This window comes from Bos indicus, chromosome 11 (genome assembly GCF_029378745.1).
Source record: "Bos indicus isolate NIAB-ARS_2022 breed Sahiwal x Tharparkar chromosome 11, NIAB-ARS_B.indTharparkar_mat_pri_1.0, whole genome shotgun sequence".
Classification (NCBI taxonomy): Eukaryota; Metazoa; Chordata; class Mammalia; order Artiodactyla; family Bovidae; genus Bos; species Bos indicus.
In genome coordinates this window covers 98,229,671-98,366,567 of record NC_091770.1, presented here as the reverse complement: position 1 = coordinate 98,366,567, position 136,897 = coordinate 98,229,671, and the positions used below count along the sequence as shown (strand labels likewise).

Below are 136,897 nucleotides of genomic sequence, written 5' to 3'. Positions count from 1 at the left end.
GATCCTAGAAGTCCGAAACCGGGTTAAAATGAAGGTGGCAGCCTCACTGAATTCCTTCTGGAGACTCTAGGAGAGAACTCCAGCTTCTAGATGTTCCCTGCATTTCTTGGTTCATAGCCTCTTCCATCCATCTTCCAAGTCAGCCCTGCAGGGCTGAGGCCTTCTCACACAGCCATCTCTCTGTTTTTCCTTCAGTCTCTCTCTTTCACATTGAAGGATACTTGTAATTACATTGGATGTAGTCACACTCAGATAATCCAGAATAATCTCCCTATTTTAAGGTCAGCTGATTAGCAACTTCAATTCAGTCTGCAACCTGAACTCCACTTTGCCAGGTAGCCTAATGTACTCACACTAATCCCAGGATTAGAATGGGGACATCTTGGGAATTCCTTGGTGGTCCAGGAGTTAAGACTCAGCGCTTTCATCGCTGTGGCCCCAGCTTGACTCCTGGTTTGGAAAGGACGAACCCGTAAGCCACACGGAGAGCCAAATTAAAAAAAAAAAGATAAAGGCCTTCCCTGGTGGCTCAGTGGTAAAGAATCTACCTGCCGATATAGGATACACGGGTTCGATCCCTGATCCATGAAGATCCCACAAGCCACAGAGCGACTAAGCCTGAGCACCACAACTACTGAGCCTGTGCTCTAGAGCCCAGAAGCCACAACTACTGAGCCCATGTGCCGCAACTACTGAAGCCCACAGGCCCTAGAGCCTGTGTTCCACAACGAGAGAAGCTACCGCAGTGAGAAGGCCATGCACTGCAACTGAGAGGAGCCCCCGCGTGCCGCAACTAGAGCAAAGCCTGTGCAGCAAGGAAGACCCGGCACAGCCGATAAATAAATAAATATTTTTTAATGATGTTATCCACATCAAAGTATCTGTTCAAAAATAACTACAAAAAAGAGAATATGAACATCTTCGGGGGGCACTCTTCTGCCAGCTACCCCTCCCCTCCCAGGCTCCCGGTCCTGCCCTTGTTAACTGTCCTCACCAGGCAGTTGCCCCCAGGGAATAACCTGGGAGGGAATGGGTGTTCTTTGTGGCCTGTATTTAAGTTTGTAATGAGCTTTCACATACTTGGGGGCTAGTAGTATTCGCTCTGCTCCACTTCTGAGAAGTTTGTGGTTGGAAAGTTTAAGTGGCTGGCCCAAGGTCACAGGTCAGAGATGAACATTGCTGGGCTCACCCCCAGGCCTGACCCCAGCTTGACCTTTCTCTCCTAACCCCCTCCCCAGCCAAAATGGTCTCCTCCTCCCCAAACCATCTTAATGATTTTCCAAGGCCACTCCAAGGGAGTTCTGTGGCCAATTTGCCCTTATTTCTGGCTGCTGCCCAAAAGTCATGGGGTCATACTTGAAAGACTTCCTCAAACCTTGCAAGCCCTGGCTCTGGAGATTTCTGCCTGAATTGGAAGCAGGCCTATTTCCTATACCCTGCCAACCGGACTTTAACCACGGCAGGTTTCCAGGGGAGCTGTCTGTCAATGTGTTCCGAAAGCATTAAAAATGTGCAATTTATATGATTTCCAGTGACTCTACATCTTTGCCAATCTTTGAAAGGGTCAGTCTTTTTTTTTTAAAACTATAGCTTCTTTGGACATTATTTTTATAATTGTATTTATTTATTTATTTTTGACTGTGCTGGGTCTTCGTTGCTGTGCATGGGCTTTCTCTAATTGGGATGACCAGGGGCTACTCTCTGGTTGCGATGTGCAAACTCCTCATTGTGGTGGCTTCTCCTGTTGTAGAACACAGACTCTAGGGTGAGCTGGCCCCAGTAGCTGTGGCTCCTGGACTCTAGAGCACAAGCTCATAAATGTGACGCACAAACGTGGTTGCTCCGTGGCATGTGGGATCCTCTCAGATGAGGGATCAAACCCATGTCTCCTGCATTGGCAGGCAGATTCTTTACCACTGAGCCACCAGGGAAGCGCATTGATATAGTCAATCTTTTTAATTTTAGCTATTCTAATAGGTGTGCCGGGAGAAATCTCAATCACCTCAGATATGCAGATGACACCTCCCTTATGGCAGAAAGTGAAGAGGAACTAAAAAGCCTCTTGATGAAAGTGAAAGAGGAGACTGAAAAAGTTGGCTTAAAGCTCAACATTCAGAAAACAAAGATCATGGCATCTGGTCCCATCACTTCATGGCAAATAGATGGGAAAACAGTGGAGAAACAGTGTCAGACTTTATTTTTGGGGGCTCCAAGATCACTGCAGATGGTGATTGCAGCCATGAAATTATGAAATTAAAAGACGCTTACTCCTTGGAAGAAAAGTTATGACCAACCTAGATAGCATATTGAAAAGCAGAGACATTACATTGCCTACAAAGGTCCATCTAGTCAAGGCTATGGTTTTTCCAGTGGTCATGTATGGATGTGAGAGTTGGACTGTGAAGAAAGCTGAGCGCCAAAGAATTGATGCTTTCGAACTGTGGTGTTGGAGAAGACTCTTGAGAGTCCCTTGGACTGCAAGGAGATGCAACCAGTCCATTCTAAAGGAGATCAGCCCTGGGTGTTCTTTGGAAGGAATGATGCTAAAGCTGAAACTCCAGTACTTTGGCCACTTCATGCGAAGAGTTGACTCATTGGAAAAGACTCTGATGCTGGGAGGGATTGGGGGCAGGAGGAGAAGGGGACGACAGAGGATGAGATGGCTGGATGGCATCACCGACTCGATGGATGTGAGTTTGAGTGAACTCTGGGAGATGGTGATGGACAGGGAGGCCTGGTGTGCTGCAATTCATGGGGTCGCAAAGAGTCGGACACAACTGAGCAACTGAACTGAACTGAACTGAATAGGTGTGTAGTAGTATAGTAGTATAGTGTATCTAATCATGTATAGTACTATCTAATCATGGCTTTAATTTGTGTTTCCTTGCTGACTATGGAGTAGAGCATCTTTTCATGTGCTTATGTGAGGCCATCTTTGTATGCCTATGTTGTCATTACCCCCTTTTATTATTAAACTTTATTACAATAAAGTTTAATGAAACAGAAAGGTCACCTGGCCTTGATTGTCATTTTGAATCACCCTGTGATTAGTCACTGTCTGGGACTACAACATCGGATCCATTCTTTTGCTTCTTTCAGACCCTGTTGATGGACATCTAGGTTGGCTTTGATTTCTTGCTGTTCTCCCTAATGCTGTGATGTATGTGCTTTGCTGCATATTTGTCCATTTCCTTGATGTGACATCAGTGAATAAAAGGGATGCACATTGTTTTGCTTTGGCCACGCTGTGGGGCTTGTGGGATGTCAGTTAGCCAAGCAGAGATCAAATCCATGCCCCCTGCAGTGGAAGTCTGAAGTCTTAACCACTGGGCTGCCAGGGAAGTCTCAGTGCAGTTTTAAATAAGCACTAGGGATATAACACACAACATGATAAACATAATTAATTCTGCTGTATGTTATATATGAAAGTTGTTAAGAAAGGAAATCCTAAGAGAAAAAATTTTTTTTTTAATTTTGTAACTATATGAGATGCTGGATGTTCACTAAATTTATTGTGATAATTCTTTCATAATGTATGTAAGTCATATCATTATGCTGTACATAAATTTATACAGTTCTGTAGGTCAAGTGGAAGCACCACCAGGGAAGTCCAAAAGGTGTGTTCTTGATACACTGCTTTTTTTTTTTTTTTTTTTTTTTTAAGGCTGGTTCCAAATGTATACATGGTCTGATGTTCTTTCTGGGGGTGGGGGGGGGGGCGGGGGGGAAGGTGTTCGCGTGTGTGTATATTTCCTGGGTGATGGGATGGAGGTGAAGTACTTTTTTCTCTAAACTTTTCTGCATGTGCAGTAACGCTTTTTAACAATCACACGTTTGCCTTTTTATTGTACAACAAATAAAGCAACTTGAATTTTGCAAAAGGAAAACCAAGCAGGGTCTAGCCCCGCCCATCCATCGGAGGCTCCACCCCCTGCTCGTCCGGAGCTAGGGGCGTGAGCTGACCCAGTCTCAAAGGCTTCCTGAGAACTGGTTCCTGTGCGCAGCGGCCCTCGGGGCAGTGACGAGAGCCGCCCCGCAGATGCTTCCCGGAAAGCCCGAGGGTCAGCTGGACTAGACCAGTAAATCACCCCAGGAAGGGGCCTGAGCATTTCCTCTGCAGAGGGAGGGCCACCGAGGCGGGGAAATGCTTGCAAATTTTGGATGAGTAGAGAGCCCCCACTTTTGCTAGGGTGAGGGATTAAAAGAGGAGGCAGTGCAGCCAAGCTCCCAAGGAACCAAAACAGGGCCCTGCAAAACCAGCAGGACCTTCCTGAATTCTCAGTGCCAGGGGCTCCCCGCTTCAGTCTCTGCCTCCCTGAGCACGTGGCTACCCCTGGTGGGTAGTTCGGCTGCCAGCCAAGACTAGTTGAGAGCCAATTTCCCAAGATAGAATCTGATTGGCCTACCTTGGTCACGTGGCACCTATTGATCCGGCCAATGGGGAGGAATCCAGAACACCAAGATGCCTGCTAAGGGGATCTGAGGGAAGGGGCAGGCGTGGGCTGGGTCTCTGCCCAAAGGCTGCGCTCTAGGGTTCCACAAGCAGAGAAAAATCTGACGGGGTGGTTTAGCCTCCGGCCAGCATGGTGCCTCCCTGTGTGGCAGCTGTCCTGAGGGGCCCAAGTATTAGAAAGACAGCCGGGGCCAAGCCCCCTCCCATGGAATGGATCCCCACCCAGGTCTGTGCCATAGCACAACCTTGGTGACAGCTGCTAAGTCGCCTGCCCCAGGGGAGCAATGGCAAAGTCCTCTGAGGAATCTGAACGAAGCTGTGCGGGGAAAGGTCAGCTGTGTCGCTAGGAACAGGGATGAAGAGATAGGCACTGAGCAGGCAGAGGAGTGATGGTGACAGCTTTTGACCAGAGCAGCAGTACCACAACCACCACAAGCCACGGGAAATCGTATTTCTGACAGGCGTAGCAGTTCGCGTGCAGGAGAACCCTGAATAGGAAGACACACAGACGCTCAGAGGCCCTTGTCTAACCGCTAGCGGGGTTTTCTGTTGTTTTCAGTTGTTGTTTTTTTTTAAATACGGCTGTGCTTGGTCTTAGTTGTGGCATGCGTGTGTGCTCAGTCGTTCAGTCGTGTCTGACTCTTTGCAACTTCATGGACTGTAGCCCTCCAGGCTCCTCTGTCCATAGCGTTTGCCAGGCAAGAATACTGGAGAGGATTGCCATTTCCTTCTCCAGGGGATCTCCCCCACCCAGGGATTGAACCCATGTCTCCTGTGTCTCCTGCATTGGAAGGCATATCCTTTACCACTAGCGCCACTTGGGAAGCCCTTCAGTTTCAGCACTTGGGATCTTTGATCTTCATCGCAGCATTCAGGCTCTTCAGCTGTGACATGTGGGATCTAGTTCCCTGACCTAGACCACCAGGGAAGTCACCAGCACTAGTGTTGAATGCTAACATTCGCACTGATCCAGCACCTTCTACAGCAGAGGCACTGTTTCTAAGCACCTCACATACAGCCCTTCATGCAACCCTCCTAACAATTCGAAGAGGCAGGTACTGTTACCCCCATTTTACAGATGGGAAAACTAAGGCACAAAGAGGTACAGTAATTGAGGTGGTTCACAGGAGTAGGATTCCAACCTGGAGAACCTGGCTTTGGTGCCATGCTGGTAGCCACTGCCTCCTCCTCAGTCACTGGCAGGTGCCTGACACTGAGATGCAGACCAAGACACACATCCTACTTGTGGGTCTGGGGAAGATGACCCGGATGTTAACAATGACCCACATCAGGAGCTGTCACTGTTGTTTTTTATCACTGTTGTTTTAAGAGCTATAAGCTCTTGTTGTTGTTTAGTCACTGAGTCATGTCCAACTTTTTTGTGACCCCCATGGACTGTAACCCACCAGGCTCCTCTGTCCATGGGATTTCCCAGGCCAGGATACTGGAGTGGGTTGCCATTTCCTCCTCCAGGAGATCGTCCCAACTCAGGGATCGAAGCTGCATCTCCTGCATTGACAGGCAGACTCTTTACCACTGAGCCACCAGGGAAGCCCGAAAGTTTGGTACCCTAAGAGAATCTAAAAAGGGACCAACGTGGCCTAGAGGAGTCAGGGAGGGCTGCCCTGCAGCACTGATGCTGAGGACCACAGAGTTACAAGGAGCAGGCAGGCAAGGCAGGGAGGACAGAGTCTATGGTAGGAAGAGTCTGGGTGAGAGGCCGCACACCCTAGATGAGGTAAGTGCTGCAAGTCACCCCGGACAAAGGTGAGAAAGACCGCACCCTGGGCTCCAGGTGACTGGCCTGCCCCTCTGTGACCTTGCGCCACTTCCCCACTGGCAGTCACAGTTACATTGAAATGCCCGTGGCTGTCTGAGGAGACAGCAGGACCAATCCGTGGATGTGTTCGATCACTGTTTGCTGCTAAATGGCCTGGAAGGATGCTAATCACTTTAGTGCCCCTTTTGTGGGAGTCATGATGATTCAGGGAAAAAGCCACTCACTGGCTTCTGGAAGGGAATTCAGCCAATCCAGCTATCCAAGCAGAGAGATGCTATTCAGAGGCCAGCCTGGGCACTAGTCACCTCAAGAGCAGGGCCCTGGCAATCTATGGAGCAGCCCTTGGCCTTTTTCCAAGGGCTTACTGTAGGCACTGCTAGCTTTGCTGTGTGAGTTTAAGAGCAAACGATGGGGTTTTTGAGAAGTGCTTCAGCCTCAGGATCAGATGATATTCTCAAAGAGAACAGTCAATTTCTGGACCCCGGCAGCAACAGAGGGAATGTCACCACGAGAGGCTGGGTCACTCTTGAGGGTCAGGCACTGCTCAGCAGGGCGAGACAATGGTTTGGGCTTATACTGACCAGCTGGGCAGAGGTGGCAGCAAAGAGGTGAGGGCAGAGAACTCACCATCTCCTGGCCTTCAGGCAGAGCTGGTTTTGCCTTCCTGAAGGGAAGGTTTAAAATGCTCTTGAGGGACTTCCCTCATGGTCCAGTGGCTAAGACTCTGAGCTCCCAGTGCAGGGGGCTGAGTTTGAGCTCTGGTTAGGGAACTAGATCCCACATGCCACAACAACAGCAACAAGAAAAAGATCATGGATGCCACAACTAAGACCCAACACAGCTAAATAAATAAATATAAAATAAAATGCTCTTGACCTTTGGCCCAGAGAGTCCACTTCTGGAAATTATCCCCCTGAGATCTTCTACCAGCACACAAGGAGCATTTACAATGGTGCTCACTGCAGTGGCTTGAAGTAGTTAAAAACCACAAGCACTGCAGGCATGTCCTCATGTGGGCTTCCCTGGTGGCTCAGACAGTAAAGAATCCACCTGCAATGCAGGAGATGTGGGTTCAGTCCCTGGGTCCAGAAGATCCCATGGAGAAGGAAATGGCAACCCACTCCAGTGTTCTTGCCTGGAGAACCCCAGGGACGGGGGAGCCTGGTGGGCTGCCGTCTTTAGGGTCGCATAGAGTCGGACACGACTGAAGCGACTTAGCAGCAGCATCAGCAGCTAGTGTTCTTGCCTGGAGAATCCCATGGACAGAGAAGCCTGGATGGAACTGGCTAAATCTGGTATGGTTGTCCTCCCTAGAGACAGCTGTAGCCCCTGAAGAGAATATTCCAGCAAGAGGCAGCCTCTAAGAGTCACTTTTAGGTAAAACAAAACAAAACAACTTGGAAATGACAAAACAATGTGTATTGAATTATTCCTTTTTTTTTTTTTTAAGATGCACGAATGACAAATTTCAATAAAGCTCCCTGAACAGAGTTAGAGAGTGTCTGAACAGAGGTCACCTCTGGGAAGGGGGACTGTCATTCTTTAAACTTTCGCTTTCTAGAGCATAAAATTATGCAGTGCTTGAATTTTTCAACGATGAGTGTGCTACTTTTGTTTTGAGATCTTTTTTCATGGTTTTGTCCACGTGGTCTGCGGGATCCTAGTTCCCCAATCAGGGATCGAACCTGGGCCCCTGCAGTAGAAACACCCAGCCCTAACCACTGGACCACGAGGGAACTCCCTGAGATCTTTCTTTCTTTGCTTCTTTCTTTTTAATTTATTCATTTATATATTTAATTTTGGCTGTGTTGGGTCTTCGTTGCTGCGCACAGACTTTCTCTACTTGCGGTGCGAAGGCTGCTCATTGCGGTAGCTTCTCTTGTTGCAGAGCACAGTCTCTAGGGTACACAGGCTTTAGTAGTCGTGGAAGCCTGCAGCGTGTGGAAACTTTCTGGACCAGGGGCGGAACCCATGCTCTTTGCACTAGTAGGTGGATCCCTAACCCCCTGGGCCGCCAGGGAAGTCCTAGATCTTTCTTTTTTAATGTAAGAATTGACTGCTGTAACTTTCTCTCTTAGTACTGCTTTCGTTGCATGCCGTCCCATAAATTTTGGTAGGTTGTTTTTGTTTTCATTTGTTCTCAAGATAGTTTCTCGTTTCCCTTGAGATTTCTTCTTTGACTCATTGAGTGCTTAAGAGTGTGTTGTTTAATTTCCACGTACTTGTGAATTTTCTAGTTTTCCTTCTGCCATCAATTTCTAGTTTCAATCTGTTGCAGAGCATGTGCTACATTTGAAATCAGCAGAACAGTGATTAAAAGAGAAAGAGAAAGTTTGGATAGCACAGTGGTGAAGAGCTGAGGCCCAGGGTCCAGACTGCCTGGATTTGAAGTCAGCTCCATCATAGATTATCCATGTGACCCTGGGCATGATGTTACCTATCTGTGCCTCAGTTTCTTCACCTGTGAAATGGGACATACCTCATGGGACTGTGAAGATTGAGAGAGTCCATATGCTGAAGACTTAGATCAGTGCTTGGGGCACATACTAACGTTTGGGGAAGTTTCAGCTGTGATGATGCGGAGGAGGACGGGCCAGGATCAGAGGCACCGTCTGGAGGGTGTTCCTGCTGAGCCCTGTATGGTGACCACAAGCACGTACGATGGAGTTCCCCGCAAAAGGGCGCCTGAGCCCTGTTGTGATGCTTGCCCCTGAAAGGATTACTGTCAGTAGTGGCCTTTTTTCTTACCTATTTTTATTTATTTACTTCTCTGACAGCACCAGGTCTTAGTTGCAGCACGTGGGATCTTTAGTTGCAGTGCTCAAATTCTTCGTTGCAGCATGTGGGATCTAGTTTCCTGACCAGGGATGGAACCCAGGCCCCCTGCGTTGGGAGTGCAGAGTCTTAGCCATTGGACCCCCTGGGAAGACCCCTTCTTTCCTTTGACACTCATTCACTGGCCTCCTGTTATGTGCTTGGCCCAGGAGGGAGAATGGACAGAAACTCTTTCCTGAAATGGGAATAATGACTGTTTGTTCTTGTTGTTCTAACAAAATATCACAGACCTGGTGGTTTACAAACAACGGAAATTTATTTCTCACAGTTCTGAAGGCAGGCAAGCCCAAGATCAAGGTACTGGCAGATTCTGTGTCTGTTGAGGGCCTGTCTTCTCACTGTGTCCTCACATAGCGTGGATGGGGTAGGGGAGCTCTCTAGGGTCTCTTTTATAAGGGCACTAATCCTTTTTATGGGGACTCCACCCTCATGACCCAATTACTTCCAAAAGCCCTACTGTCAAATACCATCATGCTGGGGGTTAGGATTTCAACACATTAATTTAGGTGCAGGGATACAAACATTTGGTCTATAGCAATGATGGAACTCCGTGCGGCCTATTGGCTTAGGAGCACAGGGCTTAGCCCCAGGCATGTTCCCCCAGGGTGAGGTCAATACCTAGGAGCTGTTATTTAGACAAAGAGAAATGACAGCATCAGAGTATCATGGCCTCCTTGAAAGCCAACCCCCTTGCCAGAGAAGGGTCAACACTGCCCTGCCTTGGGGCTGTGTCACTGGGGATACATCACTGCGTTGATTTCAACCCTCCCTGCCAACAAAACCCCACTGAGATCATGACTCTTGTCTGATAGTTCACACTTGTGCTTACATCAGTGAATGGCACAGAAGGACACTCGGGTTTTGATCTAGTTGAATAGGTACTATTCTAAGCACTTTACAAAAATCTACTCATTCATTACTAATAACATCCCTGGTAAATAAATAGGTAATTTATTTCCATTTTAGAGGTCAGGAAACAGACACACACAGAGGTTACATAACTTGTCTAAGGTTACATAGCCAACTAGTGACAGAGTTGGAATTTGAACCCTGGGAGGTATTTGTTGAAGGAAGGAAGGAAGGGAAAGGTGAGGGGTGGGGCCTGGGGGCTGTAGTTCTGAAATGCAGGATCAGAGAACAGGGTCCACCCTACTCCCCTGTTGTTCTACAAGTGGGAAGTGGGGACCAAGGTCTGGGAGGGTGGGGCCCTAAATCCAACCAGGAGAAAAAAATTCAGGATTCCCAATTCCCAGTTAGAAGTTTGGGATGCATCAGAAAATTCCAAGCATTGAATTCCTCACTGTCCCTGGAAAGACTTTCACAGTGAGTTGAGTAGAAGGGACAGGTTACAAAATGGTGTGATGTTAATATTTGGTGATATTTCATAACATCTTATGAAAAACTCAAGAACTTTTTGGCTACTCTAATAGCTAATATTTGACTAGTGCTTCCCTTCTGCCAGGTAATTTGTGTACATTACTATCTTGTAGAATCCTCAAAAGAATTTCCTGAGGTAAATATGGAAATGAGCTGAACCCATTTTACAGCTCTAAAAGCTGAGGTTCAGAGTTTTCAAGCAACTGGCTCCAGGTCACAGAGCTATCGAGTGAAGGAGTCCTGAATTCACACCATGGTCCCTACTGAAGCCCCTGTCCCTCTCTGATCCCCCAGTGCCTCATCATTAAATTATATGACTGATGATCTTCACATTTAAAAGTAATAGCTAGCTAGTGGGAACCTGCTGTATAGCACAGGGAGCTCAGTTTGGTGCTCTGTCCTGACCTAAATGGGTGGGACAGAGGTGGGGTGGAAGGGAGGTCCAAGAGGGAGGGGAGATATATATATATATATACATACATACATATAGCTAATTTACTTTGCTGTACAGCAGAAACTAACAGGACACTGTAAAGAAATTATATTCCAATAAAAAAAATAATAGCTATCATTATGTATTGAATGGATAAATAACAAAGTCCCACTTTAGAGCACAGGGAACTATATTCAGTTTCCTATGATAAACCATAATGAACATACAGAAAAGAATCAGTTCACTTCAATCGCTCAGTCGTGTTCAATTCTTTGCGACCCCATGGACTGCAGCATGGCAGGCCTCCCTGTCCATCAACAACTTCCGGAGCTTACTCAAACTCATGTCCATCGAGTCAGTGATGCCATCCAACCATCTCATCCTCTGTCATCCACTTCTCCTCCTGCCTTCAATCTTTCCCAGCATCAGGGTCTTTTCCAAGGAGTCAGCTCTTTGCATCCGGTGGCCAAAGTTTTGGAGTTTCAGCTTCAACATCAGTCCTTCCAATGAATATTCAGGACTGATTTCCTTGAGGATTGACTGGTTGGATCGCCTGGCAGTCCAAGGGACTCTCAAGAGTTTTCTCCAACACCACAGTTCAAAAGCATCAATTCTTTGGCACTCAGCTTTCTTTATAGTCCAACTCTCACATCCACACATGACTACTGGAAAGACCATAGCTTTGACTAGACAGACCTTTGTTGGCAAAGTAATGTCTCTGTTTTTAATATGTTGTCTAGGTTTGTCATAGCTTTTCTTCCAAGGAGCAAACATCTTTTAATTTCATGGCTGCAATCACCATCTGCAGTGATTTTGGAGTCCAAAGAAATAAAGTCTGTCACTCTTTCCATTGTTTCCCCATCTATTTGCCATGAAGTGATGGGATCGGATGCCATAATCTTCGTTTTCTGAATGTTGAGCTTTAAGCCAACTTTTTCACTCTCCTCTTTCACTTTCACCAAGAGGCTCTTTAGTTCTTCTTCACTTTCTTGCCATAAGGGTGGTGTCATTTGAGTATCTGAGGTTATTGATATTTCTCCTGGCAATCTAGATTCCAGCTTGTGCTTCATCCAGCCTGGCATTTTGCATGATGTACTCTGCATAGAAGTTAAATAAGCAGGGTGACAATATACAAGCTTGATGTACTCCTTTCCCAATTTGGAACCAGTCTGTTGTTCCCTGTCCACTTCTAACTGCTGCTTCTTGACCTGCATACAGATTTCTCAGGAGGTAGGTAAGGTGGTCTGGTATTCCCATCTCTTGAAGAATTTTCCATTTTCAGTTTGTTCTGATCTGCACAGTCAAAGGCTTCAGTGTAATCAATGAAACAGAAGTAGATGTTTTTCTGGTATTCTCCTGCTTTTTCTATGATCCAGCAGATGTTGGCAATTTGATCTCTGGTTCCTCTGCCTTTTCTAAATCCAGCTTGAACATCTAGAAGTTCACAGTTCACTTGCTGTTGAAGCCTGGCTTGAAGAATTTTGAGCATTACTGTGAGATGAGTGCAATTGTGTGGTAGTTTGAACATTCTTTGGCATTGCCTTTCTTTGGGACTGGAATGAAAACTGACCTTTTCCAGTCCTGTGGCCACTGCTGAGTTTTCCAAATTTGCTGGCATATTGAGTGCAGCACTTTGACAGCACCATCTTTTAGGATTTGAAATAGCTCAACTGGAATTCCATCACCTCCACTAGCTTTGTTTGTAGTTATGCTCCCTAAGGTCCACTTGACTTCACATTCTAGGATGTCTGGCTCTAGGTGAGTGATCACACCATCATGGTTATCTGGGTCATGAAGATCTTTTTTGTATAGTTCTTCTGTATAGTCTTGCCACTTCTCCTTAATATCTTCTGCTTCTATTAGGTCCATATCATTTCTGTCCTTTATTGTGCCCATCTTTGCATGAAATGTTTCCTTGGTATCTCTAATTTTCTTGAAGAGATCTCTAGATATCATTCTATAGAAAAGAATATATATATATATATATATATATATATATATAACTGAATCACTTTGCTGTACAGCAGAAATTAACACAACATTGTAAATCAACTATATTTTCATTTTTAAAAATAGTTGTTGGGCTTCCCTGGTGGCTCAGTGGTAAAGAATCTGCCTGCCAATGTAGGAGACATGGGTTTGGTCCTTGGTCAAGGAAGATCCCTCAATGCCTTGGAGCCACTAAGCCCGAGAACTGCAGCTAGGAAAGGCTGCGTGCCCTAGAGCCCGTGCTCCCCAAAAAGAGAAGCCACCACAATGAGAAGCCCAGAGCACCCGAGCACTGCAACCAGAGAGTGGACTCTACTTGCCACAACTAGAGAAAAGCCCACACAGCAATGAAGACCCAGCCCAGCCAAAAACACATAATAAATAAAATTATATGAATAAAATAAAAAATAGCTGTGCTGACAGTAGCATCAAGCACTGTGACTAAGAAATCAGAAAAGAAGCAGAGCTCAGCAAGGGCGAAAGGGCTGTGCACATCCCCAAGAGGCACCTAAGAGGCCAGGGAACTGACCTGGGAACACCTCTTCTCAGTAAACACGCCCCGTCACCGGGTGAGAGGTGTTGGACTCTTGACCGGTTATGTAAGCTCAGGATCCACCTGCTGATGCCGGGCCTGCTGGCTGGGGGTCTGAAAAGGCTCAGAAGACAAAATCTAGCTCCAGAGTTCCCCTTTGAGGTCACCTAGCACATGGTCAGGCTTCCTGAGAAAGGCCTTGGCGACACAGCCCAGAAATGGGACTTCTGCCCTTCAGGAAACCCCCATAGGCCCCGTCTGTGGCTTCGACTTGACTTTGCACAGAAGGAATTCAACTGGACTCCATTTCCGGGGTGGCTCTGTGCCACACACTTTCCCTTCATGGTTTGTGTAACTGTGCAAAGGTGTCATTATCTCTGTTTTATGGGTGAGGACACTGAAAAAGGTTAATAACTTACTGGAAGCAATAGGGCTGGGATTTGAACCCAGGTCACTTAAAACAAAAGGAAGGCCCTAGGAACTGTGTGCTCAGGACGCATCTTGAGATACCTGTGGCAAGCAGAGAAGGAAAAGTTAAAGAGGCTAAATTCCTTTCTTTCTTTCTTTTTTTTTTTTTTTTCCAGCTCTGCCCCTTGCAGGATCTTAGTTCCCCAAGGAGGGATTGAATTCAGGCCCTTGGCAGTGAAAGCATGGAGTCCTAACACTGGACCACCAAGAAATTTCCCAAATTCCTGAATCTTACTGTCCTTGTGGGGAACTGGCGTGGAATAATCACATCATCCTTTCTCTAAAATCTTCTAGGCTCCCCATTACCTTTAGCATAAAGCACAATACAACATCATTAACATGGCCCGCAGGGTCCTCCTGCATGGCTTTCTGGCCCTCCCCTTGCCTCTCATTGATCCTGGGTGCCTATCTCAGTTTACAATTTCCTCTCCACCAACTCTCCTCTGCTCTGGCTGACTTCTATCCATTGCTTGGACTCAGGCTTACACGCCATTTCCTTATGAAAGTCTGCCCTGACCACACGTACCAGGTTGGGCCCCTCTGGGTTCTCACTGCTCCCTCGACTCCTCCTGACCCCAGGTGTACCACAGCTCTCATCGCTTGGACCACAGTCACAGAGCAGATGGTGTGATAAATATCTGTGAATGAAAAATGAATCAATCAAGTGCTTGGCAGACCTTGGAAGACTGGGGCCGGGGGCAGACAGAGGGCGAAGGTGGCAAGGCTGTTGGCTTGACCTGCAGGTTGTATTAATGACATTACTGCAAGGGCAGGGCCAGTGCCCAGAGCTGGGAACATAGGCTGAAGTTTGGACTCTGTCCCATCAGCGATCTAGAATCCTGGGCTGAGGGCTGATGGGAGCTGAAGTCCTGGTTTAAGAATATAAGCCTGGTCGTGAAGCTGTAGGGGAAGATGGGAAGCTCTGGGGAAGACCACTCATGGGTCTCTGAACACAGTGGAAATGAGGCCCAGCTTCTGGGAAGGCTCTCACATTTCAACCTGGGGATGTGGCCTGACTTTCCACAGTGTCAGGTCAGTCACTGGGCCTTGGCCTTCACACACTCACTAATCAAATCTGCCCCAAAACCCCAGGAGGCAGGGACTGCTCTGGCCCCACTGGACAGATGGGAAAACCGAGACTTAGAGATGTTGAGTGACCTGCCCCAAGTCACACAAGGACTCGTCACTGCTACCTTAATTAAGCTGCTATATTACAGCTTCAGTTCAGTTCAGTCGCTCAGTCATGTCCAACTCTTTGTGACCCCATGGACTGCAGCATGCCAGGCCTCCCTGTCCATCACCAACTCCTGAAGCTTGCTAAAACTCATGTCCATCGAGTCGGTGATGCCATCCAGCCATATCATCCTCTGTCATCCCCTTCTCCTCCTGCCTTCAATCTTTCCCAGCATCAGAGTCTTTTCCAAGGAGTCAGTTCTTCGCATCAGGTGCCAAAGTACTGAAGTTTAAGCTTCAGCATCAGTCCTTCCAATGAATATTCAGGACTGATTTCCTTTAGGATTGACTGGTTGGATCTCCTTGCAGCCCAAGGGACTCTCAAGAGTCTTCTCCAACATCACAGTATTACAGCTTACTCAGGGGCTTCTCCCATGGCTCAGATGGTAAAGAATCTGCCTGCAATGCAGGAAACCCAGGTTCAGTCCCTGGGTCGGGAAGATCCCCTGGAGAAGGGAATGGCAGCCCGCTCCAAAATTCTTGCCTGGAGAATTCAATGGACAGAGGAGCCTGGCAGGCTACAGTCCATGAAGTCACAAAGAGTTGGACACCGCTACGTGACTAACGCACACACACACAGCTTACTCAGAGGTGGAGGACCTAAACCATCCAGAATTGTACCGTGTAATATGGTAGTCACTAGCCACCTGCGGCTCTTTAAATATTTAACTTAAATAGAGTTTAAAACTCAATTTCTCAGTCACATTAGCCACATTTTTAAGTGCTCAGTAGCTACATGTGCCTAGTGGTTAGCATACTGAATAGAGACAGAACATTTTCATCATTGCAGAAAATTCTATTAATAGTGCTTGTCTAGACCATGGAGGGGCTTCCTAGATGGCACAGTAGTAAAGAATCCATCTGTAATGCAGGAGATGCAAGAGACATGGGTTAGATCTCTGGGTAGGGAAGCTCCCCTGGGGTAGGAAATGGCAATCTGTCTTGCCTGGAAAATTTCACGGACAGAGGAGCCTGGAATGTTACAGTCCATGGGGTCAGACATTACTGAGCACACACAGCACAGACTGTGGAGGTGGATGGATCTACAGAGACCACTTAAATCAAGGCTCTTATTTAGCAGATAGTGAAAGAGGGGTCAGGGACTCGTTCAAAGTCATACAGTGAATCAGTGACAGAGGTGGAACTCAAAACCGGGCTCCTGACTCCTAATTCAGTGCTCTCTCCACTGAAGTAGGTTGATTCTTATCTCTTAACTGGGATTTGGTAAGAGCTGCTGTGAGACAGACACCACAAAGTCCAACGACCACTGATGAAGTGGAGGTAATACTTTAACATATATAATAGAGGTTGATGTCCATAATACGTAATAAGCTATTACAAATAAATAATGAAAAAATGACTCAAATTTTAAAAAATGGACAAAGGACATAGGCAATTTATAGAAATTCAAAGTGAAAAAAAAAGGAAAAGATGCTAATGAAAGAAAGGCAAGCACAGTAGTAGAGGGTTTTTTGTTTTGTTTTCCAAACAGATTGGTAAAGATGGAGAAAGTATGAATGGGCACTGTCTTATACCACTGATGAGAGTATATATGGGCCCAGCCTTTTTGGCCGTTTGGCAGCATCTCTCAACAGCAAATATGCAAATACCCTTTGACTCAGTAATCCTTAGGGTGGAACCCAGGGCCGCCTGACTCCAGATCTCATGTTCTGAACCATGACTACTCTCCGTGACTGATGGTCAGGCTTGGTTTGGGAAGGACAGAGTTGGCTGATCAACCGGGGGGGATTTGTGGACTTGGACGTGGGAGGTTTAAGTCGGACAGATCACCATGGGTGACTTCTCTGGGGCCTTTATCTTTTTCTGTGACTGGCTCAGATATTAGCAAGGAGCGTAACATGAATCGATACACCCCTGGTCAGCTGCTGGGGTGGCTCAGCTGCCATTCCAGTTCTGCAAATAATTGGAGCCCAGTCACCGGTGAATCAGCACCGACTGCCCTTGGCAAGCAGCGCTGGGAAAATGGCTTGGCGTGGCACTCCATGCTGGCTGTCAGGTGACCGAGAGAGCAAGCCAGCTGGGCAGATGCCCTCAGGGTGATTTGGGCAAGTGACATTTTCCACCTCGACCTCAGTTTCCCCTTTCTTTTCTTCCTTTTATCTTCTCTTCTTTTCTTTCGCTCCTTACTTTTTTCCTCCTGCCCTCCCAGCTCCCTTTCAATGAGTGCCAAGTAGGCACCAGTTGTTGTGATGCAAAACAGAAGGCAGAGCCCTCATTTTCTCTGTATACAGGTTGGTAACTTGGGGGCACAGAGAAGGGAGAGAGTACTGTGCCTGATGTGGGGGAATGGGGTGGGAGAGGAGGCTTGAGTTGAAACCTGACACTTATTAATATTAGCTGTCACCAGTTGGGGAAGAGAACAAGGTCAGGAACTTTGGGCAGAGCTACAGGGGCTGAGGGGGGCAGGCAGGGAAAGGCTGAGCAGTTGATTCCAGAGGGGCCTGAATGCCTGGCTAAGAAATTTTATTTTTTTCTAAGAACCTTTGACTTTATCCAGACCGTGATGGAGAAGCATGGAAGGCCTTCTGTTAATATCCTTATAAAAACTAATATCCTTATAATTATACAGTACTAAATTATAAAATAAATCTATCCTATTACAAAAAACAAACAATATCCCAGAATATTCATTAAAATAAACATTTTCCCCCAAACACTCGCCTTAGTTGGAAGCTTCTGATAACAATTCAGTGTATCCTTTGAGATTCTTTTCCTTGCTGTGGTCAGTCGCTCAGTTGTGTCTGACTCTATGCGACACCGTGGACTATAGCCCACCAGGTCCTCTGTCTATGGGATCCTCCAGGTAAGGATACTGGAGTGGGTTGCCATGCCCTCCTCCAGGGCATCTTCCCGACCCAGAGACTGAACCCTTGTCTCCTGGGTCACCTGTGTTGTAGGCAGATCCTTTACCTGCTGACTCATTGGGGAAGGCCCATTCTTTTCTAGCACACATAAAGAACAAGGTGCTTGCTCAGTCATGTCCAACTCTTATTGACCCCATGGACTATAACCCACCAGGCTCCTCTGTCCATGGAATTTTCCAGGCAAGAGTATTTAAGTTGGTTGTCATTTCCTACCCCAGGGGATCTTCCTGACCCAGGGATCGAACCCATTCTCTTGCACCTCCTGCATTGGCAGGTGGATTCTTTACCACTGCACCACCTGGAAAGCTCCATAAATATGTCCATTTTTCTTGACAAAAGTAAGCTGATCCCTTACATAGCTTTACAAACACATCCTCTGTGTTTGCTTTGCCACAACAGAGTGGATATCTCCTCCTCGGCACACACATCTCCTTCTCAACAGCTGAGAGCATCTCATCGATGATGCTTCCCTTCATTCCATAAATATGTATGTATTTAACACTACTGTGTACCAGGCATTGTCCCAGAAGCTGAGGATGGAGCAAAGCACAAAACACATTACCTTCCCTCAAGGCCTCCCTCTTCCTACTGCCAGACATCAGGTTGCTTCCAATATTTTCGCGTAATATATAAGGGTGCAAACCCATCTTACACATCTAATTGAATGCATGTGTGAGTATTGCTTTGGGTAACTTAATTTTTTTAATATTTATTTTTATTTATTTATTTGAGTGTGCTGGGTCTTAGTCATGGCACTTGGGATCTTTAGTTGCAGCATGTGATATCTTGTTTCCTGACCAGGGATAGAACCCAGGCACCCTGCAATAGGAGCTTGGAGTCTTAGCCACTGGACCACCAAGGAAATCCCTGGGCAACTTACTGAAAATGGACTTGTGCATATTGGATTTTGATAGTTATTGACGACACTGAGGAGTTTAAAGTATGAGGTGACAAGGTTAAATCTTCAGTCATCCATCTACTCATCTATCCATGTAGCTATCCATTCATATATGGGGCTTCCTAGGTGGCTGGGTGGTAAAGAATCCACCTGCCAATGTAGGAGACTCAAGAGACATGGGTTTGATCCCTGGGTAGGGAAGATTCCCTGAAATAGGAAATGATGATTCACTCCAGTACTCTTGCCTGGAAAATCCCATGGACAGAGGAGCCTGGTGGGCTGCAGTCCATGGGGTCGAAAAAGAGTCAGACACAGCTAAGCAACTGAACATGCGCATCCATCCAAACATACACACATACATCACGTATATATGCATCTGTCTATGCATCAATTCCTTAGACAACCCTTTCCTGAGTGTCTATCATGTGACAGGCCATGAACTGGATGTGGGGACACCATGAGTGAGGTGTCTGACCCTTGAGGCTCATGCTGTAATGAGAGAGAAGAAAAATACCATCACAAGAGTTTGTCCAGCGTCAGATAAAGGTAGGGATTCTCTAAGGGCACACCTCTTTCTCCAGCTGTGTTTCTGTTCTACAGGCCGATGCCCAGGCAATTCTTCCCATTCCCCTGTATTCCTTCTTCACTCCTATCCCAGTGCTCATGCTCACTTGCTGTTGTTCAGTCTATCAGTCATGTCTGATTCTTTTGCAACCCCATGCTGTAGCCCGCCAGGCTCCTCTGTCCATGGGATTTTGCAGGCAAGAGTACTGGAGTGGGTTGCCATTTCCTACTCCAGGGGATCTTCCCAACCCAGAGATTAAACCCGCATCTCCTGTGTTACCTGTGTTGCCAGCAGAATCTTTACTCGCTGAGCCATCGGGGAAGCCCCGTTCTTTTCTATGCACACATAAAAAAAAGATGCATGTTCAGTCATGTCTGACTCTTTGTGACCCCCCCCTGGACTGTAGCCTGCCAGGCTGCTGTGTCAATGGAAATTTCCAGGCAAGAGTACTGGAGAGGGTTGTCATTTCCTACTCCCAGGGATCTTTCTGACCCAGGGATCAAACCTGCATCTCTTGCGTCTCCTGCATCGGCAGGCGGATTCTTTACTGCTGAGCCACCAGGGAAGTGCATATGCTCACATAACTCCTGCCTTAAAGAACCTGGTGGCATTCAGTCAAATTCAAAATCCTGGGAATATTAAAAAGTTCTAGTGGGTAACTTTTATCTCCACTTCACTGGAGTTCCCTCTCTCTTCCCGTTGTTTTGGCTTCACCCTGGTCTGAGCCACCAGTTTCCCGTCGGAATGGCTGTTAACAGCCTCCTCACCTGCCTGCCTGCCTCTGTTCTTGCCTGCTGACGTTCAATCTGTTCTCCAAAAAATGGAAAAAACTGGCAAGAACTTGCAAAAAGGTATTTGGATCTTGTCACCCACCTGCTTATATCTACCAATGGTATCCTTTGGGGCTTAGAATGGAGTCTAAACTCCTTCCAGGCCCACAGGTCTCAAGTGAGCTGATTCCTGCCTGACTCCATACCTCTCTCTCCTCCGTCTATGCGCTCCCCTCTGGGCTCCTCTGTCCATGGGATTCTCCAGGCAAGAATCCTGGAGCGGGTAGCCATTTTCTTCTCCAGGGCATCTTCCTGACCCAGGAATCGAACCTGGGTCTCCCACATTCCAGGCAGATTCTTTACCATCTGAGCCACCAGGGAAGCCCTCCAGGCACATAGAGTCCTGGAAGCATGCCGGCTCTGCCTCTGCTCCCAGAACTTCCTGTGCTTGGGGTCTGGGCTGAGATAACGCCTCACAGAGGCTTTCCTTGACCACTGCATCTAAATCAGGACGACTCCCAATCCATGTATCCTCTCTCACAGTGCCCTGAGAGCCCCTCTCCAAACCACTTTTGTTTGTTTTAATGTTTATTTATCTGTTTATTTTATTACTTTGGCTGCTCTGGGTCTTTGCTGCTGTGTGGGCTTTCTCTAGTTGCAGCCCCGGGGGCTACTTTCCATTGCGGTGGTTTCTCGTCTTGCAGAGCACAGGCTCTAGGCACGTGGTCTCAGTAGTTGTGGGTTCTTATCCACTGCACCACCAGGGAAGTCCTCCAGACCACTTACTTGTCTGAATTATCTTGTTAGGTACTGGTTTCCTTATATATCCGGCCAGGGCCTCAGGGAGGAAGTACAGGTTCTACTTGGGAATTTGGGGGGCTGGAGAAGCGAGGAAGTGCCGGCCTGGAGCTCCCTGCTGACTGCTCACTCAGAGCCCCACATCCTTCCAGGGCTGAGCCTTTTGCAGGCACAGCCTCTTGAAGTCCTCACAACATTCTGGAAAGGTTGGTATTCTTATTCCCAGTTTATAGGTAAAGAAACTGTGGCTCAGCGATGGGAAAGTTTAAAGTGTCTCCTTCAGGGTTCCTTCCTGTGCACAGAAAACTACACCCAAAGTGTATGTGACGCTGGTGGTCAATGTTGTGTCGGCCAGATTTCAGCCCCTGCTCTGCTGGCACCAGGGCAAGCGGTCCTAGCCAGACCATACTGAATTCCCTCTCTATTCAGAGCCCCTGAGCTCAGATGTCTGAAACCAAAGCCATACTACTAATATGCATCAGGGCCAGGACACTAACTCAGGCTCGTCTCAGCCCAAACGTGGCATCCTGCCCTGGCGCCTAGCTCTGTCCCAGGACCCATCTGGGAAATGAGGGAAAGGAAACTTCCTGGGTTCCCAGCCTTGACGCGGCAGAGAGATAAATACCCTACCGGAGCTAAGTCTGGCAGCCAGACCCACCCCGCTTCCTGTTGAAGTCCGGGGTTACTCGCGGTCACAGCTGAGAAGTCAGCCAGGGACATCCTTCACTAGCTCTCCTCTGAAATCTCCTCCTGAGATCAGGTAACCACAGGTCCTTCCCCGGATCAGGTAACCACAGGTCCTTCCCCTGTGAAAGGGGCCCAGCCAGGATTAGTGAAGAAACTCCCACCTCATCACAGTCAGCACAGTTTAGCACTCTAGAGTCTGTGCTCTGGGGTCAAGACCCAAGTCAAGTAATTTAAACTCTCCATATCTCAACTTCCCTGGCTGTAAATAGGGGCACATAATAGTACTGGGAGCTGCTATTATCATTTTTCTCCTATCTGGCTAGCAGTGTTTTTGAAATTACAGGATAAACTGGAAAAAAGTAGAGGCTGCCCACTATGCTATGCCTGGGAATCAGGAAGAAATCAGAAATCTGAGTCCTGAGATACATTTCCCAACCAAACTCATCCCCAAGTCCACTTGACTCTGTCTCTTGAATGCCTCTCAGACCCCGGTTTTCCCTCAGTGCTGTGGTTCATTGTCATCACCTCTTGCCTGGATCGCCACAAGCCCCTCATCCCTGTTTCCCATCATCTCTCTTCCACACTCTCTATAGTCAGAGCAAACTTCTTGCGACAAAAAGTAAATCTGTCTGGGTCACTTAAAACGTGTGTGTGGCTCCCCTCCTTATACAAGACTCTGCTAGATCCAACCTCTACAGGCCTTCCAGCCCCACCTCTTGTCCCCTGCCTCCCTCAAAGAGCCACAGTGGAGCAGCATGCAGGTACCCACAGCTTTCTGCAGGCACTGGACTCTCTGGCTGCCAGGCCTCTTGAGGCTCCATCTGCCTGGACCCTGCCTCACCCAGGGAATGCATCCTGCCAGTGGCTAGGATAACTTTGTGAGGCCTTCTCTCTGAGTCCCCTTCCTCTCCACTCCTGCCAGCACTGAGCTTCCCCAGTTCCCTCTGTGTCCCCAATCACTGCCTTCATTCAACAGATTTGTCTCTGCCTGGGTCCCTGTCCGCTTCTCCATCTGATCTTGAGCTTGGGAAGGTTGGAGACGGCGGGTCCACCAGGCTCACTCCTAAATGCCAGCCTGGCACACAGCAGATTGCCCCTGAACATTTGGGGACTGAATCAATGAACTGCAGTGTGGAAGGCCTGGAACCTAAAAAGCTCCCGAAGTGAGTGGTCTCTGCGTCCAGGGTAGTTAATGCAGTCAGGGAGATCAGCCATACTGGGTAAGATGCTAAGCAACAACTAAATGCTTAGATAGTAGCTTGGGACGGGAGAAGCTGGTTCTATCACCGGTTGCGTGATGAAGTGCTTCAATTCACCCCCTTGGCGAAGGCTTTGCAGGCATTTCCCTCCTGGGTGCTGAGAACTAGGGATGTGAAGCCAAAGAGCTGCTCATGGTCTAGTTCCGGCCACCTCTCTGGGTGTGTTTTCTGAAAAATGAGACTCTGCCTTCCGGGCCTAATCTAGTGGTCAACGAATTCAAGTCTGGGAGGACACTGGAGGGCCACTTCAGTCCTGGGGCTCATTTTATTTCTTCTCTTCATTGTTTCTCCTTTTTTATTTGCTCACGCCCTCCTAGCTTGCATGCCTGTCCCGGCTTCCCGCCCCACGACCTCCCACCGCCTTCCCAGGGCCCCTCTCCCCGTCCCTCCGCTCCGCCCTGATCGAGGAGGCGGGCCCAGATGGGCGACGGACCAATCCGAGCGCCAAGAGGTGCCTCGGCCTCCCGCGAGTCCCGCCCCACGCCGCCATCGGCCAATCACGCCCCGCGGCCGCCCCACCGGGCGGCCCAATCGTGGGCGGGCTGAGCCACCGGCGCCCCGCCCCTCCCGCGCTCGGCAGAGGCTCCGCGGGCGGCCGCACGGGGGTCTCGGCATTCTCCCAGCGGCTCCGCGCAGCGTCGGGCTCGGGAGGCGGCGTCGGGAGCGCGGGCGGCAGCGCTCCTGTTCGTGGGGTGCGGGCCAGAGGCGGCGGGTGAGGCGGGCGCCACCGGCCGGCCGGAAGGGCGCCTCAGCTCCGCCAGGGACCGCGGCGCGGGACCCAGGACCAAAGAGGAGGCGGCGCCCCTGCTGCCTGGAGCCCGGCCGGCTGCCCACCGGGAGGGGGCCGTGGCCGGACGTTCCCGGCCCAGAGCTCCCCGAAGCACCTCCCGGAGAGAGGGGGCCTCCCCGCCCCCCGCAGCGCTCTCGACCGCCCCCTGGGGGTGCCCTCGGCCTCCCCGGACTCACCTGCGCCGCTGCCTGGCACCCAGGTGCGGGGGCGTGGGCGCGGCGTGGGCGCCACCCCCGGCCGCCAGCGGGGCGGGGGCGGGGCCGCCCTCGGCCCTCAACCCTCAACCGGGCCGCCCGTCGCCTTCAGTCTCACCGGTCCGCCCGCCGCGCCTGGTCGCGCGGCGTGAGCTCTCCGGGGACCGCAGCTCTCGGGATGCTGTCCGCCAGCACGGCCGCTCGCGCGCCGCCCGCCATCCCTGCCCTTGACTCCTGGACCATGCCCCAATGTTTACATGGCCGGTGAAGCCCCCGGCCACTCGGAACCCGTCCAAGCCCCAGCTCCCTGAGGGTGAAGCCTGCCGGCCTGCGAACTGGACTGGTCGTTCGGACCCAGGGCTTCCGGACTCAGCTCCCCATCAGCTCTGCTGCCTCAACCACCATCTGGGCGGGATCCGGCTCCGGTGTTTTGAGGAGGGGGTGTGGTGGTAGGGAAAAGAACCCTGGGGATTTCTGGTTCCCCCTGCTTTTTTTTTTTTTGGCCTTCGGGGCTTCAGACTCAGGGAACTCGCTCATGGCTTTCTTGATGAAGAAGAAGAAATTCAAATTCCAAACCACTTTCACCCTGGAGGAGCTGACTGCAGTCCCCTTCGTGAATGGGGTTCTCTTCTGCAAGGTCCGGCTGCTGGATGGCGGGGACTTTGTCAGTTTGTCATCAAGGTAGGAGCTGGGGCAGTCTTGCCTGCATGCGGGGTGGGCGCAAAGAGGGGTGCAAAGCGGGGTTTGAGGAGCTAAATCTAGCCACTTGGCAGGTGTGGAAGTGCCCCTTGGGGCCCACAGGAGTCCTGGAGATTATGCGTGTCTGGGGCAGATTTGCACAAGGCAGGACTGAGTGATCTGGGAGGTCTGGGCCTGAGGGACTGGCAGGGTGCGGGGCACCCACCTGCAGGTGACCAGATGGATACCTGGTTGGGGGGGGGGGGTGTCTGTTCTTTGAGCCCCTGCTCGGGGCCTTGCACACATACAGCCCACAGTAGGCCCATTCTGCAGACTTGCAGGCAGAGCCCAGCGGAGTTTGGCCTTGAAGGGCTGAGAAGGGGAGAGTATTCCAGGGCATCTTGCACCCAGCTGGCCGCTCAGGCTGTCATATGATTTAGAGCCCTTGCCAGCCACAGGTTCCCTGGCACTCCCTGACGCCCGGGAAGGTCCGGCCCCCGGGCACTCTGTGTCTGGCTGGAGGGTGGGGGCTGGATTTTGACCCGCCCAGCCCCCTCCGAGTGACCGTCCTCTTCTGGCTGGAGCTGGACTGCTTTGCATTGCAAATGCCCTTGTCACGGAGGCTGCTGCCCTCGCTGAAAGAAAGAAGCTCGGTCAAGTTTAGTTTTGTGTTCTTCCCAGTCCTGCAGTCCCAGCTGCCCAGCTTGTTGCTGAGAGTGGCCCGAGTTCCCAAGCTGTGCCCACTGCCCGGCACCCCCCCGCTCCGTGGGTCACATCGTCCTGGAGTGTGACAGATGGAGTTGGAGTCTCAGCTCGGCCACTTTCTGGGCCCAGTTACAGGTCTCTCGGTCCCAGTTGTGGAGAAGTTTCAGCAGAGAGAACGTGGTCCAGGGCCTGTGATTCATTGGTTGGGCTGCCCCTTCGCTCCTCAGGCCTCCTTGTGAGCACAATTAGCTGGGGCTGCCCCATAGTTGTGAGAGGGGGTTGCCTGTTACAGGTGGAGAAACTGAGGCCCCCAAAAGAGGAAGTAAGTGGTCTGCCAGGGACCCCACAGGAGGCAGTTGTCGACTAAACTCGGCCTGTTTGGAGACCTATTGGATGAATCTGGTGGTCCAATGTTCCGCTGGGAGGAGAGAGAGGAGGCCTATAGCCTAACCCAGATTTAGGAACCTCCGGTGTGGAACGGGGCGGAGTGCGCCTTCTCTGTGCACTTGGGCCCGCTCGCTGGGGCTGGGAGCTGCTTATCTGAGGAATTCAGACAAGGGCTGCCCTTTGCTGTGGGGGTGGGAGCCTGTGATCCCGCCGGCCACACACACAGCAGCCCAACCTTTCTGGTAAAGAGAATGCTCAGAGCTGGGGCCTGGGGTGTCGGCCCCTCACTGGCTGGGTGACCTAGGGCAAGTTACCTAACCTCTCTGATTCCAGAGACCAGCAAGTTAAGTTATTGGTCCTTTGTACCCTATTTTACTAGTACCTCTCACTTAACCCTTTGATTATGCCATGGAGCAGAGTGGAGGTTGGTTGGTGGGGGGTGCCCTGTAAGATTATTCCCATTTTATAGAGGTGGAAACCGAGGCTCGGAGAAGGAGTAATTTGCCTGTGTTATGGCAGCAGAGGCCAGATTCAAACTCAGGATGCGCTTTTAGCCACTATCGTGTTCTACCTTTGCGCCTTAAGTTTCTTTTTCTGTGAAATGGGAGGTCATACCCACTACTACAGTTGTGACGGGGAATGGATAATGTATGTACCACGTCTGGCCAGGCAAATCGTTGCAGCCGCTGCAGTTACTATGGTAGAAGGGTCCAGACCCCAGGCCCCTCCTCCATCTTGGGGGTACCAGCTGGAGTCAGCAGTGGGGGGCTCTCATCTGAGCTGAGGGTTGCGGGCACAGTCTTGGATTCTACTGAGAAGTCAGTATTCAGCCCCAGGCTAAAGTCTCAGCTGGGCTTCCCAGGCCCTGGGGCCCCTGCCACCCTACCTGTCAGCCTTTCCATTGCCCCAAACCTGCCCCCTCATGCGGGAAAGTCTGAAAAATTCCAGATCTCAGCCTGCAGCATCTGGATTTCTCCTCTCTCTCCCCTTCTTCCCTCTTGGCCACGGGCCATGGATTCCCTAAACCCGGCTGAGTCTCGACAGCCTTTGCCAACCCTCACCCTGGATGAAAGCTGAGTGGGATGAGGAGGGAAGAGCTGGCACTGAACCCCATACAGCTAGGCACGAAGTGGGCTCTGGGTACCTGTTCGCTGCTGGGCAGGTGTGGCTGGAGGGAACAGACATGTTGGGACCTGAGGCTGCTTAGAGACGCTTTGGCGTTTTCTCAGGAGATGAGGGCTCCTAGGTTCCTACCCCATCCACTCCCCTTCCACTCACCCTGGTCTGCAGCCTGGGAGCCCCTCCTCACAGCGCCCCCCACTCTGCCCAGAGGGCCAAAGCCCCATTGTTTTGGAGTTGGGGTGGGGTCAGGGGTATGAGACCTGCTTAGGTGGTCGGTGTACTGCCCCAACCTCAGGGATCCCTGATGTGGTCCAGAAAGCAGGGGTAGTGGCAGCATGGGAGGTGTCTGAGTGAAGCAGGCCTGAGGCCCCACTCCTGCAGCAACCACACTTCTAGCTTAGAGTGTTTCCCTGTGTGTTGGGTGCCATGGCAACAGCCGGGTACACAGCTCCAGCCTGACCCAATTTGAGCAGGTAGAACAGGTGGTTCATTGCACTGTTTCCCCAGCCTCACCTCTCTGAGGCCTCCTTACGAACCGTGATCCTCATGGTTACCAGGTTCTGTGCTGCGTGCCACGCCGAGTGTTTCTGCACACAGAGTGTCTGTTAATCCTCTCGGCCATCCGGAGGCGTCACCTGGCTAGAAATGCAATTGCAAAAATAACCATTTTATCATTAGGGTTTAAGCTGCCTTCGATTGGGCACTGTGAGACGTCAGGGACCCACTAAACACCTAGAATGTGTGATCTGCTGAGTCCTTAAACCCCACCCGTGAGCTGATGAGGAAATTGGGATCAAGAGACCTAAAGTGGTATACCCGCATCACCTCGCTGGGGCCTGGCAGAGCTGTGATCTAGACTTGGTGGCGGAGGGCCAGAAGCAGCTGCAGGCCCGTGTGATGTCCCCAGACCTTGGAAGGAGGTTCTTTCCCCTGGGCTGGGTGCAACAGGGAAATCCAGATTGGGATCGCTTCGAGGCACTGGGCTCGATCTGGTGAGATCTGAGGAAAAGGGGCCTCGGGGCTGCAGGTGGGTATGGGGCCGACGTCGTTGCTGTGAACTCAGTGCCAGGCGCGGGCTGGCACTGGGGCACAGTGGGCATTTGCCAAGGTCTCTGCCCAGAGGCCTTCTAAGCAGATGCATCCGAATGGCATCTGGGAGGCTTTCCCAGGGGTCCCAGGAGGGACGCATCCCAGCCAAGACTTGTGAGCCGGGAAGCTGTGGGCCAGGTCGTGGTCTCCCCAGGGCAGGCCAGGCGCAGGCTTCCAGCCTTGAGCCAATCTGTCTTTCAGGCTGGAGGAATCCCAAACATCCTGAGAGGTCTGTGCGCCCGGCTGGCACCGGGCCTGCGGCCTGCCCCGTGCACGTGTCTGGTGGTGGGAGGGAACGAGAGGGAGGCGCAGATCTACCGGACAGCAAGGCCTCTGTGGAGGGGACAGGCAGAGCGAGCCTCCTGGGCCAGTGAAGTTACTACTCGTTCAGGGTCACCTCGTAGGAGGAGCTCATGGTACACTCTGGTTGGCCCTAACCTCTTCCCGGGTGCCCTCAGAGCCCCTCTTTGCATGAAGGGGCAGGCTGGGCCAGGGAGAGACCAGGGGCTCTTCCTGCTCTGGACCTGGGGCCAGGCTGTCTACAAACAGACACGTGACTTGGGTGGGCTCCCACCCTGTACTTTCTTCTGTGACCGCTTTCAGTTTTCAGTGATTTCTTCAGTGGGGTTTTCACCGGGGCAACCTTTTGAAAGGGGGCACGGCTGCTCACAAGACGGACGCTGCCTTCCTTCCGCGGGCCTGGCCATGAGCAGGCCGGGATGGAAGCCCTCTGAGGGTTGCTTGGCATTTGGAGAGGTCTGAAGAAGAGTCTTGGACAGGTCAGCTCTGCAGCTGGAGGCCGCGGGCCCGGGGAAGCCAGGCCTTTTACACATACACCTCGGGCTTGGTGGGGCCTCGCCCTTCCTCCATGGAAAAGGCTGCAGACGCCTCTCGAACCTGCTGGCCCGCACGGCAGGCTCTCCCGCACATCTTGGTCTGGAGATGGACTCACGGTTCTGTCTCTTGGGCCCAAGGGGACAGGGATGTGGGGGTGCAATGGGACCCCGAGGTAGGCGGGGCCACCACTTCCTTTCACAGACCGGGCGGGGAGGGCAGAGGAGGAGGCCGGCAGGCCCGGGTCCCTACTCCGCATTTACTGAGCACCCTCTTGGACCCGGGCTTCAAGAAGTGACCGGGAGCAGAGAGCCCGGCTCCCGGGGGGTTCCCCATGGCAGGGGCGTGGGGGACAGTGCGTCTGCGGGCCTCACAGACTTCACAGCCAGGCACACCTGGGAAGGGTCCTCCCAGGACCAACTCTGGAAGCCTTTCTATTCGGTCATCTGTCTGCTTGACAGATGTCAACTGGGCACCCACCCCAGGCTGGACATGGTCCTTGCCCTCATGGAGCTTATGCTGGGGTTTTGTTGCCCTGTACAGGGGTCTAACAGGTTTTGACAGCATAAAAAGGAAAAAAAATCTTTTAAATCAGTGCATCTGGTGACCGTGTCACGTGACAGCGTCTGGCCCAAGCTGCCTCTTCCGTGGGCTGCCTGCTCTGGGCTCCTCCTGACCCCTCCTCACACCCTTGGGTCCCTGGTGGTGATCTGCCTGGTCCCCAGGGCCCCTGTGGGAGGCCTTCCATGGGCAAGCTGGGGCCTGAGGAGGCGGGCACTGGTAGTGAGACGTCTTGCTGGCACCCGGGTAGTGGCTTCAGGCCAGTTGTGGGCTCCCCTGGGGTCAGACTGCGGCTGGTGCGCTTGATGAGGCCTGAAGCCGTCCAGCCTGTTGCCTGGCCTTGGTGTCTGCTCCCGGGGCCCGGCCTCTGCCGCCAGCTGGCCGCACCATTGGCAGGTGCCACCCTGGCAACCCCGGCCACATGCCTGCCTGCCAGCCTGGCAGTGGCAGAGCCCTGACCTGAGGTGATAGGGCCCCATGGAGCTGGGGCTGTTCCCCGAGGCCTGTGCCTCACATGGAGCTCAGTTCTGGGAAGCTCTCTGGCCCGGGATTTGCAGCAGCGTCCACACCGTGTGTCTGAGGGCCTGGAGAGGCTTTAAACTCTGCTTGCTCAGTACTTGGAAGTCCTGACTTGCATTCTGGAAGCCCTGTCTGGGCTGCTGGCGTATCTGCCCATGGATCCTGGGAGCTTGGGGACTTGGTGTGTGCAGTATGGTGACCCTGCAGTCGCTAGCCTGCTGCTGAAATGAGCAGTATATCACCCATGGCAACCAATATAGATTTATCCTCATCTCATCGCACAGCCCCGGAAGGTCTGAGCAGGGGAGAGATGTCAGATTCACTTAGAACGAGACCTGGAAGTGATGTGGGCCGCGGACAACGGCTTTCACTCTTCATTATCCACCTGGCCTGGCAAGTGCTAGGGCTTCTGGGGACACCAGACCTGCCCCCAGGGCCTCAGTGTGCTCTGTGACCCCAGGGCTGTCCCCCTGCCCCCAGGCCTTCCAGCTCTCCGTGGGGTCGCACACTGTGCCGTTGGTGGCCTTGGTGAGGCCTAAAGTCACCCAGCCCATGGCCCGGCCTTGGTGTCTGCTTGGGGCAGTCGTTGCAAACCCTCAGCCTCTGCTCTGAGCTGCTTTTGGTGCCCAGGCTTGGAATAGACAGTTCTCAGATGCAGGCCTGGAACCATCGGCCCCTCCATCTGCCCAAATGTCAGTGGGGAGTGGCCAGCCTACGATTGGGAGAAAGGTGCCCTGCTGGAGGACGCACTGCCTGTTTGGTCCGGCTGGAGGCTTGTCCCCCCAACAGGCCCGGGGAGGACATACCCGTCCTCCTCTGCTTCTTGTCGCCTGTTCGACCCTGGGCATGGGCCTCAGCCCCCCAGCCTCGGGAGCTGCCTGCAGTGTTCTTGGGAGGACGCGGTGAGATAATGACCATCAGAGGTCCAGCTCGTCCCCAGCTGAGTCAAGGCGGTGGGCTGGATGGAGCCACCTTCAGTTGTCCCTCTGGCCGGGGAACTGCCCCAGGGGCCAGGACTGCCTGGGGTGCTGTCTCCGTCTCAGGATTCTAGGGATGGTGTGGGGAAGAGTTCCTTCCGGAGGGCTGGGAGCAGGTGGGCTCCCAAGTGTCTAAGAAGCTGGGCCTCACACTGGAATTCAGGGTCCCCAGTGTGGGGTCTCTGCACTTTCTCGCCTTTGCTGGCTTGAACCTGCTCTGTCTTGCGGGGCTTGGCTCCAAGCCAGGGAGAGCTGGAGTGCTCCCCTGGGTTGGGCTGGGCTAGTGGGGTGTGGGGGCTTCTCCACAGGAAGTGCAGAAGGAGGGAGGGGGCCTTCCGCACAGTCAGTTGTGTGACCCTCGCTGGGAGACAGAAGATTGCTCCCCGCCCGAAGTAGAGGGCAGACTCTGTCGGGGCCGGGGGAGCAGGGGGCGATGCCAAGGTCCCTGGGAGGCCTCCGGGCTGCCTGACTTCACCCCACCTTACTCCTCTAGCTGTTTGCTTCTGCAGCTGCCCTGTCCTCAGACTCCATTTCCCCGCTTTACGTGGCCAAACTCCTGCTCAGCCCAAGAGCCCCCTCCCCTGCAAGACCTTCCCTGGCCCCACTTTTGGCCTTGTGCACCCTGGTGGACCATGCCTCTTAGCTCCAGCCCCAGACTTGGCGTGGCCTCTGTTGCATTTTAGTCCTGGGGCCTTGTGCCAAGGGCAGGCACTGGCGTGGGCCTGGGACGTTTCTCCCTTGGCCCTGAACCAGCGTGGGCGCTGATGGTGATGGACCAAGTGCCAGTCACCGCCAGCTGCCTGAACCCAGGCCCTCCCCACCCTGGTGCCAGGGGTATCAGCATGTGTCAGGAGCAGCCCTCGCCGCCTACCAGGCAGCTGGGCACTGCCTTGGGGCTCAGAGGCTGCAATTGAGAGGCAGCTGGGGGCACCGGTGGGTTGTGTTGGGTGTGGAGACGGGGGCTGCTCCTCGCGGGGTGGGGAGGAGGTAGAGGCTGGTCCCTGCCCCGGCGTCTGCCCTTGGACCTTGGCAACTACCCTCTGACTCTGTAACCACAGCCAACAGCCTTGTCCGCCTTGTCTGCTCTGGGTTTCCTCATCCATCCAGCAGGGCAGAGGGTGCTCAGGAAGGGGGTAGGAGGGCTTTCTAGATCAGGGCTTACCTGCCTAGCACAGGGCCAGGCACGGGGCAGCTGAAACCAGACTAAACCTGCCAAGAGGGTTGGCGGTGCATGCCTGGCACCTGGGAGGCCGCCGGGGAAGGCAGAAGTCTGGATCCTTCTCGCACGCAAAGGCACCCTTACCTCCCACCACTTCCTCTGCGAGAGCACCCCCACCCCCAGTCCCCCAGGACGAGTTCCTGAGCACCTTCTGGGTGTGGGGGGGCCCGTGCTGCCTCCTGGGGTTACTGCCCTGCCCCCCTGCTGTGTCCCGCCCCAGGCAGAATGCTGGGCTTGGGAGTTTGGGGAGCCATGGGCAAGGGGCCATGAAAAGATGTGAATCAGAGCTGTATTGTAGAACCCCCAGGGGCAGCCATGGGCTTGATCGCTTGGGACTCCAGGTGGCAGGAGGTGAGGTGGCATCAGCTGATAGGAGCGGTTTCCCACCTCTGTCATCATGGAATGATTAAAAACCAAACTCCCAGCCAGCCACGCAGCAGCCGTTGCCACTCACAACAAGTATAGTGCGGCAAACAACACCGAGGGAAGGAAGCCAGACCCAAGAGCATGCCGTGCCGGGCCAGTTATATAAAGTTCAAAAGCATTCTGATTAAAGCCACCCATCCTGATAGGAGTCAGGATAATGCTGGCTTGGGTTGTGGGGGGGAGGTCAGACTGTCTGGAGAAGACTTCTGGGACCTGTGAGGTCCTGCTTCTTAGGTGGCTGGTTACTCAGGATTGCTGTGAGAGCCTGCCAGCTGTGCCCCGGCATGTGCACGTGTCTGTGTTGAGAAGCGGCCTGGGCATGCCCACCCTTTTGATCAGGCCGGGCACCTGTGAGCCTGGTGGGGGGGCTGGGGGGGATCCTCTGGTCTTTCCAGGGTCTTTTTGGCTGGGCGGCCTGAACCATCCCTGCCTGAGCCCAATAAGCATCAGTTATGAGCCATAACTCCTCCTGGCAGCTGCCAACAGTCTTCTCTGGCTGGGGATTTTTCCTTCCACCTCTTGAAACCCTGGCAGGGTCGGCTGGGTGTGGGCCTTGGCGGTTCAGATGGAGGGTGGGCTCCCAAGGCTGCCAGACCACCGGATCTCTCTGAGCCTTGCTTTCCTCTTCTGTGAAATGGGGCGATGAGCTCCTTCCTGGTGCTTGGATTAAGTGGGTCACCCACCCTCCCCTGTCCCCATTACGTACGCAGCAGAAACCCTGGCACCGAGTCAGGGCCCTGGAAAGGCTGGCAGTGGTGGCTGTCAGTCCAGGGCTGTTATTGGAGGGGATCCAGGGGTGGGAGCAGGAAGGAAGGGTTCACCTTGCTCCCTCTCTCCCCTTAATTGTTTCTCTTTCTCTCTTCCTGTGCTTCACCCCCTTCAGCAAACATTTGCGATTAGAGCCAGGCTCCTGCCCTGGGCACTGGGCCCAGCAGTGGCGGAGACAGCCATGGCCCCTGACCCAGCGCCCCTGAGCTAGGGGAGGACCATTGGATACATCAGCTCTCCCGGAAGTGCTGAGCACGGGGCGAGAGGGGTGGCATCAGCCACTCCCGCCCGCTCTGGCCCTGACCCTTGTCTTCTCTGGGGGTGGGTCTTTGACTGGGTATTGCCCCTGCATGCAAGAGGAGGCCTGACCCAGGGACCAGGAGCAGTGGGACCACCTGGGGGCAGATCCAGAGGTGGTGATGACCTCTCACTCCTCGAAGACCACCGAAAGCTAGAGTACATGTCCTGACCACAGCTGGAGGCCACTTTCCTGGAGGTGGAAATCTCAGCGCAAGAAGGGTCTAGGGCTCCTTATTGGGAGCCGGACTGTGGATGTCACTGATCTAGTCATCAGAGACCTACTGAGTGCCTCCCTGCGCCATCCTTAGGATGTGAGAAGCATCAGTGAGTGAAACAGAGGCCCTGCCTCCAAGACGCCTGCACTCTGGGATATAGAAGCTTCCTTCCGTTTTCTTTTTTTTTTGATCACAGTGTGCAGCATGTGGGATCTTAGTTCCCTGAGCAGGGATTGAACCCGTGTCCCCTGCGTTGGAAGTGTAGGGTCTTGACCACTGGGACTACCAGGGAAGTCCTTCGTTTTCACCATACGTAGACCCAGAAGGGGAAGTAATGTGTCTGTAGTAGTTTTGAGGAGGGTGCTTTCAGGAAAGGCTCTGGGGCTGGGTAGAGGCTCAGAGGACAGGGACATCCCTGTGACTCACTCGAGTCCAGCTCTTCACGGAACTGAACTCCAGAGTTGGGGATTCCTCCCTCCTGTTTCTTCCCTTCCGTGGGTGACTCAGTCTCCACCCAGGTGTGAGTCAGCCAGGAGCGGCCTGAGCATGCCTGGGCTACCTGCCAGTCCGCCTTCCGGGATGTCCAAGCCAGGTTCAAAGTCTGGGGAAATGTCCTGGAGCATACATGTCCTGGGGTGGGGAAGCAGGGCCTCCATCAGGGGCCCTGCACACCTGGTCTTCTTGTGGACCGTCTGTCTCAGTTACTTCTGATGGTAATGGACATGTCCCCTTTTGTGTGTGTGAACTCTGGTGTGTGCCAGGCCCTGCTCTCTCATTCAGCCTCTTAGCAAACCTGTGAGACAGGGCAGTGACTGAGGTCCAGAGAGGTCACGTGTCCAGTGGGGGGGCAGATCCAGGCCTTGGGCCCCAGTCTGTCTGCTTCCTGCACCCTTGTCTTGTGAACGGTCCTGCTGGGGATCTCAGGGGCTCAGGAAGGGAACCCCCCCCCACCGCCCACACATAGCTGACCCTTTCAGTCAGTTCAGTTCAGTTGTTCAGTAGTGTCCGACTCTTTGCGACCCCATGAATCATAGCACACCAGGCCTCCCTGTCCATCACCAACTCCTGGAGTTCAGTCAAACTCATGTCCATTGAGTCAGTGATGCCATCCAGCCATCTCATCCTCTGTCGTCCCCTTCTCCTCCTGCCCCCAGTCCCTCCCAGCATCAGAGTCTTTTCCAGTGAGTCAACTCTTCGCATGAGGTGGCCAAAGTATTAGAGTTTCAGCTTCAGCATCAGTCCTTCCAATGAACACCCAGGACTGATATCCTTTAGGATGGACTGGTTGCATCTCCTTGCAGTCCAAGGGACTCTCAAGAGTCTTCTCCAACACCACAGTTCAAAAGCATCAATTCTTCGGCACTCAGCTTTCTTCACAGTCCAACTCTCACATCCATACATGACCACAGGAAAAATGATAGCCTTGACTAGACGGACCTTTGTTGGCAAAGTAATATCTCTGCTTTTCAATATGCTATCTAGGTTGGTCATAACTTTCCTTTAAAGGAGTAAGCGTCTTTTAATTTCATGGCTGCAGTCACCATCTGCAGTGAATTTGGAGCCCCCAAAAATAAAGTCTGACACTGTTTCCACTGTTTACCCATCTATTTCCTATGAAATGATGGGACCAGATGCCACGATCTTCATTTTCTGAATGTTGAGCTTTAAGCCAACTTTTTCACTCTCCTCTTTCACTTTCATCAAGAGGCTTTTTAGTTCCTCTTCACTTTCTGCCATAAGGGTGGTGTCATCTGCATATCTGAGGTTATTGATATTTCTCCCGGCAATCTTGATTCCAGCTTGTGCTTCTTCAAGCCCAACGTTTCTCATGATGTACTCTGCATAGAAGTTAAATAAGCTGACCCTTTAGCTCTGTTTTTTTACAGTTGAGGGTTCTGAGGGAGGGAAAGTTGCTACTCTAGCCCAGCTGTGGATTCTTGCTTTGAATTTCGAGGGCCTGGGCCTGGTTTGAGATTCCAAGATGAGACAGTTGTGGGTTCAGACCAGATCTCCCGGCCACACCTGGGGTAGGTGGCTTCTGTGCCTTGAATCTCAGTTTCCCTGCCTGTGATGTGGGGATGATGGTTCCTACCTCCCAGGCTTAGGGTGTGGACTCCAGGAGGTCAGGCAGGGAGAGCTGTCAGTTCAGCGCCCGATAAGTAGGCAGGAAGCTGACATGAACTCCTCCAGGAACATTTCCCCACTCTCCCTTCCACCCTGGATTGACGAGGTTTGGTCCCCAACACCAGCAGGTCTTGCTTAATAGGTTTGGCCCAGGGTCATGCCCCACTGACCATGCATTCTGACCTCGTGTGACCACACCTCCTTTAGGGTAAGACTGGTCTCAAGACTGCCTCTTCTCTAGTATTGAGATTCATGAAGGGTCAGCCCGCAAAGCTCAGGAATGTTGACGATGCTCCTGAGAACAGCTCTTCTGTCTGGGAGCATTTTCCCAGCAATCCTGCATGGCAGGGGATAGGGGTGGGCTCCTGAGGTAGGGCTTGGGGGTGCAGTTCATCCCTCACCTCTTGAGTGATCTGTGGACTCCCTGAGTGTACGTTTGCTCATCTGTGAAGTGGGTGGTGTCTGTGCCTGCAGAGGGTTCATGCTTGAGCAGCCCCTGGCACGAGGCAGAGTACCCCGGAAACGAGCTGGGCTGGGCCACACTTAGTTGGGGGGGCACCTTCACCCAGGTGCCTGTGTTTGGACCATTCCTGGGTCAAAGCCAGCAAGTTTACTTTGGATCCCTTCCAACAGCCTGCTGTCCTCTTGGGCTCTAAGAGCAAGAGGGAGTGGCCTGTTGCGTCTGCTGAGAATCGCATCCCTGCATGTTCACCTGGGAGCTGCCGAGCTGCCTGCAGAGCCTGCCTCCGGGTACGGGCAAGTCTGGAGGGCAAAGCTGGGAGGCAGTGTGCCCGTGTCTGTAAAATGGAGAGGCCAGCACCTGCCCACTTTGTTTTATAAATTGTTTTAATTATTTGGTTGCGTCAGGTCATGTGGGCTTCCCAGTTGGCGTGGATTCGATCCCTGGGTCGGGAAGATCCTCCTGGAGTAGGAAATGGCAACCCAACTCCGGTATTCTGCCTGGAAAATCCCATGAACTGAGGAGCCTGGCGAACTCCAGTCCAGGGTAGCAAAGAATCAGACATGACTGAGCACACACGCACACTGGGTCATGTAGGATCTTTCGTTGTGGTGCTTGGGCTTAGTTGCTCCACAGCATGTGAGATCTTAGTTCCCAGATCAGGGATTGAACCCACATCCCCTGCTTTGCTAGGCGGATTCTTAACCACGGGACCACCAGGGAAGTCTCCACTTTGGGTTTTTTTGATCCAGCTCAAGGTTTCCGGGCTGGTGAGCGGCAGGATTCAAGGCCAGGGGCATCCGCCTGCAGAATCTCTTTCCTCCTGACCCTAATGCTTTCTCACCGCGCCAGAGTGGCCCGACTTCTAGGAACTTCTTGCTGCCTCGTTGCATCCCAGGAGGAGGGGCTGGCCGTGTCAGAACCACAACCAGCTGCTTCCCCCGCACAAGGCCCTGAATTCCTGGCAGGAGCGAGATGCTGCCTGGCTGCTGCGTGGGCCACGTCACTGGAATGGAGGCTCCACCGCCCTGCAGCCCCTGGACGGCCGCCTTGTCTGCTCCCCCGGGGTGGGCCCCTCCCCAGGCGACTGGACTCGCTGCTCTTCAGGGAAGCAAAGGCAGATGTTGTCGATTTAAATCATTTCCTTATGATTCTCTCGCCTCCCCTGGCCCCAGTCTGGGCTTCAACAGCCGGGAACCTTGATTGCATCACTGCGACCACTTGAAACCAGCCAAGGATAGGAGATCACAGAGCCTGAGTGGCTGGGAGTGCAGGCGGGATGCCGTGACTGCCTGGGGTGGGGGTGGGGGTGGGGGCGAGGGATTCACGTGATGGAGCCTTGCTCTGCTTATCTCTCCTCCTAGGGGCAGAAAGGGAGGGACCAGCCCTCCCAGGAACACAGGAGTACAGTGGGGCCGGGAGCCCGCAGGGTCCCACTCTGTGCTCACTGACGTGCGCTCTCTTAGCCGGGTGCCCAACTCCTGCCTCGGAATTAACCTGGGAGCTTTTCAAAAAGTCCAGTCCAGGGTCTGCAGCAGTGGTTCTCAACCCGGGATGTCTTTGCCTCCAGACAGTTGACAGTATCTGGGGACATATTTGGTTGTCACAGCTGGACTTGTGCTCGTGGTAGGATGCTGCTAAATGTCCTGTGATGCACAGGAGCCGCTTGGCTCTCTGCTGGGCACAAGACAGACAAATGCTTGCAGCCAGCCTGGGAAGGTGAGGGACTGAGGCTGGGTCAGGCTGGAGCCCTTCTATGGCCCCACCCCCACCCCCACTGAGACCCTCTCAACTTTCCTGTGGTCTGTGCTGTGCCTTCACCCCAGATGGCCCCGCTTTGGTCCCTATCTGCAAGGACCCTGTAGATGCGACAGCCTGTGGGCTGTAGCCAGCCTGAGGCCAGGAGGTAGCCCCCATGGCACTGACCCCTTGTCAGCTGCTTGATGGAGACTGGGGGCAGTGCTAAGGCTCTGCTGCTGCTACTGCTAAGTCACTTCAGTCCTGTCCGACTCTGTGCGACCCCATAGACGGCAGCCCATCAGGCTCCACCATCCCTGGGATTCTCCAGGCAAGAAAACTGGAGTGGGTTGCCATTTCCTTCTCCAATGCATGAAAGTGAAAAGTGAAAGTGAAGTCGCTCAGTCGTGTCCGACTCTTAGCGACCCCATCGATTGCAGCCTAACAGGCTCCTCCATCCATGGGATTTTCCAAGCAAGAGTACTGCAGTGGGGTGCCATTGCCTTCTCCGGTTAGTTGCCTAGTCGCGTCCAACTCTTTGCAATCCCATAGATGCTAGGCTCCTCCATCCATGGGATTTTTCCAGGCAAGAGTACTGGAGTGAATTGCCATTGCTAAGGCTCTGGGATCTTACATTTCCTGGGCAGTGAGGCTGGTCTGGGCCAGGAGCTAGGGATGTGCCAGTGAGCCACCCTTGGGGAACCACGGAACCCCAACTCTGGGGGTAGGGGGCTCTCGCTGGGAGCCCCATATTTCTCCATCTGAAAGGCTAAGAATGGTGGCTCGCTTCCTGGCCTTTCAGTTGCTGGGAGCCTGGGAAGAAACATTTGCTCCACCCAGGTGTCCACTTTGCTTCCTGCTTTTGAGGGGCAGCAGCATGGGGAGAAGTGAAGGGGTGGCCCGGGTCAGCCTCTGACCCTGTTCTGTCCCGCCTTGGTTGGGCTTGTTCTGCCCCTCCCTGGATCTCAGTTTCTTCATCTGTGAAATGGGGCCAACACTGGCACATGCCTCCTAGGATTGTGGTCGAAGACCATGCCCGTGTATACAAAACATGTGTCCTGTGGAACAGGCTCAGTGAGAGGGCTGGGTTTTACTGCTGGTTAAAGATGAGCCTGGAGGCAGGAGGACATTCTCGAACAAGAGTCCTGCTCTGTGCAGCTCTTGTTGTGAGCTCCGGGGAGGCAGTGCTGGCCGAGAGATGCCCTGTGCCCCATCTGTGTGGGGCTGCAAAGGTGGTCGGCTGCCTTTCTCTTGGCCCCTGATACACGGTGGGCCGGATGCTAGGATGACAGAGTCACCACACCCCCGCACCCCAGATTGGCAGAACTCTTTGTATCCCCCTTGGGCTGAGCAGAGGAGAAGGGAGCTGGACACAGCCCAGTGGGTCACCAGACAGCCCCACATGGTGGGTGGGATCACCCTTTCATAGATGCAGTCCCGGCTCCCAGTGACGGGCCTCCGGGTCACTCATGCACCTCGCCCTCACCTGCCTGGTCCCGCCCCCCCGGCCTCCTTCCTTCCAGGTGGTCCTGGGCTCTTCCCACCGCCTGGCCCGTCTCCCTGTGTCTTCGTCCAGCCAGCCCCAGCATTGAAGTCCCAGGTGTGGGGTCACTGCCCCCGACCCAGTCAGGCCCCTGATCTCTCCAGCTCGTTTGCAGCCCTTTCCCTTCCTAGGATGCTGGCAACACTTGTCAAGTCACTTTTTGTGTAATTGGGCTTTCCTTGTGGCTCAACTGGTAAAGAATCTGTCTGCAGTGCCGGAGACCTGGGTTGGTTGGGAAGATCCCTGGAGAAGGGAAAGGCTGCCCACTCCAGTGTTCTGGCCTGGAGAAGTCCATGGACTCTATAGTCCGTGGGGTCGCAAAGAGTCGGACACGACTGACTTGCACTTGACTTTTGTGTAAGTGTGTCTCCCCACTGAGCTGGGGGCTCCTGAGGGTGTCTGCTCTGGTTGTGTACCCCCTGCCCGCGTGGGCCTGGCACCGAGCTGGCGCCCACAGGGAGGCTTTGTGGATGCGTAAGAGAGGCCCTGGTCAGGATCTGGGGCCAGGGGAGCTCTGAGGGAAACACCAGCCTGGTAGGGTGCTCTGCTCTATTTCAGGACAGCCCAGAAATAGCTGAATTCTGTCACTGCGAGGGCCACCGGCAGGCTGCGGTGGGTGGAGAGGCCTCGCCCTGCCTCTCTGGGGTTTGGATGTCTAATTGTATATCTTAAAGCTAAAAACGAAACTCCCCTGCAAACCCAGTCTCTGTAATTACCTGTCCCTGGCAGCGTGGACTCAAACCCTGAAACCCCAGGCGAGGGAGGTTCGGGGCCATCTTTGTCTCTTACAAGGGGCTGCCCAGTCCTGCCAGGAGGACGAGTGTTGGCCCAGGCCTTGAATCAGGTAGGTGGGCATCAAATCCTTTAGGCTTTTGACCAGCCCTTCTAACCTCACAGGGCTTCCCTGGTGGCTCAGACATGGTAAGGTATCTGCCTGCAATGTAGGAGACCCACGTTCAATCCCTGGGTTGGGAAGATCCCCTGGAGAAGGGAATGGCTACCCACTCCAGTATTCTTGCCTGGGAAATCCCATGGACAGAGGAACCTGGCGGGCTGTAGTCCATGGGGTCACAGAGGTGGACACAACTGAATGACTAACACTTTCACTGTTTTTCTAACCTCAGACACTTTTCTCATTTTTCAATTTCAAGTTCAATTACAGAAACAATTCTCAGAGAGACATTAAGACAGTGGCCCTGCAGTCCCTCACTCCACATTAGCCAAACCCGGCCCGAGCTCCCTCCTTCCTGCAGCCACTGTCCCTTCCTGCCCCTTTGCAGGTGGAGCGGGCCGCTCAGTTTGGGAACCCACAGCCTAGGGCTCTCGATGGTGTCCTCTTTGGGTTTGGCTCCGTCATCTTTACATTCCAGTCCTCAGCCCGTTCTAAGCCACGTTAGCAGGGGAAGCAGGGTGGGTGAGATGATGCACAGTCCTGTGAGTGTGTTATTTTTTTCCTTTTAAAAATTTATTTGACTGCACTGGATCTTAGTCACGGCCCTTAAACTCTTAGTCGCGGCACATGGGATCTAGTTCTTTGACCAGGGATCGAACCCAGGCCCCTGCATTGAGAGTATGGAGTCTTAGCCACCAGACACCAGGGAAGCCTCCCAGCCCTGTGTGTTCTTAATGAGCATCTTCTGGATGATTTTTCGTCATAGAAGCTCACTTGTAATTTTTTCATGCTCTCCCTGTTCCCCCATGTCCTGCTCACCGCACCTGGGGAGTCGGGAATGTGTGCAGAGATCCACATTGCCCGCAGAGGCCCCATCCCCGCCCCCGCCCCTTGGGCCACAGTCCATCGACTCATGGCTGGTGTCAGGCGGTGCTCAGCTTTCAGCATCCTGGTTACCTTCAGGGCCCTTGGCAGCCCCGAAGAGGGGCCCTTGCTATTCCTGGGGCCGTGGTGCCTTCTTGGCCCATGGCCTCCCTAAACGTGCCAGGCAGATTCCCACCTCAGGGCCTTTGCACTGACTGTCCCTCATTCCTGGATTCTTCCCTCAGGTGTCTGCATCGTCGTCACTGTCTCACCTCCTTCAGCTTTTTTGCTCAGGTGTCCCCTTCCCATCAACACCTTTCCTGGCCGTCTTGCCCTCAGGCTCCTTCCTCCACAGCACTTCCCACCGTCTGCTGTGTTTTTGCCTCATTTCGTCTGCCTCCTACCTACTGCCAAACTGTAAGCCCCTTGAAGGCAGAATTTTTTTGTTTTGTTCACTGTTTATGTTCTTAGGTCCTTCAGGAGTACCTGACACCTAGTAAGTGCTTCATGAGAGTTTCTTCTTCAGTGAATCAAGCCCTGAGATTTCCTTAAACCTGGCTAAACTCAGCTCCCACCTAGGGCTCCTGGTCCTCTGCTTGGCATCTTAATTCCTGCTTTTTTTTTTTAATGAATGCCCCCATCCCCACCCTGAGTCTATATTCATCTCCCCCCATTATCCCTGGCTGTGCCGTCCCTGGTTCTGGACACAGATGGGCCCCGAGTCAGGACCGAGCTCTGCTCCTCACTGCTCTGTGACTGGGTTTCTCAGCCTTTCTGAGCCTCATTTTCCTCATCTCTGAAGTGGGCCATTGTAACAGCCAGTGCTGAAGAGTTCTGGGCAGCACACAGTAGGCCCTCAGGGAGTGGCTGCTGCTGGGGTGCTTGTTTTATCCTTGCCATGACCTCCCGGGGTGCGCCAGGGCGAGGCCCCGCGCTGCTTCCGTGGGAGTGGCGGGACTTAATAGTGTGTGTTTAGAGCCCTGTGGAAACACGAGGGAGGCGCGGGACTGATCCCGTGAGCCCTGCCCCGGCCCACCTTCCCACAGCGGGAGAGGAAGCCGCCTGTCACCCGAGCCTGGGAGGGGTCCCCGAGGCTTTCTCTGGCCAGGCCTGCGGGAACTACGGTCAGGGAGGCTTCCTGGCCCGGCGTTCCCATGGCAGACTCACAAAAGGGAAGGGAGAGAACGCACAATTCGATACCGGCTTTCATTCCCAGACACTAATCCTGATTCCTCTGGGTGTTTCAACACGCCCGGCACTGTGAGCTTCCTCTTCAGACTGCAGCAGCTGCTGCCACTCCTGGGCTGGCTCAGGCTAGTGGAAGGGCTGGCGGGGGTTGAGGGTCTGCTCTGGCACCCTGGCTGCCCCCTAGCTTTCCCTGCTTTCAGGCTTGGGGCCTCTGCCTGATGGGAAGCGGTCTGGTCTTTGTGCCCCTCCACCCACCTCCTCCGGGCTGCCCTCAGCCCGGAATCCATCGTGGCAAGACCGTGGCAAGACCGAGGCACCGTCAGGGGGAAGGCTCAAGCGTTCTCACCACGGTCCAGCATGACCTAACCCTGCTCCCTCCACTGCCTCATCCCCTCTGCTCCCCTCCCCAGTCCCATTCAGCCCCTGAACCCCCACGCCGCTTCTCCAAGTTTGTTTCTACCTCAGGGCCTTTGCACTTGCTGTTCATGCGTCAGGACGGCTTTTCCCCCAGCCTTTGCTCAGCCCACACCCTCACTTCACTGCAGACCTTGATCAGACATCACTGCCACAGGGCTTATACCCCCTGCCCAGAGGAGCAGCTTCCCGCTTCTCATCTCAGTCCAGTACTCCCCACCCACCTTCCCTGTTCTCTGTGCCCCATTTTCCTCTCTACTTGAACTACCATGCTTTTGTTTTGGTTTCGGTAACTTGTTCTTTGAGCTGCAATTCACAAACCACACAGTTCACCCATTTAAAGTTTTTAGTATATTCACAGAGTTGTGGCTGTCACCACAGTCAAGTTTAGACTGTTTTCATCACCCTGAAAAGAAACTCCATACCCATTAGCAGTTATTCCCATTTTTTCCCCCAACTCCCCCATCTGGCGGTCATCAGTCTTTCTGTCTCTTATGAGTCTGCCTCTTCTGGACATTTCTTAGAGACTGAATCATGCAGTGTTTGCTCTTTGGGACTGGCTTCTCTCACTAAGCAGAATGTTTTCAAGGGTGGTTCACACTGCAGCGTGTTTAGGCGCTCCTTGGACTGCTGAATAGCCTTCCGCTGTTTGGATGTATCACACTTTATGTATCCATTCACCAGTTGCTGGACATCTGGTTTGCTTTCACTTTTTTGAATAATGCTGCTGTGTACATCTGTGTACAAATTTTCGTATGGACATATGTTTCATTTCTCTTGGCTTTATACCTAGGAGTAGAATTGCTGAGTCATATGGTAATTGTAGTTTAACCACTTGAGGAACTGCCAGACTGTCTTCCAAAGTAGCTGCACCATTTTACACTCCTGCCAGCAGTGCACGAGTGTTCCAGTCTCCCCACATCCTCATCGGCACTGGCTGTTACCCACCTTGATTACAGCTGCTCTGGTCAGTGTGAAGTGGTCGCTTGTTAGAGTTTTGACTTGTGTTTCTCTGATAGTTACTGATGTTGAGCATCTTCTCCTGTGTTTATTGGCCATTTGTATATCTTCTTTGGAGAAATGTCTATCTGCCTATTTTTAAATTGGGTTATCTGTCTTTATTTTTGAGTTGTAAGAGCTCTTTATATACTCAGGTCCTTTATATACATGATTTGCAAATATTTTCTCTTGTTCTGTGGGTGTCTTTGCACTGTTTTGATGGTGTTCTTTGAATCACAGAGTTTTTTAATTTTTGTGAAGTTCGGTATATCTATATTTTTATCTTACTGTTTGCACTTTTGGTGTCATAGCTAAGAAAATGTTGGCTCATCACAGATCATGAAGCATTACCCCTATGTTTTCTTCTAAGAATTTTATAGTTTTTTGCTCTTCAACTTAGGCCTTTGATTCATTTTGAGTTAATTGTTGTACGTGGGGTGAAAAATGGGTCCTACTTCATTCTTTTGAATGTGAATATCAGTTGTCCCAGCAACTTTTGTTAAAAAGGCTATTCTCTCTCCCATTTGTACCTTTGTTAAAATTAATTTACCATAAATGTGAAGATTTATTTCTGGACTCGCAATTCTATTCCTTGAATCTTTGTATCCATCCTTACACCAGAACCACACTTTCTTAATTATTGTAGCTTTGTAGAATTTTTGCAGTCAAGACATGTGAATACTTTACTTATGTTCAAGATTGTTTTGATTATTCTGGTCCCTTGAGTTTCTAAGGTTTAGGATCAACTTTTCAATTTTCGGTGGCAAAGTCATCTGAGATTTTGATAGGGATTGTATTGAATTTTTAGACCAATTTGGGAGTACTGTCATCTTAACAAGATTAAATCTTTCTGTCCACGACTATGGGATGTCTTTCCATTTACTTAGATATTCTCGAATGTCTTTCAGTAAGGTATTGATAGTTTGTAGTTTTGCAGAGCATATGTTTTATACTTTTTTTGTTAAATTTATTCTTTTTGATACTGTTGTAAATGAAACTCTTTCATTTCATTGTGGATGTCCACTAGTATACAGGAGGTCATTGATTTTTGTATATTGACCTTGTATTCTGCAACCTGGCTGAACTCATGTATTCTAATAGGTAGAGGCTTCCTTCGGATTTTCTGCATAGCAGATCAAGTCACCTGCCAGTAGAGGTAGTTTTTGTTCTTCCTTCCAGCAAAATGTAAGCTGGTCACTGCTGCGGTCCCAGTGCACAGAGCGGGCTGACACGCAGTCGGTGACAATTATGTGATGAATGAAGGAGGAGGGCTGCCATGGTGGATGCTCTGGCCTGGGGCCCCCACTTCTCCTGGGGCACCTGCTTCCTGCCCTTTGTCCACCAGGGGTTTGGGAACTCTCCCTTCCTCTCCCCCTCCTCTCGAGCCCTGACCTTTTCTATCTGTCCCCAGTCTGCTGGGGTTGCTGGAGCTCACCTTCTTAACAAGGTCAGAGCATCTTGGTGATTGAGTGCCCCTAGACTCCAGCGTCTTCATCAGACAAGACGTGTCTCAGGGGGCCTCCCTAGGCCTGGCCCTTGCTGGGCACACCTCCCTGAATGCTCTCAGGTGCCTGCGATGAGTGGCTCCTGTGCCTGTTTCACCGATGCCGATGCTGAGGTTGGGCCCAGCCTGAGCTGCACAGTGTGAGGTTGTGAGCCCGGGTCTGCCTGGCTGAGTTGTGTTGCTTCCATCACAGCCCTGGCAGGACGTGGGGAAGCCTTGGTCCCATCCTCAAAGCCTCGTGTGGCCAGAAGGGAGCTCCTCATAGAGGCTTGGCTCGGGGGCCTTCATTGGCTAAGAACCCAAGAGTATGTTCGTTTCCCACTCATGCAGTTCCCTCTACTGGGAACTGTCTCCCCCACCGGCTACTCCCCTTCTCTGCATTCGGGTCTGCGCCTGAATGCCGTCTCTGCAGCTAGTAACCTTCCTAGCTGACTCACCCTTTCCCCCACCCTGTCCTGGTGACACTGAGTCATCACTGGGGTGACTGTCAAATGTCAAGTCTGTGAATCCAGTCCACTGCAGTGTCCAGCACCCGGCACATACTTGGGACTCAGAGACCCAGATAGATCCTCGGGGACCAAGCATGTTGCAGCTGGCCCCACGACCCTCGTGGGTTCCACGTGCCAGCCTCTCCCAAGCCGCTGACCCGTGAACCAAGACGATGGCTGGGCACTCTGACCCTGTAATTGGCCAGCCCTAAGCGCGGATCCTGCTTTGCCCGTCTCTGGGGGGAGCCTCAGTGCCCTCAACTGTACAGAATGGGTGGCACAGAGTCTGTCTCCTTCCAGAGTTGCCGGGGGAAGCAAGTGTTCAGGAGATGCTCAACCTGTGCTGACCCTATGCCCTCGGGCCCCAATCTGGCCGCTAACCCGAGCCCCTCCAGTCTCCAGGGGGTGGAGCGGTCACTTCCTCAGCTGTCTGCTCAGCCGTTCCTGTTAGGTGGGATGAGGCTGGGGAATGTCTCTCACGCGGGCCCCTCCCTTCCTGAGCACATCCTGCCCTGTGAGGGGGTGGGGGGACCTCAGCTCCTTCACGGGAGAAGTCACCACTACTTGCACCAGCCCCGCCCCGATCTCCACCTCCAGGGCCGCTGTAGCTGGAGAGGCTGGGGGCACCGCTGCTGCTGGCCCCGCTCACCACCCCCCACCCCCCGGCACAAGGCACCTCCCCAGTGGCGGGGGCGGGGGTGCGGAACTGGCGGGAGGGTGCTTGGTCATGCTCCCCAGGCCCAGGAGGAGCTCCAGGAGCTGGAAAGCCAGCTTGTCCCCCCCTACCCCTGACCCAGTGGGGAGGACACGCCTGTGGCACAGAGCCAGGCGGCTTGGGTTCAAGTCCCTGTTCTGCTCTGCTCGTGGTGGGCCTTGGGCTGAAGTCTTAGCCCCAGAGGTCCCGTTTTCTTTGAATGTGGGCTTGGACTACTGACGGTAGCTGCTGCAGACAGTTGCTGGGAGGGTTAGCGTGACCGTGGATCGCCAGCGCTTGGAGCAGGCTCCAGTGGCTTTGGATGGTGCCTGGCACGTAGGAAGTGTGCTGAGTTTGCTATTGTTGCTGTTGTTACTCTTATCGTCGCTGTTACTGCTGGTGAAGAAGGGGGCTCTGGAGCCAGGCAGCACTGGGCTGAGGGCACAGCTGCTTCCTGGCTGGGTGATGCTGCGCAGTTTATCTAGCCTCAGTTTCTTCATCTGTGAAAAGGGCTGGCAGTCCATCCCGGGAACACCTTTGTGAGGCTCACTCGAGATGGCCAGCGGCAGTCCAGTGGGAGGAGGGACGTGGCAGCCAAAGGAGGCCTCAAAACAAGGTGGGGGCTGGGGGGCAGGCAGTGCTGGAAACACACGGCTGCCCCCTCCCCGCCGGCCGCCCAGCCTGCTCTCACCCTCGCTTGCCTTGTGGGTTTTTTTTCCCCCTTTTTATCTTGTTTTTGTTGTTTTTATCACACTTCCACAAGCAGATTCTTGTTACGAAAATGCAGTCACTTTGTGATACAAAGTGAAAAGTGAGAGCTCCCCACCCATCCCCGCAGGAGGCAGGGCCCTCACCTCCCTGAACGTGGACCCCCACCCCTTGTGCCCGCAGGGAGGAGGTGCAGGAGAACTGCGTGCGGTGGCGGAAGAGGTTCACCTTCGTGTGTAAGATGAGCGCCAACCCGGCCACCGGCCTGCTCGACCCCTGCATCTTCCGTGTGTCTGTGCGCAAGGTGAGGCCGGCGGGGGCTGCCAGGACCACCTGGCTGGTGCCTCCAGGCCCATCCCCTGAGTCAGGCTACCTCATTTCCTGTCCTCCTCCCCTGCGGGTCAGGTGGGGAGGGGGGCGGAGAGGATTGGGAAGACCCGTGAGGTCACTGGGATTCCCTAGCCATCCTCATCCCCGTGTCTGTTTCCCTTGCAGGAGCTGAAAGGTGGAAAGGCTTATTCCAAGGTAAGCTGGGCCAGGTGAAGGGGCAGCGGGGTGGGACAGGATGGGACAGGCATGAGAGAAGCTCTAAGAAAACAGAAGATGCCCTGCCATCTATGAGATGTATTGGTTTTTGGAAATATCTTTATTGACAGCCTCTGCATTTAATGTAAAGGCAGCAGATGCTCATTGCAGCACAGATGGTAGAGGGCTTCCCACCCTGTGCCTCCTCCTCACACCCTTCCAGACCTCTTAAGAAAACAAAAATGCCTGAAACGGGGGACTTCCCTGGTGGTCCAGTGGCTAAGACTCCACACTCCCAGTGCAAGGGGCCCAGGTTCGATCCCTGGTCAGGGAACTAGATCCCACATGCCTCAACTAAGATCCAGTAAAGCCAAATCAATCAATAAATACTTTTAAAAAGAAGCAGCAGAAGAAAAATGCATGAACTATCTCATACAGAGCAGTGAATAAAACACGTGCACGTGGTTTAGAGGATCATGCGAGGAGCCCCACGGGGGTACCTGAGCACACGCGGGTGAATGTGGTTTAGAGGATCATGCGAGGAGCCCCATGGGGGTACCTGAGCACACGCGGGTGAATGTGGTTTAGAGGGTCATACGAGGAGCCCCCATGGGGGTACCTGAGCACACGCAGGTGATGGGATTTTTAAATTCACTAGAGGGACTTGTCCTACAGATTCTGAAACCTTTTTTTTTTAACTACCCAGTACAGCGCGGGCATGTTTTTGTGTCATCACAAGTTTCCTTTTGCTTTCTAACAGTGGAGGGTCCCCTTGTCTGGCTGGGTGAAGGGGGCTCAGTCACCCCCGTGGCTGCACGTCTGTGTGGTGGGCAGGTTTCCCCTCGCCCACAGACACTTTAGGCCTTCCATTTAAAGCCTTTTCCACTGGGGAAAGTGGGGGAAGATGGCTCTGGAAGGGTTACCTCTGGCTTTGAGTCAGCCTGCTCTGCCCTGAGCCCTCCTTCTTGTGGGGCCTCTCGCCCACCCTCTGGGGCCCAGGGAGGCACCCAGCAGCAGGGAGGTGGGCTCAGTCAGTCCAGAGGAGACATGCCTTTGTCTCACCTCACCCTGCATGAAGAGCCTGAGGCAGGCAATAAGCGGGGTGAGTCCCTTCCTACCGACCAGAGCTCAGGAAGTTCAGTGGACATGGCCGTGCCCTGCGCCCTGTCCCGGGTGCCAACACCCTGCCCAGAAGCAGAGGGCAGGGTGGCTAGAACCGGGCTGCAGAAGGTGCTCTTAGAGTGGGGATTTCTCCTCCTGGTGGCGCACATGGGAGAAGGACAGCCAGGGAAGAAAAGGCCAGCAAACGGCAGGAGCACCCACCTCCCTCCCCCTTCCCCCCCAAACCTGCTGTGTCACCTGTCAGGCCTCCCAGGCCCTTCCCTTCCGTCACAGGCTCATGTGTGTGTGCTAAGTCATTTTAGTCATGTCCTACTCTGCAGCCCCACGGACTGTAGCCCACCAGGGTTCTCTGTCCATGGGTTTCTCCAGGCAAGCATAATACTGGAGTGGGTTGCCATGCCCTCCTCCAGGGGATCCTCCCCACCCAGGGACTGAACTTGTGTCTCTTAGGTCTCTTGCATTGAAAGGTGGGTTCTTTACCACTGGACCACCTGGGAAGTCCCACCACAGGCTCAGGTCCCTTTAATCAGAGGAAGAAACTGAGGCCCAGAAAGGTGGGGAGATCTGACACTAATCAGGCCTCGTTTCAGTCCTGGCTCTGCCGGATAAGGTGTGTGAGCCCCTGAACAGGTCACTTGCCTGCTCTGAGCCTTAGTTTCTGGGTCTGAAGCATGCACCCTCCATTCTACAGTAGAGACTTGCGTGCAGCAGGTGCTCAATGAATGTCCCCGCTTAGCTTGATTTGTCCTCCAGGTCCCTAAACCCAGCACCCACCCCCCGCACCCCAGCCTCCAGGTCTGGCAGATGTGGCTTCCGTCCAGGAGGCCTTCTTAGCTCATCCACCCTGTTCTTCCACTTTCTTACTTCCCTCCCCACCCCGGGCTCCCCTCTGCATCTCGTGACAGCTCGAGGTTCCCACTGGCCCTTGGCTCCCACCCTCACCAGGGTCTCCCGCCCGCCCAGCAGAATGCCCTCCACCCATCCATCCACCCACCCCAGCGCCAAGTTCCCACGGGCCTGGCCTCCCCTCCTGCCTGCTGGCTCGGCGGCTCCCACAGCACGGCCTTGTTTCCCCGGGAACACTGCGTCTGTGTCGCAGACAACAATGTCCTTTCATCTCGGGTGCTGCCCTGGTGCACGCCGGGACGCGGCACAAAGGGTGCTTTGTGCAGCCCGGGGATGTGAGCTCCTGGCTTTGCCACGTGGAGCCTCCAGCCGGGGCCCATGTCCTTGGGTGCTGGTTATGCAACAGTCCGTCGGGGCTGCGGGGCGGGTCCAGGGCTCCAGCCCCCACCGCCGCCGGCCCAGCTCACCCTTGGGCCACCAGCGCTGCTCTCACACTCCCCTCAGCCTCCCACCCTCTCCTCTGTCCCCCGCTTAGCTGGGCTTCGCGGACTTGAACCTGGCGGAGTTTGCAGGCTCGGGCTCCACGGTGCGCTGCTGCCTGCTGGAGGGCTACGACACGAAGAACACTCGACAGGACAACTCCATCCTCAAGGTACGGGGGGCTCTGGGCCTTGTCTGCCCCTCCCACCCAGGGGCAGGGGAAGGGCGGACCACCTCCCTGTCAGAGTCCCCTGGGGAGTTGCGAAGAACACAGGTTCTCATCCCAGATGGGCAGCGAGAGACGCTGGGAAGACGTGGGCCCTGGGGTCAGGAAACCCCCTTGGAGGCCTGACTCAGCCACTGGCCTCAGTTTTGCCCTCCATAATTGGGCCTCAGGGAGTGGACCCCGACAGTCTCTTGCAGTGAGACCAGCACCCCTTATCTCGTGGTGCCCGACCACAGCCTGGCAGGGAGTGGTGTCTCTTCCTGACCCCACTTTTGCACAGGGCTCCACCTTCGGGTGGTCATCCACCCAAAGACACAGCAAAGCTGGCACCTGACCCTGCAGCCCAGCTCCTAACCACTGCTGTGCATGATGCGAGGCCACCTGAGCTCCAGAGCACCGGGGTGTGGACGGACCTGCCGTCCCTGCACCTGGCAGACCTGGGCAGCTGCCCCGAGGGCCCAGCCATGTGAAGGTTTCCAGTGGCCAGCGCAGCACCCTCCCCCCGGGCAGCTGCCTCCTGAACTCCTGGGGACAGAGATATCGGGGCATCCGCTGCCAGCGCACCTCTCTTCCTTGTCTCCACACTCTTCCACCTGGCTGAGAAAACAGTCTTGTCTTAACCACAGCCCTGTGAGCTGACCCAGTGGGAGCGTGCTGCGTCTGGCAGAGCTGGGTAGGAGGTGGTAGGCAAGGGCGCTGGGGCCTCTTGGACCTTTTGCAGAAGCCAGAGGCTCCTGGAAAGGTCCAGGCTAGCTCTTGTGAGAGCCAGGGCCTCAGTGCATCCTCAGACCAGATCAAGGGGGCCTCGGGTCCAAGGCCAGCTCCCCCACTCCTGTCTGCAGGATCTTGGACAGTCATTTATTTCCCCTGATTCTGAGTCTCAGTTCCTGTGTCTACAGCCTGAGGCCACCACGTACGTGGCAGGTTGCTATCACAGCCAAATGAAATAACCCATTAAAAATCTCAGCCTCACCCCATTGTTGTCGGAAGTGTCCCTAGGATTCTCTTTCTCACCCCATCACCTGTCACTTTATCCTAGCCCCGATTCGGGGACCCAAATCTTGCCTTGTTTGAACCATTGCCGAACTCTTTGCCTAAGTGGATGTTAAACATTTCTAATGACTTCTTGCTTTGCTTTATTCAACAAACTTTCACACACCCCTGCCCTCTGTGTTGGACTCTAGGAACCCCTATGCTGTGTCAGGCTGGGTGGGCCCCTCCCTACCGGGTAGGCCTCAAGAGCTCCTCTTCCACCTGCCTCGCCCGCTCTGGGGGCCGTGAGGATGGAGAGTGTCTGCAGCCTCGCCCTTGAGGGTCCCACAGTCTAGTCGCTGTTGTGAAATGACAGTAGCTGACTCATTGCTCACTCACTCCATGCCAGGCGCCCCAGGCATCCTCTGCCATCCCACGAGGCAGCTGTTAGGATCAGTTTTGTCCTCTGCACGAGAAAACTGGGCTTCAGTGAAGTTTGGTGGTGTCACCAGGGCCAGCAAGTGACAGAGATGGGATCAGAGTCCAAGCTCATCTGAAGCCAGAGCATGGGGTCCAGGCACCTGTGGGGGAGCTGGGAGGGTTGAACGGGGCGTGGCTCATCTCCCTGGCTTTTGCACAGGTCACCATTGGAATGTTCCTGCTCTCGGGAGACCCCTGCTTCAAGACGTGAGTGCTGGTGCAGGCTGCCTGAGGGGTGGGGGCTGTCCTGGACATTGTGGGGGGAGGGGCAGGGGCTCTTCCCTCCTCCAGGCTCGTGGGGTCCCCTGTCTTCTCCTGACCCCAAGCTGGGGCACCCCAGTCACACCTCTCTCTGTTTTCCCAAGGCCGCCGTCCACCGCCAAGTCCATCTCCATTCCAGGCCAGGATTCCTCCCTGCAGCTGACGTGTAAGGGTGGCGGGACCAGCTGTGGTGGCAGCAGCAACTCCCTGACAGGGTCCCGGCCCCCCAAGGCCCGGCCCACCATCCTCAGCTCAGGTACCGTTCCCCACCTGCCCTCTGCACCCCTCCTGGGACGAAGGCTTTCACCTCCCCCGGTCCCTAGGTCCCAAGGGGGGACACTTGCTGAGAAGAGAAAGCCAGTGCGGTGGTATTCACCTACCCTTGCTTCCGTCGGGTGGGCATCTGCGCCCCTCCCATGACCCAGGCTCTGCCTGGCCCCAGAATCACAGCAGCACCCTGGACCAAGATGGATCAGGTCGCTGGCCTCGTGGCTCTCCGGGTCGAGCAGGAGAGACAGGGGTCAGTGAACAATAAATACATCAAACGTTTGTCCGCCTAGAACTGTGATGAGAGCTGGGAGAGAGATGTAGAAGGTGTCCGCCTGGGGACGACCAGGGAAAGCTTCCTGAAGGGATTTCATTTGAGCTGAATCTGGGGTGTATTGTGCTGTGTTCCTGGCAGAGGGACCTGCTAGGAGCTCTTGTTCTGCTCCTTGCTGTGTGACCCTGACCGGCTGTTTTACCTCTCAGGCCTTAGCATCATCCTCTGCAAAGGGGGATCAGCAGTAGTAACCACATCCGGGTTGCTCTGGGGATGAACTGAGAAAACGTGTGTGCCTTTCCTGGCACCTGGGTCGTCCTCTCTATTTCCCAGCACGTTTCCATTAAATTATCATTATTACTAATGTTATGAAAAATGCAAATGAGCCTGAATCCCTAGAGGATTGGGTGTGGCAATTAAGAGGGAAAGGAGCCCAGTGCTGTAAGGGATGAAGTAGGCCCTCTCCCGACAAAGCTTGAGCCTTGGCTCCTACACCCCGTCCCTGGGGGTGAGCTCAGAGCTGGGAGGTGGACAACCACCAAGCCGATCAGTAAGCAGGGTGGCACATGGTGGCCCTAACCTGTGCCACAAGAGCAGTGAGGGCACGGGGCCTCAGACCCTGTTTTCTGGGTGATTCTGCCCCCAGGGCTAGGAGCCGAGAGGGACCCTCTGACCCTGAGGGCCAGCTTTCCTGCCCTCCCCTTTTTTCCTGCACACCAGCCAGGTGGGACCCAGAGCAGAAATCTGGGCTTCTCCCCTGCCTCAGCCGGAGGGCTGCATGCAGGAATGGGGGCTCCCCAGCTCCACTGCTCTCTCCAGCTTCAGGGTGGGGGTCCTCAGAGGAGCGATCTGGGGACCAGGGCACCCCAGCACATGTGGTGCCTTTTGTGTAAGAAGAGAGATGCTTCTCCCGCATAGGGTGGGAATTTGAGGTCTACAAGCCTCTCTCTTCCTGCAGCCCCTCAGAGGCAGAGAACCTGTCGGGACTTGAAAAGTCTTGTGGCTTTGGGTGGGGACACAGGCAGGCCTAGGGTCCAGGCTGTGACCTGGGTGTGCTCATATCAGAAGAGGATGGAAGAGTCATTGCTTCCCACGTGGACCAGAAGGACTGGTCGGTGGCTGGGTGTTCTCTGAGCCCTAGGCAGACCCTGCTTGGTTCCCTGTATTTCCTGCTGCCAGTGCCTAAAAGTGTGTTCCCCACCCTTATTTACTACACTCCAGTTATACAGACTCCAGCTCACTGAAGCCTCAGGGCCTTTGCCGATGCTGGTCCCTGGGTCTAGAAGGCCTTTTTTCTGATGCCTTACCTAGCCTGCTCCCTGCCAAACATTCTGAAGGTCACTCATTAAGGCCACCTCCTCAGAGAAGCCTTCCCTGATTTCAGATTGGATTTCAGACCCAACCTCCCCTCATACGCTCCCTGCTGTGGGCCATTTGCCAGTTATGCTTAATCGTGGGTCCTTTTTGTCCTGTGTTCTTCCTTCCCACCACTGGGTGTCTGTGACACCCTGTCTCCTGTCCCCTGGCAACCCAGTAGAGCGCCCCCCAGATATTTGTGGAATGAAGGAATGACCCTGGGCTCAAGTGCTGACCTGTAGCTCAGGACAGGTTGCTGCCCCCTTGAACCATCTCTTAAGAGTTTTTCCATCTCTTAAGTGGAAATACATAGTGTGCCCCCCCACCCCACCCCCACCCCGCCACATTCAGTGAGAGGACTAGTGAGAAGCGAGCATACTGGTCACCCCTGCCCCCCCCGGCTTCCAGGGGTGCCGGAGGAGCCAGACCAGAGCCTGTCCAGCCCGGAGGAGGTGTTCCACTCTGGCCACTCCCGCAACTCCAGCTACGCCAGCCAGCAGTCCAAGATCTCAGGTGAGTGCCCACCCACCCTCCCGGTGCCCTTGGCCTCCCAGCCTCCCCAGCCCCACCTCCATCATGACCTGTACCCCCACCGCCCAGCAGGCTACAGCACAGAGCAGTCGCGCTCCTCCAGCCTCTCGGACCTGACACACCGCCGGAACACGTCCACCAGCAGCAGCGCCTCGGGCGGCCTCAGCATGGCCGTGGAGGGGCCTGAAGGCAGCGAACGTGAGCACCGGCCCCCCGAGAAGCCGCCGCGGCCGCCCCGGCCTCCGCATCTGTCAGACCGCTCGTTCCGGTAGGTCTCACCGTAAGTGCTGCTAGAGAGCAGAGCCCTCCGGTGGCTCCGGGAACCTCTGCTCCTCCACCTGTAACACAGGGACAACTGGGTCCTGGCGTCGTTGGGCGCGTGGCCGTCGGACCAGCTGATGCTCCACACTGGCCTGGTGCGCATGCTCAGTGGGTGGATGCTGCGGGTGGTCTAGCATACCCTGGGGCCTGCCTGCTTCCCTGCTCTGTGGCCTCTCGGAGGCTGGCACTTAACCTCCCAGGGCCTCCGCGGCCTCCTCTCTAAAACCAGGTTGCAGCAGCATCCGCACCGTAGGGTTGATGTGACGGTTCAATGAACACAGTCTGGACCAGCTTCCACGTGCACTCGGAGGGTCCTGAGTGCGGTGGACGGGGACTGGGTCCTATGGTCGTATGACTGTCCTGACTCCCGCCCCACCCCAGGAGGAAGAAGGACTCAGTGGAGAGCCACCCGACCTGGGTGGATGACACGCGCATTGATGCTGATGACATCGTAGAGAAGATCATGCAGAGCCAGGACTTCACGGAAGGGAGCAATACCGAGGGTGAGCTGCCAGCACAGGCGGGATGTGGGGGTTGGTGCCCGGGGTGAGCAGCCAGCACTGACGGGCACAGTGCCTGGGGGCTCCCTGGCTTCGCTGCCCCATTCAGCTTCTATCTTCCCCTGTGTCCCCACAGACAGCAACCTCCGGCTGTTCGTGAGCCGCGATGGCACCACCACCCTGAGTGGTATCCAGCTGGCCAACAGGTAGGCGGGGGAAGGTTCTGGGCCCCCATGGTGAGAGCATATGGCTTCTGCAGCCCACTGACCTAGCTTTGAATGCCAGCTCTTGTCCGTGTGACTTCGGGCCAGTCATGTCTGTCTGAGCCTCGGTTTCTCCGTCTGTCAAATGATGTGGATCACACCACCTCACCCGGAAACCTGGGACGAACACCCCAGGGTTGGTTTGGGAGGGTTCCGAGGAACGTTGGAAAATGCTTGGCACAGGGCTTGCCACACAGCAGGGGCTTCATACATCTTTATTTTGGATTCCACTTTTCTTTCCCTTCCTCCTGGGCCTAGGAGCTCCTAAAAAATGATGATGATGACTCATGTATCTATTAAATGAATAGTTACTGCGCACCAGCTACGTTTCATGGTTCTGAGCTAGGTGCCGGGGATACGGCAGTGAGCAACATAGATTTCTGCTTCATAATAGGCAAGCAGATGTGAGGATCAAACTTATGGCTTGAACTCTGCCAGTATATAGAGTATTCTCTAAATCATTCATTTACAGCATGCTGGTCAGTGTGTGTCAGGCTCAGTGAATGAATGAATGGAGGAGCTTACCACCTGCAGGGCTGTGCTGAAGCCTTTACTCCTGGTTCTTGTGGGCCAGATGGGAAAGTGGCCATTTAACACCTAGGCCAGAGGAGTCGGAGGCTTGGCTGGGCCACACTGGGGCCTCAGACCTGCCCTCTGGTGTTGCTCTGCTGACCCCTGCTGGCTGAGGTTCAAAATCGCAACTGCTATCTTTGCGTGGCCAAGGCAATGGCACCCCACTCCAGTACTCTTGCCTGGAAAATCCCATGGATGGAGGACCCTGGTGGGCTACAGTCCATGGGGTCACTCAGAGTCGGACACAACAGTGACTTCACTTTCACTTTTCACTCTCATGCATTGGAGAAGGAAATGGCAACCCACTCCAGTGTTCTTGCCTTGAGAATCCCAGGGACGGGGGAGCCTGGTGGGCTGCCGTCTATGGGGTCGCACAGAGTTGGACAGGACTGAAGCGACTTAGCAGCAGCAGTAGCAGGCTGTCCTTAGTGGGGTGGGCAAAAAGAAAACAGAGGGCACTTCTTAGGGCTTTGTGACATCCCTCTCCAGCCCCCTCTGAGGATGAGGAAACTGAGATTGAGCAAGGTCATTGCAGAGCTGTATACTGCGCCCCAAATGACTACAGCCCTGCCAGTGGGCCTGGCCTTGGTGGGGAGAAGAGCTGATCAAGCTTCCCGACCTCCTGCTGCACTTTCGGCAAGCCCCGTAATCTCTCTGAACTTCAGTTTCTTTATCTGTCAAGTGGGGCTTGCTGCAGATCCTCTCTGCCTGAATTGCTGTGAGGATGGGCACAGCACACCCCAGCATGTGAGCTGCTGGTACCCAGGGGGCCTTGGGCATGGTCTGTGCAAGCTCTGTGATCCCACAGGCTCAGGTATGTAACATCTGTGTTACCCTGGGCAGGTGACTCCTCTGAGACTCAATTTCTCTCTGCAAAATGGGGCCAGTTAACAGTGCTTGTGAAGTACCTCCCAGGGCTGGCCCAGAGGACCATCAGGGAGGACAAGCTGACCTGTTTCTCCCCACAGGGTCTCCTCTGGGGTCTACGAGCCAGTCGTGATTGAAAGCCATTGAGGAGCAGGTGCCCCGGCTGGAGAAGGGCCCTGCCTTCACGGGCATCCAGACCCACGTCATTCCACAAGGGACCTTCCCCTTCGGATCACCATCTGCGCTGCCTCTCATCTGTGCCTCCTCCATGCATTCCAGCCCCAAAGCATCATTCCATTGACCTCCCATCTATGCTGGGACGCTCATGGCCCACAAGGGCCCCGGGCACCACTGTGAATATTCTCCCCTGAACCACTAGAGGGCAGGACACATGGGCCCGTGAAGCAGGTGGGCAGAGACCCATGGCGGGCACTGCCCCTCTGAGACCCACCTGGGCCCTCGGCGAGGACATTCAGCAGTTCCTGCACATGCAGGGAGGCTGGTGGCCGAGGGGCCTCTTGTCCTGTGTCCCCATTCACTCCAGGAGCGCTGGCTCAGCCCTGGCAGGGCCTCGCTCCATTGCCCCCTTGTCCTTGGGGGGGCAGTTCACCCCCCGGAATCCTGCCACCATGGCCCTCTGACTGCTTAGTGCTTCAGCTGTCCCTCCCCTGCGTCCCGGGGGACCTGCTGGCGGCCTCCTCCCGGAAACCAAGACCTCAAACCCCACCCGCGCTCCAGATTGAGACCCCCCTTCCCCGCAGCGAATGTTCTCCTGCTGCCCTGGCAGCCTGCACTTTGCACATGCTTGTTTCCAGCACAGCACCCTGGCCCTTGCCTGCCCGTCCACTGAGCCCTTCCCAAGGATCCCTGGGCCCTGCCTGCCGTGCAGTCAGCAGCCCAGCCCTCACAGCCCGGCTGGAACGTGGCACTGCCCCTGCCCCTCCCTGCCCTTTCCAGTTGGCTCCAGTTCAGGCCTGAGCCCCCTGCTGAGAAAGATCTGAGCCTGAGCTGCGGTTCCCCTCTGCCCGGGGCTGGGTCCTGGGCAGCTGGCTTCCGTTAATGAAGCCAGGAAGGGTGCCTCCCAAGGCCCTGGAGGTCAGCAGCCCGGCTGGGCTGGGTTTGCCAAGCCAAGCGCCCTTTCTCTCCCCTCAGGCTCAGCTGGCCCAGGCCAGGGCCGATGCTGGAAAGGCAGATGGGCTGTAGCTGGACTGGCCCGGAGCTGGCTTCCTGGCCAGAAAAGCCTCAGCCAACCTCTGAAAACATGCCCTCTCTGGGCAAAGGAGGGCGGCGGGGGGCCGTCCATTAAGGGGGTTTTCCCGTGGGGAGCAGTCTGGCCCTGCCCCCGCCCCCACCCCTCGCTACACCCTCTGCTCTCAGCACTTTCCCCTGGCCTTGTCCTCGTTACTTGCTTGAAGGTGGGTTCTGGCTGCCCACCGGTCTCTGGACAGACTCCCCGACACTCTAATTTCCACTCATTTTGTATAAACCCAGCAGGCTGGTGTTTACGTAGCCCCATACCTTTTTCCTTTTCTTTGCTGGTTGTTTTTTTTTCTTTTCTTTTTTCTTTCCTTCCTCCCTTTCATTTTCCTTTTTTAGAGTTCACAGTTTGGTATTTTCTCCTCCCCCAGGCGAGGGGAGGTGCTTCTGTTCTCCCCCTACCCGCTGGCTGGGTCCCAGCAGGGCTGGGGATCTGGGGTGGGGGTGGGGGGTGCCCTCCCCAGGCTGGGAGGGGTCCTTGCCTTCTGCCCCACTGGCAAGAATTGGACTTGGTCTTGGAACCTCCTGGCATTGGGACCAGAGCATTTCTAGGGTTTCTGTTGTTGTTTTTAATGCCCTAACCCTTTTAGAAAATGAATGTGAGAAGGTGCCTACCGAGGCAGGATGGAGCATTTGCTCTGGCTGGGGAAGGCTCTGGTCAGCTCTGCAGGTCCCTTCCTGCCCCACAGACACCTGGCACTTTAAAACGGAGCTGGCCGGACTGTCTGCAGTTGAAGTGACCCCTAGAAGATGGGGGAACACTGTCCTTCCCTTCTGTATCTGCATGACCTCAGCCCAGTGAGGCGATGTATTCAGGGTGTTTTTAGGTCTGAGTCAACATTCTGGGGGCTTCAGGCATAAGATAGCTGGTTTTGGTGCCGTTGGGGAGAATTCCCCATACCAGGAACCCCAGCCCCACCCTAGGCGAGGTCTGAATTTGACAGTCATCCCAGAAGGAGACAGAGCCTGCCGCACCTTCCCATGCCAGGCCCTGGGCCAGGGTAACTGGATTAACAGAATTCGGCCACAACCAAATCAATGCTGGCTGGAGCTGGAGGCCTGGAGCCCCGGACCCCCAGCCTCATTCCCACGTGGAAGCCCTTTCTTCAACCCTCTGGTCCCCTCAAGCTCAGTGAATTCCCATTAGGTGCCCACATCTCTGGACTAAAAATCCTATATTTAGAAACAGACAGAATATATTAGAGATATTTTTGGAAAGGAATTGGTCTATGCAATGGCAGTTTGGAATCTTCTTGAAAGACAGTTTAATGTTTTTACTAGGAGGTTTAAAGAAAAGTCTACAATATTTTTAGGTCGTTTTTTTTTGTTTTTTGTTTTCTGGTCACCCCACAAACTGACCGCATGGCATGATCCGCCAAGATGGAGAATGCCATGGTCTCCTCTCTTTTGGGAGGTGAGCAGGGAGATGGGGGGAGGGGAGGTCTTTTTTTTTTTTTTTTTAACACCCCTCCTTTCGAACAGAATGTTACCACCACCACCCCCTGATTCAGTGGGCTGTGTTTGTATCTCCGTCCCAGCTTCTATTGTAGAAAATAACATTGTAAGGGAAAATCAGCCTAGTGTCAGTGTCTTGGTTGGGGGGGTTGGGGATTAAATGTTGCAGATTTTGTTATGGCATGTTGGTTCTTGCTTGTTTTACTGAGTTGAATCCCAGGTCACAGATGGCATCAGAAGGGAGCGAGATGACACTCTGGGGGTGGGAGAGACATTGGTGGCCAGGGTTCTTGGTTGTCCTGGCTGCAGTCATTACAATTATTATCACTGTTACTACTACACATTCATTGGGAGGAAACGTAGGCCCAGAAAGGGCAGTTTCTTGCCAACCTCACACTTAAAAGGTGGCAGCTCTGACCTCAGAGCCCAAGTTCTAACCTCCCCAGAGTTGGGTGGCCTCTAACAAGCACGCCTGAGGATCGATGACTGTGCCTCAGCTTTCGCAGCTGCAAGTGGGATTGTGGATCAAATTAGGAGGTGGGTATACAGCCCTCCCTAGGGAGCCTCACCCCCGCTGAGAGACGTTAAAAGAGTTTTCCCAGCCTCCCCAAAGCCACAGGCCAGCACTGTCTCCAGGCTTGGACCACCTCACTCCCTGCCCTTGACTCAAGTTCCTGAAGAGTTGACATGGCCACCAAGCTCTTGGGAAAGGCAAGTCACTCTGGGCCCGTCATGAGCTCAGAAATGGCAGGAATCCTCAGGGCTCTGGACAAGCTGGAAGGGACTAGACTACCAGGCCTTGTCTCGGCCCCAGCACTGCATTATCCTCGCCCATTTTCAGCGCTAATGCCTGCTCACACCCCAGAAAATCCTGGAGGCTGATTCTCAGCCCCTTCCTCGGTTTTTTGCACACCTGAGGAGGGATGAGTTGGCTCCTGGCTGAGCCCCAATTCTGAGACAGGGAAGGAATAGGGCTGTAAGGTCCAAAAAAGTTTGCTCCTTTGGAACACAGTAATGCTCAGTGGGCTTTCCTGGTGGCTCAGATGGTAAGAATCTGTTCAATCCCTAGGTCAGGAAGATCCTCTGGAGAAGCGAGTGGATTCTTGCCTGGAGAATTCCATTGACAGAGGACCCTGGTGGGCTACAGTCCAGTTCAGTTTAGTTCAGTCGCTCAGTCGTACTCTGTGACCCCATGGACTGCAGCACACCAGACACCTCCCTGTCCATTGCCAACTCCTGGAGTTTACTCAAACTCATGTCCACTGAGTCGGTGATGCCATCCAACCGTCTCATCCTCTGTCGTCCCCTTCTGCCTCAATCATTCCCAGCATCAGGGTCTTTTCTAATGAGTCAGTTCTTCGCATCAGGTGGCCAAAGTATTGGAGTTTCAGCTTCAGCATCAGTCCTTTCACTGAATATTCAGGACTGAATTCCTTTAGAATGGACTGGTTGGATCTCCTTGCAATCCAAGGGACTCCCAAGAGTCTTCTCCAACACCACACTTCAAAAGCATCAATTCTTGGGTGTCAGCTTTCTTTATAGTCCAACTCTCACATCCATACATGACCACTGGAAAAACCATAGCCTTGACTAGACGGACCTTTGTTGGCAAAGTAATGTCTCTGCTTTTTAATATGCTCTCTAGGTTGGTCATAACTTTCCTTCCAAGGAGTAAGTGTCTTTTAATTTCATGGCTGTAGTCACCATCTGCAGTGATTTTGGAGCCCCAAAAAAGTCTGTCATTGTTTCCACTGTTTCCCCATCTATTTGCCACGAAGTGATGGGACCAGATGCCATGATCTTAGTTTTCTGAATGTTGAGTTTTAAGCCAACTTTTTCACTCTCCTCTCTCACTTTCATCAAGAGGCTCTTTAGTTCTTTGCTTTCTGCCATAAGGGTGGTGTTATCTGCATATCTGAGGTTATTGATTTTCTCCCAGCAATCTTGATTCCAGCTTGTGCTTCCTCCAGCCCAGCGTTTCTCATGATGTACTCTGCATAGAAGTTAAATAAGCAGGGTGACAATATACCTACTCCTTTCACTATCTGGAACCAGTCTATGAGGTTGCAGAGAATCAGACATGACTAAGGACAACTTTCACTTTTTTTTTCCATGCTAAGTGAAAAATCAGTATATAAAATAAATGATGGGGGGAAAATGTTCCTCTCAGCTTTGCGATGGGCTCAGACAACCCAAGCAGACAGATGCTGCCAGCAGGAGCAAGCCATGACTGGTTCAGACCCCATCTTTGCATGGCCCTGCCCCCCTCCCCAGGAGAAGGCAATGGCACCCCACTCCAGTACTCTTGCCTGGAAAATCCCATGGATGGAGGAGCCTGGTGGGCTGCCGTCCATGGGGTCCTGAACAGTCAGACACGACTGAGTGACTTCACTTTCACTTTTCACTTTCATGCATTGGAGAAGGAAATGGCAACCCACTCCAGTGTTCTTGCCTGGAGAATCCCAGGGACGGGGGAGCCTGGTGGGCTGTCGTCTATGGGGTTGCACAGAGTCAGACATGACTGAAGTGACTTAGCAGCAGCAGCCCCCCTCCCCTCCAAGTGAAGACAGCGCAGGGAGAGCCTGGCATTGCCAGATGCTATTCTCTGTAGCACTGCAGAAGTCACCAAAATCTTAAAACTGGTTGACTGATTCAAAGCTCCCAGTTGTGCCAAGCCTCATTCTGGGCACTGGGGATACAGACCCTATCCTCAGGGGGCTCACAGTCAAGTGGGCCAGGTCAACAAGTAAATCAGATAATTAAAACGCAGTGATGGGGCTTCCCTGGTGGCTCACTGGTAAAGAATCCACCTGCCAGTGCAAGAGACATGGTTGGATCCCTGATCCAGGAGGCCCCCACATGCTGCGGAGCAGCTAAGCCCTGTGCACCACAAGTAGAGTCTGTGCTCATAGAACCTGCGAGTCGCAGCTACGGAAGCCCGCATGCCCCAGAGCCCGTGCTCTGCAACGAAGAAGCCACGGCAATAAAAGGCTCTGTACAGCAACTAGAGAAAAGCCCTCGCAGTAACGAAGACCCAGCGCAGCCAAAAGTAAATAAAATTTAAAAAACAGAAACGCAGTGACAAGCGTCTTCCTGGTGATGCACTTGGGGCTGTGAAGCACAGAGGAAGGGATTCCGGCTCCTCCTTCTCCTCCCACCCTAGGCCGGTCCTTGAACTTTTTACCTTACCCTCAACAGACACGTTCGGGCCTCGGTACCAGGAAGTAGCGCCCTCGGGTGCTGGAGTCAGCTATACACCACTGACTCAGACTGTGATCTGAAAAGTTCTCGCCCCTCTCTTGAGCCTCCTTTTCCCCACCTGAAACACGGGACTTCTGACCACTCACCCCTATTCTGTTCTGGCTTTAGGACTCTGGGATATTGAGATATGGGCTTTTTTTTTTTTTCTCGGGCGAGTTCGACAGGACCGAGCCCACAAGGGCCAAGCCAGTCTAGGTTCCTCAATTCGATCTCACTGCCCAGAGATTCGGGAACGCGTCACAGAATGTCCTCGAGAAACTACATTTCCCGACATGCAAAGAGGAGGCGGTGCCCGCCCGTCTCCGGCGACGCGGTCCCGGTCCAGCCTGAGGACTACGACTCCCGGCGTGCCCCGCGGCCCAAGGCCGGAAGGGCCCGGATCCGGAACCAGATGGGGCTTGCGTCTCCAGTACCTGAAGCGCCAGGGAAATGGTGAGCGTGAGGCCGAATGTCGGCAAAGGGGGCGTCTGGAGGGTGGGGTCCTGCGTCTGCTCAGGAGCTGGGGCTTGAGCACTCGGAGCCGGTATCGTTCTCCTGCCGTCTCATCGTACGAGTGATAGACTTTGGCCCGGTACTCTCTCTCCCGACCTAGAAAAGATACCTAGTCAGCCACGTCACATATAGTCAGCTGAGTAAATGGACGTGATCGGGCCGCAACGACTACCCCCTCCTTCCCAAATGGAGGATCTTTTCCTCAGTTGAATCCTCCCTTTTCTGCAGGCCACGGGAACAGACCAAGTGGTGGGCCTCGGCCTCGTCGCCCTTAGCCTGATCATCTTCACTTATTACACCGCCTGGGTAATTCTCTTGGTATGTGCGCTTCCCCGCCCTCTCTTACCTCCCATCCCTGGATCTCGAAGCCAACTCCTCACATCATTTTAGCAGGCACTGTGCTAGGTGCTGTCACTGCATATCTCACGAAAGCTCCAGGACAGCACTATGAGGAAGATGGTAACAGGTGTCCCTATTTTATAGACGAGGAAGCAGAAGCTCAAGGGAAGGCTCGGGGTGGAATCCTTAACCACTCCACTGCAAAGTCCTGTCCTTGATTTGCTTTGCTTTTGATGGGAGTTCTAGTCTTGGTTATCCTGCGGGCGCTTGGGCATGACAATCCCAGTGGATTGTGTGAGAGTGTTTAGCATTTTTTTTTCCCCGTGGGAAATTTTTTTGGTTACTGCTTTAAAAGTGAAGTGTGTGTTTGGAGGGCAAAATCTTGCAGAAGTCAGTATCCTTTGGAGACAAATGTTAGTAAAGAAAACCTTGGAGTCCTGGTTGGGAATCTCCCGAGGATTCCTCATGTCCGCTTTGTCCCTGCTAAGCTGTGAGGGCCTTAGGGCAAGTCCTTTGTCTTCTGTTCCCTGCCAGGTCCCTAGCCCCAACTTTGGGCGAGCACCAGTCAAGTGCCCAGTACACAACCATTAGATAACTGAAGGAAGGGAACAAACCAAGGCACCCAGAGTGCTATCATCTTAGAGAAAAGCAAATGCAGTGCTTTGATGGGGTCAACCCCTGAGATGGAGGAGGTGGGCTGTTTGGACTTGGGGAGCTGAGCAGAGCGAGGAACACTCACTAGAGCTCTGCCTTTGATGCCAGCCATTCATCGACAGTCAGCATGTCATCCACAAGTATTTCCTGCCCCGAGCCTATGCCATTGCTATCCCACTGGCCGCCGGCCTCCTGCTGCTCCTGTTTGTGGGTAAGTTCCCTCAACCCTGGACAGGGTGTCTTGGGGACTCCATGACCCCCTCCCAACCCCAAACATGCTGCTACACTTCATCACTCACTGTACATCTGCTTGAGGCTCCTTACCCCCAGCTCACGTCCTGGGGTTTCCCTGTTCATTCTTCAGGGCTGTAAGTCAGTCTTCCCAATGCCTCAGGCTCACTGGAATCTAATGGGATGTCTCCCTCTTTCTTGCTCCCTCCACCACCACCACCACCGCTCTGCTCACACCTCCATCACCTCTCACCCCCTTGTCACCCTGGTTCATGATCCCTGCATCTCTGTCTCCCAGGGTAAGCGTGTGGGCCTTATAGAGGCAGGGACTGTGGCTTTGTCATTTTTATGCCCTCACCCCAAGCACAAGCTGTGGCACTGAGTTGGTGCTCAAGAAAGTGGTTTGGATAAATCAACAATTAGGTGTCTGGAGGATGGGGTGGGTGGATGATGGATGCTGAGTGGGTGGGTGGTTAGGTAGATGGACAGGTGGTCGGGTAAGTAGGTAGATAGTTGGGTGGATCTTATTCCCTGTAGAATCAGAAACACTAAACTCAGAAAATTGCCTTTGATAGTCACTCAGCTGATGTTTCGGAGAAGGCAGTGGCACCGCACTCCAGTACTCTTACCTGGAAAATCCCACGGATGGAGGAGCCTGGTGGGCTGCAGTCCATGGGGTCACTAAGAGTCGGACACGACTGAAGTGACTTAGCAGCAGCAGCAGCAGCTGATGTTTGTTGAATGAATGCAGGCAGAAGTGTAGCTTGATGAGCGATTAGGGAAATGGCCTCCAGGGCGTGGCCTGGAGGGCGGTTGGGTAGCTGCTTGGCCCCCTGTGTGGGTCACTGCCATGCTTGGGTCCTGCTCTGGCCTCCCTGGGCTCCCCTTGTGACTCAGCTGGTAAAGAATCCGCCTGCAGTGTGGGAGACCTGGGTTCAATCCCTGGGTTGGGAAGATCCCCTGGAGAAGCACTCCAGTATTCTGGCCTGGAGAATTCCATGGACTGTGTAACCCATGGGGTCACAAAGAGTCAGACACAACTGAGCGACTTTCACTTCACTTTCTGACCTTCCAGCAGTCCTGAGCCAGGATCTTAGCTGCCTTTTTTGGTCTGTGTATTCCAGGTATATTCATCACCTACGTGATGCTGAAGAACCAGAACGATACCAAAAAGACTCAGTGAAGGCCCAGCAGGAATGAGGCTGCTGGCCCCGTCTCTGCTTCTTCTCCAGGGCAGACCCAACAAGGGTGCCCACAGGACCCATTCAGGCACTGAGGCCCCGTCAAGCCTGATTGCCCTGCAGACACCCCTGTGGGATGGAAGCTGTTCAGGACTCACCCCTGGCTGACCAGGGCCCCTGCTCCTCCTTCCAGAAGCCAGGGAGGAGAAGTACCTGGAAGTCTCCATCTCACCCCCATTCTGGCTCAGGGCCTGCAAGGTGCTGGTCCCTCTCCACATACACACACACCTCACCTTGACTCCCTCTCATTTTTCCCGCTGGGTTCTACACTTGCCTCAGTTTCCTTCTTGTCACATGATGGTGTTGGACTTGGCAGGTTCTGGGACATCACGTGACCTCTCCCCACATGTCCTGCTCCTCCACAAAGGCAACCTTCCCAGGTCTGACATAGCCCCAGACCCCACAAGGATTTCTGGACCTGGAGAGCCTAGAGGGAGGCCCAGCCCCCAGCCTCAGGGCTGGCCTGATGGGAGAGCTGAACAATAAACGTCGTTGTCTTCGTCTCAGTGCCGTCCCTGACCCGAGGTGCTCAGGGGCTGGGAGCTGGCCTCTGCATTGGTCTCAGATCAGGAGACACTGGTTTGTGCAGCGAGGGTGCCTTGGGTACCTCCTGGATTATCCCTGTGCTGGACACAGGACAAAGCAGGGGGCAGGACTGGTGTGGATCTGGCCTGGTGCAGCTCACGGCGGGGCAGTCTGGAGGCATGGCCATCTGCCAGACGTCACATCAGCCTTTACCTCGCCTCCACTGTGCCAGCCCAGCCAGTGGGCACTGGTATATTAAGGACCCTCACACCCCTAAAAGCCCAAGCCCATCATCTGTCTCGTACTCAGCAGCCCAAATTAGTGTGGCTCTGAGCAGAGGGCCACTGTGAGCCAGAGCAGGGCTGTTTCCACTGTGTTCCAGTTGACTGGTCCAGGCCTCAGCTCGAGCCCCTGGCAGTCCCACCGTGCCCCTCTGGGCAGCCAGCTCTCCCATTCACAGTGTGAGCCTCCACCCCTCACTTCCTTGGGCACTCTCTTCCTCCAGTTAGCAGAGGTGTCCCACCTGCCTCATTAGAGGAAAGAGCCCAACTGCAGGCACACCTGCCCTGTCCTTACCTATTCCCCTCCCCAACCTCCAGTCCAGGCGGAGCTGCCCTCCTGGACTCTGGGTCCTGTCCTCTCCCACCGCTGTGGCAAGAGCCTGCTATCTGATGATCCCTCTCAGGGGAACAGCCTCTGCTTCTCAACATGGTCCTCCAGTGTTAAATAAATGTGTTATAGGCTCCATATAAGGGACCCTCCATCAACTCATTAACTCCCTCTAGGTCTCTCCCTGTCTTCACAACCAAACTTCCCCAAAGGGTATCCACCTCTGCCCCCTGCGTTTCCTCTCCTCCCACTGTGCTTGGCAGCTTTCCAGGAGGGCTGCACTCAGACCACCAGTGATGTCTGGTCTACATCAGAGGCATGTTCCTTGACCTGCCACATTTGGCCAGTGACATTCCATCCCCCACCCCCACCCCGGGTACATTCTCCTACTTCTCTCTATCATATTCATGCTCCTCTCCTGCCGTGAGAGGGTAGGTTTCTCAGGACTCAGTCACAGGCCTCTTGACCCCACACTCTTAGGGGCGACCTTATCCTCACCCAGGCTTGCTTCCAGCCCAGCTTTCTCCTGAGCCCAAAGGTGTTGGATGTGTGCCAGCTGTCCCCCTGACATCTCCATCAGATGTCACAGACCTTGGCTTTCCTCTTCCACCCCACATCCACCAGACCCAAATCCTATCAATTCTTGCCATTTCCTCCCCCGCCCCAGTCACCTTCCTGATGCAAAGCCAGCATCCTCTGCCCTAAATCACCAAAAGTGTCCTCACTTCTCTCCCCACTCCCCCACAATGGCCCCCTCAAATCCAGCTGCATGACAACCAGTTACCTTTGGAAAACATTTGAGTTTCTTTTTTACTTTTCCTGAGCATCTTTCTCACACATTGCTTCTCTGGGTTCCCATCCCTCTCCTCCCATGGCTGACAAGAGCCTCCGTGCTCCCTTCTGAACTCTCCTCCAGCCATACTGGCCTTCCATTTCCTGGGAGTCACTGAGGTTCTGTGTACATCCTACTTGCACTGGTTCAGCATATACCAGTTTCTCAAACACCAGTTTGTGCCAGGTTACTGAGCCAGGAAAGGAGCCTGCCCTTCCTTGCACTCTGTGGGTGGGGGAAAGGGGGATGTAGTAAGTAAATGAACAAGACAGTCTCTGACAGTGTTAAGCATGATGAAGAAAATAAAAGTGATGTGATCATGACTGAGGGGCGGGGACACTCAGAGTAGGGCAAGGTGATAAGGAATAAAGCAAATCGGGTGTGTGTGGGGGCAGGGGCGGGGGTGGCTACTTCAGGCTGAAGGAACAGCACCTGCAAATGCCTGGAGGTTTGAAAGAGGGTCCAGAGTCCCTGTGGAAGGTGCAAGGAGAGTGAGTTGAGAGGAGTCTTAAGAGTAGGCAGACAGGCCTGGGGCCGTACTGGGAGGTTTGGACTGTTTCAGTGCCTTGGGAAGCCACTGGAGGCTTTGAGCACGACAGTGACATCATCCGATTTATGCTTTTAAAAGCTCACGCAGGCAGCTGTGTTCCTCTCACCCTAAAATCTGCCCTCCCCAGCGCCCCCGCCCCCCGCCCCACCACACACCCCGGCCTACACTGCTCCTGGCCCATAGTGAGTGTTCAAAAAACTGTTGAATGAATACATGTCCCTGACTTCCTGTGTGACCTGGAGGTAGTCACTTTTCTCACTGGACCTCAGTTTCCTTACCCGAAATACGGTCTGTGGGATTTTCATGCCAGAGTGGGTGGGCGGGACTGGATTTAGGTTATCGGCCTCCCGAACTCCCGGAGATCTGAGTCTCCCACACTCAGAAGGGAATGGGGGGTGGGGGTCTTCATGCCGCAGAGACCCTAACCAACGCGCGGCGGCCCCGCCCCGCCTGGACCGCTGTCCGAAGGATGCTGCAGCCCCGGAGGCGGGACCCGCAGGCAATCCCCGGGGCTCCCTTTCGGATTGGGTGCAGCCGTGACCGGCACCGCTCGATTGGTCGATCCAGAAGGAGGGGCGGGGCCCGGCTCATGCTGCGGGGCTACCCGGTAGCCGGGGACGCGGCCGGGGCCCGGGAAGCTGCTGCGGGGGCGATGGCCGCGCCGAGCCCGGGGCCCCGCGAGGTAGGTGCAGACCCGAGAGAGGACAGGAAAGGAAAGGGTTGGAGAGCAGGGGCCGGGTCTCCCCGCCCTGTAAGGGGCGGACACATCCCCATCCAAACCCAGAAGGGGTCCTGCACTTGGGCGGGACTGGGACACGCCCCACATGGGGCTGCTGGTCTGAAGTGGGGAGTCCAGCGGGTTTTCCACGAGAACTTGCTTGGTTTCTTCATTGTAAAATGGAGACAATAATAAAAGCGTCTCCTTCATAGGGCGGTTAGGAGGTCAAGCTCTCAGCTAGGGCTGGGCTCGTGGTGGGTGCCTACTGAGGATGGGTCAGAAGCTGTGACCTCAGCTTCGTGGAGACCTGCCGGGCCGGACTGGAGGAATTCGGAGTAGACGAATAGAATAGATGACTTAATCACTGACATCACAGCTCCTACTATAAGGAGATCCTGTGCACGGTGCTCAGACTCACCAGTAACAACAGTTAATACCAGCCCCGAAGGAGGTATTGTATGTAGTTCTCAGTTTACAGACTAGAAAGCGAGGTGCAGAAAGGTTAGGTGATTTACCTGAGGTTACACAGCTAGTGAGAGGCTGCGGAACGAATGCTCCACCCGCTGATAGTAAGAACCATCACTATGAGTGCTGACTGAATGCCAGGCACGGTCCTCTCACAACACGCCGTCGGGTGGGTACCAACCTTTTCTGCATTTTACAACTAAGGGGACTGAGGCAGAGAGATGAGGAGAGAGCTGACAGTGATGTGGGACTCAGACCAGGGTCATTCTCCTGTGGGGTGCTGGCTGCCCCATGCTGACTGCTTCTGGTGCCTCCCACCACAGATCCTGGCCCCCTCCCCAGAGGCTGGACGCAGAGCAGCTGCTTCAAGCTCTGGCCACCGTGGCCTCCTCTGGCGTCTGCGGGACAAGCAGTGTCGCCTGGGACTGTTTGAGATCGGCCCGGGGCACGAGCTGCACCAGGTGATGTGCCTGATGCAGGCGGGGCTGTGGGCTGCCACTCAAGTGTCCATGGACCACCCGCCCACGGTGAGTGGCCAGTTCTCTGCACCTCCACTAACAGCGAGACCAGGCTGATGCCCCGTCCTGCTAATAAATGCAGGGCTGGGGGTCAGAGCAGGCCAGATAGAAGGGGAGGAAGGCCAGGACTCGGTGCAGGGAAGGAGGGACATTTCTGGGCTGAGGCCAGGAAGCCAGAAAGCCCAAGGTGTGTTGAGGGTATGAGGAAGCCCTTGAACCCATGTGGTGGATGTGTGATCTAGGTGAGTGTCTGCCTCTCTTTAGGCCTCAGTGTCTCCATCTGTATAATGGGTGGGAGGGATTGTACTCCTTGGTCTCTGTTGAGAAGGGACCCCACCCCCACCCTACCAGCTCTGCCCATCCTCCCCAGAGCTCTGGCTAGGGCCAGGCTGGCTCAGCAGAAAGGGTCGCCCACTGCAAGCTCAGCACCCGGATGGCCCCGGGTGAGCATGTGTGTCGTTTGTGTGTGTGCACACATGTGCAGTGTGACCCCATCCTAGTGCAGGGACCTGGAGGTCCAGGGAGATGCAGGAGTCCTCTGAATCTCATCACCTGCTGAAAATCTTGCAGGGTTCCCCAATTCTCAGCATGGTCTCAGCGTCCTGCTGGCTCAAGCTCAAGGGCCATCTGTCCAACCTCATTCTCAGTCTACCCCTCCCTTATTCTCTTCAGTCTCGGCCTCTCCTCTTCCCAGTGGCCATCACTGCTGTTCCCCCTGCTATGAGCACCTTGCTCCCCGTCTTCACTACCCCCACATTTCATCTTAGGGGGCACCTCCTCCAGGAAGATTTCTCTGATCCTGCTCCTCCCAGGCTTAGTCTGGCAGGTCCCTAGACTTCAAGGCCACCCCCTTTTACCGGGAGGGCATCCGGCAACACTTTGGCCAGCGTGTGTCTAGGCACATGTGCCAGACTCTAACTCAGAGACTGGTGTGGGGGACTCAGCAGTGAATAAGACACACCTGGGACCTGCCCCGGCTCACTCTTCCCTCCAGCTCTGGGAGGGCTGGCCGTCTCCCTGCTCAACTCAGGCATACCCGGATTAGTCCCCAGCAGCTGGAGGAACCACAATGGGGGGAAGGGGGTGAGGCCGGGTGCCAGACCCTGGGAGACCCTGGGCTGGCAGTGCCGGCTGAGACTTGCCCTGGGCCGCTTTGCTCCTTGCTGCAGGGGCTGCCCACGGAGGAGGATTTTTCTGAAGTCCTGACCCAGGTTCATGAGGTAGGAGGCCCAAGACCGCTGCATGGGAGGGAATGTGTTCAGCTCTCCTCCTCCGTTTCCCCATCAGTTGCAGTGGGAGTGATGGCTTGACCCCCGGGTCTTGCAGAAAGGGTGTGCTTAACCCTGACCCTCCCGCGGGAGGGCCAACTGCACACCCCTGGGCGCCGGGGGACACTCTCGGGGGCTGTTCTTCCTCCTCGCAGGGCTTCGAGCTGGGCACCTTGGCTGGCCCCGTCTTCGCCCGACTGAGGCGCTCCCTGGGGCTGGCCGAGGAGGACTACCAGGCTGCGCTGGGTCCCAGTCGCCCCTACCTGCAGTTCCTCAGCACCTCCAAGAGCAAAGCCAGCTTCTTTCTCTCGTGAGCTGGTGGCAGGGGTGGGGAATGGTGGGGGGAGTGGTGTCTGGCGGTGGGTCGGGGGAGAGGTGCGCTTTAAGAGAGAGAGAATGGCCAAGTTAAGTTGGGTCAGGTCCAGATAGCGGTCCGATGGAGAGGGGTGGAGACAGGAGGCCAGACGGGCGGTGGGGAGGCGGCTCCTGACCGGCCTGGACAGTGACCTCTCCCTCCCGCCCCTCAGCCACGACCAACGCTTCTTCCTGAAGACCCTGCGGAGCCGGGAGGTGCAGGCGCTGCTCGCCCACCTGCCCCGCTACGTGCATCACCTGCAGCGACACCCACACTCACTGCTCGCACGGGTGCTGGGTACGACCTGTCCGGGACTGGGACTGCAGGGAGCGGGGAGGTGTGAGGAGAGAGGGCGAGAAGGGGATGGGTCGGAGAGTGGGAAGGTTCCAGGGTCGGGAGTAGTGGGGGGAGCGTAGGGGATCTGAGTCCGAGCAGGGTGGAGGGCACTGGGCAACAGAGAGGCTGGGGCCAAGTCCAGTGGGGAGGCGGGTCCTAGACAGCAATGTACAGGGGGGCGGGGCCGATGGGAGGGGCCAAGACCTGGGTGGGGCCCAAAGAGGGCGGGATTGGGATTGGACAGTGACAGGAGGAAGATTTGTGGGCCTGTTAGTCGCTCAGTTGGAGAAGTCAATGGCACCCCATTCCAGTAGTCTTGCCTGGAAAATCCCATGGACGGAGGAACCTGGAAGGCTGCAGTCCATGGGGTCGCTGAGGGTCGGACACGACTGAACGACTTCACTTTCACTTTTCACTTTCATGCACTGGAGAAGGAAACGGCAACCCACTCCAGTGTTCTTGCCTGGAGAATCCCAGGGACGGGGGAGCCTGGTGGGCTGCCGTCTATGGGGTCGCACAGAGTCGGACACGACTGAAGTGACTTAGCAGTAGTCGCTCAGTAGTGTCTCTCTGCGACCCCATGGATGGTAGCCCGTCAATCTCCTCTGTCCATGGGATTCTCCAGGCAAGAATACTGGAGTGTGTAGCCATTCCCTTCTCCAGGGGATCTTCCTGACCCACGGCTCGAACCCAAGTCCCCTGCATTGCAGGCAGATTCTTAACCATCGAGCCCCCCATTTGGGGTTAAATCTAGAAACAGGTCAAGTCGGGACACCAGCCTCAAGTTGGGGAAGGGTGGGGTCCGGGGGCGCGGCCTGGAGGCTTGGGATGCGGCAGATCTCGAAGAGGAGGCGTGGCCTGAAACTGGCACTGGACAGGACGTACCCGGGGGGGCGTATCCGAGTTTGCGCCCCTCACCTGACGCCCTCTCCCCTTCCAGGAGTGCACAGTCTGCGGGTGGCTCGGGGAAAGAAGGTGGGTGAGGCCGAGCCGAGTGGACCGGGCCGGAGGGAGGGTGGGAGGCTGAGACCCTGTCTCCTCTCACTCCGTACTCCCGTCCCTAGAAATACTTCATCGTCATGCAGAGCGTCTTCTATCCCGCCGGCCGCATCTCTGAGAGGTGAGTCGGCCTCCCAGCCCCGCCCAGAATGTACCACATGAAGCGCCCACACTCATGGGATAGACAGCGAAAGATCGATCCCAAGATTTCTTGACGGGTCCGAGACCGTGATCCCCACGACCAACGTCTCTTGAGCGCTCAAGAGGCAATGGGTGCTGTGTTGAGTCATTTGCATTCATCATCTTCCTTCCCAGAATATCTCTGAGGAGTAGGTGTCCTTATCATCCCCATTTTGTGGATGAGAAATCGAGGAGGGGAAATCTACATAGCTACTGTGCTAGATGGAGAAGGCAATGGCACACCACTCCAGTACTCTTGCCTGGAAAATCCTATGGACCGAGAAGCCTGGTAGGCTGCAATCCATGGGGTCGCTAAGAGTCGGACACAACTGAGCGACTTCACTTTCACTTTTCACTTTCATGCATTGGAGAAGGAAGTGGCAACCCACTCCAGTGTTCTTGCCTGGAGAATCCCAGGGATGGTGGAGCCTGGTGGGCTGCCGTCTCTGGGGTCGCACAGAGTCGGACACGACTGAAGTGACTTAGAAGTGACTTAGCGGCAGCAGCAACTGTGCTAGAAGCAGGGATTCAAACCCAGCCTCTGATTGGACGCGGCCCTCTGAGCCTCCTAGTCCCCCCTCCTCTGCCACCAGAGCTCCATATTGGTGCTCCCGCAGGGGCTGCAGACCTCCCACAGGCCCTTGTGGTTCTGCGAGTAGTGTGGGCCCACTCTGTCAGATACCCCAAGGATGACAAGGTACCAAGAGGCAGGCACAGGTAGGGGGAAAGGCTGGACTGGTGTTCAGCCTGAGTTGGAATCCCTGCTCTGCCCTTTAGTCACTGTGTGGTCTTGGGCAAATTGAAAAACCTCTCTGAGGTTTTTTCTTCATCTCTAACAAGGGAACGATAATGGACTGGGGTTGTGCTGAGAATCTGAACAGTCCCCCTGTGGCTGCTCTTGTTTCTTATTACCTTGTGAGCTTTTCCATGTGTCTCAAGTCCGTATAAAGTGGAATTCTGTCTTGTAGCTCAGCTGGTAAAGAATCCACCTGCAATGCGGGAGACCTGGGTTCAATCCCTGAGTTGGGAAGATCCCCTGGAGATGGGAAAGGCTACCCACTCCAGTATTCTGGCCTGGAGAATTCCATGGACAGTCCATGTGGTCGCAGAGTCAGACACGACTGAGCGACTTTCACTTTCACTTTCTGTCTCCCCAACCCCTCACCTCCAGGTATGACATCAAGGGCTGCGAGGTGAGCCGTTGGGTGGAGCCCGCCCCTGAGGGCAGCGTCCTTGTTCTGGTGCTGAAAGACCTCAACTTTCAGGGCAAGACCATCAATCTGGGTGAGCCATAGAGCAGTCACTGCCTGCTCTTCCTCTGTTTAGGGTGAAGTTAGAAGGGTGTCCTTGGCATTATCCTCTGCCCGAGTCATTAACAGCCTAGATTCTGGAGTCAAGTGGAGAATCCTAGCTCCGTGACTCTCTAGCTAGGTGACCAAGGCAAATTACAGATGAGTTTGCCCATCTGTGAATTGGGACAGTAATGTCTCCTGCCCTCCCGGGGCAGGTGCGTGTGGAGCCCGCAGCACCTTGCCCGGCACCCGATGAGCACTCAGGTGGGGGCACTGATGCTCCGGCAGGGCCCCAGAGGAGCTGGTTCCTCCGCCAGATGGAATTGGACACCGCCTTCCTCCGGGAGCTCAACGTACTGGATTACAGCCTTCTGATGGCCTTCCAGCGTCTTCATGAGGATGAGAGGGGTCCAGGCAGTAGCCTTATCTTCCGCACAGCCAGGTGGGCCCCCTAGAGGCAACAGCAAGAATGAGGTGATGAGAGCATGGAAAAGACAGATGGTGTGGTGGGAGAAACAACACAGGCAAAGGTTCAAAGACTGGAAAGTGCAGTATTTGTGTGTTTGTGTGTACGTGTGTGTGGGAGGGGGTGGGGGTGGGGGGGGGCGGAGGAGGGGAGTGGAGAGCTGGAGAAGCCTGGCCAGCAGGGATAGTGGGCACAGGTGGATCACAGCAGGGGAAAGACCAGGTGAGATCCAGTTGGATGAGGGCTTCAGTGTTGAAGAATCTGCCCATTTTCCAGAAGGGGATGTGGAGTCATTGACGATTTCAGACCTACTTCACTTTTGCCTTAGAAAGAGCCCTTGCCCCCTGACCTGGTCACTCCACTTCGAGGACCCTGAAGTCATCGCCTCTGGCACCATCATCATGGTGCCTTCCTCTGCATGCAATCAATCTCGCATGCTGACAATGAGGTTTTGGTTTTGAGAGGATGGGTTCATTCCCATTTTAGAGATGTGAAAACTGAGCCTCAGAGGGAGGAAATGAAGTTGTAGAATGACTTTTGAGGATTCATGTTAGTACTTGGTTAGTTACTTGGCTTTCAGTCCTCCAAGGCCCACTTTTGTAGTTGAACAGAATTACTCAGGGCTACCCTGGCAGTTCGGTGGTAAAGAATCTGCTTGCAGTGCAGGAGAGCTGGATTCAATCCCTGGCCTGGGAAGATCCCCTGGAAAAGGGCGTGGCACCCCACTCCAGTACTCTTGCCTGGAGAATCCCATGGACAAAGGAAGCTAGTAGCCTGCAGTCCATGGGGTCGAAAAGAGTCGGACACGACTGAGCTACTAACACTTTCACTTTCGCTTTTCAGAAATATTTAGGCATTAAGATAGGCCCTTCTTGGAAATAAGAAAGGAAATAAGTTCATTGATTTGTTGGGTGGACAAATGTAAAGTGATGTCCACTCACCCAGCCTCCAGCCCCACTCTTTGGAGGAAGACCTTCCAATGGGTGATCTTGGGCACAACCCAAGGTAATGGCTCCCCATGAAACCTGTGGCTTGGTGGACACATCCTGATCAGGTAGTGGAATGCCCACCATGGGATACAGATTCCCCCAAGTCTGCCTATCCAAGCTAGAGTAAACCCAAGTTTGCATACAGTGGTTGTTATTCTATTGAAGTTTTCCAAGCTGGCTGGTAAATGGCCATAGCCCCGCTTCCACCCAGTTCTGAGCCCCTCATTCAGAACCTACCATCCCCAGGTTAACCCTGCCACTGCAGAAAGTACCAGTATTCTGTCCAGGCTCCCAGACCACTCTGTTCGGATTGGTTGGTGCCTGGGGTGGAAGGGAGCTTTCTTTGATTAGCTTATTTCCCCCCAAGACCTGGGCAGGGCAGGAATAAAACCCCCAGTGACCCCCTGACCCCCTACTCTCCAAGTTGCACCATCACAAGAGGACAAAGTTAGGGAATTGAGCCTTCTCTGGCTTGGATTGTGGGCCCCCGCCAGAGGGATCTTCTGATTTGGAATACAATTTGGGGCAAAAAGACACACATCTGCAAACTTGGGTTGGACCTTTTTCTGCAGGGTTTCAACTCTGCCACTCTAAAACGTTCAGGGTTGGACGACCCCGAACAGCAGTTTTGGAAATACCTGTGTATGGTGTGGTGTGTGCACGCTCAAACTGTCTGACTCTTTGCAACCCCGTGGACTGTAGCCCGCCTGGCTCCTCTGTCCATGAAATTTTCCAGGCAAGGATACTGGAGTGGGTTACCATTTCCTTCCAGGGGATCTTCCTGACCCAGAAATCGAACCCGTATCTTCTGCATTGCAGGCAAATTCTTTACTGTTTGGGCCATCAGGGAAGCCCACCCAAATATGGGACTTACCCAAAGTGATGTGGTACTTAAATGTAGAGCCAGAGTCTGTGTGACCCAAGTGCTGGATATCAGCGCTATCCAGTAGAAAGTTAATACTAGCCACACAGGTAGTTTTAAATGTTCTAGTAGCCTCATTTGAAAGAGTAAAAAGAGGGACTTCCCTGGCAGTCCAGTGGTTAAGACTTTGCCTTCTAATTCAGGGAGTGCAGGTTCGATACCTGGTGGGGGAACTAAGATTCCACATGCCTTTAAACAAAAAGCAATAATGTAACAAATTCAACAAAGACTTTAAAAAATCTTAATAAATAAAAAGAAATAGGTAAAAATAATTTTAATAGCATATTTCCCTTACTTCATACATCCAAACTTTGATCCTTGCATCATCTAATCAATGTAAACATTTATATCTTACATTCTTTTTCTCATACTATCTTGGAAATTCAGTATTTTTTTTTCCTTTTTTTTCAGTATGTATTTTACACTAACCACGCATCTGGGGCCATACGTGGCTAGCTGGTGGCTGCATAGCATGCAGCTCAGCTTTTAGCCTGTCAATTGCAATTCATTCAGCCGCCCAGTTTATCTGACATCAGGCCAGGGCACACAGGAGGGGTGGGGATGACCCAGGGGCAGTCTGGCCCAGGCTGACAGGGTCCATTGACTGGGGGTCCTCGGAGGAGACAGTTACCTCACCCCCCTGTCGGCCCCCAGGTCTATACGAGGGGCGCAGAGCGCCGAGGAGTCGGGAGCCCAGAACCGGCGGCTGCTGCCCGACGCCCCCAACGCCCTACACATCGTGGACGGGCCGGAGCATCGCTATTTCCTAGGCCTGGTGGACCTCACCACGGTCTACGGGCTCCGCAAGCGGCTGGAGCAACTGTGGAAGACGCTGCGCTACCCAGGCCGGACCTTCTCAACCGTCAGCCCGGCTTGCTACGCCCGTCGCCTCTGCCAGTGGGTGGAGGCGCACACCGAGTGACCGGCGCCCAGCCGCTCTCTCCCCGTCTGGACAAATGGGACCACGCCGGGAACGCGGGTTCCAGCCTGGCCCCGGGCAGCGGGTCGGGCTCCCCTCGCCTGCCATTCCTCCGGTTGGCCTCCAGAGGGCGACATCCCCTAACTAATATTATGAACTCATTTTGCTGGGGAATGTTGTGCCTGATTGTGCCAGGGACTCCCCTAACGTGAGATTATTTAATCCTCAAAAAAAGAAAGAAAAAAAAAAGCTATTATTCTTTTTTACAGACCATGAAATGAAGGCTCAGGGGGTGAAGGGACTGAGCAAAATCATTCAGCAATAAATGCGAGAACCAGGACTCAACTATGCCTTTTGAACTCAGGAGCTGTATTCTTATTGATCAGCTCCCACAGTCCTGTCCTCACTGGGGAAGCGGGTGGCTGAAACCTCCAAGTCCAGCCTCTTCGTCGTCCAGATGGGGAAACTGAGGCCCAAAGACTTTAAGGGACTCATGCACGGGTAAGTGGATGAGTCCCAATACCCGCTCCGCCCCCAACCCAGGCTCAAGCAGGACCTACTGGCCTCCCTCTGGGGTGGGCCCCCTATATCCTGCACAGGTGGAAAGAAGTGGGGCATTGGGGGGGGGTGCTTCAGCTCTAGGTAACATTAGACTGGGGTCCATTATTGATCTTGAGTAAGTTCTGCCCTCCTCTGGGAGTCACTTTAATCACCTGTGAAATGGGAGCAGAGGTTGGTGGTCAGTCTGAGGGACCTGGACGCACAGACATCACCGGAGCAGAGAAGGAAATTACCTGCATAGCCCCTGATCATTCCTTCTCCCTCCTCCAGGAAACTTCAGCCCTACCTCTGACCCCAGTCCAGTTCGACCATGCCCAAAGGAGCCCTTCCTCTAGAGCTTCTCTGTGGCCTGGCTGTGTGACCAGGAAAAGGTGCTAAACCTCTCTGTGCCTCAGTGGTCTAATTTTGCAAATGGAAATATTTAACTCATTAAATATTTATTGAGCACCTGCTATGTGACAGGCCCTCTGCCGGGGGAATGGGGACCTCGGGTGGAGCGAAATGCAGAGATTCTTCCTCTGAAGAACTCACAGTGTGTGTGGGGGGGAACAGTGACAAAAGCCACGTGTGTGACAAAGCCTCGTGAAGCAACATGGGGCCATGGCGCTTAGGGAAGGAGCCCCTATCTAGTTATTTGATGGGAAGGGGGGCTCTAACCTCTAAACAGAGACCAGAAGAATCAGATGCAGCTCTGGCAGTGGCAGGGGGATGGGGGTGTGTCCCAAGCTAAGGACAAAGCAAAGATCTGGGGTAAGAGAGAGCTTGGCATTTGAGAGAAAGAACTATTTCACTGCGGTCGGAGTTTGAGGGTGGGGTGACAGTGTGGTGGTGGGGGGAGCTTTGTGGGCCAATCGCTGGTCCCTGGGGCCGGATGATTCCAGACCTTGGGAAAGTCACTCAGTGACTCAACGCTGCCATTGCATTGGCCATAACAGAAAACAAGGAAAGACGGCTGGTGGGGGAAGGGAGAGGAAAAGGAAATCTTAGGCTGCAGGGCTGGAGCGGGGGCTCCTGGAATATATACGTAATTGACGTCATCCCTTGCTGTTTGGGTGACCCTGGGTGATTACTCAACTTTTCTGAGCCGGCACAAACCACGGAGCACTTCTCATTCTGGCTCAGCAGGAAGTTGAGACACAGACTGCGTTAAGGTCATCACTAGGAAGGTGGGTGGGTCGTGGAAACTCTGGTGGAAGGGCAGCACGGCAGGAAACAGGGCCTGAAAGGAAGTGGCCCGTCTAAGGTCTCACGAGGCACAGGACTCCTGGCTCTTCTAACTGGCTCAAGCAACACATTATCTAGCACTGTGTGTGTGCTGGACACGGTGCCGGTGTTGGAAATGCTCTCAGAACATGACTGGCCTGGCTGCCCACACAGAGATTAGAGGCTAGTGGGCAGGTGGACCATAAACAAGACAATGAATTAATACACAGTGTTATTTCAGAGTGTGACAAGTCCTCTGAAAAAAATGAATCCAGTTGGGACAAGAGGGATGGGGGTGTGGTATCAGAGGGGTTGACAAGGGCCTTCTAAGGAGGTGATATTTGAGCTGAATGACTAGAAAGAGCTGGCCATGTGAATACAGAAGTCCAGGTTGAGGATACACCAAGTGCAAAGGTCCTGAGGTAGGAACAAGTTCAATGCAATTGGAGATTGAAACGGCAGTCAGGGTGGGTGGACAGCGATTAGGAAGGAGGCAGGAGTTCAGAGTATGCAGGGCCTCACAGATCAGGGTGAGGAGACAGGACTTTTGCAGGGTTGAACAGAAGAGCTTCACCTGAGGCGGCAGGACTTGCCAGCGTCAGTTCCTCTGTGGATGTACGCTCCTCCTCTGCTCTGGGAGCCCAGGACCGTGGTGTGTGTCCCTGTCCCCATGCGGTCTTAGCAAGGCAGGCTATGCCTCTCTGCGGAAGGAATCGTCACTTCACCAGCCATTGTGGGTGATGAGTGAATCCATAGGAACATCTCATCATTTTCTTCCCCTTGGAGTTGGGGCCACGGAGAGAGACTGAACTTAGGTGTGCCCAGGTTAGGGGGAGGCAACACAAGGAAGGCTTGTGCTCAAAGGATGCCCTGGGAGCAGGGTTGCTTCAACATCAGCCCTTCCGATAGGATGAGGAGCAGCATGGAGGTCTAGTCACCGGCTTCGGGGAATTTGGCTTTGCATGTGGGCTTCCCAGGTAGTGCTAATGGTAAAGAACCCGCCTGCCAATGCAGAAGATGCAAGTTCAGTCCCTGGGTTGGGAAGATCCCCTGGAGGAGAGCATGGCAACCCATTCCATATCCTTGCCTGGAGAATCTCTCATGGACAGAGGAGCCTGGTGGACTACAGTTACTGGGGTCGCAAAGAATCAGACATGACTGAAGTGACTTAGCACACACACACATGGAGTGGAGAGCCCTGGAAAGTTGCTGAACTGGGTGCAGGTACCCAACACAGATACCTTGCTATTGTATCCACATCAGAACCTCTTAGAAAAAGGAAAATAGAGTTTGAGATAGGACCAGAGCAGGAGCCCAGGCTTTTACAGTGTGACTTCTTTTGTTACTGTGTTTCCTCCTCATCTTGCATGAAACTCATAGGATTTAAACTTAGTAATTCAAGATGGAGTCACAGTGGCCAATGTGAACTTCCATATTAGTTGTTGTGAACTGTCCATTACAGGACTGTGAGTGTCTGAGTGTGATAAATTAACATTGTCGCTTTGGGGTCTTCCTTGGAGGTCCAGCAGTTAAGATTCTATGCTTTCCCTGCAGAGGGTGAAGGTTTGATCCCTGGTGGGGGAACTAAGATCCTGCATACCATGTAGTGTGGTCAAAAAAAAAAAAAAAATAGTGTTGCTTTAGATAAGAGATTTGTTTGGTTCCTCAGAAAGACTCTACTGGCACCGAGACTGATAGAGACTAAGACTCCTTGGGGGCATAACTGTTACCCCCTAAAGGCAGATCCTTTAAAATGAGACCACAGTGCTAAGTGACTTGAAGGCTCTTTGCTGGAGGACTCCCCGCTGCTGTTCCAGATGGATGCTCTGTTGGAGCAGAAGGTGACTTCCTATCATGTCTGTCATGAGACTGGTTCAGCTGAACCAAAACCTGCTGCTCACTGGTGCTGAGATGGGATCTTCCCAGACTTCTTCTTGGACTAGTCTGTTACCCCCCTTTCTATTTTCCCTACTTTGACTAACCTGTGTTGCCTGCTTTTGTTGTTGTTTAGTCAGTAAGTCATGTCCTACTCTTTGTGACCCCATGGTTACCAGGCTTCCCTGTTCTTCATCATCTCCCGGAGTTTGCTCAAACTCATTTCCATTGAGCTGGTAATGCCATCCAACCATCTCCTCTGTCATTCCCCTTCTCCTCCTGCCTTCAATCTCTCATCATTCAGTTCACTTCAGTTCAACCGCTCAGTTGTGTCTGACTCTTTGTGACCCCATGAATTGCAGCACGCCAGGCCTCCCTGTCCATCACCAACTCCCGGAGTTTGCTCAAACTCATGTCCATCGAGTCGGTGATGCCATCCAGACATCTCATTCTCTGTCATCCCCTTCTCCTCCTGCCCCCAATCCCTCCCAGCATCAGAGTCTTTTCCAATGAGTCAACTCTTTGCATGAGATGGCCAAAATACTGGAGTTTCGGCTTTAGCATCATTCCTTCCAAAGAACACCCAGGACTGATCTCCTTTAGGATGGACTGGTAGGATCTCCTTGCAGTCCAAGGGACTCTCAAGAGTCTTCTCCAACACCACACTTCAAAAGCATCAATTCTTCGGCAATCAGCTTTCTTCACAGTCCAACTCTCACATCCATACATGACCACTGGAAAAACCATAGCCTTGACTAGACAGACCTTTGTTGGCAAAGTAATGTCTCTGCTTTTCAATATGCTATCTAGGTTGGTCATAACTTTCCTTCCAAGGAGTAAGCGTCTTTTAATTTCATGGCTGCAGTCACCATCGGCAGTGATTTTGGAGCCCCCCAAAATAAAGTCTGACACTGTTTCCACTGTTTCCCCATCTATTTCCCATGAAGTGATGGGACCGGATGCCATGATCTTCGTTTTCTGAATATTGAGCTTTAAGCCAACTTTTTCACTTTCCACTTTCACTTTCATCAAGAGGCTTTTAGTTCCTCTTCACTTTCTGCCATAAGGGTGGTGTCATCTGCATATCTGAGGTTATTGAGATTTCTCCCGGCAATCTTGATTCCAGCTTGTGCTTCTTCCAGCCCAGCGTTTCTCATGATGTACTCTGCATAGAAGTTAAATAAGCAGGGTGACAGTATGCAGCCTTGACGAACTCCTTTTCCTATTTGGAACCAGTCTGTTGTTCCATGTCCAGTTCTAACTGTTGCTTCCTGACCTGCATATAGGTTTCTCAAGAGGCAGGTCAGGTGGTCTGGTATTCCCATCTCTTTCAGAATTTTCCACAGTTTATTGTGATCCACACAGTCAAAGGCTTTGGCATAGTCAATAAAGCAGAAATAGATGTTTTTTTGGAACTCTCTTGCTTTTTCCATGATCCAGTGGATGTTGGCAATTTAATCCCAGCATCATGGTCTTTTCCAGTGAGTCAGCTCTTCACATCAGGTGGCCAAAGTACTGGAGCTTTAGCGTCTGCATCAGTCCTTCCAATGAATATTCAGGGTTGATCTCCTTTAAGATTGACTGGTTTGATTTCCTTGCCGTCCAAGGGACTCTCAAGAGCCTTCTCTAGCACCACAGTTGGACAGCATCAATTCTTCAGTGGTCAGCCCTCTTTATAGTCCAACTCTTTGCCTGCTAATTGTGTACAATAAACCAAGTGACTCATGAATTGAATACTGGTTATGTTTTGTATATCCCCAGTCCTGTGATTCTAGCCTGGTCTTACCGCTGGACCCTGCAAAAAAACAGGGGCATTTGGGAGTTGAAAGTAGGTGGTCAGAGCCCTGGCTTTGCAGTGACTGCCCAGTTCAAATCCTGCTTCTGCCACAAGATGCCCCTGCACTTTGAGGTAGCTTCTATCATCAACCTCCCTCCACAGAGGAGAAAAACAGGCTCATCTGAGGTAGTCCAGGTAAGGATGCCAGAAAGAGTCGGACATGACTGAGCGACTAACACACAGTTACACTGGACTTTCAGATTTCTAACGTAATTAGTGGCTGCTTTCCTGCGTAGTTCAACCGGTTAAGAATCTGCCTGCACTGCTGGAGACCTGGGTTCGATACTTGGGTCGGGAAGATCCCCTGGAGAAAGAAATGGCAACCCACTCCAGTATTCTTGCCTGCAGAATCCCATGAACAGAGGAGCCTGGCGGGCTACAGTCCACAGGGTTGCAAGAGTCGGACGCGACTTAGCGCTATCTTTCTTTCTTTTCTGAAGTTCCAATATACGTGGGCATCCGGTATTTTACTTGGCGAAATCCGGCAACCCTACCAAGCTTGAAATCTGGAGCTGCCTGAGCCTAAAACCCCACTTGATTATCCCTGAAGCTCCCCACCCCCAAACTTCAGGAATGGAGAAATTCCAATCCGGACCACAAGAGAGCGACAAGGCACACAAGGCACCCTCTAGGTCTTTCCTCTGGGGGGGCCGCCCACCCCACCACCCGCAGGAGCTTGGGAGATGAGCTGAAAGGCGGAAGGGAAGAGATGCCGGAACTGAGACTCCGCCCCCAGCTGCTGAGGCCGGGTCCTCAGACCCTGCGGCCTCACCGCCCCCGCCCACGCCCACCGCGCACGCCCCACCCGAGGCGCGCTCGTAGGTCCCGCCCCAGCCCCGCCCCCGGCGCCTGTCTCCTCCTCCCCGTCCTAGCAAACCCCGCCCCCACCGGCGGCGGCGCACAATGAGTTTCCAGCCTCCAGAAGCTGAGGCGACGGCGACGGCGACGCCTCAGCCCCGGGGCTCCGGCTTCCTGCCCCGTCCGTCCCGCCCGCGGGCCATGGAGCTCCGAGTAACGGATGGGGAGCAGCCGGCGCATCCCCGCCTGCCCTCCAGGTTAGCGCCCCAGCGGGTGAGGGGTCGGTGGGATCTGGCAGTGGGGTGGAGAGCCCTTGTCCCCTCCAGCCCCAGGCCTCTCTGTTAGTGAGTTGGGCGGAGATGGGAGTCAAGGCTCCAGGCTCCTGGTGCTTATCTGACCCAGAGTGGATGGGGTGGCCTTGAGCCCTGGGCTTCTCATGTCTACCTCTCCTTCCCCGTCTGTGCAATGGGGACTGGGTTGGCGGGAGGTTTCAGCTCCTTTAGGAAGAGATTACAGCTCCTTTAGGATGGGGACAGTGCTTGCCCCGTGTTTGGGGACTTAAGGGCGTATGATTCCCAGAAGCCGTCTGCCCTGACCCAGGCCTGTACCCTCCCCTCTCTCGGTATCCCTGGGCAGTTTCCTCGGAAGCCTGGGACCCAGCTCTGAGTGTCTGGGTCTTGGCAGGTCCCTGGCTCCCATCCCTTCCCAGCCTGATCCCTGGAGGCAGCAGCCACGGGCTACTGAGCGGCAGTGACAGCATGAAGGCTCCGGTAAGTGGCAGAAGGAGGAAGGCTCACAGGGGAGGTGGCTTCCGGCCCAGTAGCCTCTCCCCCAACCCCAGAGCTGACTGTCACTTCTGATTCCACTGCTCCTGAGCTGAAGGAGACGGGGAGACCAGCCTCAAAGTCTAGCCCTGATCTGGCAGGTTGTGTGGCCCCAGGCAAGTGGCATTCCCTCTCTGGTTTCAGTACTTTGCTCCTCTTCTATGTATAACGGAGATAATAGTACTGCCTCCTGTGAGCATCCAGGGGTCACCCAGGTGAGGCATCTACCTGGGAGCAGGGTATGTTGTGAAAGTTCAGTTTAGCGGAGTCTTGAGTTTATTCAGGAGCCCCTGGCGAGAGCCTTGAATGTTGTGGGAAGTCAGCCATGGCTGCCTGAATCAAGGTCTCTGGGTCCCTGCGGGCAGGGAACCAGGTGCCAAGCACAGCTTGAGGCCTCAGGGGCTGAACCCCCTCCTCCGCACAGCTGGTCTCACAGAGATTTATTTTTAGGAGCTGAAGTGGCTTGTGGGCAGAAAAGGGAGGGCCTCTGGCAGGATATGCCCAAGGAGGGGACTGGTGGGGGCTACTTTTTCACCTCTGATTTTCAGAGAGCCCCAGCCAGCTGCCAGTTGGTTCCTGAGGCAGAGGGACCTGTGTCTTAGGCAGGCTGGGAGACCGGTTAGAGCCCAGAGAGACACAGGTGGTGACTGAGGTGGCCCAGCACACAATGGCAGGCCAGAGTTATGTCCCCCCACCAGGCAGCCCCTCCTTGAAGGCTCGGTGGAGGTATTCACTACATCCGCCAGCCGGGCAGGGGGCCAGGAGGGCTTCCTGGTTCACGTGGCCTCTGGGGACGTGGTTTCTGGAGGAGGACGCTTCAAGGCTGCAGCTCTCAGTTCTTGAAACCATTTGCTGAGTGACGCTTCCCAATATCCCCTTCTACTGTCTCTTTACTCACAGGGTCTGCTGACCCAGGTCATGATCATCGGCTGGGGGAGGGGACGGCTCTGGGTGTGCGGGACAGCCTGAGCCTGGGGTCTGAAGGGAACTGGTGGCCCTTCTTCTGGGCCATGCCTGACCTCATGTGCACAGCACTTTATGGTAGCCCTTTGGCCGCTGTCCTCAGAGTGAGTTCCCACTGTGGGTAGTATCAGTTTCATAGAGGAAGCAGGCCCAGAGACGTAGACAGTTATACCCAAGGCTGCACAGGGCACCTCAGCTTTCTGGTTAAGAGGACGGTTTCTGATTTGGAGACCCCACCCTGCTGCTTTCTTACTGTGTGGCCTTAAGTTACCTACCCATTTTCACCCCAAATTGGTTTCCTTATCTAGAATATTGGGATAATAGGGCTTATCTCAGTCATGCATGTGCTCCGAACCTGACAGCCCAGAGACAGCCCCAGCCCTGGCTAACAGAGACTGTGGCCTCTGCTGATGTGCTGGGAACTACTGAGCTGGGATTTGGACCCATGAGGCTGGGGATCCTAGAGGCAGCTTCTAGGAGCTCCAGCGACACTGGCCCCCCACCCCTAACTCACACCCCATGACTGCGGTCTCCCCCAGTGTCGGCTCCTGCTCATCGTCCTCTGCTCTGTGGGCTTCTCGGCTGTCTATATCCTGCTGTGCTACTGGGCCTGCCTGCCCTTCTGCCCAGCCTTCTGCCTGGACCCCCACCTCTCTATCAAGTCCAGGCCCACCGTGCCAGGGCCTCTGCACTTCAGTGGCTACAGCAGCGTGCCAGATGGGAAGGTGAGTTTGCTGGGCAGCGTGTCAGGGGCTGGGGGGTAGGCCCAGCCAAGGTTGCCAGGGTTCTCCCCAGACTCTCTGGGGACTGTGAGAACTGGGCTTATGTCAGGCCAGCCTGGATCCTGGACTTGGCTCCTCTGCTCAAGCTGACCAGTCCCTTTACCTCTCTGAGCTTCAAATTCTAGGAGGAAATTTTTTTTTTTTTTCAATTGTGGCTGCACTGCATGGCTTGCAGGATCTTAGTTCCCCGATTAGGGCTTGAATCCAGGCCACAGCAGTGACAGCGCTGAGTCCTAACTACTGGACCACCAGGGTATTCCTAAATGTCTTTTTTTTTTTTTTTTTAATTCAACGAACATTGCCTGACTGCTCTCAGCTGGGCACTGGGGATAAAAAAGATGGGTTAGGCAGGGTGGCCACCTGAAACTCCTGGTCCATCCTGGAAGCCAGACAGCATCACATCATGGTGGTACATGCAGCTTTAAATTTATTAAAAACTGTCCACGCACAACCCATCTGTTTAGCAAGTGTGTATTTGGTGCCTTAGATGTGCTCTGCCTTGTGCTGATACCTGCTGGGGATACAGATCTGCCCCAGAGCTGGCCCTCTACAGGAGACAGGGACAGTGGAGCCCAAGGGTGACAAGGCAGCTGAGGCCCCTGCCCCATGGCGTGCACCTCCCCATGCTTGTTTTGCCAGGCGAGGTTCAGAAGGCTTTACACCGCTCACCCTGATTTCAGCAGCCCCAGCTGGTAGGTTTCTTCTCAAAGGCATCTGCCAATGACACCCGGTGCAGGAAGGTCCGAGCTCGGAGTCTGCCAGCTCTCTGAGTGTTGGTCAGAGGGAGGAGGGCTCAGGGACCTTGCGTTGGAGATCTATTTCAGGTCTTCATCCCTCTGAGTCGCAGTTACCTTATCTATAAAAGGCAATCATTGTGGTTCCTACCTTGGTAGGGTTGCTCTGCAGGTCCAACTGCATGATTCATGGATAGTGTTTAGAATGGGTGCTGTATAAATCTTTGATCAAGATGCAAAAACAGCTGAGTTGGGAGGGACAAACTCAAGTGCCACCAGGTTTGGCTGAGAGGGACAAGCGGCGAGGTAGGCTGGGTAGACGCCGTCCCAGCTTCCGTGGTCACAGCTAGTGTTCATTTCAGATGCTCAGAGCTCATGAGGACGTGGCCCCAGGATGGCCAGATCCTCTGAGTTTGTTAACAGAGCAGAAAATCTTAGAATGTCGAAAGGGCTGATTTCTGTAAAGGATTCATTGTCTTAAAGATCCTGCAAAACAGAACAAGCAGAACACCTTCTGAGGCAGATGGTGACTTTGGATCTGAACAGACGACAGTTGTCAGCTCAGGCTTAAACTGAGGGCAGAATAAGGAAGTCTTGTTCTTTATTGCCAGGGCATGGAAAATGGGGCTAAAAGTCCTTAAATAAACACTGTGTCAGACATAAACTGTCCCTGAGTGGGCTACAACTGTGTGTCTTTTATCGACTAGATTGAATATTCCCATATCCTTTACAGGCCTCCATAAACCTGTGTTCCCAAAGGGGCATGGAGGCCTGGGGTAGGCAGCAAGTCTTCTCTCCAGTGACAGTTTGCAGACTTGTTGGATTGGCTCCTGCCTCTTATGAGATGATGAGGTGGGGTAGGAGGGCAGCTTACTGTGCCCTCAGTCTGTGCTGATCACTCTCTAGGCATTTTGAATTGAATCCTTAAAACCTGATCAAGCAGATGCTATTTTCATCCCCTTTTTATAGATAAGGAAATTGAGGCTCAGAGAGACAAAGTAACTTGCCTTAAGCACACACAGCTAGGATGGGGCAGAGCCAGGATTCAGGCTCAGAACCAGAGGTTCCCAATGTTGTGATGGGCTTTTACTTATAAACTGGGACAAGGAAAATGGGACTTGGGCAGAGGAGAAAGTGACCTAAAAGAAATTCTGAAGAGCTGAGGTTCATATTTACCTAACGAACATATAACTGACTCCTAGTCTGTGCCAGGAACTGCTCTGAGTGCTTTATAAATATTGACTTATATAACCCTAACAAGAAAGTGCAATGTAGGGCCTCATAGGGCCTTAGCAACAGAAACCAGGGCCAGAAATGTGGCTCATGGGAAAGCAGAGGCCTTGAGCATAGAATCTCAGCTCTGCCACGTGTCACTGGAATGACCTTTAGAAAGTCATTCCAACTGCCTAGCCTCTGTTTCCTCATCTGCAAAAAGGGTTGATGAAGTCCTTGGAGCTGATACAGGTGGTCAGGGGTATTCCTGGGTGGAGGAGAAGGCAGGGTGGAAGCTACGTGCCCAGGACTTCCTTTCTTTCTCTCTTCCTCCCCCTGCAGCCTCTGGTCCGAGAGCTGTGCCGCAGCTGCGCCGTGGTGTCCAGCTCAGGCCAGATGCTGGGCTCGGGCCTGGGCGCCGAGATTGACAGCGCTGAGTGCGTACTGCGCATGAACCAGGCGCCCACCGTGGGCTTCGAGGCAGACGTGGGCCAGCGGAGCACCCTGCGGGTCATCTCCCACACGAGCGTGCCTCTGTTGCTGCGAAACTATTCCCACTATTTCCAGCAGGCCCGGGACACACTCTATGTGGTGTGGGGCCAGGGGAAGCACATGGACCGGGCGCTGGGTGGCCGCACCTACCGTGCGCTGCTGCAGCTCACCAGGATGTACCCCGGCCTGCAGGTGTACACATTCACCGAGCGCATGATGACCTACTGCGACCAGGTCTTCCAGGACGAGACAGGCAAGAACCGGTGAGCATGAGCCGGGGAGCTGGCCTGCTGGGGATCTCCCTGGCAGCTGGCGGCCTGCCTTCTCCAGGAGCCTCTGGTCCACTAAGGGTCTGCTCTGTCTGGCACTGGGGCTCAGCAGTGATAGAAGCAGGCATGGTCCTGCCCTCTGATGGGGACAGGAATCAGAGAGACTGTCATCATCGAATGACCATATAGATGTTCCACACGGCGGTGAAGGGCGTTCGGCCTCACCAGTATACACTGTGGCGGGGTGGTGGCGGGGGATGGTGGTGGTGGTGACCAGTGTGGGGCCATGGCAGAGAGCTCTTCTCTTTGGAGGGGATGTTCTAAGACCTGAATTGGTTTCTGATGTCCCTTCCAGAAAATGAAAGTAACAGTGGCAGTTCTAACAGCCCTTTTTGTGCACCAGGTACTGAGCTAAGTACTCTTGCTTTCAAGATCTCATTTTATCCAACACCCAAGAGAGCACTTGAACTCCTATGGCTTCCTTATCTGCACACTGGTTTCTCCCCCACCTCTCTAGCTCAGAAAATACAGCCACCAGCCTCCAGTTTTTTAGTCAAACACTTGACTTTGCCCTTGACTCCCCTTGTTTCATCACCTGCCACATAGGATGGGCTCTCGAATCTCCTTCCTTGTCCATGGGTACCTCCTTGACCAAAGCCACCATCCTTCTCTGTTTTTTGGTAATATTTTATTTTTTTATTTATTTGACTGTGCCTGGTCTTAGTTGCAGTACACGGGATCTTTGTTGTGGCATGCCAGATCTTTAGTTGTGGCATGCAGACTCTTAGCTGCAGAATGTGGGATCTAGTTTCCTGACCAGGGATCGAACCTGGGCCCTCTGCACTGAGAGCACAGAGTCTGAGCCACTGGACCACAAGGAAGTCCCCACACTCCCCTGCACTTGCAGCATCCCCTGCAGTCTGATCTCTAAGTGCCCCAGTGAGTTCATCCCACCAGTCACCTGGCCTCACCCTACAGCAGCTTTACATCACGTGGAAAATAAAGTCCAGACTCCCACCTCCTCCCCTGCCCAGGCCTTCGTGCCCTTGCATGGTCTGCCCCTGCCTGCTTCTGTGGCCTCATCGTCCGTCGCTTACCCTGCTCCAGCCGCACTGGCCGTGGACATCCACACTGCTCTCACCTGCAGGCCTTTGCACATGCCGTTCCTCCCCCAGATCCTCCCTTGTGTTCAATACAGATGGAGTTTCTCCTTGGCCCCATCTGAAGGGACACCTCCTACCTGACGTCCTTCATCCCATTCTTTTGTTTCCTTGTCTTCTCAGCAGGTCTCTTCCAGCTGCCCACTTCCTTGAGAATGGTAGCGCTGGGTGGGGCCACTTCATGGCCAGCTCAGGGCTTGGGAGGTGTTAGGTTTGAATGGCTGAACCACCCCACAGCCCTTCAGTAGAGCCCGAGATGAATGGCCATCGACTGGGAAAGTAATCAGTACTGGTGCTTTTGGAGAGAGGCGAAGCCAGGTCCGGCTCCAGGGTCCCGTGCTCTGAGTTGGGGGTTGGGGCTTGAGGGAGGAGCTGGGCTGACCGTGTTCCCTTTCTATCACCACCTATAGTTATCCCCCTGTCACCCATAGGTCACTGAGGCTCAGAGAGGTTCATAAGCAAATCGGATGCCCCGGAGCAAATTCAGGGTTCAAGCTGAAGACTGCTTGACTCTAGAAAACCCTCTTCCCCGCTTTCAATGGCTGTGTTTCTGCTGCTTTCTGCTGTCTCTGCAAGCTTGGTCCCTGAGATGTGGAGAGGGTGTGACCAGGGCTGATGCATCATCATTGTTGGGGGCGTGGTTTGCTCAAGTTCTGTGTGGATGGGTAGAAGATGCACAGACCTGGGTTGGCACCCGCCCACCTCTTGCCCACTGCTGGCCTTGGGCCGGATCTTCCGGCTCCCCAGTGCTCCCACAGAGCCTCTCTGTGGGGGTTAAGATGAGAAGCCCTTGACTGGGAGGGGAACCAGTGCTGTGTGGTGAGCCTGGGGCCACCTTCCTTCCAAGTTGAGCTGGGGGACGTGGCCAGCTGACTGTGCGTCCCTCCCCCGGCCAGGAGGCAGTCCGGGTCCTTCCTCAGCACCGGCTGGTTCACTATGATTCTCGCCCTGGAGCTGTGTGAGGAGATCGTGGTCTACGGGATGGTCAGCGACAGCTACTGCAGGTCAGGCCAGCCAGGAGCCAGGTGGTTGGGGGGGACACCATGTTCGGGCCCTTGTGCTGAGGGTGTGTGGGCTTCCGCGTGAGTAGCCAAGGCACAGACAGCCCTTGGGCCTGGTACCCGGTGGGAAGGAGCCCAACCTGTAGAACAGGCTGGGTTTCCCACCTCCACTCTGCCCAAGTGGCCTTGGGCCCAGCCGCCACCTCCCAGGGCAACCATTTTGTTAGGTCAAAGAGAGCAAATGACCACACTGTCCTCAGAAGCTTGTGGAGAGGTTTAGCAAGAGAATGATCTACTGAAGTCCTCGCCCCAGCCTCAGGGCTGCTGTGTGTGTCTGTGATCAGCTGTTACGCCTAAGCTTTGACTTGTGATATTGTTCTAGTTCAACACTGTCATGGCTCCCATCACTGAACTGAAGGGGCCCCGTGTTTTCATCCTCTGTTTTTTTGGGGAACTTCTTTGCTGAGCACGTGGGCAAGATGAAAGTAGCCCCTCTCTACCAGGACGCCTGGCTAGACTGCCTGTGAGTAGGTGGGTATGCAGGCCTGGCAGTTACATGCTGCGGGGACCCAGCGGTCCCTCAACCATGAGCCCGGCACCAGGCACTTTGCAATTTTTGACCTGTGGTTTTAGCTTCCCTGGTGGCTCAGACGGTAAAGCATCTGCCTGCAATGTGGGATGACCCAGGTTTGATCACTGGGTCGGGAAGATCCCCTGGAGAAGGAAATGGCAACCCACTCCAGTACTCTTGGCCTGGAAAATTCCATGGATGGAGGAGCCTGGTAGGCTACAGTCCATGCGGTCACAAAGAGTCGGACACGACTGAGCCACTTCACTTTCACTTTCAGCCAAGAAAGTAGATGTCACCATCCCCATTTTACAGATGGGTTATTGAGGCTCAGGGTGTTTGTCTTGGCCTAGAGTCAACCAGCTCGCAAGAGGTACAGCCAGGGCTTGAACCCCTTGGCCTTTAGAATCCTCGGGGGCTGCCCTGTTCTTCCTTTATCTGTCTTGGCCTCCCTTGGGACCTGGCCTGTGGGACTCTGTGGTCCGTAGGGCTGGGGGAGGGATGGTCCTGGCAGGTGGCGGGGTCTGGCGGGAGGCAGACCAGGTGGGCTGCCTCACACCTGTCCCTCTTCCCCACCCACAGGGAAGAGCATCACCCCTCAGTGCCTTACCACTACTTCGAGAAGGGCCGGCTGGACGAGTGTCAAATGTACCTGGCGCATGAGCGGGCGCCCCGCAGCGCCCACCGCTTCATCACCGAGAAGGCCGTGTTCTCTCGCTGGGCCAAGAAGAGGCCCATCGTCTTTGCCCACCCATCCTGGAGGACGCAGTGGTCCCATCGCCACAGCACCATCACCAGGCCTCTGTTGCAGCCACACTCAGCCAAAAACACTTAATTTATGGATCCTGCCTCCTGCCACATGCCGAGCGGACCTGAGTTCCCTTCCAGCCATACCCTTGGGGACACTTGGAGCCATCTCAGGCTTCTAGACTTGGGGAGAGAGGAGGAGGCCTCTGGTGACCTTTGCAGCCTCCTCCCCACCCCTGCTCCCTGAGTAATCTGAGTCTTCGTTTTTAAGTTCTTCCCACCTCTGAGTCTGTCCAGTGGCCTTCGCCCTGGGGGCTGGTGGCCCCCAGTCACCAGCACTATGAATTTCAACCGAGCACCAGCCCTGGTCCTTCCTCTCTGCACTCCCTCTCCACCTGCCTTTGGTGCCACACTTCCCAGGCTGGTTGCCCTCAGCGGGGCAGCCTAGAGCTTGGGGTTCGTTGGGTGAAGTGGGGGGCCTTTGAACTGTGACTGCCAGGGCCACCTCTGGAGCGTACGGGTAAATGTGTTTTCTGGAAGCCTGTCCCGGCTATTGTCATGTGTCTGAGGGTGGGGACTGGAGCTTCTCTGCTCACCACAATCCCATGATCTGTTGCCTTGAGGGGAGACCTCCAGCCAGCTGGCCTCTGGCCATCTAATCTGCCTGCCTGTTTCTTCCTCAAGAGCCTATCTTCTTCCCCACCAGCTCAGGGTGTGTGGCCCATGGCAGCACATAGCCCAGGAAATGCCTTCCGTGGGATTCCCACCCTGCACTGGGAGAGGAGTCAGGGTGGGAGGAAATCCCCCCACATCACGTTCCCTTCCTGGTTCAGGGTCAGATTCCAAGGGCCTGGCCAGTTCAATTCCCAGTTAACTCTGGAGTTCGTTACACTACCAGAAAGGAAACAGGGGGCAGGCCAGGGGCCTGCCTTCTCTGAGTAGCAGTTCGGTCACCGGTAAAGTGGAAAGGCAGACCCACCATAGAACAGGGGATGGATGGTGTGCAGCCACCCTGGGGTGGGGTTAGAGTTAACCCAGTTCACAGACGACACGAAGCCACCAGGTTGAGCCAGGATGCAACCCCAGGTCTGAGAGCTGCAGCTGAGTGTCTGGGCCCCCTGCACCTGGTGGTTGGAAAGAGGGCTTCACTCCCCCTCCCTTCTTCCTAACTTCCTCTCTTTTCCCCATTTCTGGAGACCAGGAGACTAATGGTGGGCCAGGACCCCAAGGTCTCAGCTGGGATGGAGCCCTTGGGTTCTAGCTTGCAGCTCCAGGGCTCAGCCAGTTCACTGATGGGTGACCTGTGCAGTTACCTTGGGCACCAGGCTTAATGTTCTGCAGTTTCCATTTGACACTTTTTTTTTTTTTTAATTAACAAGGGGCTACACCTTTTCATTTGGCGCTGGACCTACCAATCACATGTAGCCGGAACGTTCCCCTCCCACGCCTAACCTTGTCAGGAGAGTCTGGAGACCTGGCATTTGGCCCATAGGCCTTTTGTGCCCTGCCTCCCCTTACCCAGGGCCCGGTGGCCCCAGAAGTCTCTGCAGGCATGGGAGGAGAGCCCTGAGATGGGGAGGCAGGGAGCCATGCTGTGGGAGGCAGCAGGCTGGCGGCCAAGCCACAACTGCTGGCTTGGCAGTGGTGAGTGTTTCTAAGCTGGTGTTGGGCAGAGGTAGGGGGCAATGTGACCTCGCAGATGGGGGCGGGGGTTGGTGGGGGAACTTCCAGGCTCAGAGAGAGGACTCTGGAGTCAGACTTGGCTTCATTCTGGCTCTACTTCCTGCTGCAGGACCCTGGTAAGTTAGTGCCTCCCTCCTGGCCTCAGTTTCCTCACCTGTAAAAGGCACAGGGGTAGGCACAGGGAGTAGTCATACAACTCACGGGAGAGAGATGGCACCCATGAAGTGGGGTGCCATCATTTTCAGTGGGGTCTCCTTTGCTCACCCAGCCCTGCCTGCCCTGGTGGTGAGGTATGGGCAGGAAGACCTCCCACCGCCATCAGCCGTGTCTGCTCATAGCATCACCCTCCGTCTCCCAGGCCCAGGGTCTGCTGGGTTTGATCGGACTACAACTCCAGCCGGTCCCAGGAGGTTGCCTCCCCTTCCTGTTCCATTACTCGGGAAACGCAGGCCCAACCCTTGGTGTCCAGTGTACAGAGGAACCTTTGTCGGCCCTGCCCTTGGGTGGGTTGGAGGTTTATTGCTTTGTTGACCCAAATGTCTTTCTGGAGTGGTAACCTGGCAGCTGCGATCCACCAGCCAGTTCCTCCAGGCAGACGAAGATGACTGGAGATTGGATCTGGGCCTGCTGACATTCTCTGGACCCCCTTCTCTGCCACTGCAGTTCCTGCAGTTTCCCGGAGGTGAGTCGGGGGGAGTGGGAGCCTGAGGGATGTGGTGGGGGTCACCTTGGTGGGCAGCCACTCTGGGCCCCTGTTTTCACATCAGACCCAGGCTCTTTTGTCTCCTCTGTGGGCCTGCTGGGGACCCACTGCTTCCTCCTAGAAACCAAGGGAAGCTGGGTGAATCTCAGCCTGGAGGTATCTCACGTAGCCTCTTCTCAGAAGGAACTTGGGGCCAGGCAGGAACGCACACTCACACAGTTAGCCCAGGTGAGGAAAGGAGCCTGGGTTCTAGGTACTGGTGGGCACCCACGTCCAGTGTCACCTGGGCCAGTCTGATGGCTCCAGCCTCTGTCTGCAAATGACCAGGGACTTCTTAATTCCAGACCCACTGCCGAGAGGCCTGTGAAGGCTTTTTCCAGTATCCCATGGTGGGGAAAAAAATCCTAACAGTGCAAAGATTGCTAAGGGGTGAGAAGGGCCTGAGGGTGACACGCAACCAGGATCCCCACCCTGGGGCAGGAAGGGCTGAAGCAGAGGCTACTGCCATCAGACTGTGGTGGGGGCGGGCACGGGCTGCCCAGCTGTGGGCAGGGTCGGGGAGTAGCACCAGGACTGGCCACAGCTTCTCAGACATGAAGATCCTGGCACGTGTGCAGAGCAGGCTTGGGGCTTTAGCGGCAGAAATGCTCAGTCACTCAGTCATGTTCAACTCTTTGCAACCCGTGGACTGCAGCCCGCCAATCTCCTCTGTCCGTGGGATTTCCCAGGCAAGAATACTGCAGTGGGTTGTTATTTCCTTCTCCAAGGGATCTTCCTGACCCAGGGATCAAACCTGCATCTCCTGCGTTGCCAGCGAATTCTTTACAGCTGAGCCACTGGGGAAACACTTGTGGGCAGAAAGGCTTGTGACTATTTAGCGTACAGGCCTGGGGCAATCCCAGCTGGAACACCTGTGTACTCTCGAGCCTCACTTTCTCCCTCTGGGAAGCAGGAGTAACAGCAGTGTCCACGTTATAGATTGTGCTAAGGATTCAGCGAGTTATGTTCGCAAAGTGCTTGTTATTAATAGCACAGGAGAAACCCCTGACCCACAGGGAGCTGTGTAGGCTTCCGTGTCCTTGTTATTATTGAAGTGGTTGTTACTCTTCTTGGGGGCTCTGGAAAGGGAAGCTAGCCCTAGAGCAGAGCCTCCTGGAGTAAGCCTGGCCCCAGGGACACGGCAGGCCTGATGGGGGAGCTCCAGCCCCGGATTTGGTCCTGGAGCTGGGCTGCAGCACCCTTTTATTTCCAGAGTCCCGGTCATTGGCCGGGGCTGGGAGAAGGGCTGGCCTCTAACCTGCCCGTGACCTCAAGCAAGAGATTCCCCTTCTGTGAGCTCCCAGCAGTCCTGGTCATCAGGCGCCCTGCCCCCGGCTCTGTGGTTTTCTGGCCAGCAGGGCAGGTCAGGCGCTGAGGAGGGCTGGGGTGAGGGTGGGGCCGAGGCTCAGGAAGCGGATGGAGCAGGACACCAGAGGGGCAGGAAGCCTTGCCTGTGCCCACAGCCATTTGTACTGCCCCCAGTGCCTGGAGGGCAGTGTCTCTACAGCCTGGAGGCTGGACCTTGGGGGCCCATTAACTTGTTTTAATTAAAAACAAGTTAAAAGTGGTATTAATGTCCTAAATTAGTCCAATGGATACCACTTGGAAGTTTATAAAGCAAAAGGTGAAAATAGCACCCAGTCCACTCTCCCCACGTCCACTCTCCCCACGTCCACTCTCCAGGGTTAACTACTGCCTGTAGTCCCTTCATGGATTCTTCCGAAGCAGTTTGTGTGCGCTTACAAACCCATGTGCATAGATAGTTGGATAAAAAAAGGAATTATGCTATATATGCAGTTCATTTTTTATATTAAAAATAAATTTTAAAATATAAAAAACACAATGTGACCATTATCTTAAAAAATTTGGAAAATACAGTGAAGCCAAAAGAAGACATCAGCCCATAATCTTATCATTCCAGAAATAACCACTATTGACCCTTCAATCACTGTGATAGACAAAAAATCTCTATTTTCATTTATATTCTTTTTTTTTCACCTTTTAAAATATACCTGAATGACGGCATGAGTTATACTTGTGAATAATAAAACAATATAATGAACTTCTGGAATTCATATCCCACTAAAAGACCAGACTTTGATACTATAACTTGCACACCCCTGCCTTTTTTCCCTTCTCCCACACCCATCTCCCAACACGCAAGACTGCTGTGTTCTTGATTTTTGCTTTTAAAACTTTAATCACTTTGATAGGCAAAGCTGTCGCCTGTCCTGTGAGAGGCGGCCTACTGCCTGCTGTGTGCTTAAACAGTATATTGTGTAGTCCCATTTGTCTTCCAGAACTTGGCTTTTTCACTCCTCCTGTCTGTAAGATCCATCCATGTCATTTCCCCCTGCTCTACAGTATTTCACCATGTGAATGTATCATAATGTAAAAAGATTCCATTCTCCTTGATAGCTATATGAACTATTTCCAGTTTGGTTTCAAGCACTGCTGCTCTGAACTTCATTACGTGCATTTGCAAGACTTTCTCCAGGGTATATATCTAGGTGGTGGTGGTTTAGTCGCTCAGTCATGTCCAACTCTTGCGACCCCATGGACTGTAGCCCGTCAGGTTCCTCTGTCCATGGGATTCTCCAGGCAAGAAGACTGGAGTGGGTTGCCATTTCCTTCTCCAATATATCTAGGAGCATGGTGCAAAATTTTCCAACTTCGTTTTCCAAAGTAGTATAGAGATGCATTTTTAACACTTGCTTTCTTCACTTATGACGTATTCCCGTGAACATCCTGGACATTTCTTCCTGTCGGTGTATACTGATCTGAATCTTTCATTTAGCAGGGCTGTGCCTTTGTTCATTTAACCAGGCGTCCAGCCTTCTTATTTTTCACTATCACAGAAAATGATGTAATGAATACCATGATAATTGCAAGAAGTAATGTAACGTTTTTTAATCCTTAACAACACCGCCGGAGGTTGTTCACCCCATTTTTCGAAAGCAGGGGAAGCAGCAAGTCGAGTGCCAAGGCCACACAGCTAGCAGCGCTGAACTTGCACAGTGGAACCCTGCGTTCACCCAGGGTGATTACTGGGTGCAGGGCTCTGGAGGCCCAAGGTAGGGATGCCCAGGGAGAAACTCAATTGATTCCAAGGGCAGGGTGCTCTATGACTCAGTTGCCCCATCCCGGCCGTGGGGACAGTAAAGTGAAGTGGGTGTGGGTCTGACCCACAGAAGAGGTTCTTCGGAAGGCTGTTACTGTCCTTGTCACTACAGGCTGCCTAGAGGCGTGAGCAAGGCGCCTGGGTGCCCCGTGCGGGGGGTCGCCTGCCCCTCACCCATCCCCGTCTGCACCGCCCCGGGGCGGAGCCACCCGCGGCCCCTCGAGGCTCCGCCCGCCTACCAGGCCTGGGCCGGAGATCCGGGAGCGGCGGCCCTAGGACCCGGCGGGCCGGGGCTGCGGCGGGGCCTGGGCGGCCAGAGCATCGCGGACCCGGCTCTCGGCTCCCGGCGCCATGTGAGGGGGCTCGGGGGCCGCGGGGAGCCACCGCTCCCCGGGGGAGGTGAGCAGGCCCCGCGCGGGGGCGGGCTGCGGGAGGGGGCGCCGCCTGCACCCCTGGTGGGGGTGGGGGTGGGGGTGGGAGCCGCTGGTGATGGAGGTTGATGCGGGGGCCACAGGGGGCTCCCCTAGACCCACTGTCTCTTGGCAATCTCGCCTGAAGATCCCGGTCCTCACGCCCAAGGGCTGTCGCGGGGTTCGCGGGGCCTCCCGCCGCTGACACCCCATTCGAGCTCGGGGACCCTGCCGCCGTTCTGCCTGCCTCCCTTCTTCCCAGCTGAGGCTAGAGCTCCTTACCCGCCGGAGTGCTGGAGTTCGTGGGGGGGGGGGGGGGGGGTGGTCAGCGCAAGCGGGATGCACAGAACCCGTCGCCCCCTACCAGATGCACCCACCGTTTCGGCGTCCCCCATTTGGAATTAGGAGCCCCCTCCCCCTTCTCCCGGGAGCTCTCCTCCCACGCGACTCGTGGGGGCGTCCCGACCGTGTAGGAGGAATCCTCGAGCTGGGCAAAGCGAAACTCCCAAACAGAGGGCAGGGTGTGGCCCCCAGCCTTAGCCCACGGTTTCAGCCTTCTGACTGGGCCTCCTCAGGGCTGAGTACACTCTCCTGGCTTAGGGCTGTGGGCTGCCACCTCCCTGGCCTGAGGAAGTGGCTCCCCAGCAGGCCTGCTATCCCTGCTGAATCAGGTGCTGGGAACGCAGCCGGTGGCCTCTAGTCAGTACCAGCCCTGGGGGATCCTTGAGAGAAATCCGGTCAGGCTCAGCCCCAGGTTGCTGCCTGGAAACAAGCCTGGAAATAAGACTTCCCAGCAAATTCTGAACAGCTCTGCAAGGCACTTTGCCTCTGTGAACCTCAGTCTCCTCATCTGTGAAATGGGGATGAGAGCCCCTACTGTGTACAATTGCCAGGAAGATTCAGTGAGTGGGTGGTGCTTAGCAAGGACTCAGCATTTATTGATATTAGAGGGAAGTTGCTGGGCCAGGCATCAGAGGCAGCCTAGGGGAGAATTGTTTGGCCAGCTCCTGAAGAGGCAGGCCTTGAACAATGAATAACCACAAAACTAACAGCTGCTGGCCCCGACCAAGCACTTTCAAATCCCTGTGCTTCCCGTGCCACATCTGCTTGAATCCTTCTAACAATCTTGTGAGTTACCTACTTTTATCATTCCATTTCACAGATGAGGAAACTGAGGCTCATAGAGGTCACATGGCTTGCCCGAGGCCCCTCAGCCAGTAAGTGGAGGAACCCGGATTTGCAGTTGAACCTGAGATGCTGTACTGACCATGGCCTTCTCAGAGCAGGACTGTGACGGGGGCTGACCAAGGGGACAGTGGTCCTGGCTGAGGGCACTGCTCAGGCAAAGGTGGGAAAGTCGGGGGGCGGGTCTGGGAACAGGAGTGTTCTAGGGTGTCTGGAGCTTGGGGCATCCGAAGGAAAGCGTAGTGAGAGGGGAGGCTCAGCTCAGAGAAGCAGCTGGAATGCTAGAGGCCTCAGGGTGGATGGGGGCTACCCAGGGATCCTGGATAACTTTTGCATTAGTGGGCTGTGAGTCTAACAACAAGCCGCTCTTCCCTTCCGTTGAACCTCAGTCTCCTGATCTGTGCATCCGGCGGGACTGGACCTGGTGAGAGTCCCCATGAGTCCCGACTGGGGTGGCTTTGAAGGCCGGCTGCGGCGAAACCTGAAACACGGCTTGGGAGGAGGGGGCGCCTGCGGAGAGAAGGCGGGGTTGGGTGGTGGGCGGAGTTAGGACCCAACCAGTCAGGAGCTGAGTGGGGACACCTCCTTTGGCCTGGCTATGCCTGATAGCGGTGTAGGAGTAAACAGCTGCTAGGTCAGGGGGCGGAGATAGTGGCGGGAGCTGGGAGGCCCCTGGAGGGAAGCTTCGACCGAGCTGGGGGAGCCCCAGGGCCCCTTTCTTTGCGCACTCACTTTCCGTGTCTTCTGGCCTAATCTGCTGGAGGTGGCTGGACACAAGTACTGACTCCCTTTTGAAAGGTGGGGAAATTGAAAACTGCAGAGAAGCTGCGTCCTGCGACGATGGGGGCGGGGTGGGGGGCGTCTGTTGGAGAGTGAGGAGCAGAGTGTGTATGGTTCCCTGAGACCCTCTCCCCCCTCACCAGGGTGGAGCTGTGGTTATGCCCATTGGATAGATGAGTCTGAACCCTTAACCCCCAAGATCTTATGTAATAATGAACAAAGTCAAAACCAAGGGAAAACAAGTTAAGAATGGAATCACTCAGTGGACCTCCTGCACATCTCCAGGGCCCTGGAGGCACAGCAGAGAATGGGAGTGAGGCCCTGGGCCAGCTGTGCCATCAGAACTCTCAGCTGGAAGGTGGCATGCAGGGGACATTCCTGGCCCACCCCAGGTGGGAGGATGAGTGGGCATGATCAGGGTTGTGCAGAGTGTTCCAGTTGGAGGGGCCAGTTTATGCAAGACCTGGAAGGGTGTGAGTGTTGAGGAGTTTGGGGACCTACAAGGAATGTTGCTTTCTTCCCAGGCTTCGGGACCATAAGGCAAGGTTTAGAGTAGAGGTACGAATAGGGCTCCTGCTAGGTGAGGAGCAGCAACCCCCCACCCCAGCCGGGAAGCCAGCCTTTGGCCTGCAAACTGCCTTTGGCACAGAGTGGGAGAGAGAACGGCAGGGAGAGAGGCAGGGCTCTGCCACCACCTGGCTGTATGACTTCTGACCAATTCCTGCCCTTTGTCGGCTTCAGTGTCTCCATCTGGAAAATGGGTACAGCCCTGAGCCTTGGGGTCATGGGTGGATAGAGCTGGCGGGAGTGGGGAGGGTGTCGCTTAGGACCAGCTGGACCATAATCCTTTCTGTGGCTTGCAGGTGTGACCACACACCCCTACCTGGGCCACCTGCAGGACACTGGCCCCTGCCCCTCAGCAGACGCCGGAGAGAGATGAAGAGCAACAAAGTAAGTTACCTTTTGTTTCTTATCCCCATCTCTTTATTTCTCGTCCCCATCTCAGCTTCTTATTTCCCTTCGTGAAATGGTCGCCTTCGGACCTGCCTCACACCCAGTCTCTCTTCCCTGCTGAAAAGCTCCTGATGCGTGGGAGACCCTGGTGCAAGCCTTGCTGTAGCCACTGACCTGTGTGGTCTGGGCAAGTTCCTGCCTCTGTCTGGGCCCAGGTCCACTTCTGTCCTCCTAGGCCTGACTGGTCCATCTGTGGTCAAGGATTAGCTGAGAAGGTGACTGTGGAGTTCTGTGCAGTGGGTGGGGTTGGGGAGAGAAGGTGAATGGGAGTCTGGGAGAGGGGACAGCGGTCAGAGTCAAAAATGACATAATGTTGTGAGCATCACTCCAAGGGTGCCCGGGTTCCACGTCATCCATTCATTTATGGTTTCCTGAGCACCTATTGTGTGCCTGGCCCTGTACACTCCTTTCCTAGGATCCACTGAGCTGCGGCTTTGGCAGAGCCTGGGGGTTGGGATTGGGGTGATATAGGTGTGTCTGGGTCCAATCCGGAAAGAGAAACCACACTAATTTGAACAGAGCAAATTTAATGTAAAGAATTGTTAACTATAATTGGGCATTGGAGTAACAAAGGATTCGAACTCTACAAAATACAGGAATAGCGGGTGTAAGGAGCAGTCACCGGGAATTCTCTAATGGTCCAGTGGTTAGGAATTGATACTTTTACTGTTGGGGACAGGGTTTGATCCCTGATCAGGGAGCTAAGAGCCTGCAAGCCTTGTGATGTGGCCAAAGGAAAAGGAAAAAAAAAAAAAAGGAGCTGCCCCCACAGTCAGAGCTGAGACTCAGGCCTTACTGGCCTGGAGAGGGCAAGAGCTATGGCCCAGTGGATGGCAGAGAGCTCACGGTGATGCTGTGCCATGGAAGTTGTCATAAATCCACCTGCTAGGCTACAGGGAACGCTGGTCACAGGAGGTAACTCCCAGGAGGCACGTCAAGCATCATGCAGAACTGTTCCAGGAAGCTGAAGCTTAATTTTTGTGGGTGTTGCTGGTGGTTGAGTGTGTCACATGCTTCTGGAGAAGCTGTGGTCACAGTAGGAGTCAGGGGCACTCTGCTTCAAAACTGCCGGAGGGTGGATGCTGGAGGAAGCTGCTGACCCCTGGGAGAAGCCATGTGCCCTGTAGGAGCAAGTGCCCAGAACCAGGCTTAAAGCCCCCAGAACCTGGCAGCAAACTTCCTTCCTCCTGAAATCTATGTCTAGCGCCCTCTACTAACAAAGTTTGCTAGCAAGAAAAAGTTTGTAAGGGGCCCAGATCCATTTTCACAGAGCAGGCAAAAAAGAGAAAAACCTGGTACTAAGAAGCGATACTTCAATAACCGCCTAGGGGGCTTAGCACAAAGAGTCAGGACTCCGGGGCCTCACCTAGCCTTGCAGACCCTGGGCCAGTAAGTCCCAGTGGACGTTTCAGAGATCACTTTCCTTTCTTCTGCCATAAGTTGGTGTACCGACTACTCATGCATCCTGATTCCTGACCACAACCTTTCCCTTCAGGTTTAAATGAATGATGAACATTTGTGGAGACTGTTTGGGGAAGACCTGGACCCTCTCGTTTGAAAGTCCCACCTGTCTCCAAGCATCCTTCCCGCTGCAGCTGGAGGGATCCTTGCAACCCCCACATCCAATCTGATCCAGCCACCCTTCTGTGGTCTGGGCTCCACCCTGGGAACTGAGATATGGTGGGGATCAAGGCTGACTGAGTCCCAGCCTTCAGAACTTATGGTTCCATTGAGGGGGATCTGAATGCAGTGGGATTGGTCCTGTGATGGCCGGTGCTCAGGGAGCTGGAGGAAGCCTTCCTGGGGGAGGTGGTGCCTGTGATAGGCAGTGCTCAGGGAGTTGGAGGAGGCCTCCCTGGGGGAGGTGGTACCTGAACTGGTGGAATAAAGAACAGGAATTAGCAGGCGTGGTAGGTGGTGAGGACTGTGCCAGATGGCTGGGACCTCACTGGCCTCTCCCCTCTCCAGGAGCAGCGGTCAGCAGTGTTCGTGATCCTCTTTGCCCTCATCACCATCCTCATCCTCTACAGCTCCAGCAGTGCCAATGAGGTCTTTCATTATGGCTCCCTGCGGGGCCGGACACGCCGGCCTGTCAACCTCAGGAAGTGGAGCATCACTGACGGATACATCCCCATTCTTGGCAACAAGGTAGGGCAGCCGCTCTGGGGAACTCCCTGGGAGCTGCCTGGAGACTGCCCTTCCCCATTGCCCACCATCACTGCCCCTACCTTCTTCTCCTCCTCCTCCTCTTCTCTCTACTTCCTCCATCCGTCCTAAAGAAAAGGGTGGACCCCAGGAGTCCGGTGCCTTCAGCCCCTTGTTTGCGATGTGACCTCAGACAAGCAGCCTGTCCTCTGGACCTCAGTTTTCTCCAAGGTTCCACCCTCAGTGCTAATAGCCTATAATCTCCTGAATCAGAATCCCTTTAGAAAGGTCTGTCTGGTTTTCAGATCTCAGTCTCTGCAGGGGAGTCTACATAGGATTTGGGAGCAGGACTCTAGGGTACTTGACAACACAAAAGCAATAATAAGAATGGCTGCAGTGGTCAGTTGCCCGCTGCGTGCTGGGCACTGTGATCAGCAGTAATCCTCATACCAGTGCTGTGAGTTTAGCATTATCTCCCTTGATGAGATGGGGAAATTGAGGCTCAGAGAGGCAAAATTACTTCCCCAAGACCACACAGCAAGGGAGAGGAGGAGCCCAGGTATTGCCCCAACATCTGCTGAGATACAGCTGTGTGGAGAGGCCCAGAGCCTTTCCAGGGACTTCTGTTTGTTTTGGATAGCCATGAAACTCAGGTTGTATTTCCGGAGCTCACCTTGTAGTCCTCTGAGCCCCAGTGTTTTCCTTGGGGTCAGGGAGAAAATTATTGGCCTCCAGCATGGATGCCACCTTCCAGAAGGAGGTCCCTCAGCCCCTGCCTACCTCACTCTCTTCCCTCACTAACCCTCCTAAATCTCTAGAGGTCTTTGCATATAGAGCCTGGGACCATGAGCTCATCCTCACTGGAAAAAGGCCCATTAGCATGTGTTTAGAGACAGAGGCTTCCCTGGTAGCTCAGCTGGTAAGAATCCACCTGCAATGCAGGAGACCCCAGTTCCATTCTTGGATCAGGAAGATCCCCTGGAGAAGGGATAGGTTACCCACTCCAGTATTCTTGGGCTTCCCTGGTGGCTCAGTCAGTAAAGAATGTGCCTGCAATGTGGGAGACCCGGGTTTGATCCCTGGGTTGGGAAGATTCCCTGGAGGAGAGCATGGTAACTCACTCCAGTATTCTTGCCTGGAGAATCCCCACGGACAGAGGAGCCTGGTGGGCTACAGTTCATGGGGTTGAAAAGAGTCAGACACGACTGAGTGACTAAGCACAAGAGACAGATTAAGGGCTTCCCCATTGGCTCAGTGGAAAACAATCTGTCTGCAATGCAGGAGACCTGGGTTCAATCCTTGGGTTGGGAAGATTCCCCTGGGGGAGGGTATAGCAACCTGCTCTAGTATTCTTGCCTGGAGAATTCCGTGAACAGAGGAGCCTAGTGGGCTGCAGTCCACAGGGTAGCAAAGAGTTAGACATGACTGAGCGACTGAGCACTCACACACGACATGAGAGACAGATTAACACCTAACTGAGACTTTCTCTACCCTAAGGATCCTTGAAAGAGAAATGGTAGAATCCCTGGGAGAAAGTGGAACTGCTTGAGGGTGGGTGATGTGGAAGGGAATGAGACAGCTTGGCCAGCAGCTGTTTCCAGCCTGATAGGGGAGGCCAGGATGTTAGAGCTCAGGAAAGCTGGCAAAGCCATCAGTTGAGGTATTAAACATGAGACATGTTGCTGGATCTTGGAGTAAGGCCTCAAGGAAGGCTGCCTGGAGGAGGAAGGCACCTGAACTTAGCCTTGAAGGGTGCACAGAAAATCCATGGGCAGAAAATAGGCTTCAGATAGCTTGTGGTTCCAATCTGTTTATTTCACCAATGGGAAAACAGAGGCTCAAAGCAGCTTCCACACCATTTCCTACTGACAAGTTGATGGCCTGTTTGTGGGTGATGTGGAAATGTCATGGACACATTGGGGAGGATGTCTTCTTTGAAGAGCTGGCCTGAGGGTGAAGCTGGGGCTCTGTGGCCATGTAGACCTAGGTTCACATCCTGGCCCTGCACTCCTCTGCTCTGCGACCTTGGGGACATCCCAGCATGGCTGTCCTGCATGGTTTCTTTTCATCCTTTAGGTGTTAGCTGAGAGAGGCCCCCTCAGATGACTTTTCTAGCACAGCCCTCACTCTTGCCAGCCTTGATCCTCTGCCTCTATTTTATTTCCTTCCCAGCACGTATAACTTACCACCTGGCATTATTTTACCATTTACTTGTTCACCATCTGTCTCCCCAACTGTGAATTTCTTAAAGGCAGGAGTGGGGTCTCTTGTTTATTGCTCTGTCTCTTGTACCGGCCATTAGCAAGCTTGCTATAAATATCTGTTGAATGTTGAATGAATACGGCTCAATTTCCCTGTCTTTAAAATGGGCATCATAATTCCCGCCTCCTGGAGGGATGGAGCACAGCGTCTGGCACCAAGTGGTCATAACAGTGTTGGCTTTCCTTAACCCTCCAGACGCTGCCCTCCAGGTGCGGCCAGTGTGTGATTGTCACCAGCTCCAGCCACCTGCTGGGCACCAAGCTGGGTCCTGAGATCGAACGGGCCGAGTGCACAATCCGCATGAACGACGCACCCACTACGGGCTACTCGGCCGATGTGGGCAACAAGACCACCTTCCGCGTGGTGGCCCATTCCAGCGTATTCCATGTGCTGCGGAGGCCTCAGGAGTTTGTCAACCGGACCCCTGAAACTGTGTTCATCTTCTGGGGCCCCCCAAACAAGATGCAGAAGCCCCAGGGAAGCCTGGTGCGCGTCATCCAGCGGGCAGGCCTGGTGTTCCCCAACATGGAGGCCTATGCCATCTCCCTCAGCCGCATGCGCCAGTTTGACGACCTCTTCCGGAGTGAGACAGGCAAGGACAGGTACCAACCTCCTGCCCGCTCCCTCTGGCCAGCCCTGCGCTCCCTCTCAGCGTGCTCCACCTGGAGGGCCTGTTGCTCCCAGCATGCACTGCTCTGAGGGTGTGGTCACTTCTTGCCACATTCTCTTGGTCAGGTTTCCTAGGGGAGTTCGCTTCATGTCCAGCTCTTAGCTTGTGTCATTTCCAACATGCTCTGCCTGGCCTCGTCTCCCTTGGAGGGCTTGCAGCGCTCCCAGAGGACAAGGGCTCCCGGCATGCTCTGCTCTAAGGTTGTGTCGTCACTGCTAGCGTCTTTCTAGGACAGCCCTCCCGTAGCATGCCTCAATGGAACGTGTTGACCATTCCCAGCATGTCTCTTCTAAGGATACATCACCCTCGGTGTGTGCTGCTCTGACTGGTCTCTCTAGAAAAGCTGGGCCAGTGCCGTCCAATAAAAATATCATGCGAGCCACATAGGTAATTTAAAATTTTAGAGTAGCCACGTTTAAAAAGTTAAAAGAAACAGGCGAAATTAAATTCACTTTTATTCAACTTGATATATCCAACATATAGGTCCTATACGTATCTTGTTTGATTTATACCTAAATATTTAAAATTTTTAGAACTATTGTACATAGTATTAGAATTTTGATGGGTTTCCCATTATTCATTGCTAGCTTATAGAAATATGATTGATTTTTTTGTGTTGACCTTATATCCAATAATCTTCCTAAACTTACTTATTGGTTCAAGGAGACTTTTGTAGATTCTTTGGGTTTTATGTGCAAATGATCATGATGTAACAACATGAATATAAGGACAGTTTTATTTTTTGTCTCCAATCTGTATGCCTCTTATTTCTTTTTCGTGCATTATTGCACTGCCTAGTGCTTTCAATATAACACCGAATTGTTTTAGAAGTGGTGAGAGTGGACGTCCTTGCCTTGGTCTGTCTTAGGGGAAAAGTGCTCAGTCTTTCATCAATGAATATGGTGTTGGTTGTAGGTTTTTGAAGCTATGGGTTGAAGAAGTTATCAGGTTGAGGAGGTTTCCTTCTCTTACTGGTTTGCTGAGACTTTTTTGTTTGTTTTGGTTCTTGGTGATTTTTTTTTTAAGCCGTGCTATGCGGAATGCGAGATCTTGGTTTCCCAACAAGGGATGAAATCTGTGCCCCCTGTTTTGGGAGAATGGAGTCTTAACCACTAGACCACCAGGGAAGTCCTGCTAAAAGCATTTTTTTTAGTCATGACTGGGTATTGGATTTATCAAAGTTTTTATGCATCAATTGATATCACATGGTTTTTCTTAAGACTATTAATATGATGGATTATATTGATTGATTTTTATATATTGAATCAGTCTTGCATTTCTGGAATAAACTCTGCTTGGTTGTGGATGTCATTTTTTTTATATGTTGCTGGATATGATTTGCAATATTTTGTTGAGATTTTTGTATCTGTGTTCATGAGAGATATTGGTCTGTAGTTTATTTTGTACTGTCTTTGCCTCATTTTGGTATCAGAGTAATGCTGGTCTCAGAAAGTGAATTGGGAAACGTTTTCCTTCCAGAATTGGTTTTATTTCTTCTTTAAATGTTTGGTAGAATTTGCCAATGTTTGGTAGAAACTCTTGTCCTGGAGAGTTCTTTTTCAGAAGATTTTTAAATTCTTTAAGAGTTATAGGATATTTAGGTTATCTATTTCATCCTGAGTTTTGGCAGTTTGCGGTTTCAAGGAATTGGCCCATTTCATCTAAATTATCAAATTCATGTACGTTGCTTTTTACAGTTTCTGTATTATTCTTTTAATGTCTACAAGGCCTATGATGAACCCTCCTTTTTTATTCTTGATATTGGTTAATTTGTGTCTTTTCTCTCTGTCAATCTTGTAGAAGTTTATTTTTTCTTAAACTTTTCAAAGAACCCCCCACCTCAATCAAATATACCCTAAACATCTTCAGTTCAACAAGTGAACAGTGTGAAAAATTATCAGTGACATATTCTACATTCTTTTTTTCATGCTAAGGAATAAAGTGTGTATTTGACACCGACAGCACATCTTAACCACACGTCAAGTGCTCACGTGTGCCCGTGTGTGGCTGGTGGCTGTCTGGTGGGCAGCACAGCTCGCGGTTCTTGGCTGCTCGCCCCATGCCTTGCTCTGAACTTGTCACTCGTCACTCCTGGCAGGACTTCCGCTGATTAGCCTCCCCTTTGGAGTTTGCTCCTAGCGTGTGCGCAGCTGTTTCCGCCTACCATGCTTTGTGGTCACGGTCGCTCCCAGCCTGCCCGAGGGTGACCAGGCTCCCCAGGAGTTAATTCCCAGCATGTCGTGTTCCTGTGCTTCCCCTCAAAGGAGCCCTCCCTCCACCCCTGACCTCCGTTCAGACTTGCCCGCGCTCCCGCAGCAGGGCTGGACAGCGGGTGCCTGACGCGGAAGGAGAGCCCCAGGAGGGGCCGAGTGGGAGGAGTTCTGGGAAACTCTGGGTGGGTGGACCCTTCCTCCCTGCCCGCCCCACCCCCCGCCCCCTCATCATGACACCTCTCTGCCCCCAGGGAAAAGTCCCACTCGTGGTTGAGCACAGGCTGGTTCACCATGGTGATTGCAGTGGAGTTGTGTGACCATGTGCACGTCTATGGCATGGTGCCCCCCGACTACTGCAGGTGAGCACTCCCAGGGCGATGTCCAGCTGTTGGCCTCAGGATGGAGCAGGGGTCCTGGAGACCTTGGCTGGGATGCCTTTGAGGGCCTCTATTTTACAGTATTCAAACTGCTCTGCAGAGATCTAGGCTCTTCAGAGCTACCTCAGGGGCTTCCATCCCAAGCTCAGCCGGAGTCCAGAGTTTATATATTAATAACTATTTTTATTATTACTATATGAAAAGCCCAGTAGGTGACAGCTGTTTTTTTACTAAGTGCTGACAGTGTACCAAACATGGTTTTTTATTATTTCATTTACTCCTTATAGTGACCGTAAGGGATAAGAGGAGGATGTTTTGTGAAAGGCCTCAGTTCCCATGAACAGTAAGGGGTAGGGGTCAGGCTTCAGAGCCCATGGTCCTTACCACTATCCCACATTGCCACCCTCTGGGGAAAATGAAAAGTTTCCACTGCATTAAAAAAAATAAAAATTTGAGGACTTCCCTGGTGGCTCAGTAGTAAAGAATCAGCCTTGCAATGCAGGGCACATGGGGTTCACTCCCTGGTCCAGGAAGAGTCCACATAAGCTCTTTTGCCACAACTAAGGCCTGATGTGGCCAAATAGATTAAAAAAAAAAAAAGTTTGAGAGTCAGACACCTAGTCTACACTATACCCATTTCACAGATGGGAAACTGAGGCCCAGGGAGGGGGCGGGGATTTCCCCCACTGAGGCGCTACAGCAGGTCAGGGGCTGGGAAGGGTAGGATCCCGCCAGTGCCTCCTTTGCCCTTACGGCCCCCTCTGCTCTGCCGCAGCCTGCGGCCCCACCTGCAGCGTATGCCCTACCACTACTATGAGCCCAAGGGGCCAGACGAATGTGTCACCTACATCCAGAACGAGAACAGCCGCAAGGGCAACCACCACCGCTTCATCACGGAGAAGAGGGTCTTCTCATCCTGGGCCCAGCTGTACGGAATCACCTTCTCCCACCCCTCCTGGACCTAGGCCACCCCGCCTGTGGGGCTCTCACGAGGGACACGGGAGAAGTGGCTCTCCGCCCAGCTGCTCGACCCGGGGCCGTCTCCTGGCCAATCAAGGCTGGTCAGGGTGTCTTCTGGAGGGTCAGGCCTTGAAGCAGGCGCAGCCTCCAGCCATCCAGGGCCTGGAGGAATCTCTTGGCCAATCAAGGATTTGGGCTTCTGTGTGGTTAATCGGGTGTTGAGGGTATTTTTTTGTTCAGTCAGGGTCTGAGCATAGTCAATCAGGGTATTTCTGAGTAATCTGAGGCTAAGGTCATGTCCTTTCCCGTGAGGCCTTGGTTCAGAACCCCAGGATGGACCCCAAATCACTTCCTATTGATGGGGATGGTGGGGTCCTGTCCCAGGAAGCCGCCTCCTCCCTTTCTAGAGCTAGAGAGAGGTTGGGTGGGGGTAGGGGGCCAGGCTGGGGCATTTGTGGGGTTGGGGGGCTCTTCAGGGTGGGAGACTGGTGTCTGGGTCTTGCCTCTACCCTGAGTGGCCTTGAACAAACCCCTTGCCCCGTCTCTGGGCCTCCTTCTGCCTGTGTCAGGTTCTAATTGTGGAGTCTGAGAACCCTCCCACCTCCCCCCACCGACCACCTTGGGTCTGTCCTCCTTTAAAACTGGGCATCTCCAGCCACCGCCCCTTGCTGGGGGGCTCAGCTTCCTGTGGGTCTGGGATTCCCTTCCTCACCTCCTCCTGGAAACTTGAGGGTATTTTTGTGCAACTTCCTCAGGCTTTAGGGAACTCTGAAAAGAATGGACAAACCTTCAGCTGTTTTCTTAGCCCCTCTGCCCAGCTGCCATTAGCCTGGCTCTTAAAGAGCCAGGCCCCTGTTTCTGCCATCCAGCCATGAGGTTTTCCATCTGCTGGAGGAGCCTTTGGGGCTGAGAGGAGGGGGGAATCCCAGCCCACCTGAGGTTTCCCGAAGCCCCTTCGTTTGCAGCTGCTGGAATAGTCAAAGGGCCTTCCCCCACCTGGGCCTGGGAAGGCTCTAGAGGCCTGGGAGCTGTCGCCTAAGTTCTGTCATCTCCCTCTACATCAGGCACTTTATTGCTGGGCCTCTGTGGGCTGGATTTACACCCCCAGCTCTTCTGGAGTCTTGAAGGGAAGAGACTGGAGGGCTTCCTGGAGGAGGCTGTGGAATGGGCAGGGTCAGGTGGGGAAGGAGGCCAGCAGTGAGTCATTGCACTTTGGGGCAAGGGGTGGGGGCCGGCAACTACCCTAGACTTGATTTTGTAATGATTTGTACAGAAATAAACGCACCTAAACTCCAGCCCCATTTCCTGTGTCTGAGTTCTAGCTCGCTCTCTGGCCCAGTACTTGGGGCCCACACCTTCCAGGCTGGGAGCCCACACTCCAGCAGAATGGCCAGCTTCTTTGTGAGTCATGCATTTTACAGCCTGGGTGGAGACCTGGTGGCCCTGGGGGTTGGGGGATGCTCACCTGGCTCTTCCAGTCTGACCTCCCCCTGCCCTTGTGACTTTGAGCAAGTCACTCCCCCTCTCAGAACCCCAGCTCCCTCTGGGCTGAAACCAGACACTACTCTCAAGGAGGTCAGGATCAACGGAGGCGAGGGGCCCGCGACAGGCTCAGGGCAGTGAGGGCTGCACAGGGCGCTGCAGCTGTGGAGGTGACGCTCTTCCTGAGGATGGTTCCTGCAGAGGTTTGGAGGGGAAGAGCGTCCCACAGGAAGAGAAGGGGGTGGGAAAGGATGACATTTCTGTCCCAGAAGCAAGGGGGATGGGATGGAGGAGGTTGACAGGGACAGGCAGGCAGTGGGGTCAGAGGTTGGCTGTAAGCAGGGTGGGGAGGCTGGGGGGGCGGTGCCCAGGGTAGGGAGCAGGAGTATCCTGCAAGCCTGAACAGGAGGGAGTCAGGCAGGGCTGCAGCCCTGGCCAGGTGTGTGAGCTGTGAATCCCTCCAACCTCTCAGCAAAAGGACTTGTTTACTCCAGGTTGGCAGGAGGTAGGGGGTCCGTGACTCTGGGAGATTACAACCTGTTTAGTCAGATAAGATGCCCTTGGGAGCGGAGGCCTAACAAAGGGTGACTGTGAGACAAGGGCAGGCAGCCTGCCGGGGATGGAAAAGAGTTCTCCTGGGCACTGCGCCAGCGGGATGGGGACCACGGAGCTGGCGGGTGGTGAGAATGGCCCCCCCCTTTGCCTCAGTTCACATATATGTTCACTGTCGGTAGCCACGGGCCATGTGCTGTGTGAGGTGCAATTGATGAGGGAGGGGATGTCAGGAGGGAAGAAGGGCCCGAATGGAAGCCTGGCGGGGGAACCCACAGCCCCGCTCGGTAGGCAGTGGGGCGGCCAAAGAAGGGAGCAGTGGAAGATGAGACCACTAGGGACAGGGTGGCAGAAGGCCGCGAGGGCCAATCCGAGGGGCAAAGCCTCCATCCTTCCTGCTTGGAGAGGCCGTCCTTGCTCAGACAGCAGCAGGATGAGGAGGTGGCTGGGAGGCCTGGGGTCCGGGCCCAGGGTGACCAGACAGTAATGGTGGTGGTGGTGGGTGTATCCGAGGGGCGGGACTCCCGGCAAAGTCATTACATGGGGGAGCCTAGGGATCCACCCGGGAAGGGGATACAGGGACGTGACACACTTCCAGCCCCACGTAAAGGCTACTGGGAATTGGGGTCCAGGCAGAGGTTTCAGGGGGTGCGGGGGGCGGGATTTCTTCCAGAATGCTGTGGTGTCCTGTCTCCCCACCAGTGGCACAAAGGGGGCGCCAGCAGGAGGGAGTCAAGACGGGTTGGTTGCTGGGGGTGGACCCTGGGATAGCCCAGTTCAGAATCAGCAAGTAGGACTTTGATGGAAGATGTTGAGAGCAAGAGGCCTGGGGTCCAATCCTCAACCACCCCATGCTCTTACCTCCTCAGAATAGACCCAGCCGAGACAGGGCCACTCTTGGCCAAACTTAGCTTCCTGAAGCCACCTCATCATGGCCAGCTTTGCTCTGAAACCTTCACTGGCTTCCCACCATGGTCAGGACCAAGCCCACCTCCTAGTTGGGGGTTCAGGGCCCTCCCGTGAGCCCTTTTACCCGGGTACCCCTCCTTGGGGGAGGGGGCATCTCCCACCCGCTGCCAACCTCACATGCACTGCTTGAAGCAGCCACTCCAGCTGTTTCCTGCGGATGCTCTGCTGTCTGGCCAGGCCCGCCCGGGGCAGCTCCACACCCCAGCCCCATGTGCTGGACGCGTGGATCCAGCTGTGCACCTCAAAGAGTGGCCGCCTCAGATGTGTCCCCTGATGCCGGCGCACTGGAATTCTTTTTTAGCTAGAGTATTTTCAAATTTTTTTTTAATTGGTTTCATTCTGTATGGTTATATTTTAGGTATTTTTTTATGTTTTAAAATAACTTGACCTATACAAGCACGATGGGCTTCCCTGGTGTCTCAGATGGTAAAGAATCTGCCTGCAGTGCAGGAGGCCCAGGTTTGATCTCTGGGTCAGGAAGATACTCTGGAGAAGGAAGTGGCAACCCACTTCAGTACTGTTGCCTGGAGAAACCCACGGACACAGGAGCCTGGCAGACAATGAGGCATGATGTTGCAGAGTTGGATACAACTGAGCTACTAACACAACATACAAACACTGTAAGATAGAAAGCAAGGGGATCACCCAGTTCTGCTCCCTGGTGACAGTCTAATCTTCCAGATTTTTCTTCCATGTACCTTTTTCATTTCCCTCCTTCCCTTCCTTCCTTTTTCTCCTTCCCTCCTGCTTCCCTCCCTTCCTCCTGTCTTCTCTCTCTCTCTTTTTCTTTCTTTAGATTGTAGCTGGGAAAAAAAAAATCCTGAAACTTTAATATCTCAGCACTGGTGGAAAATCCATAGATCATATGCAAAGGAAATAATGAAAACAGGTGCCTAATATATTTTTTGTTCAGTCTGTAAGATTTCAAAAATTTTTTTATTGTGGTAAAAAAAAAAAAACCACATATGATTTACCACTTACCCTTTTTTAAGTGCACGGTTTAGTAGTAGTAAGTATATTTACATTGCGTTTTTTTCCATTGTGAAACAGACCCCAGAACTTTTTCATCTTGCATATCTGAAACTCTAAACCTATCAAACAACTGCTCTGAATTTCCCCTTCCCCTCCGCCCCTGGTAACCATCACTCTTTCTGTTTCTACGAATTTGACTGCTTGAGACCCTTTGTATAAATAGAATCATACAATATTTGTCTTTTTGTGACTGGCTTATTTCACTTAGCCTAATGTCCTCATGGAGAAGGCAATGGCACCCCACTCCAGTACTCTTGCTTGGAAAATCCCATGGACGGAGGAGCCTATTAGGCTGTAATCCATGGGGTCGCTAAGAGTCGGACATGACTGAGCGACTTCACTTTCACTTTTCACTTTCATGCATTGGAGAAGGAAATGGCAACCCACTCCAGTGTTCTTGCCTGGAGAATCCCAGGGACAGGGGAGCCTGGTGGGCTGCCGTCTCTGGGGTCGCACAGAGTCAGACACGACTGAAGTGACTTAGCATAGCATAGCAGTGTCCTCAAGGTACATCTATAGACGCTTGTTGTATTTAAGAAACGCGTTTCGAAGCCTTTAAGGCAGAAGTAAAGTCCTGCCTTCACTCAGGGGATCCCGTGCCCACCCTTGGTCTCTTTGTTTTGCTTTAGTTCATCAACTTTAAGATACCATTGATTTGATTATAAGACAGAGCTATTTCAGGGACTTCCCTGGTGGTTACGTGTCTGAGGCTCCGCGCTCCCAGTGCAGGGGGCCCGGGTTTGATCCCTGGTCGGGAAACTAGATCCCACCTGTTGCAACTAAGGGTTTGCATGCCACAGCCAAAGAGCAAAGATCCCATGGGCTGAAAATAAGACCCAGCAAAGCCAAATAAATATTAAAGAAAAAAAGTTGAAAAAACAGATACCATTGATTCAATTATAAGACAAAACATTTCAATGACTTCCCTGGTGGTCCAGTGGCTGACTCCACACTTCCAATGCAGGGCATCCAGGGTCGATCCCTGGCCAGGGAACTAGATCTCTCTTGCCACAATTCAGAGTTCACATGCAGTAGCTAAAGACCCTGTGTGTAGGAGCAAAGACAGAAGACCCCAGGTGCCACAACTAAGACCCGGCACAGCCTAATAAATAAATATTAAACAAAACCAATTGCAGAGATGTTAAAATGGAGAAAAAAATTATAGGGCTAGATTTTATGCCACACACACACGTTTAGAATTATTTTCACTCAGGTGGGATAAGATCAATGCAGTTGGGCCCTTAGCCTCTTCCTCTTGCCCCCTAGCTGCATAGACCTCCAGCTTCCCTTCTTTCGCTGACTCTAGGGCGGTTGCCAGCTCCCCACCCTGACTGTCTGTACCATTGCCCCTCCTATCAGTTGGTCTGCACTGTACACCTTCTGTGCCCACTCGTGGGATTCCTAAGAGCAGAGAGTCACACAGATGATTGACATCAATTTGCTTTCCCCAAAGGTTGCGCCCATGCATACAACCACCTACAGCTTTTGAGAGGGCCTTTCAAACAATTTCTAGGGCAGACTCTCTGACCCACGACTCACCCCTCCCACAGAGGGGGAAACTAAAATCCCAACGAGTGAGAGCCTTGTCTGATGTCACAGGTGGCAGTGTTGGGATTAGACCCAAGCCTCCTGGTATCCAGGATGCTGTTGTTGCTAAAAAGAAGCCACCCATCTAAGGTGGCCTCACTCTCCTGAGAGTCTTACCCTCTCGCTTAAACACCTTCCATGGCTCCTTAGTGCCTGCAAGACAAGTTCCAGATTCAACCCACTCTACCATCTGGGGCTGCTGCCTTCAAGGTCGTGATATGGTCTAGCAGTCAAGTGCATGACTTCTGAAGCTACGTGGTCCTAGGCTCTCATCTCTGCTCTGCTACTTCATTGAGCAACTATTGCTGTGTCCCTGTCTCATGAAAAACTCTGGGTAAATACTTCGCTCTCTACCTGGGAACCCCAGGCAAGCTCTTTTACAGCTGTGACCCTCATTTTCCTTGTGTTTAAGGACTGCAGACGTGGTCTGAGTCCAGCGCTCTGCCCAGCACTTGGTGCCCAGTGAGCCTCATTAATGGGAGCTGTTCTTTGCATCAGAACTATCAGTCCCCATTTGTGCCCACAGCATTCTTAATGTCCCACATCCTCAAGCTGGCCTCACTGGGAATTGCCTGGCAGCTGCATGGGGACAGGGCTGTTTTTGTTTTTTAAATAATCTTCTACACTACCACTGGCTCAGATGGTAAAGAATCTGCCTGCCAAGCAGGAGATGCAGGTTTGATGCCTGGGTCAGGAAGATCCCCTGGAGAGGGGAATGGCAGCCCACTCCAGTGTTCTTACCTGGAAAATCCCATGGACAGAGGAGGCTGGCGGGCTACAGTCCCTGGGGTTAGAAAGAGTTGGACATGATTGAGCATGCACACACGCACGCAGCCACTGGCTGGGAGATGGATATGTGGGTGATCTTCAGAGTTCTGGGGAGTTACAGTCCCAGAGAAGCTCTTGAGGCCCCTTCCAACAGAGGAGGAGGAATTCTGGGTGGCTGTTGGCCCAGAGACTTCAGGGCAGGATCTGAGGAGGGGCTGGGGGCTTGTCTGGACAGCAAAGCCCCCAGAACACATACCTTGGTCCCCTCCACCCCGGTTCTGGCCTCTCTCTCTGCCATGGATTTGCTGTGGGATTTTGTGCAAAGAGCCTCTCCTCTCTGGGCGTCAGCTTCCCCAGCAGTCATAGAAGAAGTCTGGTCCGGTCCCCCTGGAGTGATGCAGGTACAGTGGAAGTAACAGAGGAATGAAAACCCCTCGGGAAGCTGCACAGTGCCACCTGGGGGTGCATGGCCTGGCTTCCCACCAGGGCTCCGCTCCGGTCCAGCGCCCCCTCCCTTCCCGGTCCGTTCTCCCTGCCTCCCTCCCTCCCTCCCTCCCTCCCTGCCATCACAGAGCGCTGGCTCCCGGCATGCCGCGCGCCGCTGACAGCCTTATAAATAGTCTCCTTTGCGGCGGCTGGCGAGGACAGGGAGGGCACGCACTGGCCCCTGTGCCCACCCTCACCCTTCCCCCAGGTCAGTGTGTGCCCGTGTGTGTGCTTGTGCACGTGTGTTAGGGCGGGGGGCGCCCCTGCCGGGAGTGGGGAAGCTACACGCACCTGGGGGAATTGTGTGTCTGTGCGTGTCGGGGTCTCCTCAGGCTTCGTAAGGCTGTGTTCGTATCCCAGCTTGTGATCTGTAAGTATCTGCCTGGCGGTATTCCCCAGGCTCTGCACTAGATGTCTGTGCCACACTGTGTGTGTCCTGGGGATGGGTGTGTGTATGTGTGTGTTGCTGTCCCTCCTGGCCTCCGTGACAGTCACCCCTTTGTCCCGCTGGCACTCCTGGGGCTCCAGGTCCCTGCCCTTGGCCCGTCTCAGCTGGGGACCTGGGAGGAGAGCTGTGACTGGGCTCCCTACCCTAGGACCTGGGAAGGGTTAGCCTAGGTGTAGGGAGGAGCTATCCTGGCATGTCATTTTGAGTGCTGGGGGGACAGGAAGCCCCCTGGATGTTTGGCCCCCTGCCCCAGCCTCCTGAAAGGGCAGGGGCTCAGAGGGACCCCTGAGCCAGTCCGTGGGGCCTTTCCTGAGTGCCATTCAGCTACCTACCTGGGACCCTCCAGCAGCAGCTGGACTAGGCTTGGGGACTCTCGCCCAGAGAGGGGACCCCAGCTGCCCAAGGTCACACAGCTGAGTGATAAGAGTTGGGACTTGAACCCTAGCCAGTTGCCAACCACTGAGAAGGCTGCTTCTGGTCAGGAGCTGGGAGGCCTGGCTCTTGCCCTAGTCTTGCCTTGTGATTGAGGTGAAGTCGCGGTCCCTTTGGGCCTCGGCCTTCTGGGCCCCTCAGCAGGCCACCCAGTCATGTGAGGAGTTGCCGTGGTCCTGACCTGGGGGCCTTATAAGGCCTGGGTGCTGAGGCCGTAACCCAACTCTGCCCTGGACCCTTGGCCTCTGTGAGGACTCCTCACAACCCAAGTTATTTTGGACCAAGAAGCGGCAGGTGCCAGCAGGGCAGAGGGGCTTAGGTTACCAGGAGGGGGTGGGGCGGGGTGGGGTCGGGGTCCAGGCCACTCCTCAGGGCGTCACCACAGGCTGTCCCTGGCCAGGAGGACCCTCTCCCTCCCCCACCAGCAGCGGAGGGCCACTGGCAGCTCTTAGCGTTCCTTCAGCACACTCAGCAGGAAAGAGGCTATAGCTCATACCCCATGGCGGGCAGGACGGTCAGCAAGCTGCTGAAGGACCTAGCAGATGCCAGGCTCAGGGCAGCAGAGAACATCGCCCCCAGTGTGACCCCAGCCAGGCCCTGGAGCAGATCTCTCCTCCTCCCCAAGCCTCACTTCCCTCCCAAGACGGCTGTGAGGATGGAGTGAGGCCCCAGTCCCATGCTCAGCCAGGGCCAGGCCCGGAGGCGTGGGACACCGGCCTGCAGTACAGCAGAGAGGCCCAGTACAGCGTGGTGTGTGCGATGCTGGAGGCCGGTCACCTGCCAGTGTGCGAGTGGAGGGCAGAGTCCAGGAAGGCTTCCTGAAGGAGGTGGGACCTGAACTGAGTCCTCAACAATAGCTCCTTGGGGGAGGGCATTCAGGTGTTGGGTGGAACATTAGCTGGGACCTGCAGGTGGGACACGATCGTGGTGAGTGAGGGAGCTTCAAGCAGCTCAAGCAGTGGCCCCCAGGGGAGAGTTCCCAAGGGGGCCAGATTGCTGGGCTCGGTCAGCTACGTTATGGTTTATTTGGGGGACGGAGGGGGCCTCAGGTGGAAGTCTTTCAAGCAGGCAAGGGTGTGGTTTGATGCTTGTCAGAGAAAATCCTGCAGGTTGCCTGGTGGGGTGTGGAGGTGGGGAGGCCCACGGGAGGCCGGGCAGTGGCCAGTTTCCCTGCTTGGAACAAGGAAGTGGCTGTGAGGACACAGACTGGAGGGAAGTTCTGGAGCGAGAGGGCTGGGACGTGCTTGTGTGGGGTGGAGGTGGGTGGGGAGAAGGGCGTTCATGCTGACCGGGGCCTCTGGCTGGGTGATAGAGTACGTGGCTTCGGATGATGTAAGGGCTGTTTAGAGGCTGGGGGTCTCTGGGCCTGTCCAGGGGCTGTGTTTTTGGGAGGCTGGGGAGAGAGGCCTGGGCTGGCTGGGCAGAGATGAGGGTCCAGGGCACCTGAGGCCAACAGTGAGAGGGCAGAGTAGGGGCACCGGGCAGGGGTCCCTGGCAGAAGGAATGCTGGCCCAGGCTTCGGGGTCAAAGGTTAAGGCAAAAAAGTCTGTGGTGGTTGCTGGGAGACTTGGGGAGGGCTGGGGGGTGAGGAGTGAAGAAGTGGGAGCCAAAGATGTGTCATGGCAACTCCAGAGAGACTGATGGGAAGGGGAGAGGGAGGGAGACCTCTGAACTGTGGCTGCAGAGGGGTGTGGTCCCAAGAGGCACTGGGCTTGATTGACAAGCTGAGGGGAAAATGGGGTGCAAGGTCCTCAGGCAGGGAGGGGGCAGGGGCCATGTCGGGGTGGAAGGTAGGCCTTCCACCCAACTCTGCTGCAGTACAGCAGAGAGGCCCAGTATAGCGTGGTGTGTGCGATGCTGGAGGCCGGTCACCTGCCAGTGTGGGAGCGGAGGCAGAGTCCAGAAAGGCTTCCTGAAGGAGGTGGGACCTGAACTGAGTCCTCAACAATAGCTTCTTGGGGAAGGGCATTCAGGTATTGGGTGCAACATTACAGGGGCGGGAGCCGGGGAACTCGCTCAGTTGAGAACTGTGCAGGTGTGGACCAAGTACAGACCCGCAGCTCTCTCCCCTCGGGCCTCTGTGTCCCTTTGAGCATCCTGGTCCAAACCCCTCCTAGATGAGGACACCTTCCCACCTCCCGGGCTTTCATCCTGCTCTGGGGAGCGTTGTCAAGGTGTTGGGCAGACGCAAACCCAGGGCCTGTTTTCCGGGACTTGGGAGGGAAACAGTTCAGCAGTTGCAGGAGCCGCTGTTTACGCCTCTGGCTGTCACCCTCACTGTTGGGTGGGCGGAAGGGGCTGCTGCCTGCCCTGCGTGAGACAGGTGAGGCAGTGGAGGCACCCCAAGGAAAGGTGACTTCGGTAATATCTCCCAGCCTCCCAGGCCTCCCCTGCCCCCAGCAGCCCCTCCATCCCCAGAAGACCAGGCCAGGGCCTGGCCCCCACCTTGGGAGGCTGCCGGGGTCAGAGGCTGGATGTCCAAGAAATCCCCCTCACTTGGCTGCCTGTGCCCTTGTCTTGCAGAGCGCTGACTCGGCTGCCCGGATCACAGCAGGATGGAAGGTATGGAAGCGCCTCTCCTTGCCCACTCACAGCCTGGGCCTCAGTGTGCCCATCTGTTAAAGGGGTGTGCTTTGGGGAGACATGCGGGGACGGTTTGGAGGTAGCTCTGGAGCTGCCAGAAGGACCTGTCTGGGGGCCTCCAGCATCTTTCTCAGGCCTCTTGGGCCTCTCGCTTGATGTACCAGCTCCAAGATTAATTTTAGAAGGAATGAGGCTTCCTTGAGGCTTCTCAGGGCCCCATAGCTCACCTCCTACACTGGTATTTATAGAGCTGAATCTCTGGCTCTTTCTGGAGGGGGGGCACAGCGCTAGTGAGGGAAGGCCTGCCCTGCAGAGAGGCCCCAAGTGTGCAAATGCCAAGGCAAATAAGGACACGCTCCTGCCCCTCTCCCGGACCGGTGGAGTTGAGTCTTCAGGGTGTCTTGGGCTCTCCTGGCTCCTGCGGGCTGGGTCCTGCAGGGAGACGTGGGCAGAGCGCCCGGCTGGCCCGCCTCCTGGCGACACCACCCATCCCATCCCTGGCACTGGGTCCTGGCCCAGGCGGCTCTTAAAGGAGCCCAGTGGGCCTGGCTGCTGCTGGCGCCTGAAGCTGGCAGTCATCCTTCTACCCCCAGGGCTCTGAACATAGGTGCCGCTGGGCTGTGTGGGCGCACCGCCCCCCCACCGCCACTCCCAGGCTTGTACCCTTTCACACGGCCACAGACGATGGAAGCCCATGGAAGTCATTCTAGCAGCTCCTCAAGACCCCTGGGAGCTCGCCTCCCCATTGGCACACAGAGCTCCTACTTCCCTGAGAAACGGAGAAGCCCGGGCAGCTTGGAAAGAGGCCCCCCCCGCCCCCCGCCCAGTCCCAGCAGGCGCCTGCCTCCAGGCCTCAGTCCCTTCTGTATGGTGGGGCTGCGGTCTGGTGGAGTTCTGAGGCAGAGGTTGAAACGCAAGCTCCCTCCCGCCCTCTCTAAGCAAGGGTTCCATGTGCCCACCACAGCCCTCTTCCCCAGCAACCGTCTCCAGGGCAACATATGTTGTGGTTGCCAACTCCACACTGGTACTGCCTAGGGGAGGCAGGCGATGGGCAGGCCCAGAGCCTGAGGGGGGAAGGCTGGGGGACACAGCAGACCGGGACCATGGGGGCCTGCTGCTCGGGGACAGACCCCCGCATCATGGAAGACTCTAGAGCCAGAGGTGACCCAGCGCCTTGGTCCAGCTGCCCACAGGGAGGGGCCGTGAGGGTGGGCGTCTGAGCCCCTGAGCGTCACCCTCACGGCCTGTGCGGAGCCCGTGACTTCCAGGCCTTGGTCCCTGCGGGTCTCTCCGCCTGGATCAGCCTCACCTCCCCGGCCTGTCCCGGTCTCTGCGTTTCCCTCGCCCCGTATCCCTCGCTCTGGGCTGACTCATTTGCCTCCCTGACGTGAACATGAGCGGTGTCCGTCCCTCTGCCTGGGGCTCAGCACAGGCCTGGGACCTCAGAGGTGCCTCTGGCTCCTTGTCCAGTGACTCACCAAGCTCCGCTCCCCTCTTCTCTCCCACAGAGAAGCTGAAGAAAACCAAGATCATCTTTGTGGTGGGTGAGTCCAAGGCAGGCGGGTGAGGCAGTGAGAAGGGCGCGGCTTCAAAGGCCTCCCGGTGGGAGTCTGGGCCTGGGGGGCACCCTGGGCTCTGCCCCCACCTCTCTGGGTGGCCCGGGCAGACACCCCGTCCCTGCAGGGGTCCTGTTTCTTGGGGCTTCTGAATGGGTGGGCGCTTGCAGGCGGGCCCGGCTCGGGGAAGGGCACCCAGTGTGAGAAGATTGTGCAGAAGTACGGCTACACCCACCTCTCCACCGGAGACCTCCTACGGGCCGAGGTCAGCTCGGGCTCGGCTAGGGGCAAGATGCTGTCAGAAATCATGGAGAAGGGGCAGCTGGTGCCACTGGTGAGTGGGCCCTGGCGGGGTGAGGGTTGGTGGGGGTGGTGGTGGCCCTGCGTGGACGCCAGCCAGCAAAGCCCATGACACACCGGCAGGGCTGACCATGACCTTCCCTGGCCCTGAACCCTCCTGAGAGTCCTCATTGCCGTTGGCATAAAATTCCTTCCAGAAGCTCCCAAGAGCCTCCAGGACCTGCCTGCCGACCCCCTTCAGCGCCCCTCCCCACACCCCCTAGTCTTTACCCCTGGCCCCAGCTCTCCACCCTCCTTGCACCCTGGCCTTTCTATCCCCTCACATTCATCACACTCCTTCCTGCCTGGAATGTTCCTTCTTCCTCAGCTTTCAGACTTTGCTGACTCCCTCAGATTTGGGCCAAGACCCGCCCCCCACTTTAGACTCCCACCCCCCACTTTAGACTCCCGCCCCTGCTTCTTTGCCAGTATATAGCCCATGTCATTCTTGGAAACTATAAATGAACTGTGTATTGGTCTGTCCCCTCAGCAGACTGTGAGTGTGCTGAGGACAGGGAAGGTCTACTTTGTTCAGAGCTGTGTCCTCAGGGCTCAGACAGGAGGCTGGAAGGAGGGGCCCAATCATATTATTGAGTGAATGAAGAAATGAATGGATGAATGAATGAATGGCCTGATCAATCAGTTAAGTATTCGCAATTCAGAGAAGGCTTCCTGGAGAGGGCAGCTTGTTTGGGAAATCTGTGTTAGGGCAGAGAGCATTTCTAACTGTGGGCTGGCTCGTGCAGAGGCTCGAGCGGAGCCTGGAGAAGAGGGGCTCATGACCCCCTCTTCTTTTGCTGCACCCCCAGGAGACAGTGCTGGACATGCTCCGAGACGCCATGGTGGCCAAGGTAGATACTTCCAAAGGCTTTCTGATCGACGGCTACCCCCGGGAGGTGCAGCAGGGGGAGGAGTTTGAGCGGAGGGTAAGTGCAACCTGGGGGTGCTGTGACACAGAGCGGGCAGGCAGGAGCTGCCGTGATGGGCAGTTTTGAGACGAGGGAGAGATAGACTGACCATCGGAGGGTGGCAGGGTGGGCAAGGAGGAAGCCCAGGATGACTCTTTGGAGGCCTTTCTGAAGTCTAGAGGAAAATGAGTAGAAGAGGAGGCAGCAGGCTGGGGAGTTCACAAACCTGGCCAAGGGTTCCCATTCAGCTGTTTGAGGCCTTGGGCCAATCATTCTGCCTGTGAACCTCCGTGTCTCCAACTGCAAAATGGGGACAGACAGTATCCTTGAAAAGTAGCATGGGGGTTAGAGAGAATGCACCTTCAAAAGTGGGGCTTGGCACCCCGTGAACACACAGTCAGAGGGGCAGGAAGCAGCATGGAAGGTCAGGGGGTGTGGGGAGAACAGAGTCTGTGGAGCAGGGCAACTCGGAGTACCGTGGGGAGGGAGGTGCAGGCCTGGCTGAGGTCTTGAATGCCATGGGGGGAGTCTAGTCCCCTTCCAGGCACCACAGGAAGTCTGGCTGGACAGAGACAGCCTTGAAGAGGAGGGCTCTGGGCTGCCTGGCATGAGTGCCCTCCAGGAGGATCTTCTCCAGGGTGGGAACACCTCACCCAAACACACACATGTACAGGTAGGTGACCACAGGTACATACAAGCACAGGTTCATGTACACACAAGTACCGACAGACACATGAGCACAAGGCAGAGGCGTGTGTACACACGTACAAATACACACAGATGTACTCAGGTATACACAGAGATTGTACACATGTACACACACACAGATGTACACACATACACACGCCTCTGATGTATGCCAGTATCTCTGACGTCACAGGCCATATGGGGAAACAGAGGAAACTGCGAGTTCTCAGGAGGAGGGCGAGGTCAGCAAGGGTGGATGGGGACTCAGGGGCGGTTGTCAGCAGCAGGGCCATATATGGGGAGGACCTGACATCTTAGGGGGCTGGGGTAGGACAGACTTCCATCTCCAGTGCCCATCTCTGTGAGACTGGGCCATCTTTGGGCTTCCACAGCTTTGAGCCTCACCCAGTAGGAATATACCATATTTTTTAAAAAAAATTTTTTTGGCTGCTCTAGGTCTTAGTTGCAACACACGGGATCTTTAACTGCAGCATTTGGGCTTTTATTTGCAGCTTATGGGTTCTAGTTCCCTGATCGGGGATCAAACCTGAGCCCCCTGCATCAGGAGTAAGGAGTCTTAGCCATTGGACCACCAGGAGTGTCCCAACACTGTATTTCTCGACCTCTAAGAGGCTGAAGGAGCTCAAGAAAGTGTCTATCCTGGCCTGGGACTCAGTTTCCCTATCTGTGAGATGGGGATTGGCTGGGCTTCCTTCGAGCTAGGAGGCCATGGATCCTGAAGTCCGATGCCAGGCAGCCCTGAGCATGTCCCGATGTACCAGCTTTGTGATGTCACTTCAGGCCGTGACAATCATGTCTAGAAAATGTGGTCAATGAAAGACCCCATCCTTTCTGGGGCTGTTGTGGGTGATATTGTGGGCGCTGGACTTGGCACAGGGCCCAGCTCCACTGTGTCCTCCAGCCTCTGGCCACCAGGGGGCGCCTGGGCCTCACTGGAGGAGGACTGGTCGACCTGGTCCTTCCAAACCTCCGCAGATGAAATGCTTGTTCCAATGACAGTGACCTTGTTGAGAACCCCCAGAGCTAAGCAGCCCCTCGCCCCTTCACTCAGCCCTTGTTCCTTTGTCAGGTTCGGTCAGCCCTGCAGATATAAGATGCATCTACCTGCCCTCAGGGGCTCCAGGCCTGCCTGGGAGAGGGATGTTAAGTAAATAACCAGAGGCAAGCCTTCCCAGGTAGCTCCATGGCTCTGCCTGCCAATGCAGGAGCTGCAAGAGATGAGGGTTCCATCCCTGGGTTGGGAAGATCCCTTGAAGGAGGCAATGACAACCCAACCCACTCCAGTATTCTTCCTGGGATCATCCCATGGACAGAGGAGCCTGGTAGGCTACAGTCCATGTGATTGCAGAGTCTGAAGCAACTGAGCACTCATGCACACACTCCTGAGACAAGCTCAAGGCAGAAGTAACGGGCACTGATTGCAAGAAAGTGAAAGAGCATGTTAGTCGCTCAGTCTTGTCCAACTCTTTGAGACCCCATGGACTATATAGCTCGCCAAGCTCCTCTGTCCATGGGATTCTCCAGGCAAGAATACTGGAGTGAGTTGCCATTTCCTTTTCCAGGGGATCTTCCCTACCCAGGGATCGAACCCGAGTCTCCTGCATTGCAGGCAGATTCTTTACTGTCTGAGCCACCAGGGAGAGCATCCCAGAGAGCTGGGGTCGTAGTTGGGGTGGGGGAGGGAGCATCTGAGAAGACTGCCCTAGAGGAATGAGATTTTAGCTCAAATCGGAAGGCGAGCCCTTGGTGTTGAGGGAAAGGGTTTCTGACTGAGGTTCCCAGAACGAGCAGAGACCTGGCGAGGAGGGGATGAGAGCCCGACCACAGCTAGTCATGTGGCCAAAGCCAGGACAGCAAAGGCATGAGGAGCATGAGATGAGGAGGGCAGGTCAGGTGAGCAGTTAGGACTTTCTCCTGAGGGCACTGGGGAGCCATGGAAGAAGTGTGAACAGGGGAGAGGCAGGGCAGATCGGTTTGAGCAAGCTTCCGCAGGCTGCCTTGGGGAAGGGCTGGAAGGAATGGGTGGGTTTCAGGTGGGCCTCAGAAGTGGAAAGTGGAGGAGAAGGTGGCCCCAGGGGGCAGGAATGGACCTGTAAACAGCACCCTGCCCGCAGATCGCACAGCCCACACTACTGCTGTATGTGGACGCCGGCCCTGAGACCATGACCAAGCGGCTCCTGAAGCGCGGAGAGACCAGCGGACGTGTGGACGACAACGAAGAGACCATCAAGAAGCGTCTGGAAACCTACTACAAGGCCACAGAGCCCGTCATCGCCTTCTACGAGAAACGCGGCATTGTTCGCAAGGTGCGGGTCCGAGAGAAAACCTGGGTCTTTGCCTGGCGTGGCCTCCAATTGCTGTCACCTTGGGACAGCCCTCCTGACTGGGCCTTGGTTTCCCTCACTGGTTGGACAAGAGGCTGCTGTCCACTGTGGCTGGGCTTGGGGAGCCTGGCTTGGCCTCTCAGGGGGGTCAGCCCCCTGCCTTGTGGGGTCCACCCAGCCCCCTCACCAAGCCCCGTAGGCCTCCTGCCCTCATGGCCCGTCTCCCTACAGGTCAACGCTGAAGGCTCTGTGGACAATGTCTTCTCCCAGGTCTGCACCCACCTGGACGCCCTCAAGTAGCCAAGCTGGAGCCCCCTCCCCAGCGAGAGCCCCGCCCCACCCTCGTCCTGACTCGAGGCCTTCCTGGCCTGAGCTCAGCGCCTCCACCCTGCCCGGCTGAGCACAGGCAGAGGAAGCCACTTTATCCTGTTTTCATGGACAGCCGAGCACTAAAGGAGTTTCCAAGGACATTCAGTTTTATTCCTTTTTCTTTGCTTCCATCAGGGTTGATTCACAGGGCGTGGACGCCCCAGCCTTGAGTCCCCAGCCCCTCCCCCTCTGGTTCCTTGTCGGGGCCCCTCTCAACCCACTTCAGCTGGCGCCCCTCTCCTTGCTCCAGTGGAAAATCCCCCTCACACAGGGGTGTGCTGGGCATGGGCTGTGCCAAGCCGGGGGACGCTGGGTGATGGAGGTGGGGTCCTGGTTCTCAGGGGCTCATGGTCAGGCAGAGCTGGGCCCTGGCCTGGCTTCCCCTGTATCCTTGCTGTGTGACCTTGGTCCTGAGCCCCTTAGCTCTGAGCATGTTTTCTGTCCCAAACCGTCACGGGGGACAGGGCTGGAGCAGGCAGCATGGTCATGGGCTGGGGGTAGGGGTAGGGGCTCCCCGGGCAGGGAGGGCAGAACACATCAGCTGGCTGGGTGGGCAGTGAATTGGCCTTCTTGGCGCGAGATGCTCTGAGGGTCTGGACAGAGCACTGGGAATGAAGGGGGGTCATGGTCAAGGGTGCCTCCCTGGAGGTGAGACCTGCAGGATGTCCCACCATGCAGCCCTGGACAGATCACAACATTCCCTCCCCGAGCCCGTTTCCAAATCTGAATTAGGCTCAGTGCTCCTCCCTCTACCCCCCAACCAAGGTTAGGACAACAACACACCGAGCCAGGGGTGTGAGTGGTCAGTACCACAGCCTGTGGAACCACAGACCAGAGCAGCCTTGGCAGGGTGCTTTGGGAATGCCTCAGAATCCCCGAGTATCCCCGGGAGAACTATCTTCCCTCTTCTGTTCTCTTTCACGCCTTGACCTCATCACGGAGAGCGTCTCCCTTGGTGCTCACTTGTCCCTAACACCTGTCCCAAGCCCAGCTGGCTCCTTTTAAAGCCAAGACAATCTCCAGCAGGGCACCCCCAGCTGGGACGGAATCCTGGGTGGGGTGAGGGTCACCCGCGTGTGTGTCCCCTTCTATTTATGGCACGTGTGGCTGGTTTTCCATTTACAGTCATTATTTAAACTTTCCTTTAAAATAAACATATTTAAGTTATAAAAAGTGAGTCTATTGAAAGAAGAACATGAAATCGGTACATAATAGTATAGGAGAGATAGGTTCTAAAGGCCTGCACCATGAGGCCCTGGGTGGGGTACAGATTGGTTTTCTGCGGCTGGTTAGTCTGTGAGCCATGCCAACCAGGGCACGCAAAGGACTCCCTACTCATTCTGTGACCTCTAACCTCGGGGTCTCCTTGTTGCATCTGTCAAAAGGAAAGTGAAAGTGTAGTCATTCAGTCAGGTCCGACTCTCTGAGACACCATGGACTAGCCTGCCAGACTTCTCTGTCCATGGAATTCTGCAGGCAAGAATACTGGAATGGGTTGTCATTCCCTTCTCCAGGGGATCTTCCTGACTCAGGGATTGAACCCAGGTCTCCATTGCAGGCAGATTCTTTACTGTCTGAGCATCTGTCAAACTGGGATAAAACACACACAGGCGTGCACGCACCTCCTCTGTTGAGGTTGTCATGATCAGTGTGAGGGTAAGTGGAAAAACACGCCCCAAATGATACAAAGCTAAGAGGAATCTACCTGACAAAATCATCTTCGTTACCTTTATTTTTTAAGTACAGCTTCATTAATTCAGATATGTCTTTAGTTTATGAAAACCTAAGCTGACCCCAACTATTCACCATGGAATCACTTTATTAATAAAAAACAAAACAAAAAACCCTTGAGAATTTGAAAAAAAAACCACAAACTTTTTAACAGCTCCACCCATCCTTGCCACCACAAACCTCCCTGTGAGGGTTTCCTTCGTTCACGTTTGTTCATTCTACTTTCCAGAGCAACTGCTATGCTCGGAAGACGGGGTCACAAACCCCCTGGTCCATGTGCAGTGGCTCTAGGAACAAGGGCGGCCATAATCACAAAATTCCACCCGAGCTACTCCACCCAGACCAGAGGGGGCCCGGGTGGCGGGAGTTTCCTTGAGCTGGAGCTCTGGAGTGGGGCCTTGAAGGAAACCAGGAGTATGTTTCATTAGGAAGGGCAGAGGGGACAGCTCTGCAGAGCCTCAGAGGTGGAGACGGCCCATTGAGTGTGGGGAGGGCTGAAACCTTAGAGGGACAGAAGTACATAATTTGATTCATATATATTCTATTTAATTAATATATTTTAATAGTTATGTATTTGCTGTGTTGGGTCTTAGATGTGGCACGCAGGATCTCCGTTGCAGCATGTGGGACCTTAGTTCTCTGACCGGGGACTGAACCCGTGTCCCTTGCGTTATAAGGCGGGTTCTTAACCACTGGACCACCAGGGAAGTCCCAGAGCTTAACTTTTTAATGAACATTTTCAAGCAAACTGAAAACTGGAGGAAATAATGTGATGAACCTCCATACATCCATCACCAACATTTAGTAATTGGTGCTATTTTTCCATACCTCATTGTTTTACTTTTGCCAAACCACTTTTAAGTAAATTACAGATATGAAAACATTTCACCCCTAAAGTCTGACTTCAGTATGACTTTACAAGAAGGACCCTTTCCTATATAACCACAACTCATCGGTCCAAGAACACTGGGTTAATAGTAACACTGTGATAGATAATAATCAGACTACATGCACTTTTCCCCAATGGTCCCCAAAACATGTCTGTGGTCAAACCAGGATGCAACCCAGGACCACACACCGCATTTGGTTGTGATTCCATGAAACCTCTTTTAACCTCGAAGGCCTTCCTGCTCTCTGACGCTGACTGTGAAGGGACTGGTTGTCCTACAGAAAATTCCTTTTTCCATATTCTTCTGTCACTTTCTCGTGGTGGTGTTTCACCCGCTACCCCACCCCTTGAACTTCTTGTAAACTGGAAGTTAGCTGTAGAGGCTTCGTAGATTTAAGAGAAGTCTTTGGGGCAGGAATACCTAATAGACTAAACTCACGAAGGTTTGTTTGTTTGTTGGCCACACTGCGAAGCATGTGGGATGTTAGTTCCTCAACCAGGGATTGAACCCGTGCTCCCTGCTTTGAGAGCATGGAGTCTTAACCACTGGCTCGCTGGGGGAAGTCCCAGGAAGAGTTTTTAAACCAGGAAGGACAGTGAGTCCTGCAGCGCTTCCAGTTGTAACCTGCACACGCATCTCCCTGGGGTCTTAGAAAAGCTGACTCTGCTTCAGCAGGTCTGCTTTGGGCAGGAGGCCCCAGCTGCTGGTCTACAGCCCCCTACTTTGGGGAGCTCAGAGAGGAGCTGCCCTGTGGAGGTGGGAGCCCAGGGAAGGCGTGGGAAGAGGGGGCATCTCTAGAGTCAGTGTGTGCTCAGCGCCTAGTGGCGGGCTGAGAGGGCAGCGTGATGGCCAATCTGAGACTGTAGAAACGGTCACTCTTCAGGTCTCTGGGGACCCTCCCAAGATGCAGGAACATTTTAACCATGCAGCCTCTCTGTAACCTCAGGGTCTCAGAGAGGAAGCGCTCTCAGGTAGGGAGGTATCCTCAGATGCCCCCGCCCCTGTGGACTGCGCCCCTAAGTCTTGGCCTCGGGGGCCCTGAGGGCCTGGCCGGAGGCACTGAAGTGGGAGAGGAAGGAAGCAGGGAGCGGAGGAGGCCAAGGCTGTCGCCTCCCAGCCGAGAGAGGGGCCTCGAGTAAACAGGAAGGCCTGGCGGCTCCACGGTGGGGGGGCTTCAGAGGGGGGTGCAGAGACCCACTGGACATGCGCAGCTGGCCAACACAGGGCTTCCTCTTTGGCAAGCAGACCCAGAGAGGTTGTGCGACTTGCCCCAGATCACACAGCAGGGCAGGGGCACCCTCACCTTGCTCTATAGCTTCTGCCCCTTCTGGGGGTTGTGGTGAAGGGTCTCCCGCCTCTGTTGCCCACCATGGTTCATGGGGTGTTGGAGAGTCTCATCTCTTCTTGGACCTCAGTTTCCCTTTCTATGAACTTGGAGTCCCTACAACACAGAGGTGCTAGAATCCCAGCCCAGTAGAATCCTTCTGCCTCTTAGATTGTCGTCACGGGCATGGTCATCTAGACCTTGGGCCTGGTCAGGTTTTATCAAGAAGGTCAGCATCACCCAGGAGGCAGCATGTACCAGGACCATTTCCCGGGGAAAGAGAGGGAGATATAGATTCCACTATTTTAGAATAGAGTCTGGCAGGACCTCTGAACCTGGTCACCTCCCTCTACCCTTGGGAGTCATTTGCCCTCTTCAGAGAACCCCCCATCCCCGGGTTCAGAATGCCCCCAACACACACACCCTGGAAACCCAGAATCACAGCCCATGAGACCCCAGGTTGTGTAGCCCGGGGGTTAAGTTTGTTCATTTATTACACGAACACTTAATGAACACCTGTCATGGGCTAGGCGCTATTCTAAGCGATGGGGATTTAGCAGCAAAGCTTAGGCCCTTACCCTTATGAAACTCTTGTTCTAAAGAGGGAAACAGACCAAATAAACAGTATATGATATGTCAGAGGGTTTCCCAGGTGGCACTAGTGGTACAGAACCCGCCGGCCAATGCGGGAGACATAAGAGATGTGGGTTTGATCCCTTGGAGGAGGGCATGGAAACCCACTCCAGTATTCCTGTCTGGAGAATCCTATGGACAGAGGAGCCTGTCAGGCTACAGTCCGCAGGGCTGCAAAGAATTGGACACAACTGAAGCAACTTAGCACACACACAATATTGTCAGAGGTTGATATGTACCCAGGGGGCCAATTGCTGGTGTGGGGAGAGAGAGGGCTGCTTAAAGTGTAATGGGACAAGCCCTAGAGCCCGTGCTCCACGATAAGAGAAACCACTGCAATGAGAAGCCCACACACCGCAGCTAGAGTGTAGCCCTCTCTCTCCGCAACTGGATGCAGCAACGAAGACCCAGCACAACCAAAAGCAAATAAATAAATAAAACTATTTTCAAAAATGCGATGGGAAGCCTTCATTGACCATGTGACATTTGATCAGCAACTTAAAGCATGAGGAGCAAGCCCAGTGGTTATCTAGGGGGACAGAGTTTCAGGGACAGAGCATGGCAGGTGCAAAGGCCCTGAGGTGGGCACGTGCTTGGTGCATTCCAGGAACAGCGAGGAGGCCAGCTGGGGTGGATTGAGTGAATGGGGGAAGAGCAGAAGTCAGAGAGGGGCAGGGGAGCCTCAGGGGCCATTTGAGGGGCTCTGCCTTTCACACTGAGCGAGATGGTTATCTGCAGAGGGCACTGAGCGGAGCAGGGATGGAACCTGACTTTGTTTTAACAGATTCTCTTTACAGTGTGCAGAGTGGGCTGGGAGCACGGGTGGGAGTAAGGAGGGCCAGTGACTGTTATATTCCATGAGGTGCTTGTGGTGGCCAGGGCGGTAGCTGTGGTGTGGTGGGAGCCCCACAGACAATGGAAATTTATCTGGGGAGGAGGAGCCGAAGGATGTGCTTATAGGTTGGATGAATGATGTAGCAGAGTCAAGGTCATCCTTAAGTCTTGAGCAATGAGAGGAGGGAGCTGTCATGGTCTGAGACGGGGAGACGAAGGCAGGAATAGTTGGCAGAGAATGAATAGAGCCCAGTTTTGGACTCATGAAGTCTGAGGCGCTTATCAGGGGCCTGGAGCCTGAGGGAAGAGTTCTGGCTGGAGACACAAAGCTGGGAGCTGCCAATGTATGGATGGTCTTTAAAGCTATCTGGATGAGGGCACCCAGAACAGTCCTTCCCAAACTGGAATGTGCACGTGAATGTCCTGAGGATATCAATTAAATGCAGCTTCTGATTCAGCAGGTCTGGGGCAGAGCCTGAGAGAAGCTCCCAGGAGACGCTAAGACTACATTTTGAGTGGCGAGCATCTAGGGCATTATATTCTATGCCCAAGACCCACAGTGGGCAATGATATCAATAGGGTGTCTAGTGATCAGTATTTGAAAGAAAATGGAACAGGGTGAATGCTCATCCTAAGGAGATATATATATATATATAGGTTCACAAAATGTTCGTTTTAATTATTGGAGTCTGAGTCCCTGGGTTTGTTCTGGGACATGACATCATGGTCGCAAAGACTTGAGAAAATCGGACTTGAGAGTGAGAATAAACAGAGAAGGGAAGAGACCCAGGGTCCAAGTAAGGAAGGATGGGGAGGTACCAGAGAAGAGGCAGATAAGGCAACCAGGGAGGTGGGAGGAAAACCAGGATGGAATGTTCTGGAAGTCAAGGGAGGAAGGACAGGCCCAGATTAGAATTAGCCTCTGCCCCTCCTCCTCAGCCCTGTTGTCCTGCGCACTTGAGCCTCAGTTTCCTCCACTGTAAAATGGAGATGCAACAGTCTCAGCCCGTTAAAGTGGCCGGGAGGTGGCACTTGGCACAGGGCAAGCGTGTGAATGGTGGTGGGGTGCTTCCGATTGTTCTCCTGGGCTTTGGGTTCCTCCTGGCCAGCAGACTGCCCTCCCACTGCACAGAGGTAAAAGCTGAGACACAGAACATTTTTTTAAATTAATTCTTATTGGAGTACAGTCGCTTTACAATGTTGTGTTAGTTTCCGCTGTACAGCAGAGTGAATCAGCTATGCATCTACATACAGCCCCTCTTTTCTGAATTTCCTCCCCATTTAGGTCACCAGGAGCACCAAGCAGAGTCCCCCGAGTTATATGTAGATTCTCCTCAGTTATCACAAGACGTGGAGGTCTTGCCTGAAGCCTGGACACCCTGACTCCCAGGCCAGTGCCGTCTTTCCCCGCACCCACGCTCTCCCTTGCCTGTGTGGGTCTGGTCCTGCTGTTTTCAACTGTTCCTGGCTCCAGGCCGGTGCTGGAGACAGCCCGCCGCCTGGTGGGGGGGTCCCTGGGGGCCGTCTGAAATTCCTCTGGTGGCCCGCGGCCAGGGTAGACGTGCTCCATCCGCTCCTGCAGCCCCGGTCTTCCCGGCCAGCGGGGGAGAGGAAGGGGCACCTGCCCGCGGCGGGGGCCCAGCCCGGACGCCTGGCCATTGGCCGCTTGTCTCTTTGGCGTGTGGCTAGGCGGCACCTGAAAACGTCTGTATCAGTCAGGGCCCCAGCAGGAAACAGACGGCACGCTCCAGTGGGACAATTGGAGGAGTGGAGTGAAGGGTCTGTTGACACAGGTGTGGGCAGGGTGTAGGAAAGTCACGAGGGACAGTGCCGAAGCCCGGGGCTGGCAGTGGCCATGACCCGTGACTACCCTCAGCCTGAAGGGCTGGGTGGAGAGGGCCAGGTCAGGGCTGTGGCCTCTGGAGCAGAGAGGCCACCAATCTGCAGTGACCCTGTGGGGAAGGAGCCAGAAGAATGAATCCTCTGGCTCCTTCCTCTCTGAGCTGTGCAGGGATGGGGTTGGGGGTGGGTAGCGGGGCCGGAGGAGGCAGATGTGTCCGCTGGAATGGGGTGTGCATCTGGGGGGCAAACAGGAGACCACTAACTCAAGGCTGCTCCCCGCCTGCGGGTCGGTGTCACAGTGACTGTGAAACTCCCTGGGGATGGGCAGCCCAGCCCGGGGACTGGCCTCTGCCACTGGGGACAGGAGCAAAGGCCTACCTCTCTGTGTCTCAGTTGCCCTATGCGTCCCCCGGCTCCGCTCCTGCCTTACCTTCTGCGGAACTTCATGCTTTTAATCAATGAGTCTTAAGGACCAGAAGGTCCTCCTGGGCTCTGTGCTGGGGAAACAGTGGAGCAGAGACATCCAAGTCCCTGCCCTTGAGGGGCTTCTAGTCGAGCAGAGAGACTCACACAGCATGAGACTGGCTGAGGGCTGGGGGCGTCAGGGTGCTATGGGAGCTTTGGGGTGAGCCCCCTCTCCAGCCCTGGGTGCCTCTTCCTCCCTCCACCGGGCCCCTGGGCTCAGGACTCCAGGCCCTCCTTAGGTTTTTCTCTTCCTGGAAGTCACCCTCAAGCATGTCCTGGGTCCACCTAGGCCTATCCCACTTTCTAGAGAAACCCAGTGGGTCCTGCTTACCGTGTGAAAGGGGATGAATTAGCAGCATAAGGGTGGATGGGAGGGCGGTGTTTTCTATTTTTTTTTAATATTTATTTATTTCACTGCATGGGGTCTTAGTTGCAGCACATAGGATCTAGCTCCCTGACCATGGATCAAACCCAGGCCCTCTGCATTGGGAACTTGGAGTCATAGCCACTGGGCCACCAGGAAAGTTCCTGGGAGGGAGGTTTGAGAGGAGCCTCCCGTGGGGTCCCCGTTATGGCCTCAGATGCCCCAACACCCATTCTGGATAACAATCCCCCTCACCTAAGGCCATCTGTCCTCTTCAAGCTCAGATGGGAGCAGACGGGAAGGAGCAGAGCTTGGAGCCAGGCAGCCCTGGGGTCTCCAGCTGGGGTCACTCAAACCTCAGGGAGCCTCAGCTTCCTCCTGTGTTTCTGGCGTGACTGAGGGGATCCAGAGCTGACAGAGGAAGGCCTAGGGTGGGGCCTGAGAGAGGAAGAGTTCAGCTCTGGGGGGACTGGAGTAACTAACTGTCCCTGGGGCATGGACTCTGCCTGGGGGAACCTCACAGGCACCCAACCTTCCCCCAATGGAGCCACCTTGTGCCTGGTGATGCCCACCTCCCCATCCCTGAGGCTGCAGGAAAAGGCCGAGAAACAGTCACTCTCAGGGGTCTCCCTCTGCTCTGTCACAGCCTTCCTGGCCTTGCTGGACTGGGATGGGTCTCTGGTGACCCGAGACCCGAGCCTGGCCGGGCACGGAAAGCGCAGCCCCAGGGCTGGGCGAGCAAACCTTCCCCCACCTCCACCCAAGGAGCCACACCCGCCCTTCCTGCCCTGGGGGTCAGCTCCTGCAGACACAAACACGCTCCACTCGGCCCCCGCTTTGTCCGGAGGCAGCCAGGGCTCCCACCTTCTCCTTCTTCCCTGGGCCTTGGTTTCTCCATCTGTGACCAGGACAAGTGTAAAGAGGAAAGCCCCTGGCTCTGTCCCCACTGTGGGATGGAAATTCATCTTCTCCAAGCCCACTCTGCCAGCACCCTCTCTCCAGAACCCTCTGTGACTCCCGAGGCCTTCAGGATAAAGTCCTGGCATTCAAGGCCCCCCACTCCCTGGGACTTCCCTAGTGGTCTGGTGGTTAAGACTGTGCTCTCAATGCAGGAGTCCCGGGTTCGATCCCTGGTCAGAGAACTAGATTCTCACATGCTGAAACTAAAAATCTCTCAAGCTGTAACTTGAAGATCCTTGCTGTAACAAAGACTGAAGTTCAGCATACTGCAACTGAGACCCAGTGCAGATAAATTAAAGTAAAAACTGCCCCACTCCCAGAGCAAGGCCAGAGTCTGCCTCTCTAGGTCTCTTGTCCCCACCACACCCTTGCTTGACCTGCGGCCGTCAGGCCACTTCTTGCCTTTGTGTCTTTGCTCAGGCTGGTGCCCAGCCTGACATGCCCTCCTCACCCCCTTTTCTACCCCCTCACCCCAACTCGCCCAGACTTCCACAGGCCAGACCTAAACGTTCCCTCCTCCAGGCAGCTCCGGCTTCCTCCTCTGAGCCTCCTGGGGCTGATCCTAAAGTGCTACCCATGACTAGCATCAAGGCGGACATGTAGTTGGTGCTAACTGTTTGCAAAT

General features: G+C 54.2%; 6 protein-coding genes and 1 long non-coding RNA gene across 20 annotated transcripts; 6 read left to right on the top strand and 1 right to left on the bottom strand.

The window, feature by feature from the left end:
- Window positions 1-9,054: 9,054 nt before the first annotated feature.
- Window positions 9,055-14,522, bottom strand: LOC139185851 (uncharacterized). The gene is made up of 3 exons (XR_011569430.1): window positions 14,394-14,522; window positions 13,397-13,909; window positions 9,055-12,835 (listed from the first exon to the last, which is right to left on the bottom strand). It is a non-coding gene; the product is annotated as an uncharacterized lncRNA (long non-coding RNA).
- Window positions 14,523-23,548: 9,026 nt separating this feature from the next.
- Window positions 23,549-60,120, top strand: EEIG1 (estrogen-induced osteoclastogenesis regulator 1). Its single transcript, XM_019970906.2, has 11 exons — window positions 23,549-24,627; window positions 47,545-47,665; window positions 47,857-47,886; window positions 50,390-50,506; window positions 52,173-52,219; window positions 52,378-52,529; window positions 54,579-54,683; window positions 54,774-54,969; window positions 55,404-55,525; window positions 55,659-55,728; window positions 57,327-60,120. Exons 1-11 carry the CDS (start codon window positions 24,482-24,484, stop codon window positions 57,370-57,372), a joined length of 1,152 nt encoding a protein of 383 aa, XP_019826465.2. The 5' UTR covers window positions 23,549-24,481; the 3' UTR covers window positions 57,373-60,120.
- Window positions 60,121-63,451: 3,331 nt separating this feature from the next.
- DPM2 (dolichyl-phosphate mannosyltransferase subunit 2, regulatory) lies at window positions 63,452-66,661 on the top strand. Its single transcript, XM_019970905.2, has 4 exons — window positions 63,452-63,630; window positions 63,919-64,008; window positions 64,792-64,894; window positions 66,039-66,661. The coding sequence occupies exons 1-4, from the start codon at window positions 63,628-63,630 to the stop codon at window positions 66,095-66,097; spliced, it is 255 nt and encodes an 84-aa protein (XP_019826464.1). The 5' UTR covers window positions 63,452-63,627; the 3' UTR covers window positions 66,098-66,661.
- Window positions 66,662-69,100: 2,439 nt separating this feature from the next.
- Window positions 69,101-78,443, top strand: PIP5KL1 (phosphatidylinositol-4-phosphate 5-kinase like 1). The gene is made up of 10 exons (XM_070799318.1): window positions 69,101-69,353; window positions 70,178-70,381; window positions 71,542-71,592; window positions 71,796-71,950; window positions 72,168-72,292; window positions 73,272-73,306; window positions 73,396-73,451; window positions 74,682-74,794; window positions 75,091-75,244; window positions 77,834-78,443. Exons 1-10 carry the CDS (start codon window positions 69,141-69,143, stop codon window positions 78,099-78,101), a joined length of 1,374 nt encoding a protein of 457 aa, XP_070655419.1. The 5' UTR covers window positions 69,101-69,140; the 3' UTR covers window positions 78,102-78,443.
- A 6,027-nt stretch (window positions 78,444-84,470) lies between these two features.
- Window positions 84,471-93,663, top strand: ST6GALNAC4 (ST6 N-acetylgalactosaminide alpha-2,6-sialyltransferase 4). Of its 5 annotated transcripts, none has more exons than XM_070799304.1 (6): window positions 84,473-84,629; window positions 85,057-85,142; window positions 86,699-86,884; window positions 89,230-89,642; window positions 91,705-91,812; window positions 92,960-93,663. In XM_070799304.1, the coding sequence occupies exons 1-6, from the start codon at window positions 84,593-84,595 to the stop codon at window positions 93,210-93,212; spliced, it is 1,083 nt and encodes a 360-aa protein (XP_070655405.1). In that variant the 5' UTR covers window positions 84,473-84,592; the 3' UTR covers window positions 93,213-93,663. The 5 variants fall into 5 exon arrangements, with proteins under 5 accessions (XP_070655406.1, XP_070655405.1, XP_070655404.1 ...); XM_070799303.1 differs by having other exon boundaries at window positions 85,009-85,142; XM_070799305.1 differs by lacking the exon at window positions 91,705-91,812 and having other exon boundaries at window positions 84,471-84,629; window positions 85,009-85,142.
- Window positions 93,664-94,856: 1,193 nt separating this feature from the next.
- On the top strand, window positions 94,857-111,981 carry ST6GALNAC6 (ST6 N-acetylgalactosaminide alpha-2,6-sialyltransferase 6). Of its 9 annotated transcripts, none has more exons than XM_070799311.1 (7): window positions 94,857-95,489; window positions 100,243-100,297; window positions 101,909-101,996; window positions 104,028-104,207; window positions 106,662-107,068; window positions 109,601-109,708; window positions 110,502-111,981. In XM_070799311.1, exons 2-7 carry the CDS (start codon window positions 100,272-100,274, stop codon window positions 110,689-110,691), a joined length of 999 nt encoding a protein of 332 aa, XP_070655412.1. In that variant the 5' UTR covers window positions 94,857-95,489; window positions 100,243-100,271; the 3' UTR covers window positions 110,692-111,981. The 9 variants fall into 9 exon arrangements, with proteins under 9 accessions (XP_070655412.1, XP_070655414.1, XP_070655418.1 ...); XM_070799317.1 differs by lacking the exon at window positions 106,662-107,068 and having other exon boundaries at window positions 94,908-94,923; window positions 95,358-95,489; window positions 110,502-110,723; XM_070799309.1 differs by lacking the exon at window positions 94,857-95,489 and adding an exon at window positions 98,938-99,069.
- Window positions 111,982-117,657: 5,676 nt separating this feature from the next.
- Window positions 117,658-127,330, top strand: AK1 (adenylate kinase 1). Of its 2 annotated transcripts, XM_070799302.1 has the most exons (7): window positions 117,658-117,770; window positions 120,966-121,004; window positions 122,534-122,569; window positions 122,752-122,915; window positions 123,730-123,846; window positions 126,651-126,842; window positions 127,092-127,330. In XM_070799302.1, exons 2-7 carry the CDS (start codon window positions 120,998-121,000, stop codon window positions 127,158-127,160), a joined length of 585 nt encoding a protein of 194 aa, XP_070655403.1. In that variant the 5' UTR covers window positions 117,658-117,770; window positions 120,966-120,997; the 3' UTR covers window positions 127,161-127,330. The 2 variants fall into 2 exon arrangements, with proteins under 2 accessions (XP_070655403.1, XP_070655402.1); XM_070799301.1 differs by lacking the exons at window positions 117,658-117,770; window positions 120,966-121,004 and adding an exon at window positions 122,104-122,186.
- The last annotated feature ends 9,567 nt before the right edge of the window (window positions 127,331-136,897 follow it).

What these genes read in the sequence shown, in the direction of transcription:
- ST6GALNAC6 (XM_070799311.1), top strand. Translation starts at nt 100,272, where the DNA reads ATGGCTTGCCCGAGGCCCCTCAGCCA. An exon ending in TCCCCATTCTTGGCAACAAG is followed by an intron (nt 104,208 to 106,661) that starts GTAGGGCAGCCG and finishes TTAACCCTCCAG; the next exon opens with ACGCTGCCCTCCAGGTGCGG. An exon ending in GTGCCCCCCGACTACTGCAG is followed by an intron (nt 109,709 to 110,501) that starts GTGAGCACTCCC and finishes GCTCTGCCGCAG; the next exon opens with CCTGCGGCCCCACCTGCAGC.
- ST6GALNAC4 (XM_070799303.1), top strand. Translation starts at nt 84,593, where the DNA reads ATGGGGAGCAGCCGGCGCATCCCCGCCTGCCCTCCAG. An exon ending in CATCCCCGCCTGCCCTCCAG is followed by an intron (nt 84,630 to 85,008) that starts GTTAGCGCCCCA and finishes ATCCCTGGGCAG; the next exon opens with TTTCCTCGGAAGCCTGGGAC. An exon ending in GTGACAGCATGAAGGCTCCG is followed by an intron (nt 85,143 to 86,698) that starts GTAAGTGGCAGA and finishes GGTCTCCCCCAG; the next exon opens with TGTCGGCTCCTGCTCATCGT.
- AK1 (XM_070799301.1), top strand. Translation starts at nt 122,129, where the DNA reads ATGGGGGCCTGCTGCTCGGGGACAGACCCCCGCATCATGGAAGACTCT. An exon ending in CAAGATCATCTTTGTGGTGG is followed by an intron (nt 122,570 to 122,751) that starts GTGAGTCCAAGG and finishes GGGCGCTTGCAG; the next exon opens with GCGGGCCCGGCTCGGGGAAG. An exon ending in AACGCGGCATTGTTCGCAAG is followed by an intron (nt 126,843 to 127,091) that starts GTGCGGGTCCGA and finishes GTCTCCCTACAG; the next exon opens with GTCAACGCTGAAGGCTCTGT.
- PIP5KL1 (XM_070799318.1), top strand. Translation starts at nt 69,141, where the DNA reads ATGCTGCAGCCCCGGAGGCGGGACCCGCAGGCAATCCCCGGGGCTCCC. An exon ending in CCATGGACCACCCGCCCACG is followed by an intron (nt 70,382 to 71,541) that starts GTGAGTGGCCAG and finishes TCCTTGCTGCAG; the next exon opens with GGGCTGCCCACGGAGGAGGA. An exon ending in TCCTGACCCAGGTTCATGAG is followed by an intron (nt 71,593 to 71,795) that starts GTAGGAGGCCCA and finishes TCCTCCTCGCAG; the next exon opens with GGCTTCGAGCTGGGCACCTT.
- EEIG1 (XM_019970906.2), top strand. Translation starts at nt 24,482, where the DNA reads ATGGCTTTCTTGATGAAGAAGAAGAAATTCAAATTCCAAACCACTTTC. An exon ending in CTGTCAGACCGCTCGTTCCG is followed by an intron (nt 54,970 to 55,403) that starts GTAGGTCTCACC and finishes GCCCCACCCCAG; the next exon opens with GAGGAAGAAGGACTCAGTGG. An exon ending in GGTATCCAGCTGGCCAACAG is followed by an intron (nt 55,729 to 57,326) that starts GTAGGCGGGGGA and finishes TTCTCCCCACAG; the next exon opens with GGTCTCCTCTGGGGTCTACG.
- DPM2 (XM_019970905.2), top strand. An exon ending in CCGCCTGGGTAATTCTCTTG is followed by an intron (nt 64,009 to 64,791) that starts GTATGTGCGCTT and finishes CTTTGATGCCAG; the next exon opens with CCATTCATCGACAGTCAGCA. An exon ending in CCTGCTGCTCCTGTTTGTGG is followed by an intron (nt 64,895 to 66,038) that starts GTAAGTTCCCTC and finishes TGTGTATTCCAG; the next exon opens with GTATATTCATCACCTACGTG.